The 122,120-nt window shown below is 42.3% G+C and overlaps 1 protein-coding gene across 1 annotated transcript; it reads right to left on the minus strand.

Moving 5' to 3' along the window:
* Positions 1–32,759: 32,759 nt before the first annotated feature.
* Positions 32,760–77,061, minus strand: gabrg1 (gamma-aminobutyric acid type A receptor subunit gamma1). Its single transcript, XM_079691733.1, has 9 exons — positions 76,851–77,061; positions 45,195–45,355; positions 44,842–44,909; positions 42,629–42,849; positions 42,304–42,386; positions 40,951–41,088; positions 40,605–40,757; positions 39,484–39,686; positions 32,760–39,388 (listed from the first exon to the last, which is right to left on the minus strand). The coding sequence occupies exons 1-9, from the start codon at positions 76,925–76,927 to the stop codon at positions 39,110–39,112; spliced, it is 1,383 nt and encodes a 460-aa protein (XP_079547859.1). The 5' UTR covers positions 76,928–77,061; the 3' UTR covers positions 32,760–39,109.
* Positions 77,062–122,120: the final 45,059 nt, after the last annotated feature.

Raw genomic sequence — 122,120 nt, forward strand, 5'->3', positions numbered from 1 at the left:
TACTAGCGGTACCGAAGTGGGCCGGTCGAGAGTCCCGGGATGATTTTTAGTCCCAGTCCACCACTGGCTACATGACCGTATGATCGCCCATATTGACGCATCTAATTCCTAAACTTCTAACAGATACAACATAAACCGATCCTTCAGCCTCATATGAGCTCTCAGACACGTTCCAAATTAAACTGTCATCGCTTTCTGAGCTTGCTGCTGTGTGCGCCATCGTGCGTTTACATTGTTGGGGCAGAATCTCTGCTCCGCGCCGTTCCTATATGAGCGGGTTCAAAATTCAAAGCAGCCAGGATAAGGGTTAAACAATAATCTGCTTTAATGGCAAGAACATACAAATACATCACCTAATCTCCTAATCACGAAGCACTCTGCAGAGTACTCCGGGCTCAGGTTCTACCACCGTGTGAGACACGTCTCAGGAACGGCAAGTCAAAAACAAGAGCGCCGATCTTCAAAATGATCACAACATTTATACACAGAGTTCACTTCTGAGCGAGCTAGACAGTGAGTTGGCAGTATTCCATTGGTCGGTTTCACTTCTGGGCGGGACCCCAAGTAGTAAGTCCGCAGTTGTTGATTCCATGTTGCTTCTGTGCGTGTGTGTGTGTGTGTGTTTTCTGTCCCTCTGCCCTCAGGCAGATCCCCCAATCAATGATTTGGAGTCATGACAGAGGACTCTTTGACAGGACACATACTCATTCCCCCTAAACATCTTCAACACACACAAACATCGTATCATGTATCTTTAACACAACAGTCACCTGTTTTTCTCTATGAAAGCCATATTTGTAAATATCCAAACGCCATCGTCCCATGACAGTCCCCGAATCACCCTACCAACATAAGTTAATTGTTCTTGTGGCTTAATGGCTTCCCTGAACTTCCCTTCACCCCAAAGTCAGCTTACTAGGAATGAATACATTTTATTGATAAGCTCAAAAGGACGTTTATCTTGTTTACTGCTGGGTGACCCAAGTCTCAAGGCCTGCAGGATGTGTAGGAGATAAACATTAATTCTACAAGACTTTAACTGCCTTATATCTGAAAATGTATCTGGGTAGTCCCCTGTTGATTGCAAGGACTATTGATAATTAACAGAGAGACCCTAGGGGCCTCTTCTTGGTATCTGCTAGGCAGAAGTCACTCAATGCAGAAATCACAAGTTTAACACACATTCTATATAAGGTGACAATAAATGAATATACCAGATTGAACTTTCCTGCCATAACACGTTACTTTAATACTTCAAATAATTCAAATAATACTTCAACATGCAGATGCTGGGATCCTGAACGGTGCAGCTGGAGCGCTGTGCCCGCAATGACGTCACACATAATTTAGCGGGACTTGAAGAATCCCCTAGAACAGTGCTTCTCAAACTTTTTTCAGTAATGTAACCCCTTTGAAACATTTTCCCAGCCAAGTACCCCCTGGCCGACCCCGAACATTTTTGATCGAAAAAGCCTATATAAATAATTACAATATAGTGATGTTCCCTCAGTGATTAACTCCTTCGTGCATGCATTACAAAGAACAAAGGATTATTTAATCTTCGTCCATGAAAAAAAATAACACAACATTTTTATAAAACAGATTTTTCCAAGCAGTTTTTCAATTGAAGTAATATGTTTAAGAAACCAATGAACAAAATTATATATTGTGAAAAACTATAAAATACAATATACACATTTGACATGTTTATATGAGGACCCCCTTGGTGGTTCTAGGAATATTTTATATAAACTTGTGTTTTCTATTTAACTTATTGTACTTTTTGTAATCATGCATGGTATTTTTTTAATTAACCTTTTTTAAATTATTTCTTTTAAATCTCACGTACCACCTGCAGTACCCCAACGTACCCCCAGGGGTCTGGGTACCCCCATTTGAGAATCCCTGCCCTAGAAGATCCAGAATATGGTCAACATTGAAGGGCAGATTAATGGTTATCAAAGTACAAATATCCCAAAGCAGTTCAGTAACGGTTTTCAAGGGGACAATATTTACTCAAATTGATGGGTTTGGATGATGGGGGAAACTCGTGTCACAGGCTCTTTAAGCCAGGTTATGATATTCATGCATTACTGTACTCAAGCTAACAGCTCTCGTGCATTACATTATCTACATCTCCCTCTTCGCCCGGACATCGGCTCGTGCTGGCAATCCAAGATCTCTTCAGCTTACCTATGGTAAATATGCATATTAACTAGTGGTGGTGTCTTAATAGTATTTCAGGGCTTTCGTTCATGATAGGTGCAGCCAACCCTGCCGCCAATCAAGGTATTTCTTCCTCATCCCTGCAACTCGGGCGGTTGTCCTCCTCTGCCTTCATATCCTACATTCGCCCAGACATCAGTGTGTGCTGGCTATCCAAAGGTCACTCAAACACTAAACTTGGTATTTATGCATATAACTGGTGGTGGTCTTATGGCACTGTGTCATGTTTAACCCTGCATGTCAGGTTGTGACCTCCGGATCTGCGTTATGTTTAACCCTGCATGTCAGGTTGTGACTTCCGGGTCTGTGTTCATGTTTAACCCTGCAACGTTAGGTTGTGACCTCCGGGTCTGCGTTCTGTTTAACCCTGCACGTCAGGTTGTGACCTCCGGGTCTGTGTTCATGTTTAACCCTGCGACGTCAGGTTGCGGCCTGTGGGTCTGCGTTATGTTTAACCCTGCGATGTCAGGTTGCGGCCTGTAGGTTTGCGTTATGTTTAACCCTGCGATGTCAGGTTGCGGCCTGTGGGTCTGCGTTATGTTTAACCCTGCGATGTCAGGTTGCGGCCTGTGGGTCTGCGTTAACCCTGTGATGTCAGGTTGCGGCCTGTGGGTCTGCGTTATGTTTAACCCTGCAACGTCAGGTTGCGGCCTGTGGGTCTGCGTCATGTTTAACCCTGCAACGTCAGGTTGCGGCGTGTGGGTCTGCGTTATGTTTAACCCTGCAACGTCAGGTTGCGGCCTGTGGGTCTGCGTTATGTTTAACCCTGCTATGTCAGGTTGCGGCCTTCGGGTCCGCTTGTTGGTCAACCCTGCGACGCCAGGCGTTGACCCATGGTTGGTGTTTATGTAAGCCCGGCACTAATTTCGGCAGTCGACCGCAGGGTCTGCATCTTAGAATGTAATAGTACTTAAGCCCGGCAGTGATTCCGGCATTCTTATAATGTCCACGTGTTAATCTCTCATTTCATCCATAGATCTCCGCAGTCAGCCTGTAAGGTAAGAAATGCATCACATCTCAGTATTTCATACTTCACTTCTTTTGGGGGTTTCATCGGAGCGGTTTTTCCCCTCCTGAATGATTATCCTGCAAACCGGGGCCTAATCGCCAAACACCATTTCATTCACTCGTTATAATCTGTCAATCAGTTTTCATTCATATTATGTATCACGTCTCTCCTGATTGAACAGGCATTTCATTCCATATGGCTAACACTTTTATCCAAAGGCAGCCTCTTCCCTTTTATATTGGATATGAGCTTCTGGAGGACAATGACCGTTTATCTGTTGTTCACATGAGTTGTGGCTCTTCCGCTGATTTCACTTTGTAAATGAAGAAGGTGAGGGAGGGATTTCCTATTCTCGGTTAATTTAAGCATGAACTGTCAGAATCATTATTAACACTCAAACTAAGCTGGAGACACACAGTGTGTTTGTAAAGGAACACACACACTGATTTCACTTTCTGGGTTAGAATCGATGTTGTAATGAACACTCAGGACCTTTACACATTTTTATTGAAGGATGTCAGAGCGGAGAGGCTGCCAGGTTCGAGGAGCATTCTGGTGTTCGGTGACTTGCTCGAGGTGCTGTGCCAAGGAGGTAAACTGACACCTACAGCTACCAGTCCATACTTAATTTTGATTTGGTCCATTTGGGACTTGAATGACGACCCTCTACTCTTCACTCCTCATCCCGGAAATCTATCAACACACGCCATGTTGAAGAACATCCTGATTCCTAAGATGCGAGGAGGGAATAGACTTCCAGAGGAGAGGGGGGGTATGCGGAAGTGTCAATGCTGTATACGTGTATAAATCAAGTTCCCCAGAAGTGTGCTGGGCGTTTAGGCAAACTGCTGTGTTCGTGTGTGACAATATTTAGGCTTAGTAATAAATTGACTTACGTAAAGAGACGTCTTTAAATCAGCGGACAGTGCAGTTTCCCACTGAACTAAATCAGATGAAATCCAAAACCTGTGTTAGTCCTGGTTAGTGAGAGCATGTTCACACAGCTCCAACCAGAAGCCCCTTAGAGCCGGAACAAATCAGCTCAAGATTTTGTAGAACTGCTGGAATATAAAATAGAGAATGAAACAAAATGAAACTATAAAAAAGCTATTTTTGAGTCTACCATTCTGTCACTTGTTATCATTGTTAAATATTGCAAACTACTAAATCTACAGAAGAGAATGGATTGTATTCTGACCTTTTTCTTTTTACTGTTCCTTATTGTTTGTATTCCTATATCTTGCTTGTTTGCCCTTAAGCACATCTCATCATGCACTGGGTGGAAAGCAAGAAGACAGCATTGAAAGACCAACACTTTATCGTGGTTCATATTTATGATATCCAAGCCTTTATGCTAAGCCAGAGGAAACCCACAGAAACATACATAATCCACAGTGAAGGAACCTGGGTCAGTCACGAGCAAACCATCGTGGCACGGGAGTGATGAGTCATGCTGGCAGCCTGTAGGCTTCAGTGCATTCCTTCAGTACGAAGCATCACGGGAGAGGAGGAAGAGAGGAAGACATCATCACGTGTTCCTTCATCAGATGATGTGCTGCTGAGCTAATCAGCCATGTACTGCCGCTCATCAATGGGAAGAAGAGAAGCCTAATCAAGTGCTTCTCCAAAAGTTCACGTTACGCATGGCTAAAAACTGCAAGAAATGCTTTAAGTGACTCAGAATTGAAGACTGCACGCCAGGTGTCGTGTACCACAGAAAAACACTCCTGCTTTTAGTGGCACGCCGTTTTTTCCAGGTCTGATTTCCACAGCTGCTTACACAGCATGTCCCCCAAACCTAGGGTGACCAGACGTCCCCGTTTTCCGGGGACAGTCCCCGTTTGTATTGGCCTGTCCCCGGTTGAAACTGTCCCCGAAAATGTCCCCGTTTTTTAAGATACGTTAAAAACACATAGCAAGGTGAAATAAAACGTTTCATTTCAGGAAACACTGGGTAAACAGACTTTGGTCATGCCAGCCCCCACTTCGGAAAACACAGTCAAGCCAGCCCGCACGTGTATTGCGGTGCGCGAATATCCTATGCATTATGGTAGAGGCCTGTAAAAACTGCCTTCAAAATAAAAGCGTTTACTCGGTCAATAACAAATACACCTAAAAAACTCACCAAACATATTCATATATAGGCTACTGGAGCTTAAATTAAGAAATGTGTACTATATGATGTGATCAATAATAATTTAAAACAAACTACGTATAACTACCACATTATAACTGAGTGAATGTAAAATGTAAGTATTGTAGTGCCGTGAAAAGGGAGTCGGAGGCGGTGTATTCAGAATGGAGTTCCAATCTTTATTAGCCATTAATATCAGAGAGGTTAACACATTACTGCTCTGCTTGATGCGCTAGCAGGAATGGCAGCTGAAGTTACAGGTGTTCCCTACTAAAGGGTCCGTGTGGCAACACAATACGAGAGGTGAATTATGTCCAATATAACGTGTCACCACAGTATACAGTTATGGAGACATATCTGACATTTCCACTGGGTGACTAATTTCAATTGATGTTGACACCATCTCACAACACTCCTAAAATAAAATTACTTTCTGAAGCACAATTTAAAATGTATGCTGTTTAAAATCTCAAATTAGATCTATTGTCCATCTATATTTTGATTATTATTTAATGGAAACCGTCCATAATCAAAGAGTCATTCGAAGTCAATCAAATACTTATTTCACCTCAGCGTGATAGCAGGAGACCCTTTCTAGTCAATCAGAGACAATCAGAACAATCTGATGTAGAGTTTCAAAATAAAATACCTTTGAAGTCTCATATATGAGCTATCATCCCTCTGTTTTTAGATATGAATAAAACAAAAACTATCCAGTATCAAATACTTATTTCACTTTGGGGTGATAGCAGCACACCCCATCTAATCACTCAGAGAGAATCTGGACAATCTGATGTACAGTTTCAAAATAAAAGAACTTTGAAGTCTTATATGAGCTATCGTCCATCTGTTTGTATCCAACAGTTAAAATGTTCGAATTACATTGAACCAGAATTGTACCCCTTTTTTCTTTAACAGTGAAGAAAATTGGATTTGTTAATGATGTATATTGACCGAACAACTCAAAATGTCCCCGGTTTTAATTTTGAAAATCTGGTCACCTTACCCAAACCTGAGTGATTTCACATAATTTAGATGAACAAAAGTAATAGCAACACACTGTCCTCCTCTCATTCAGGCAGGTGTGAACAGAACCTCTCCAGAGGCAGGCAGAGCCACGAGCACCTCTGACCCTCCAGAGATTAGTCTGCATATCTCACTTCAGATGAAACACTCCAACTGTTAGCGTTAATTATCTGGCAGAAATCACAGATAACTTCAGCCTGACTGCTGAGGCCCTTAAAAAGTAATTGAAAGATAGTGTAAATGTGCAAATATTTGTTATATTCGCCATCTGTTTGGTATTTTTCAGCATAGATATATATATAAACACTAGATGGCTCATGGGAGATTTTCCAGCGTAGCTCACCGGCCGCCATCTTGCTACAGTTAACAGCTAGTCTAGTATGTGCTATAGTAGCTGTTGTAAGGTGAGTGATCTGCACAAAAATACTCTTAACTCGCTGAAATCTTGAGTGATTTACAAACGGTTTGGTTTATTATAAACATTATTAGCATGGCTATGATACAGGATGCTTGGACATGTTGAAATGGCAGCTTTTCTTTGTGTATGTGCCGTGGTTGTATTTATTAGCTGGCTAATAACAAGAGGCTGTGAGTGAGACTTAGTATTACAAAGTTGACCCAGCAACTTTACACCAGTGGGAGAGGCAGAACTGCTCTTTCTTTTCAACATAACTTAAGTTACACATGATTTCTTCCAAGTGGTTTGGCTTGTTAAAAACATCTTACATTTAGATACATTATGATACAGGAAATTGCTGGATTTGTGTTTACAGAAGTACCTGACTATGCCTGACTTTTGTGCAGCCTACGGATGCTCTAATCACCATAGTCTGGAAAGAACCCGTGGAATCACCTTTCACGTGTAAGATATGACAATATTATGACTATAATTAGGATAATCATTAATTACTTAGTGGATGTATGTACATTACAAGTCCTGCTACACAGGGTCAGTGGGGCGATGTGAGATAATAGTATTGCAAGATTGTTGTTGACCCAGCCTCTTTAGAATATGTTCTTTACACAGTTATTTAATGGTTCTTTTGGACACCTTTTTTTATAACTCTTAGTGTGGTTGTCTTATTCTTAAAGTATACATACATACATTACATACATAAATAGAATTACCCCAAACATATGATAATTTCGGTGTGTATTTTTGTCCTTACCCTTAATGTTAAAGGAAAGAAGGGTGGAAAATGTTGACAATAATTTATATATCTGGCTACCTTTCTCATGTTTTTAAGGTTTCCCAAAACTGGAGAGAGGAGGAGGCAGTGGGAAGTTGACCGAAGAAGGGACGGTTTTGTTTCCTCTGGCAGGACACTGCTCTGCAGTGAGCACTTCAGGAGTGAGGACTTTGACAGGACGGGGCAGACTGTCCGGCTTAAAGATGGTGTTGTGCCAACAATATTCAACTTCCCAGCTCATCTTCAAAAGGGTATGTGTATCATTGGCCAACAATAATTCAAGGTGTATAAGATTAAAATATGTGATTAAATGTCACACGTTAGTTTTTCTTTCTGCAAGTTTAGGAATAAATAATGTGTTGTGTATTACAGCACATTTTAAACACTCCAAATGTCTTTAATTATGTTTATTTTAGCCGGAAGCAACAAGAAGCACAACCACTTCTAGAAGAGTGGAAGATGACCTGCCAAGGGACTTGTCTCAGGATGAACCTCATCGGTGAGTATTCTGAATGTGGCCAAGACCATAGAGATGGTCATTGATTTCAGGATGGGGAGGACGGCAAGTACCTGGGAGTACACTTAGACAATGGGCTGAACTGGAGTATCAACACTGACGCTGTGTACTATCCCAAAATATCGATACTTCCGATATTACGTTACGTTTCAAAATATCGATACTAGAGCCAATAGATAGGATACTTTTATACTTTTTTCTCCGTCTCCTCTACTCGTCAATTTCTTCAAAAAACTATGTGCAGACGAACACAAGTATATTTTTCCCGGGTCGCCGAGGATGCTGGCGTTGTTTGTTCGCCGCTCCTCCGCCCCAAATATTGTTATTTAGTCCAGATTAGAACCTCTCCTGTCTGGCTCTCTACTTTTGAAACGTCAGTCATCAGCAAAAATAGCAGATGTGTTGTTATCTCCAACCTGCTGGCTCTTTCCTGCTCATCGGTCCCTAGGCCGCTAGCTAGCTAGCATTATCGGACCTAGCAGGCTGCTACCTAGATTCTCCTCGGCTCCCTGAAGTCTGCCGAGCTAACAATTCTGTCTCCACCCCAACTCCACCCCAACTCTTCCCTAACTCCAGCCTAACTCCACCCTAACTCCGCGGCTCGTGTGGGCCATCCCGCTGCGATCAGCCGGCTTCCCCGCTGACATCGTCTCTCCCTGCCGCCTACAGCCGGTGGCTAACAAGCTAGCTAACAAACTAGTAGGCTGGTCACCCGGCTCCCACTCTGCACCAGGCTGTCAGCCCCTCCTACGATTCTCCTCCGGAAACCACTGGAGTCATTCTCCTGATATGCTGTGGATTATCACTCTCATTTTATCTGGACTCACACCGCTCCTTCTTCCACGGTCATCCGGCTCCTGGTCTCTGCTGCCCGGGTCCCCAGAATTAGCTAGCTCCGTGCTAGCGCCACTTCACGGGATCATGCCGCCGCTCTACTCCCTGTCAGATCTCCACTCCTTTAATAACCGCCTGCCTCCGGACTGCATGGACATCCTCGCAGATAACGAAATACTCCGCAAACGCCGTCCTCCACACAGAGGCTCTGGCTGTAAGTTTTTATTTCATTTCACGTCTCCACACTCCATCCCGTCCATTCGGTCCTGTCACGCGCCCACACTACACCATCACAACAAAAAACACGTGAATCTGACCAATCTCCTTCCACTTCCCCGGTCCACACAACCCCCCCCAATGCAACGTCACCTCAGAGCAGCCCTGCTCAACACACGCTCCATCCACAAAAAAAGCCACATTCTGAATGAATTCATTAAAGACAATAACCTGGACTTTCTGTATCTGACCGAAACATGGCAAAAGCCCCTGGACTATTTTTCTTTAAATCAAATCACCCCAGCAGGATTCACATGCATTGACAAACCTCGCCCACAAGGGCGGGGTGGTGGTATAGCTGCTATTATCAGAAAGGAAATAAAAGCTACCATAATCCCCATCCCTGATGCTTCTTCATTTGAACACCTGATCTTTAAACTCTCTGGTCCCACTCCCCTGGTCACAGCCATCATCTACCGTCCCCCGAAGCCAAACCCCTCCTTTCTCTCCGACCTCTCTGACATTCTCACTCAGCTTTCTGCCATATCCCCATCTATTCTCCTCTTAGGGGATTTTAACATTCATATTGATGACCCGACCTGCAAATATGCCTCTGAATTTAAGGAAACCCTTCATTGCTGCAACTTCTCTCAACACATCAACTTCCCAACACACAGCCGTGGTCACATCCTGGACTTGGTCTGCTCCACTGGTCTCACCATCCATCATCTGTCCAGCCTCAATCTCACCATCTCTGATCACCTGGCCATCATCATGGATATTGACATCCCCATCCCCACCCAAAAGCAAAAACGCACAATAACCTACAGAAACCTCAAATCCATCTCACCTTCAGCAATCACTGCCTCCATTACCTGCAAGATGTCTGCCTCCCCCCCCCCCCCACTTTCTGAAAACCCATCTGAACTTGTGGACTATTATAACAGCACCCTCTCCTTCTGTCTCAATGAACTGGCCCCCACAAAAACAAAAAAATTCTCTTTCATACACTCCGCCCCCTGGTATACCCCCGAACTCCGCCAAATGAAATCAAGGAAACGTCAACTTGAATGCCAACACAAGAAAACCACACTAACAGTCCATCTTCAAATCTACAAAGACTATCTCCAGCAGTACAGTAATGCACTCAAAGCAGCCCGGTCTAATTACTACTCACAACTCATTCAGTCTGGCTCCAGCAACCCCAAGCGTCTGTTCTCCACCATCAGCAAACTTCTCAAACCCTGTGACAACGCCACCTCGTCCTTCACCACCAAACAGTGCAACTCCTTCCTTTTGTTTTTCCAAACCAAAATCAGCAACATTTACAGCAATCTGACACCCTCATCAGCACCCCCCACCTCCTCTCCTGGCTCCCCCCCTTCACCTCACAGCCCCTGTCCCACTTCTCCCCTGTGACCCCCATGCAACTGTCCAACTTCATGACTGGAATTAACTCCACCTGCACACTTGACCCAATGCCCTCCAAATTTGTTAAAGAGAGCCTCCCTGCCATGTCCCAGCTCATCGCCACCATCATTAACTCCTCCCTCAGATCTGGATCAGTTCCCCCCTCTCTCAAACTGGCTGCTGTCACACCCATTCTCAAAAGACCTGGACTCACACCTGACATCATGTCCAACTTCCGGCCCATCTCAAATCTCCCCTTTCTGTCAAAAATACTTGAACGTGTCATTGCCTCACAACTAAAATCCCACCTCAGCTCCAATGACCTCTTTGAGCCATTTCAATCCGGTTTCCGATCAAAACACAGCACAGAAACAGCTCTTCTGAAAATCACAAACGACCTCCTCCTCTCCTCTGACTCCGGCAACCTGAACATCCTCATCCTCCTCGACCTCACCGCAGCATTCGACACCATCAACCACACCATCCTGCTGTCCCTCCTCGAATCATCACTCAACATCACTGACACTGCACTCTCCTGGCTGAAATCCTACCTCACCGACAGACATCAGTTTATCAACATCAACAACTGCACCTCCTCCACTGCTCCTCTGTCCCAAGGCGTCCCCCAGGGTTCGGTGCTTGGCCCCCTCCTCTTCATCCTTTACATGCTCCCCCTTGGCAAAATAATTCGTCGTCACAACCTTCAATTTCACTGCTACGCCGATGACATCCAACTTTATATCTCAACAAAAACCATCACCCCCACAACACACTCCACCCTCACCAACTGTCTCTCAGAAATAAAAGCATGGATGCAAACAAACTATCTCCAACTGAACAGTGCCAAATCAGACATCATCATCATCGGCCCCCCATCCCGTATCAAAGACATCCAGAATTTCAACTTCACCATTGACAGCCACATTCTATCTCCCACCCCTCACATCCGCAACCTCGGAGTCATTTTCGACAGTCAGCTCAAATTCAACCACCACATAAATCACATCACCAGGACCGCCTTTTTCCACCTCAAAAACATTGCCCGTCTCCGCCCATCACTCTCCTCCTCTGCTGCTGAAATCCTGATTCATGCATTCATCACTTCACGACTCGACTACTGCAATAGCATCCTCTATGGCATACCATCCAACCTCCTCAAGAAACTCCAACATATCCAGAACTCTGCTGCCCGCCTCCTCACCCACACCCGCTCCCGAGACCACATCACTCCCATCCTCCAGAACCTCCACTGGCTCCCCGTTCGTCAAAGAATCCACTTCAAAGTCCTCCTCATAACTTACAAAGCCCTCACCAACCAGGCCCCCCCCTACCTCACAGACCTGCTGCACCACCACACCCCTTCCCGCTGCCTCCGCTCATCAGAAGCCAACCTCCTATCCATCCCCACCCGCACCAATCACCGGACCTGGGGGGACAGAGCCTTCTCCGTCGCTGCCCCCTCCCTCTGGAACTCACTCCCACAACCCATCAGAGACTGCACCGACCTCACCACCTTCAAAAAACTCACAAAAACTCACCTCTTCAATCTGGCTTTTCATGTGTGATTGTTTTTGTATTATGTGACTTTAACTTTAACTATATATTTATTTGTTGTTCCTTTCTTCTCTTTTCTTTTTTTTCTTCACTATTATCTGTAAAGCGTCTTTGAGCACCTGTAAAAGCGCTAACAAATTAAATCTATTATTATTATTATTATTATTATTATTAAACGGAGCAGAAATAGAACTAGTCCCCCACTTCAAGTATCTTGGAGTCGTAATGGACTCAAACTTGACTTTTAAGAAAGTATCCAATACCATTACATTTAACTTGCAAAATGCTAAATAAATCAGACCAGAACTGTCAATTCTGCAAATTCATACCTCCACTGTATGATTCTATCCCATATTGAATACCAGTAGCGTGGCGTGGGGAAAAAATGAGGGGAAGCCAATAATTCTTTTTTTTTTTTGGGTCGGGGGTGTTGAGGTCAATGTAATAACGTAAGGATTACAGCACCCGGTATTATTTTACCAACATTTGTATCATACAGATGCAGGACTTACACACGCCTGTTATCTAACCGACAGGTCCGCACGCACTCTCCAGCCGAAACTCTAATAAGCATTCATTCACAAACTAAATCAGGAGACCTTTAACGTGTTACGTCCGATTCGCTCCTTTTTTCCTTGCTGTACACAGCTCCAGTTTGGGCATTGGCCTGTCATCAGATTTTTTTTTTAGTTGCTACTGTAGCAGAAGTTTAGTACAATTATTTTTGATTAAATACTCCAAATCTCCACCCTCCATAATTGCACTTGCTTCAGTTTGCTACTTTCTAACGGCGGTGAGAGTGGTGCAGTGGCGCTATCTATCTTCTATCGATTAGATTTATGATTCAAAAATGATAAAAGTAGGGCAGACATGTGGATATTATCCGACTGAACAAAATGTACATTTATCTAACAGGTTCGTTTTCCACTGACTTTATTTAGAGCTATTTTCCAAAATCCTATGGAGAAATCCCATTGCTTTTTTGTCGAGGGAAACCGAGCGCAGCTTACTTCCGGGTTTTAGGACGCGTCACTGCAACACTAAGTTGATGCGATTTGATTGGATTGTGAGGCAAGGCTTCCCTTGGCATGGCCCTGACTAATCACAGGTTGGCAGGGGCATGACGTGAGCCTCATCTGATTGGTCAATCCCTCCTTTCTCACCAAGGGAAGCCAATTTCGGGTGGCCTCCTCTCGCAACAGAGAGTGCAATCTACTGTTTCACCATAACATCTAGAGGGGCGCTGTTTCACTCTTTGTAAAATACTCAATGAGAGTGGGGGAGAGACGGGCCGGCAGCAACACACAACAAAGAATTTCCGAAACTAAACTAAGTGTTTTTATTTATTTATTACAATTATAACTACAATCAGAAAAAACAAGGGAAGCATGGCTTCCCTTGGCCTCCAGGAGAAAACACCACTGTTGAATACTGTTTGACAAATTGGTCGTTTGCTTGTGCCACAAACCTGAAACCCATAACAGCTGTACAAGAGAGCTATCAAGGTGTTTGACAGAAAGACACATTCATACCACCACTGTACAATCCTTGAAAAACACAATTTCTTGAGTTTTGACCATTTTAAGTCTTTTAAAAGTAAATGTTTTTAAATGTTTTAGTAAATGTTTACATGGACTGGCCCACCCTCCCTTAGGGGAATTCATCCACAAAAAACACACTGGACGCTGCACTAGGTCAGAAACCAGAGGAGACTGTGAAGTCCACCATAGACGGACCACTTTTGGACAAAATGTTCTCTCCATTAAAGGCAGCTCATTGTGGAATAGCCTCCCAACTGAGATACGGGATTGTCCCAATCTCAATAGCTTCAAAGGTCAACTCAAAGAATGGTTGAGAAACAAACATCCGTGCAATCACCGCTAAATGCACTTTAATACAGGGGTATCTCCTCTTGCACTTTATGTATCTCTTGTATCCTCTCTTGCACTTTATATGTCGTTGCTGCTATATTGTATTACCATGTCATAAATACTTGAGTATGCTGCTCAACCATAGCTGAGGATCTTGGGTAATCAGTTCAGTGGGTGTGTATCGCCTACTTCTATTTCCGGTGACTTTATTTTGAAATTGAGTTCCTGGCAGACGGCGAAAAAGCCTGAGATTATAGAATCAAACAAATAAATAAAAACAAGGATAATTATGTATTATTGTTGAGTGTGTTATTTAGAAAATAATAACAAATTTGAAGGAAAATAAGATTTAAAAAATATATATTTCAGTATTCTGAGGCTCTGAGCCCCATTTATTTTCCTCGCGGACGGCAACAAAAGTCTGACATTAAACGATTTAAAATAAAAACAATAAACATGGCTTGATATTGAGTAAGAACATGTTTTTATGAACCACACAGACCGGACAAAAAGACGTGGTGCAGGCACGAAACATACTACCAATAGAAATACATTGCTTTTAAAATCGTTCTGTGTGACACGAAAAAAAAGGGGGAAATTGTGCTGGTGAACACGAAACAATAGATCAAATGTCGTGACTATAACATAAAATACCGTGAGACTGGGTTGGAATAGTACATGCACGCTAATGCTGCCTGCCCCATAAAACATATTTTTAATGCATCACCACTCATCATGTATACATTTACATTAATAAAGATGACATACCCTATTTTACATTACATTACATTGCATTTAGCTGAGGCTTTTATCCAAAGCGACTTACAATAAGTGTGTTCGACCAACAAGTGCTTTGTTAATAGTTCTATCGCTCGAAGTGGAGTCGAAAGAGATGAGTTTTCAGTCTGCACCGGAAGATGTGTAAGCTTTCTGCTGTCCTGATGTCAATGGGGAGCTCATTCCACCATTTTGGAGCCAGGATAGCAAACCCACGTGTTTTTGCTGATGGGAACTTGGGTCCCCCTCGCAGTGCGGGTGCAGCGAGCTGTTTGGCTGATGCAGAGTGAAGTGCACGTGCTGGGGTGTACGGTTTAACCATGTCCTGGATGAAGGAAGGGCCAGATCCATTCGCAGCATGGTACGCAAGTACCATTTTCTTAAAGTGGATTCTAGCAGTTACCGGAAGCCAGTGAAGGGAGCGGAGGAGCGGCGTGGTGTGGGAGAATTTAGGAAGGTTGAAGACCAAACGAGCCGCTGCATTCTGGATGAGCTGCATAGGTCGGATGGCACATGCAGGTAGACCAGCCAGGAGGGAGTTGCAGTAGTCTAGGCATGAGATGACAAAAGCCTGGACCAGAACCTGCGTTGCTTTCTGGGTCAGCTGGGGACGTATCCTCCTGATGTTGTAAAGCGTGTATCTGCAGCAGCGGGTTGTAGCAGCTATATTTGCAGTGAAGGACAGTTTGTTATCTAGGGTCACACCTAGATTCCTTGCGGTCTGAGTCTGGGAAACAATCGAGGTGCCAATGTTGATTGTTAGGTCAAGAGTGGGACAATCTTTTCCTGGAAGGAAAAGCAGTTCAGTCTTGTCAAGGTTGAGCTTGAGGTGGTGAGCAGACATCAACTGAGAGATGTCAGCTAGACAAGCAGAGATGCGTGCGACGACGTGGGTCTCTGAGCGGGGAAAGAACAGAATTAGTTGGGTGTCGTCAGAGTAGCAGTGGTATCAAAAACCATGCGGGCTAATGACTGATCCGAGCGAGTTTGTGTACAAGGAGAAGAGGAGGGGAACAAGAACAGAGCCCTGAGGGACCCCTGTAGTTAATTGACAAGGGTCGGACTCGGACCCTCTCCAAGTTACCCTGTAGGTGCGGTCTTTGAGGTATGAAGTGAGGAGGGATAGTGCAGAGCCTGAAACTCCAAGTTCTTGGAGAGTGCAAAGGAGGATCTGATGATTCACCGTGTCGAATGCAGCAGACAGGCCCAAAAGAATGATGACAGAGGAGAGGGAGGCTGCTTTAGCCGTGTGCAGTTCCTCAGTGACAGCAAGGAGAGCAGTTTCTGTGGAGTGACCTGCCTTGAAACCAGACTGGTGCGGATCCAGAAGGTTGTTCTGATGGAGATAACAGGAGAGTTGTTTAAAGACAGCGCGTTCAAGTGTTTTAGACAGGAACGGGAGGAGAGAGACAGGCCTGTAGTTTATAACATCAGACGGGTTGAGAGTGCGTTTCTTTAGGAGAGGGTTTACTCTTGCCTCCTTGAGACTGTTTATTCATTTTAATCCCATGAGTCTATACTACTTGTGTGTATCTGTGTCTGCATCTCGCTGATACATTATCATAATTTAATAATGGGCCTGTTAGAGTCCTTGAGAATCACGGACAGACACATTTGTAACTTTCGTCCCTCTATCTGCATCAATCACTGACAGTTTGAACATCTTCTGGAGTGTTTTCCTGAGAGGAATCTTTGGTTTTATACGCAAAAAAATAATTGCTGGGAATTAAACAGTCTCAATAATCCAGTTAGCTCCAATAACTGGATGTTGGTCATCACTGTCAATATTTTAACTGTACTCTAAATACAAATAAAGAGCTCAGAACAGTAGCTTTGCCAGACTCTATAAAATTGTGTGTGCATCCATTGGGACTGCGAAGAAAACAGACACCCAGCTGCCTTGAGTCGGCTGTACAGAGTCACCAGAGGGAAGAAAACGTCCTCAACATAGGCTGCTAGCAGTTCCATGTTATCATCAGCCATAGTTGGGTGACCTAAAGGAGTGTGTGGAATGTGTAGAGACCCGAAACACCCAAGGATTCCAGAAACACTGAAGAGGCACCCTTGAGGATTCAGAAGATGTGTGTACTTGGACTGAAGGGATTTGGGTGGATCAAGGACATGGTTAAACCATACACTACACTTTGTCTTTGATAACTTTTATTGACCAATGAGCTCGCTACTCTCTCACTTCGAGCTTTACCCAGGTACCCCTCAACAAAAACACACCTCTTTGCTATCCTGGCTCCGAAATGGTGAAACGAGATCCCCATTGATATCAAGACAGCAGAAAGTCTACACCTTTTCATTCAGACTGAAACCCACCTTTTTTGATTTTACCTTTTCTAAAAGTAAATAAATACTTAGAACTTAGGCACTTAGAAATTATTGGCTTATTTTAAGCCATACAATGGTGTACTAGCACTTACAATGGTTCGCCTTCTTGAAAGCTGACGTACTTGTTTGTTTTTTGTATCTTCATGGTTGAATGCACTTATTGTGCATGTCTGCATTTCGGGTGTGGGCGTGATGTAAATGACAACGGGTTGAATATTGAATTTCCCGTCTGGGATTGATTAAGTTTGTCATCATTTTGAAAGCGTCTGCAAAATAAACCGTAGTGTAATGTCATGGTCTTTATTTAGTCTTGTCTGCAATATTAAAGGCCTTAGGGCATTCACCGCTTAAGATCGGTGTCACATTGCGATCATCAGTAGAATTCATGTTCTGTGTGGCGACCCCACACTGATTCAGTTGATGTTGCACTCCGGGTTTCACTCTGCTCTTTCCTTTGCCAGCCTGGAGGTGGGAGCTTCTCAACGTCTCACATATTCATACCCTATTATCAACTCTCACAGTGGCTTTATTTTCATCCCCTCACGCAGCCGTATTCAGGCACTCCTGACTTCTCCCGTTGAGCCTACATGGTAATTGCTACCTTCCAGGAAAAAGAGAAAGAGGCACGCCTCCGGGATGTGAGACTTAAACAACCAAAGAAACCTCAGTGTCTTTGTTTTCTCAGCTTCAAAAGGGCTTTTGTAATATTCTACATAACAGCTGAGAATGCCTGCATGTAAAAAACATTATACCCAGGAACCCAATGTTTCATCATTATATTTCATTAAAAATTAATCAAGGAAAAATACCCAGAAGCTATGAAATTCTAACAAGCTTCCAGGGTAATATTCAGAGAATTACAGTGTTTATTGTTCCTTCTGGAGATGTGCAGGAGATCTCATTTATTGTTAAGCAAGTACTTATTCAAAACATGTTCGTTTTCCAACAGTTTCCACTACAGTAGCCCAAAACAGTGGCAGTAGTATCTTATTAGTAAAGCTAATGATGCCAGATGGACTGAAAGAAGGGGGTTATGGAAATGTGTCTTTAATTTTGAGACCTGCATAAGCACTCCCAAACCGGAATGAATTACTGTTGACTACTAAAGAAACTCAGCGTAGGTTCAATCAGGAAGAATACCTCAATGCTTCATTTATTTTTAATTCTGTTTCTCACTCCTCCAGTTGCTTCTAATCTGCTGATAATGGGTGTTCACTCTTATAGTTAACTAACTTATTTTGCCAATCTCCAACGGCCAATCATTGTGCTCCTGGCTAATTTGAAATCTGTTCTCTTCTCTCCGGCGTAACGCTGCAGCCGTCCTCCAGCCCATCTACCTCCAGTAATCATGGTTGCAGGTTGAGTTTATCAGAGGTCCACCCCTCAACAAATCCAGGTCTTCCTCATTCTCTTCATCCCATCACCAACAGTTTGTATTCACCAGGGGCTGTCTCTTATTCCACTGGAGGCTTCACCACCCTCCTAAAAAAGATATGATATCTCGATGGAGTCTAATTGGCAGTTTTGCCAATCTTTGTTATAAACTTGGCTCCAATAGTCCATTATTCCAACCCCAAGTGTCCCAAAAGTTTCCCATTTACAGTTTTTCTCGATTGCTAACACACATTTTTTTTTAAATTGCTCAGTTTCTCAGAACACTAAACACAATTCACAAAACCACACACCCAAAGTGCAAAACACCTAATGTCTCCTGCTAAGTGAATAACTGCACTCAAAACTACATAAACATTTACCAAATGCAAACTTTTGCACCAAATATAACACACTTCATTCATAATACTGGATTGTTTGACCACCCAACTACACACTGCTGAGCATAATCTAAAGCACTTTCATCTGTTATGGGCTATGCCAGGGGTCTGCAACCTTTTTGACCAAAAGAGCCATTTTGCTCCTTTTGCCAACATTTTTTTTTGTCTGGAGCCGCAAAACATATTTCATAGCTTGATAGCTAATAAAGTTGTATTTATTGTTATATCATTCAAAAACTACAGTTTTTTTGCATTTATTAGGCTATTTCTTACGTTATATAAAACTGTTAACCTCTAATAAGAAACAAAGAACTCCTATAAGGAGAATAAAAAATACTACTAAACTACTACTACTTTAAAATAAATTAAACACAGCACTTGGGGAGTCATCTGAACATTTGGAGGAAACAAATATATAATTAAAATGGGCCCACTTTGAAATAAATAAAACATATAGCTGCACCCTAAAAAGAGTTAACGGTGGGGTAGGTAAGAATGGAGAAACCAGCTCGAGTGCGCTAGAATTTGAAAATACACAGGGCTCGACAGTAACGGTTGCCAGGTTGCCATTGGCAACCATTCAGAAAAAATGTCAACCATTTCTTGGCCTTTGGTTGCCTTCAGTGGCAACCAGTTTTTAACATAAAGAAATAAGGACAGCAAACAGCAAAATGTGCACCCCAAAATAGATAAATGTTAATTATTTGTTGTATTAAGAGTGATATCTAATTATTGTTGTGACCAGTCATTTATTTAACATTAGAAATGTATTAGCCAATGACAGAACCACAATCCAAGACTTCAATGTTGAAGGGCCAATGGATCTATGGTGGGGGTCAGCACAAAGGTCAAGAAAACCCACATTTGAAAGGGAGACAACGGATGACCAAGAAACTAGTGACTTGCTCAATTCATTTGTGAGGGATCTGTGAAGAACAAGACAACAGCTGCACTACTGGTATTTTGTATACCAGCAATTGAAGGTGGACAAGTTTACTACCACTTAAAGGAGACCTATCATGCTATATTTAAATGATATAGTGTATGACCATACCTATATAAGGTATATTTATACATTTTATTTTTCAAAAGAACAAACAGATAATTTTTTTGCCATGCCTTGTTTCGCTCATTTTCGCTCTATTCCAAGCCTGTCTTTGAAAATTCTGAGCAGCAGCTGACCACGCCCCCCTGCAGAAGAGGGGGGCATGAGCCGGCGAGAGTCACGTTACCATGTTTGCTGTGATTACGAGTGTGGAATGTCATCTCAGAGCAATGCATGTGTTCAAGCATATTATCAATTTGATCCAGAAACTGACCCTGAAGCAGCGGAGGTTTTGGTGGAGGTGCAAACATCTTGGTTGCAGCAGGACGTTTCTTAATGGTTAGTTGACAAGCTGTTGTCCCTATTTATTTTTACTCTGTTTGTTACGATGCTTGCTACTTATTCCGTTCATATTTTGGCTAATTAGCAAGAATGCAATGTGTACAGTTTGTAACTTAGAGTTTGACCCAGCAATAAGTCTCTGAAAGGCGGGGAAAAGTTGTGTGGATAGAGGCAGAGCGCAGCGGCAGGCAAGCAGAGGAGCAGGCTGCTATTTTCAGTTTTGGCAACCAAAAGCTGATACCTGGTTGCCAACCTGGCAACCACTTTTACAAGTTAGCGTTGAGCCCTGATACACAACCGGAAAAAATCTGCCTCTTCCTTCAGAATTCCTTACAGAGCCCCTCATCCAACACACACGAACGTGCAAATGACCAATGAGGGCACCAGATAAGTTTGTGGACAGATGGAAGGCTGACAGGCAGGTAGGCCTTCCAGTTATTTTTGCCGGGCCGGCTCAGATGATTGGTCTTGCTTTTTACAGCGCTACGGCTTCCAGAGATTAATTTGTTTATGTATTTATTGTCAAAGCATTTAATATATTCATTGCTATCGGGACGTTAAGAGCATTCCATGGAATATAACAAAAAGTGTTTTCTGAAATAAATTACATACCCCATTGAATTATGACTGAAGATCGTCAGCTGTCTTCCTCTCCCGTGTTGTTCCTCGATACATAAAGGCTGCAGCACCTTTGACAACTTCTTTCTACATATCAAACATACCGGTAAACCAGCATTGTTTGCTGTGAAAGCATATAACTCTGTCCACGCAGAATTAAATCCTGTGTTCCTCCGGTACTTTTCTTTGATTTATCCATAGTTCGCTCATCGAGCCGGGGGTCAGGTTATTCACCCGCAGGAAAAGGCGCTGGCGCGGGACCGTAGCAGGATGTGACGCATATTTTAGTTGACCTAATTAAAACTGAGGTTACCTACTGTAACCCCAAGTTCTATGATTAAATGGCGCAGCCCTCTAAGGCTATCGCTATTGGGTAATCCCCCTGCGCCCCCGCGCAGCACTGAAACACTTGTAGTCCACGCCCATCCGCAAGGTGGGCCCCACCCCCGGGCCTCCTTCCGGTATAAATAGGAAGGCGGCCCGGCAATCTGCTCCCATACAACATAACTTTTCTTCAGCTATTTGTAGAGCCAGTGGGGCCCAGCGCTTAGAGGGCTGCACCATTTACTCATAGAAGCTGGGGTTACAGTAGGTAACCTCAGTTCTATTTCGTATATGGCTTCGCCCTCTAAGGCTATCGCTATTGGGTTAAGGGCGAAGCATGATGTAGTCTGCGCCCCACTGGGTCCGCCCGGCACTAGAAGCACAGACATACCTGCTCAATAACACCCCCCTGCCTGATGTGCCATGCGTAATGGCGCATCACCGTACCTGGAACATAGCAAAACATGCCTATCTTCCCGACGGAGTGAAGGCTGGGAACAATACATACCGGCCGCTGGGAGAAAGTAGAGACGAAAGTCCCACCTTGTCCTGCGATCGTAGAGGGGGAACAGCAACTCTCTGCGTGCAGACAGGCAGGAGAGCGCACAGCTGGATCCCTGACGTCACTCACTCTGACCAGGCACTCCGTACAAAGTGTGTCAGAGGAAAAAGGAACATCCCTCCTATAAGAGGGGAAAAGGGCCGCTCTCCGCGTGCCGAAAGGCAGGAGAGAGGCGCACAGCTGGCTCCCTGACGTCACTCACTCCGACAGGACACCCAGTACAGGGTGTGTCAGAGAGGAATGGGAGACATCCCTCAAATAAAAATGAATAAATTAACAGGGGGAAGACCAAGATGCAGCCGTGCAAATGTCTTCCATTGACATTCCTCCGTGCAAAGCCGTGGAGGAGGAAATTCCTCTGGTGGAGTGCGCATTGATGTTCTCCGGGGGCTCCACCCCCGAGGAGACATATGCCTGTGACACAGCCTCACACAGCCAGTGTGACAGCCGTTGTGCAGACAGAGGCTGCCCGATCGAACGCTCTTTATAATGCACAAACAGGCGCTGAGAACGGCGCCAGGCCGCCGTGCGCGCCACATAGCGGGACAGCGCGCGCACCGGACAGAGGAGATGAGATGTGGCTTCTTCCTCCGATTTATGAGGAGGCGGAAAAAACCCATCCAGGGTGATCACTCTTGACCTAAAAGAGCTTGTGATGACCTTTGGCATAAAGGCTGGGTTAGGACGTAGCACAGCCGAACTGCCATCTCCTTGGATCCGGAGGCATGACGGGGCCACCGAGAGAGCGGATAGATCACTCACCCTTTTTGCTGATGTTAGAGCCAAAAGCAGTACTACTTTGGGTGACAACATTTTAAGGGGAACCTGCTCTAAAGGTTCAAATGGGGCTTTGCTTAGTGCTCGTAACACCAAAGCCAGATCCCACTGAGGCGCCAGTGCGTTTGATACCGGTCTGAGTCTTCGTACCCCTTGCAGAAAACCTTTCGTCAGGGGGTGACTGAACAACGTCCCGGCTCCGAAACCCACGTGACAAGATGATATGGCAGCCGCATATACCTTGATTGTGCTGAAAGCCAAATTCCTGTCCAACAACAGCTGGAGGAATAACAGCACGTGAGGCAGGGGGCACGTAGCGGGGTCCAGGCTTCTTTCTACACACCAACGCTGGAACGCTGCCCACTTGGCTGTGTAGGACGCTCTGGTAGACGCGGCCCTGGCTCCCTGAATGGTACGTACAACATCTTGAGAGAGACCCAACCTCTCTAAGTGTTCCCGTTCAGGGGCCATGCCCATAAGCGCTGGCCTATCAATGGGCGACTGTAGATCGCTCCCTCCACCTGCGAGAGAGCGTCCCCGCGCCACGGAATTTCCCACGTCCTGCCTGACAGCGTACGCTGTAGGCATGGAAACCAGGAAGCGCCCGTGCGCTCCAGGGCAATTAGGATCACTGACAGCCACTCCTCCTGCACTCGGTCCAGGAACCGAGGAATCAGCGGGACTGGTGGGAAAGCGTACAGCAGTCCCCTGGGCCATGGACGATGTGCGAACGCGTCCACCCCCAGGGGGGGGAGGTCCAGCGCTGACAGGGAGAACCAGAGGGCGCATTGCGCGTTCCCGCATGCGGCTAACAGATCCGCCTCCGCCCTCCCGAACCGGCTCCAAACCTGGGCGATCAGCTCGGGATGTAGGCTCCAGTCCTCCTGGCGAGGACCTCCTCTGGACATGAGGTCTGCCCCTTTGTTCAATTCGCCGGGCACATACAGTGCTCTGATGGAGAGTAGGTGCGCGCGCGCCCAGATCAACAGCCGTCTGGCTGTGTTCAGAAGCTGCGCTGAGCGTACCCCGCCCTGGCGATTGATGTAGGCTGCCGCGGCTCTGTTATCTGTGCGAATCAATACATGCTGATTCTGCAGCAACGAGGCAAAAATGCTGAATTACTCTCCGTACGGAGATCAATTCCAGCACGTTTATGTGGAAGGACATGTGAGCCGGCCACTGTCCCCCCACTGCCTGCGACATGCACGTTCCTCCCCACCCTGAGAGAGATGCGTCTGTGAACACCGAGATGTGTGACGTAACTCTGCCCAGGGCCACACCCTCTGACAGGACGTGGGGACTTTTCCAATAGGTTAAGTCTGAACCCACGGACAGAGGGGTGGCCAGCAAGCGCCTCTTCTGTCGCACGGGGTCGATGCGTAGGCGAATAAACCACCTCTGGAGTCTTCTCATGTGAAGGAGACCCAGGGGAATCACCCCGTGGTCGGCTGCCATCATGCCGAGCAGCCGCATCGCGGAGAGGGCTGTCACCACGCTGCGGGGTGTAACGCATCGAAGGAGAGCTGTCAGCGTCTCCACTCTCTGCCGTGAGAGTCGCGCTCTCATGCGGGCTGAGTTCAATTCCAAACCCAGGTAAACAATACTCTGGGAGGGAAGAGGACAGCTCTTTTTCCAGTTTATCATGAAACCCAGCTTTGACAGATGTGATATGAGTTGTACCGTCTGTAAAGCCACTTCCTCCCTGGAGCGAGCCATCAGCAGCAGGTCATCCAGGTAAAACAGTACTCTCATCCCTCCTCTGTGTAGCGGCTGCAATGCCGTCTCTACACACTTTGAAAAGGTGCGAGGAGCCAGGAAATAACCGAACGGCAGACGGTTGTACTGGTACGATATTCCCTGGAATGAAAACCGCAGGAATTTCCTGTGTTGTGGGATGATGGGTACGTGGAAGTATGCATCCTTTAGGTCTATAGAGGTGAACCAGTCTCCCTGGTGAACACACTCTAGCACCCTTTTGACCGTCAGCATGTGAAAAGGCCTTTTCATTATTGCCTCGTTGAAAGCTGAGAGATCGAGGATGGGTCTCATTCCCCCCGTGTTTTTCGGGATAAGAAAGTAGCGGGAGTAATACCCCTGATTTTCTTCCCTTGGGGAACCCTGGAAATAGCCCCTTTCAACAGGAGTTCCAGTAGCTCTGCTTGGAGCACCCGACACTGTTCTCGGGATGACAGGCGTCTCTCCTGTATCCCGTTGAACTGTGGGGGGGTGGAGGCGAACTGCAGGGTGTACCCTCTGCTGATCAGCCTGCTCATCCATCTGTCCATCAGACACACGCGCTGCCACTCCGAGAAACACTCTGAGAGCGGGCGCACATGCTCGAGATGTGTTTTGGTCGTTATGACGACGAGCCACGCCAGAACCCTCGCCGCCGCTGCCCGTGAGGCAACCAAAGGTGGGCCTAGAGCGAAAGGGCTGTGAGGAGGCCTCCACACACTGGGTTGCACTCCGACTCTCATCATGAGGCGCGTACACGCTCAGAGGATGAGTGGAGGTGTGTGCAGTGATATCCACATGAGGAGTTACCACGGCGCTCATCGGCTTGTGACCGTGTGTATGTGGCGTATCTCGGACAGAGGAATGCCGCGAGGTCTGTGGTTTATTAACCGAAAAGTTATAACCACCAGGCCTCTGCAGCGAACCCTGTTGCCTACTAATCAACAGATTGGAGGCAGCTGGCGTAGTTACTGTGCTCTGCAACTTATTAACCGATAGATTAAAATGTGCAGGCCTTTGTACCGAACCCTGCTGGCTATTAACCGATAGGTCATAGGCAGCTGGTTCACTCAGAGTGGGGGATATGTGAAACACATTTGAAACTGATGACTCAGACAAAAGGTTGGGAAATAAGCTTTCATTTTTATTTCCTTCACACTCCCCCCCAAACCATCATGGCCGGCTCTGCTTCTTCGGCGGGTCTCGTGGAGCAGATGACGAACGGGAGTACCTCACTCCCCTTTGACCCCCCTCTCCACTGGTGGGGGGGCGGAGGCGCGGGACGGTGCCCCTGCCGCCGCCGACGGACGAGTCTGACGCTTCGGCTGTGGTTGCTGTGAGCGTCTCTCTGCCTGTCGCTGTGGCCGGGTTGGCCGCTGCTGCTGCTGCTGCCACTGGTGCCGCTGAGGCTTCGCCGCCGGCTTGAGCCAGCCAACGTGCTGGCGGATATCATCCGCCTGCTCCGCTGCCGCCTTCATGGACTCTACCATGGCTAAAAACTGGGGTCCGAACAGCCCGTCCGGGTCAGCTGTGTACCCTCCCCGACTCCACACGTGCTTTCCATCAAGCCATTTACAACGGCATATCAACGGAGGCTCCACAACCTTTCTCCGCCAGATCGTCAAGTATCAGCCGTATCTCGCGTCTCCCCTCCGGTACACAGCACCGTATTGTGGAGTTGCATTAGTTTCTGTTATGGATCAGTATCAACAGTCATGCCAGTAACGTTACTATATTATCAATGCTACGTTAGTTATAGCCTGATATATGATTGCTAACTTCAAAATGTTGTGATGTAACGTTAGCTAACATTCTTTAGCTAACGCCCGTCACTCACCAAGATAGCTACCCAGTTCTCCACTGGTTCTCCTCACACAGCACAATTTCTCTCCGATGGCCGTTATTTCTTCTAATCCTTGGCTCCTGGTCTCTTGGACGCCTAGCAGGCTCATAATTATAAGGTTGTGGTCCGTCATATGCATTCGAATATTCATGTTCAACTTCTTCTGTGTCGAAACTAGCATTGGGAACCATGTTTATTAATACGTTACACCGGCCGCTCTCCCCCTTGTTTACCCCATGTTACGTCACACGCGGGAGGTCACGTGCCGAGGCTTTTTTATGCGGAAGTGAACATTTCTTACAAAAACGACGCCAGATGTCAATTTAGTGTATAGTTCTGTATATTTTTTTGAAAATCTAGTGTATTCATCATTTTCCTACACATTTATTCACAGGTGTCTTTAACCTGGAAGTTACGCTTTAAATAGTCCTACAAATACTTTTATTTTCTTATTATTTTTGTCTAAGCTCAAGGGAGCCAGAGCAGAGGGCTTAAAGGGCCGCATGCGGCTCGAGGGCCGCGGGTTGCCGACCCCTGGGCTATGCTCTGTAGAAGTTTCTGCAGAGAAAGATTGCTTGAGTTTACAGAAATACAGTAAATGAAGAAATACAAATGAGTTGTTGAAAAAAATCACATTTTATTCAAAAATAACATTTTGCAACATGCATCTCAGCACATAGTTACTATGCTTCAGATCTCTCTAAGTGTGATGCATTGTTTGCCAAAACTCAGTTTGTAACTGCTGCCTCCTGTGCCTCATTGAAAATCCTTAGCCTTCCACCTGCACCTCTTTGTTTCTCAGTCTTTTAGAAAAACAAAAAAGATATGGTGGTTGGTCAGTGTGTGTGTTGCATAAAGGTAAGTTTACCACAGTCAATTGTGCAGGATTTTTGTACAGTTATAGTCTGCAACATGCCAACAATTCAATTACAGTAATGAAGTAAATACGTTTCACACAACAGATATAAGCACTGATATATCATGAATTATGCAGAGCTAAAAAGTGGTAACTAACCTGTTTTCAAGTCTAAGTGTCCGGATTACAGAGGCAGATTGGCTTAGATTAGGCTGAACCCTCTGTCCAGCCTCTCCCATCGTCAAACAATGGTTGATAACATTTCATTTCATTAGAGAGTACTCTTCCTCCTCCTCTCACTCTCAGCCCAGCTCTTGCTCTTGCTCTTGCTCTTGCTCTTGCTCTTGCTCTTGCTCTTGCTCTTGCTCTTGCTCTTGCTCTTGCTCTTGCTCTTGCTTCCATGTTGGCTTCCACTGTTGCTGTAAGAAAGTACTCACCTGTGGTCTTTTTATAGTGCTAACATCCTGATTGATGAGCCAACAATTATGCTATCAGGTGTTTGGTCAGGTGGAACGTGTTTCTTGATCATTGGTCCATGTGTGAGGTATTTTGAATATCAGTGTTATGAATGTACTAACACGTGACTTTATGTCAGATTCCTGTGTCTTACGTGGAGAAACGTGTGCAGTGGTTTGCAAAAAGTGCCATGTTGATTTGCAAATTGTGTGAAAAGCTGAAAACGTGTTTAGAGTTTTGGAGATTCTAGCCGATGTTTTGCTCTTTGAGTGTCAGTTAAAATAATTGTGCTTTATGTATAATTTTAGTGCGTTAGCAATCGAGAAAAACTGTAACATTTCATTTCATTAGAGAGTATACTTCTTTGTCCACGTCCTCTCCCTCCAGTTCTTCCTCTCCCTCTCATTCTTCCTCCTCTCACTCTCACCCCACCTCTTCCTCTTCCTCCTCCTCTTGCTTCCATGTTGGTTTCCATTGTTGCTGTAAGAAAATACTCACCTGTGGTCTTTTTATAGTGCTAACATCCTGATTGATGAGCCAACAATTATGCTATCAGGTGTTTGGTCAGGTGGAACGTGTTTCTTGATCATTGATCCATGTGTGAGGCATTTTGAATATCAGTGTTTTAAACCTGCTAACACGTGACTTTATGTCAGATTCCTGTGTCTTACGTTGAGAAACGTGTGCAGTGGTTTGCAAAAAGTGCCATGTTGATTTGCAAATTGTGTGAAAAGCTGAAAATGTGTTTAGAGTTTTGGAGATTTTAGCCAATGTTTTACTCTTTGAGTGTCAGTTAAAATAATTGTGCTTTATGTATCATTTTAGTGTGTTAGCAATCGAGAAAAACTGTAATTGAAAGCCTGTGTGCCGAAAGCTCCATTACCAGAAAACCAAATGGCCATTTCAGAGGAACATTACTCCATATATTTTGTAGGAGCCATTTTATGGGAGCTGTTGGTGTCTCAGTTTTCTTTATTTATATTTATAGTGCAATACTATTTTGAAAACTTGGTGGCGGGGTTTAGCTGCACCAGGTGTATAAAAGGAGTCACAGGTGACAGGGAAGGACGAGGACACAGGAGGAAGAGCACACCGGTTCCACCAGCCCGGCAGATGCTCATACCCAGTGTTCGAATTACCCATTTGCTTTCGGGGGAACCCTATTTTTCAGTGCACATCCTGCTACTAAATATATCACACACATGCTCTGTTGACTGGCGCAGCAGCGCGGATTCGATCAATTGCTATAAAATCACTCTGCTACTACTACAGACGGTGTCACTACGCCGGCGGCTGTGGCCGTTGTTGAAGCCTCTTCAGGCTCCGCATTGGCAGGCCTCTCCCTCGGTGTGGAAGTTGAGTAAAGTTAGAACGATATTGGCTGATTCAGATTTCACGGATCAATAACTCATGAACAAAACGTTATTCAGACACAAATTACGTCTCCTAAGTGCCGTGGTAAGGTTGACAACGAACTACAATCACATGTTGATCAAAAAAAGCCAATACGTGCTGTCCTCCAAACTGGACACATTAAATTGGTCTCTTTCCGCACCCGGAGAAGACACGAGTGCTCAGGGACCGTCTGCAAAGTGCAACAACGAAAAAAGAGAATACAATAATATTCAATCACTTCACTATTATACAGTATATTACGACCAAACTCACCACACACATCAATAGTCTCCTGATGCTCATACTACAGCAGAGAGTTTGGAAGAATGTGCTTTTGAATAATGTTGGGGAATATTTATAATGTAAAATCTTCAATAAATATGGTATAATCTTCAATAACATTACTTTATGTCTACCAAACTCACCATACACATCAATAGTCTCCTGTTGGTCATACTACAGCAGAGAGTTTGGAAGAATATGGTTTGGAATAATTTTGGTGAATATTTATAGGCCTACTGTACAATAATAATTGGTAGAAATTGAATATTATTGTATTCTCTTTTTTCGGAGTTGCACTTTGCAGACGGTCCCTGAGCACTCGTTTCTTCTCCGGCTGCGAATAGAGACCAATGTAATGTGTCCAGTTTGGAGGACAGCAAGTATTGGCTTTTTTTTTTTAATCAAAATGTGATTGTAGTTCGTTTTCAACCTTACCACGGTACTTAGGAGACGTACTTTGTGTCTGAACAACGTTTTGTTCATGAGTTATTGATCCCTGAAATCTGAATCTGCCAATATCATTCCAACCTTACTCAACTCGGTGAGGAGCTGTCAAATTCGACCCTAACGCCGCTTACAGCAAGCCAACTAAAAGTTGTTTTCCGTTCACGTTGTCATTTTTTGACTCCTTTGCTTCTTTGCTTGTGAATCCAAAAGCTGTGAGGCATGGCTGTTTTCGTTTTGCCATATTTTTTATCACAAAGCCAGAGTTAAAAAAATATCAATAATGAACATTTCAAATACTGCGACGGCATCGCCACCGTAACCATAGCAATGTAAGTAGCGTAAAGAATGCAGCGCCGCCATGTACAGATGGCAACACCCAGACATATTCACAAATATAAAACAAATATCCAGAAACTGTAATGAACAATAACTATTATTTATTTCAAGAACTTTTATTTACAGAGACTCAACATTTCTAATCTGTGTCAACACAAATATGCACGATTGTTTTGGGCTCCCCCTATTTATCTCAAAGTCGGCCTTCAGGGGAGCTCCCTCCCTCTTCGGGGGAGCCAAGCTCCCCCTGGCTCCCCCCCATTTCGAACAGTGCTCATACCTCAACCTTTGACACAGCATAATTAAACCTTGGTATGTAAAGCTAAATAAACAGCAAAAGACCGGAAAATCACCTGTCTGCGTCTGGATCACTCTCTAAACCCTCCTGTGAAGTAATGGCTAAGGATATAGGACATTGGAACATTAAAATTGCCATTACATATTTTTAGGAAAAAACGATGAAACATTACAGATTTCAGTATTCTGAGCCCCTACTCTCCCCCTAACTGACGGCAACAAAAGTCCAACATTATACAATTACAATAAAGAAGAGTAAGTGTGGCTTGATATTGAGTAAGAAAAAGGTTGATACACGCTTTGAGAATGGGTCTGCAGAGAGCATTTATCTGCGATCCCAACTCGTCTATTACCAACGCTCAGGGAGCTCTATGCAAGTCAATGGGACTCCCTGATAGTTGAAGATTGACGCTAAAGGGCCCCCACTGCGTTTGATAGTGACGCAAAGGGATCCTCCTGACATAACGTCACTATAGTACGAGTTGGGAGTGAGCATGTGTTGCCCCACTCACCTTCAGACCCATATGCCCATTTGAATGAAATCTTTGGGATTAATACATCTACAATGACCATCATTGACCATTTTGCAGTTCAAGGGATAGTGTTTCATAATTTAAACAGTTCTATCAGTGGTTTTGGAATTGTATTAATACAAATCAGTACATAATATACTTTCTCCACATCACTCGAAATTATAAAATAGCAGTGTTACTTTGACCGACATTACACAGCTGAATCACTTCAATTAAAATATTACCAGTGGTAATATACTAAAGTATGTTTTTGAATAACTGATGACTATAAATTGAGATTGTATGAATAATTTGCAAACTAGCATTATCCTTATCTACTAAATATATTTGAATCTTTTATATAGCCTCTTTTAATGTTCTATTTCCACAGTATGGTTGTATTTTCATTGGATTTTTGCTTTTTTAATTCTATGTTTTAGCACCTTGTATTAGCAACGTATGTCCATGAACTGTCAGTTGTTTGTGGTTATTTTTCATATCAAGAGATAAAGTCACAGTTGCATTTTTCCAGTCAGATCCTGCTGTAATCCCAAAGAATTATATAACTGGTGTTAACAGTTGCTGACAAGATGTGCTCAGGGTGTGACGCATACCGCTCACATATCAAGTCAGCAAATGTTACCCCACCCCCCACTCCCTTTTCAAGTATCGTATGAGTAATAACAAACTTCATATATGCTATATACAGCAGCACTTTTTAAACTAAATAAAGTTGACTGAAAAATGTAAAATAAAAAAGCAGAATAGTTTGAAATTAAAATAGATCAAATACTAATGCATACATAGAATAATAGACTACAATGTCAAAGTGCAATTGCCATTAGTTGTAGAAAGGACATATTTGTAACTGGGGAATTTCAGATATACTGTACATAAAATGTGCTTTGCTGAAAAGTAGAGAGGTGTTCAGCTGGAATAAAAGCCGTTAGCCTAGCTTGAAGCAAGTTTTCTCCACCTGAGGATGTAGAGTTGTGCTTTAGACCAGAAAGGATGAACATATACAAAGCATTTATTAGAATAAATAATTATATAATCATTTACAGTAATTGTTGTTACATTTTAAAAGGTTTTAAAACAACAAAGCTGAGTGTCAACAGTCATGCTAATATGCTCACATTAAGAGTGCTGATTATTTTCACGTATAATGTTAATCATCTTCGCCATCTTAGGTAGACATGTTAGCATGCTAACATTGGCTAATTAGTAGTAGTAGCAGTAACAAAGTGGCCCAGGGTTAATGGGAATGTTCCAGTTTAGCAGGTATGTGCAGGTAACCCTAACCCTATAATCCATAAACCAAAAATATTGGACACATTTACATTTAGACCTCAGGGCACTGAATAAAAAGCTTATGAGAAACAAATTGAAGAGATACCTTTAGTGGATTTCATGACAATCTATTAAATAATTAAGATATGTCAATCAAAGCCAAGGTCTGACATTCCTATATGAATGGGTTCTCACTGAAGGACAGTCAGTTGTCCAAATTAGGAACCTGAGATTTAAAGGGCAGATGGGAAATGTTGAGTCAGTTCAAACTGGCCATACTGAGAGTGATAATCTACTCACTATATGAGTTTTTACCGTGTCCAAATGGTTTGCTATGGCAAATGGTACCTTTTTCGCATGCAAGGCAAAGAAAAGGGTCCCTTTTCCAATCAACAGTCTTATATAAAAGACAATATGTGGCTTGGTCTTTTCTACTTAAATAGAATATGGACAACATGTACAGTATATGGCTCTTTTCTGCTATCCCTCTAAATGCTTTTACATTTACAAGTCAGCATTCACAACATTCACAACATTCACACACATTCATACAGTGATAGAGGCTGCCATACAAAGGTCCACCTGCTCAGGGAGACTAACATTCACACACACTCACACACTGTTGGGAGCCAATTGGGGTTAAGTGGCTTGCCCAAGGACATATCGACGTGTTTCTGCAGGGGATGGAACAACCGATTTTCCGATTGTAGTAAGACCATCTACCTCCTGAGCAACCGTGGGCCCATACAACACAAGTCTCACAACATTGATTTGAGTTTTTCCAGGCACTGCTTTATTTTCACAGTGTTTTGAATTGTTAGTCACAATACAGTATGAATAACATTTACAGAGAATGACATTGTATACAGATCATATATGTGTTTATATTGCTTGAGTTGAATGCAATACATAGCAGTATGCCTATTAGCAATTAGTATAACAGACAACCCTGCTCTCCTTTTCACAGGATCATTGAACATGTTGAGTTTGTCGGGCTGAACAAATACAGCATTTGATTTTTGAAGTCTACAGCTACTTACAGGATTGGATATGCAACATGATGTCAGACATTTACAGGAGTTACAGAGCAACCTGTGAAGCAGTTAGATGAATCATTTGAGTTACACTTTACAAAGATTAAAAGCCATATAAACTTCTTTTTTTTACATACATTATGAAAACAATCGTTTTTTTAAGCCAAGACAGATGAGTTTTGCCACTGGGGGAACAAAGGGCCCTATAGAGTCCAAAAGGACCCTCCTGCCATAAGTAGGCAGAAGCCCACAGAGCTAAGATACAGCTTTGCCAAAACGTGCAAAAATACCTGAAATTATACTCTGCAATTAATATAATCAGCAGCGCGGCTACAACATTTAGGCAAAGAAGCGCTGAAAAGCAAATGGTGCTTGCTTTTTTCTAATGCTTGATGTAATCTGTGGTATAAATATTTAAGCACATTAAGTTTTTTAATTGTAATTGATATCCCCAAATATGAAGATATGCATTTAGTGAAAAAAGATGTAAGACCAACACTTTATTAAAATGCTATATTTAAAAGCACTGTCATTATGATAATTTGAAACCCATTTATCTATAGAATTTCCTTTTGGTACAGTATAACTGGAATAGCAAGCCTGCTGTGCTACATTAGAAGAATATGTACCAATTGCACATGCTCCTTGTTTTATTTTTGCTACTTTAAAAGAATAATGTGAAAGGAAGCAGCAAAACTTCTTAAAAGATTTGACTGCAGCAGAGGTAAGAGGAACTGTGTGTGTTTTGGCTGTAGAGACTCAAAGTGAACCAGACTCTGGTGAATGTGTGTGTGGACAGAGTTTACTGGTGGGTAGTTAAACTAGCCTATAATCATTCTTCAATTAAAACATCTGCTATGTTTGGCTAGTACGAACCAATAAAAAGTATCCTAAATAGAAGCTGTGTTTAACAAAGAAACACTGAAAGGCATCTGAATAACAAACACTATATTGGGTCACATGAATTCAGTAATCCTTTCGTTATGTACGAAGCATTTCAACAGCACTCATTTCGACAGTTCATTTTAAAGTTGTCACACTGCTGCTTCCAGTTTCTCTTTAGATACAATGGGTGTGAGTTGCATTAACTAATGTTTTGGTCAGTGTTTATAAAATGTTGGATTACATTTGTGAAATGTCTCTTCTTTTTTGTTTCGTGAATATTGTGGGACACATTCTTTTATTATTCTGATTGGGACCCGGATGTATGATTACCTAGAAGAGCATCAGGACTGTTTTAGGCATATGATAGCTATGTGATTAACATGATGATTCAGTCTCTACGGAGATAGACATATGACTGTCATGTTTATTGCTTACGTGGGCCTTAGCTAATCTAAACTAAGGCCAGAATACTGGTATGAACCTGTGTTCTGCAACTTGTGACTGTGTAACACTCTCTTGTATATAAGCATGTGAAGGACACTGATCTGGGAACTATTTGTCCCACGCAGCCCTGTGTGTGATGACTACTTCCATTCTTGCAACGATAATAAATACATGTATCCTGATATTTAAGACCAAGCCGGTGACGAGTGATATTTTTCTAACAAATTCCGATTGCTATTTTTTTTTTTTCATTGTTAAACTAATATCGAAACCAAACACTTACTTTGAGTGCTTCACACCAAACGCCTATTTAAAGGGGTATGCAGTATACCCTTTAAGCTACTGGAAGGCTTTGATTTTAAAAAACTTGCAGGAATTGCAAAGTACAACTACCTGCATTTAATTAGTTGATGAGGGCAGTATTTGTTGAAAGAAGAAACTGAGAACAGCAGATTGATAAATGCTGGAAGTATTGTGCTGTTGAAATGCTTTATGCACATAACCCTAACCCTAAAGGTGGACGTGATGCGAAGCTTTGCATCGCGCTGCTCACACGAGTTTCACCATGGCACTCAGTTGTGTTTACTGGAGTCATTCAAACAGGACGCGCAAAGCCAAAGGCTGATGTTTTGTTTTCTAATTCAACAACGTCAGTACGCCAGTGCAGACAGCAAGAATCTGTTTCTTTGCATTGACGCGCAAAACATTGGCTTTTCGTCCGGTGTGAACTCACCAACAGAACGGACAACATGTTTATCTCTATTATAACCAAATCTTTTTGCATTTGGGTTCTGGAATTTGTACTAATTTAGTTGCACCCTGGTTGCAAGGTGTACCAATATTGAGGAGGGACATCTGAAGAACACAAATTGGTTTGGTATGCCGTGTATTAAAACTGGGTTAGTTGTTTTGGAAGTGAAGTTAGTACTTGAGCTGAGTAGAAAAACGAAATACAGATATTTTTTGTGTCAAATGTTTCAAATACATGAATCAGGTGTTCTTATTAATTATCCTATGAATACTCAATAAGGAGTTATCACACCGTATGAAAACAACTGCAACACATTTCATGTTTGCATAGATGAATGTAGCTATCAGTACATTCCTTGTTAGTTTTGCATGGTTGAATAAATCTCAGACATTACTTTTTACTGAAATGTCAGTTAATTAATAACTATAGTGTCACCTTGAACATTTTATAAACATATATGGAATCTCAACAATGCAGAAATGCTGTTTTATGCGAAAAAAAACTACTTGATGTTTTACATATGTGCAGCAATTAGAACTGGGCCGGACATGCCACTGTTTACGACAGTTCTTTGGTGTTTGTGAAAAAGTTCAAAAACCTCTTGTCTGTGGTTTTGTTAAGGGCTGATGTTGGTGTGTCATGTTCCTCTCCCTGTATCTGCATGTCTCACATTTCCAGTCCTACATTTTAGAGCATGAGAAAGATACCTGAAGTAGTACTCACCTGGGTCAGAGTGTAAAGGAATTAGGATGTATGGATGTATAGTATAGTTACAGAAGATCGAAAAAGAGTACAGTTGTTTTAGGGCTGGAACCTGGATCTTTTTATACATTTCCATGAAATGTAATTCTGTACTTTAAAATGTATGTTATGGTATATATTCTCCAATAATGGCAACAATTTTAAATACTGACAATCTTGCGTATTCCATAAAACACTGTCAGCTTACGAAATCTTTTACTTTGCAAAAACTCTTATACTTTCTGTACTGAGCTGCAGAGAAAATAATGATGATGTTTTGGGTTATTATTGTATGTCCTGGAGTAGCTGACATTACCTCACTTGCCCACTGAACAAACCTTCCTTACTGTTTGTCCCAGAGCATGTAGAGATGGCCGTCAGGGAGACTTTCTCCTAGGTTCTGTTTGTTTATCCGATCTGAAGCTCTACGCTAAAATGATAATGTTACTTTTCAAAGAAACCAAGCATTCTATTTCTACACAAATACATTTTCCTTTTGACATGTATATTTAAAACATGTGTTGCCTCTTTACGTATCAGTGAGGATGATGATGATGAAACATGTGCCTATGAAATAAATAAGAAAGTGTAGGCTACAGCTAACGTTTACAGAATTTAAAGAGAAAATTAGCTATTTAGCTAGCAAAATGTTTTATTGATTAGTTTGGCTTAAAAGTAACTTTTCTCTACGCTCTGCAGCTTTGAGGGCTGAGCCATTCTGAATATCCGAACATTCGAACAGTGCTCCCTGTGCACGAACTGTTTGGTTTGAGACTATTAACAAACACACTCTTAGCGTCTTGTTAAGAACTGCTGGTGCTGCTCATTTAATCATAACTTATGGATTGAGTGCTTGATATTATATATCAATATATATAAATATATATATATATATATATATATATATATATATATACAGTATATATATTGTATCACTGTACGGATAGGCTGTTTTCCCATCGCTATCAAGTGAAAATGCCATTGTACGCTCTGCTTTGTCATAAGTCTTACTTCCTGGTTAGCTTAATGAAAGTTAGCCGCAGGAACAATCATGAGAGTTGGAACAGAAAGGTGGTTACTTTGGTTGGTTTGATTTGTGCTGAAGTGAAGGAACAGTAGGATCCAGCAACAGTCTTAACTTGCATCTGAATAAAAAAATGTGTCAGAGACAGCGCTGTTATGAATGTTCATGCAATCTCTTTGTGGTGTGATTTAAAGGTAAATCTTAATCTTTGAATTGATCCAAACTGACTAGAATCTGAAAAATGATTCAAACTGATGATGTCCATCAATAGTAAACTGGGATTGGATAAAATAAGTTATTTTTGTACAGACAGAACCCAAAAAGAAAAAAATGGAGGGAAAAAAATTAGTTTGAAGTCTATAATACTAAAATCCTCTGTTATGATACTGGATGTTGCTGGAGATATGTCCGTTTATTTTCCTTTTGTGTTTCAGGTGGTTTGCAGGGTGGCAACTATATCTGTTCACACAGTGAGTCTTTTACATGCAACAGAACTGTATACAAGGAAATTCAAGTCATGTATAATTAGTAAAGGACATTCTTTTCTCAAACCTTTTCAGAAACCAAATCAATTTGCTGTATCAATCTCGAAATAGGACGTGACTACTGAATTAAAGAGTATATGACCATTTTCCTGACCTGTCTGAAAAACAGTCAGTCTTATAACATATGATATACCAGAGTATAAATTCTGGCTCTTTGAAAAACATACATCATTGTTCATGAATTCACTGTTTGAATAACTTTATAAATGCATTCCATGTAGGACCCCACCAATCAGAACGCTGTGAGGTGTCGCCTACAAAAATAGAACCCTATGAACATTAAAGGTATGTTCCCTTCTTGTGTTGAAGTGACCAATAGTACCCCACATTACTGCAAATCAATAACGAATCATAAGAGCTTATTGGCCTCTTTATCCTGCTTCTCAACAATATCAATAGCACAGCGGCAAAGAGTAAACACACATTTGTGTAATTTTTTTTTAGGTTTGATGGCAATATCTCTTCTGTTTAGACTGGAGTCTAACTCGTGCAAACATTTCTGCATTCAAAGCTGCTGTGGGTAGGGTTAGGGTTTCACAGAATGTAAACCAATTTGAATCAAGTATCAAAACTGCTGATTCTTAAAAAAGCCTTTCAAATGAGTGTCCTATTTAAATCTGAGGAGGTTTTAATTCCAACATTTGCAAGTTTGGAGTTTCAGATTCAGGCCTACATTTTCCTTCATGTCTTTGCTATGTTGCCCTTTGCTGATGAAAGAAGAATGACAAGAGATAAGAGGTACAGTTTCTCAATTGTTCTCGATAGAGAGAGAGCGTTAGTCCAATCATCCATACTATAAGGACAAGATCAAAATTGCAAGTGTGCATGCTCTATGGTTCCAAGACCCAGGATGATCCAGGTGTTTTTGTTCTCGATTGGCAGGCCATTTTGGCTCAATGCTACACTGATCAAATGTCCCTAATGACGTATCCAGTTCTCCAAAGCATTGCAAAAATAGATAATAAAAAGCAAAGGGGCGATGCGTGTCTATCATACAATGAGCCAGAAGTTAATGCTATGCAGACACACGCACTAAGAGTGTGGTAAGCCTTAGATCTAGAAGGAGGGGATTTAGCTATTAACATGAATAACTTAGCTGACAAAGGAAACATTTCATTTGGCTTTATTGAGTTTTTAGGTTTACCTTAATGTTAAGATCCCAATGTTAGAGGAATTATATAATCAGGGCTCTTACCTAATAGTTCAATTAAAAAACACTAGCGCAAATGGCAGACTTAATCTACATAATCTGTTATGCCGACCAACAAGGAAAGTCGTGTCCCCTTTGGATTGGGGGTGAGGCAATTCCATAAGGGAAGATATTCAAGTATGTCATTTCCATTTCACGGTTAAGGCTCATATCAAATGGAATCAATCCCTGCCAATGAGAAAATCCAGAAAAAAATTATGGAAATGAATCCTTTAGCTTTTTAAAATGCATGTAAAGAGGAATCTTCATTTTGGTGCCAGACGAAAAGGTCAATGAGTCGCAATAATCATTAATGCATTATTCACTAGGGATAAGAAATATCCATATTGTTCTCAGGCTGTTGGGACAGAGTTCATTCATAATTAGTTTGCAATTTGGTTTTTTTGTTTGCCAACAAAGCTAATATTCCTAATGCTACAATAGCAGCTATGCTTTTAAATGCTTGCAGAGGTTAAACTCCAGTCGTCTTTTTGAGATGTTCTGGTTTTATAGATACAGATATCCAATCCAGTAAACCAGATTGAAAAGGCCAAAAGCAGTGGGAAAGAATATTCGCGAGTAAGAATCAATCTTGGAGACGTGCACATGCATCCTGTTTTCACGCCAGGCACCTGAGCGGCAGTCATCGAAGCAGCAGAAGAAGCTGGTGCAGTCTTTTCCATCCAAACACTCGTAAGCATAGTCGTCCTCCTCGTGATAGGGCACAATGTTGTTCATCTGCAGCAGGGACGTGCCGGGGCGGAGATTCATCATGCTGGATGCTTTCTGTTGTGGAGGGAAACAAAGATATATTTCAGTATGTTGCCATTAGACTAATTTGGTTCAAAAGAAAGAAGAAGAAAGGAATGAGTGCTGGGGACCTGTGTGTTGTTGTTGACTTTGGACTTCTTGGTCGGTCTGTTGCTGGTGAAGTAGTGCAGAGTGCCGTACTCCATGAGGGCAGCAAAGGTGAAGATGAAGCAAACGGAGACGAACAGATCCATGGCAGTGACATAGGACACCTTAGGCAGGGACTTCCTGGAGATGGTGCTTAGAGTAGTCATCGTCAGCACTGTAGTAATACCTAAATGGATTGTTAAGGTGGAATATCAAATACTTTCTCATAAAGAATTTGTCAGAATATGTATGTAACAGCAAAAGCACTGTTGAAATTACGATGTGAGGAGTTCTTTAAACTTGGACTGGAATGAGTTTAGTTTGGACAGATAAATAGCACCACATCAAGAGTCTTCTGAAAGCGTCAAACCATTACCTCTTCCTGGGTATCATTGAATAAACTTACATTACACTTACAACAATCAGGTGTTATTATGAAGACTCATGTTACTTGCCAGCCCCTAAAGTGCATGTGTGTTTCTTCTCCTCCTGCTATTCCTCTTTTTTCCCTGCCCAGTTTTCTGACCAGGACTGCGGTCGAATAGTCTTTTTGCTTAGGGAAAGTTTTCTTACGGATAGAAATGACAAAGGAGTTCCGAAGTGGCAGCCATGATAAGAACTGTTCAAATATTCTTGATGATAAGAAAAGGAGCTTCAATGCTTCCCTTGTTATCTCCTTTAGCCTAGGATACACAGCCCATCCTTTACAAAATACATTGAGATAATGCCATCCCTCAAGTCTTTGCAGTTTCAACATTTAAAGAGTTACACCGTTTGGGATGTTGTCAGTCCTCCCCTACATTTGGCAACCTTTGGGTGTTGAGATGTATGAGCTGAAAATAAATTACTGAAATGTTTTAACATTTAGTCTGAATAATCTGAATCTTTTCAAAAGGGGGTGTTGAAACTGTCAACAATTAAAAAAAAAAAAACAGCTGCCCTGCTTCAACAAGACTGTGTGAGTGTGGTTTGATCAGGTTTGATTGACGGTCCAACCAACCAACCAACCAACCAACCAACCAACCAACCAACATTCCAGAAAAAGGCACATGCCATTCTGACTCTGTTTAAGAGTGTATGAATATGAAATAGGAAAATGTCAAACCTAGAGATGTGCGGGCTGGGACGGCATCTTTGTTGATCCAGAAGGAGACCCAGGACAAGACCACGATCATACTGCAGGGGATGTAGGTCTGGATGGTGAAGTAGCCCATTCTCCGACTCAGGTCAAAAAAGATTGTCAAGATTACATATTCACCTGAAAGTTAAACAATAAGGTGGGTGAAGAGATAAATACGATAAGGCAAGGGCATGAGTGAAGAGATTCGTTTTAATGTTACCCATTGCAGGTAACGTTTATCCAACCCAAAATCTAAATTATTATGCTATCAGTACTACATATAAAACTGGGATTGGCAGCATGTAATAGGACATGGCCAATACACTCTCACCTGACTGGGTGTGTGCCACATCTGAAGTGTTCCTCAACCCTACAAAGGCGAACTGGTAGAGTCTCCAGTAGCGCTGATCTGCCACCTCCACTGCCCGTCTCTGCCACCGGTACATGATCTCATTCTTAGGATAACCATCTACAGAACCCAACCCCACAACACAGACACATATAATGAATAAGAAGCCTTACTGATGCCTTTCTGTCCTTCAATATACCGTATGTTACAAGGGAAAATTGCACCATGTCAAAGCAAATGGAACATTCACGATGGAACTGACCTGCCCAGTCTCATGAAACGTTTTCAAATGAGCAAGAGTTCTTCATATTCAGAACATTCTGTGCATTACAGTACTTTAGTAGTTAATAGAAGGACGTGTAATTCCTGGGAGTAAGCACAAGCTCACATCTGCAGTCTATAAGTCATTGTTTTACCTGATTCGTACATTAAGGCGATACAACATTTGTCTTTGGACATGCACACATTTTTTGTATTTTTTATTTATATCTTCACACTTTGAATTGAGTGTTTCAGAATTTTACTATTTTACATAAAAATGAATTATGTTTGCAAGTTTTCAAAATAGAATGCTTTTTGATATGCCGCCTTTATGGTTAAAGGGGCCCTATTGTGCTCATTTTCAGGTTCATATTTATATGTTATGACTCTACTGTGAAATGCTTTAATGTTAAAAAAAAAGTCACAAGCTTTGACTTCTGATCATATCTTCCTCTTTTAAAGATGTTGCATTGGTAAACAATATCAGTCTACCTTCTAGGTAGAGAATAGTACAAGAGGATGCTTGCTAATAAGAAAAATATGTGTTTTTTGTTTTTGTTTTTTTAGGAACACTAACACATTTATTTTGATGAGATGTCTTGAGTTGATAAGAAGTCTTAGTTGAGGAAATTAACCCTGGTTTGAGCTCATTTGATGACATTTAGTGTGACTGTACTGGTCCTGGCGTTTGTTCTTGACTCCATGGAATGGTCTTTGTATTTTTCCATACTGAGTGGAATATAAAGATCATGACAAGACGGGAGAAGCTAAAGCACAATGCGAGAGAAAAATGAAGGATGACACAGACACATGAATCAGACTGGGAGAAGGTGCATAATTCATTAAGTCTGTCAGGGAAAATGGGGTTGGGTGACCTCATCTCTCGACCGGTGGAGCAGATGATAGATTGGTACAGGCTTAAAGAGGGCAGCCTCAAGCAGATGGGCATTTAGGCAAGGAGAAGGAACAATGGCCTAGCCCACACAGAAACTCCTTTCTCTGGCCATTTTTACGAAAGTTGAAGTCGAGATGGTGGGTTCGAGAATGGGAAGGGGAAAACGTTTGACAACCTACAGCTTGAAAACTCCAGTGGACACGAGTGTTCATCCATTGGAAAGTTATGCAGCTTAAGGTAACACTCCGCATTAATAGTCAACCTGACAAAAACAGAATTGTGACAGAGAAAAAGCAAATCTCAGCGTTGGTTTTTCCCTCCCGAATGTGACTCAACATAGTACTCAAAGATCATTAAACCTAAAGAAATCAAGACAGAAAGTATGTGACACAGATACAGATGCAAACACTAAAGCTGCACAAACAACACATATTTTTTAAATAGATGATAACATTTTAAATGGCTACTTAAAATGTTGGCTAATTGGTTGCCCTCTGGTCCTACCTCAGTGTGTACATGACTCTGCCGTTGCTCCACAGCCTCAGGAGGCGGTTGGGAGTGGTGATCCAGTGGGCGTCCGATTTGCGAGAATTCCTGAAGAACGTGTCAGGAATCCAGATTTTGCCTACCATGTTACTGTTGAGCATGAGCAGCTTCATCGAGCTGTTGAACTTCAGTCGGCTGTCGTACCATGTCTGGGCGAAGAAGATGTCAATGGTGTACTCCTGCAACAAAGTTGGATAAAACATGGGCAAAAGGCCAATTAAACAAAAAACAATAGAAGATATCTAAACGTTTATCTTAGATTTCTCAGAGCCAAAGAACAATTATTGGATTTAATGGATTTATATGGAATTTGGTTCAAACACATGTGTTTTCCTCAGGAGGAATTGTATTCACTTTATTTATCCCGACTTTTCATGTAGCGCCATCATCAGGTCAACATTATAAAATATCTCTGTATATCAGTCAAGTATATGTGCTCTTGTCTTATGGTAGTTGGAAAGAAGGAACTTTTGCACTCATTAGATGGTTTTGGTACCATTATTGTCTGTACTTAAACCAATGGCAGAGAATGAATCCTGATGACTTCATAACACTGTGTGAATTACATAACATTGTAGTTGTTGTTTTACTTCTAAGGATGTCATGTTAAAGCAGGGGTGGGGAACCTCCGGCCTCCGGGCCGTATACAGACCATTTGGTACGGCCCACAAGGTAATTTATAAACACACGCAAAAAAGAAAAAAAATTAAAGAAATCTAGACCGCAAAATAATTAAACAAGCAAATTACTTTTTCTTGGCCAAGGTCAGGGCCCTTGAACACAACACGAGCCTAACGTGTCATCACGTGGTATATGTCTCGTCTGACAGGGGTGCAGTTCTGAGGGAGAGCACCAGAACACTGCTCCGGGCCGGGACTTCACAAATTGCAATACCCATAAGGAGCCGTACACATGCCACAGTTTTTGCGTGGCTGTGTCTTTAGTTGTAAGCCCAGTGGCGATCTGTTCATCTCTCATACTGAAAATAGAGTCAATAACGATGTTGTTATTAGCATCTGGTTAGCTAGCTATGCTAACAAATATAAGAAGCTTCTCCAACCAGTGAGGTAAAGGCACATCTTTATATGATCATTATAGTTATAACAAATAAGAGAATAAAGTGAACAGGTATAAAATACTATATGACAGTAAAAAAAAGTTGTTATTAACAAACAAGAATACAGTTTGAAAGGGGAGTGATTTGTAAAGTATATCCATAAAGAAAAAGAAAATCTGCTTCCAGTTCTGTCTCATATGGGTGTTGAGAGATGTATCCATAGATCTCTTAATGTTGCTCTCAAAGTGCACCAGATTTATGCTTTTAACTTTAACATTTAAAACAAATCTTCCCGGGGGAAAGCTGAGTTCAATAATTTGTACGGCCCTCGGAGGATATTGTAAAAATTGAAATGGCCCTTGAGAGGAAAAAGGTTCCCCACCCCTGTGTTAAAGGGATAGTGTGTACAACATATTTTAAGGTTCCTATTGGTTTTTCTAGCCAATAAATAAACAGACCCTTAGGATTTATTGTTCAAGTACCCACAAGTTTTCCGAGCACCCGTACCTAGTGCACAGGGAGCAAGAGAGCTGCTGTTAACAGACTTGACTGGTAGCAGCATGGAGCGATATAATTATACAGTCTGGTGCTATACCAGAGCAAGCAGGGTAGGAATGTTAGCAGTGAGAAGCTAAGTGTATCTTCTCACCACCGGCTTAAATAGGGATTGTATAATTAGCTTAGCGAGGTAATACCAGGTTGAGAATAGGATGCTTTTAATGGAGATTTGGTTCAGTGCCACTCACTGTTTTAAACATTAAGGTGCGCAATGTTTCTGCTCGCTGCGAGGTTTGGCGCAGAGCAGCTAGTTAAGTTTAGTTTCTATGGGAAGGTCCCCTGCTAGCTTGCGACGCCTCATAAAACTGTCATCTTACAGGTGGCGAATAAAAAAGTTCAGCGGTAAACAAGGACAACGTTTTCATAATTTGAACTTTTTAGTCAAATTTGTGCTTGGCGACAATTTTGAGGATACGCAACAATGAGGGAAGCACTTCTATGTAGTCAGACGGCACTGCACTCTCCATATAAAGGCCATAGAGAAGGCAGCATTATAAAGGATATATATCCATTTATTATTATGCTTTGAAAGAGGATTGAGCTGCAGCAGTCTCACCATGTTGATGGGGTCCACCGGTCCAATGCTGTTGACATATACTGCAGTTTCAATCACTGTTGGCCTCACTGAGACATAACACAAAACATACTGCATTTACATTGACAGAATAAAATTCACATGTTTGTTAGTTGATGACCAAAATGTTAATGTATGTCATATCAACCTAAAGAGATACAACAAACAGCAGACTGTTTTGTTCCTATAGAGACTATAAGTGGGGATAGGTGATTAGTCAAAGTAGATAGTCAAAGTTGAACAAGGTTGAATACAAGGTTCTCCCCAGACAGCAGCAGCTTTTTTGGTTCCAAAGTTAAAACAAAGAACATTTCCAGAGGATGAACTTGACTTGCCTCCGATGTCAGGCCGCAGTTTGTTGTCGTAGCCCTCCAGCAGTTTATTCAGGATCAGAGTCACATCGCTCTCGTAGACCCTCGGTGATAACACCCATGTCTTATTTATGGGCACGTCTTCATAGTCCTCGTCTTCCTGTTTACTGGGCCCAGATGCGGCACTGTGGAGCAGAAAAAGGAAACATCGAAAGAAACAAAGACAGACAGTATTTCCATGTTATCAAATGGGTGCGAGAGCATGCCAGAAAATATGTGTTGGCGTCTTCGAGCTATTCAACAGTGTTTGAGGCTATGCCAATTTCAATTTAGAAATGAGTGTTTACAGACTGTCAACCCCCAGGGCTGTGGTGGGGGGGTAAACACACGCCTACAGAATTTAGAAAATTCAACATTTATGATTGTTTACTCACTTGTCGTTGCAGGTTTTTCACTAATTCAACTCATATGTTTAATGAGCATTATATGACTGTTCGGAACAAGTCCTGTCTCTGCCCCCTTCCTCTCCTCTCTGGCTATCCCCTTAGCTTACAAAGGGCTAGTGATATAAACACTTGGAGGTCTCTCCTCCTGTTGCAGTAGACAACAAAACAATATACTATTTCTAGAATAGTTCTAAAATGCATTTGACTGGAGGCTTGCATGCATCTATATATTATATCTAATATCCATTTCGTTTGTGAACTTGAGATGCAAATAAACAGGCAGTGACATCAGAAAGAAAGAAGCCTCTTTGCTTGTAGATAGTACTTCATTTATTTTGGGAAGTGCATTTTGGACATGGCAAGCCTCTGATTGCACAGACCAACTCCTCACTTTGCAACTTTGTTGTTTTTAACACAATTAAGAACAGAATAGGACAGAATAGAATAAGCCCTTAGATGTATTCTGAAAAGTGACAGGGAATGAGGATCAGACCATTGTCTTGCTCAGACAATTATCCAGCTGATTGTTAGTGACTCAAATGTATGTTGAGTATATTTGGATACACAACTTAGATACAGTATATACCTTGTTGGGGCAGAGAATGCATTTTGTGATTTTATCAAGGTATCAGATGATACACCAAACAAATATCCATTCTAAAGGAATTATGCGACAGTAAAAAGCATAAAGTGTAACAATGAGGTGTCTACAGGCAGAGGTTCAGTGTGGTCTGTGGGTCACAGTTACTATCCCTCCTGACCAAGGCACAGAAACTCACTATGGTAACATCTGATCAACTTAATGCACAACTAAGCAAGTCAACTAAACGGTGGGGTGGGTGAGACTACAGTGTTAGGCTTTGAAAACCCCATATCTTATGTGTTGTATATTATTTGCAAACAATGATAATGTGGGCATGTACAGGGAACACGGAAAAAGGCATGGCCACGATTCATGATCCAGACACAACGATTACCCAGCACAGCATTGACCCCTGCACACAGAGACACAGACACACACACACACGACACACACATAGCACAGGGATAAGGTTCCAAAGTGAGTAACACGCATTTATGGGACATGTATACATGGTAAGTCTGAGCCAGCACTAACTATAAGCTTTATCAGAGAGAAACACCTACTTCTGCTGGCAGTTCATTGCACATTGCATATTTATTGTAGCCTGTAAAACACAACATCAGATTACTTATTGTTTGGTCTATGAAATAACTATTTTATTATCAGTAACCTGCATGAATGCAAATGTAACGTTTTGTTCCATTTGGTTACGGTCGTCTATTGCAAGATCTACTTTTGCTTTACATTATTACATTAATGTCGTAACTGACGGACACACTCCATATTTGTAGCATTTTCTTCAGTTGTTTTTTCCTATTATAATAATACCTTTAATTTACTAGCATATAGTAATAAAACCAATCTAAAAACTTCTGATAAAACATCTCATCTTTAAAACTAAACAACGGTGAGATCATGCTGCTTACATTTCCTGCGGATCCTTAAAAACATTTGTGTGGATGGATGGGAAGGTATTTTCAATATGGAGTTATGTTGAGCAAACAAGTCCATGTGCTGAGTTTGTTCTTTTTGGACACTTTTACCGACAAGAAATGCAAGGGCAGTAATTTGTTCTGGTTACAGGAGGATAACCTACTTTCCCTGGGAATAATGATGTCAAAAGTGATTCTCAGTTTATCAAGAATTGTGCTGATCTAATAGAACTCTCCAAGGACAAAAGCCAGGGTTTGCTAAAATAGGAACTGAACAAATGCATGATTTTAAGAAGACATTACACAACATCAGTGGTCCCTGCAAACACTATACCATTTAGCTGATGAAGAGTTTTGGGACCAGCAAAAGGTGTGCTGCTTCTGTTCTGTTAATGAAGATAAAACTGATACTCAAAAGAGACCTTGGGACTTTCTTGGACAACTTGTAGTTACGAGTACATAACCTCAACCCTGGCACAATAGCCCAGTGCAGCAGAACATAACTCTGTGCTCTCACTGGAACAGAAATATGATGTACAACACAAGACTATGTTTATCTGAATCATGCCCTGATGAACATGAATTATGGATCGAGACGACTTGCTTTTTTAAAACTCTAGCCACATACATGTATAGTACACTATTTGTATAGTAATACACTATGTTTATATATTCAGATGATTCGTAATTATAGAGTATTTGTTCTGTATATTTTACAATGTTTAGATACTCCTCTGAATATAGGTATGTTTTACTAAGGATATGTATTGTTTTTACATTTGTAATGTAAATCTTTATTTTATTTGTATTTTATTACATTTTTAAGTAATTTGTCATTCCTGAAGTATCTATCCCTCCATCCATCCATCCATCTCTCTCTGTCTGTCTGTCTGTATCTATGGGCCTTTCTTATTTCTCTAATTTCCCCTCCTCGACTCCTCGGTCCTCCGATAGTGACCCGGAAATGGTTTTTGGTGCGCCATGTTGAAGGACATCTCATTTCCCTAAATGCACTTCAAGGACCGAGGATCGAGCGTCGAGGAGGCTCTCTGGAGGAGCTATAACCGAGGATACACTGATGGGTCCTCCACGGTCCTCCACGGCTCCTTTGTTGATGCATTTCCGGGAACAGAGATGTTTCAAAGAGTCGTGACGCACGGCCGGACTTATCTCAGCCAATGACAGCTCTGCATGCATCCCCTGGATATTATTTTAGTAACTGCTTTCATCGCGACGCAATGTTTACAGTGAGGTCCGTGCAGTAAGCAGAGCAGTGTGTAAAATATATTACTCTCTGTATTTGTATGCTTTAGTTTAGTAGATATCTACAAACAAAGAGTCGATATTTTTCGAAGACCATTTAGTGTTTCACATAATAAAATACACAACGGCTGTAGCCTGATATCGTGTGTGTGTGTGTGTGTGTGTGTGTGTGTGTGTGTGTGTGTGTGTGTGTGTGTGTGTGTGTGTGTGTGTGTGTGTGTGTGTGTGTGTGTGTGTGTGTGTGTGTGTGTGTGTGTGTGTGTGTGTGTGTGTGTGTGTGTGTGTGTGTGTGTGTGCGTGCGTGCGTGCGTGCGTGCGGCAGACAGACAGGCGGACAGTTGGTTTGGTATCCTTACTTTTAATACTTGTAAATAAAACTTTTGGCCTGTAATTTCATTTCCTCATTGTAGCGACCAGTGGCGTAGCCAGGAATTATTGTGTGGGTGGGCCTGGAGAAATGTAGGTGGGCCAGGGGGAGACATACTGTATTAAGCGTGGGGTCTGAGCTGAAACTTCATTAATGATTGTAATTATTTTTTAATGCGCTAATAGAACATAAGCATAACTTCGCAGTGAAAATAAAAACATAGGCATGGCGGCCTCAGAATGTGTGTAAAACTGACAGGGATGGGTATCGTTAAGGTTTTAACTTTATCGATAGCGCTTATCGATCCGGTCCTTAGTTTTAACGGTACTTTTATCGGTTCTTTTGGAGAAAAAAATAAGCTAAACTTACTAAACGAATTGTGAACAAAACTAACATTGCTTTTTATTTAAATTAAATACATAATATACGTATACGAGCATTGTCCACATCGACACGGCTATAGTTTAACCACACCTCGGAGCGCGTTCTCTCCGGCATCTCCTCCGTGTGTGTGTGTGTGTGTGTGTGTGTGTGTGTGTGTGTGTGTGTGTGTGTGTGTGTGTGTGTGTGTGTGTGTGTGTGTGTGTGTGTGTGTGTGTGTGTGTGTGTGTGTGTGTGTGTGTGTGTGTGTGTGTGTGTGTGTGTGTTGCATGCATGTAGCAGAGCGTGTGTGTAAACTGCCCCGCCCCCTCGCACACATACGGGGGAGAGAGATCTCTCGTCTGGAAAGATCTAAAAGACGCATGTTGCTGTCTTTTTGCATATTAGAAACGGAGTTGGCGACGCTACAACTGCAATGTAATGTTTGTGTAGCAATAATACATATGAAATATATATATATATCGGCGGCCACAGGTTGTTTATCCTAGACAATCGCACATGGGCACACACTGAGTGTTTTCATATTCAGCAAATATGTACACGCTAAACTGCAGACTTCAAGAAGAAATAATACTTTCATTCACTCACGGCAAAAGTTACTTTACTTGCTATAAAAACTCACGGTAAAAAAATGCACCCCCTGTTCCATTGTCATGAAGGTGGAATCTAACTATGTCCAGAATAAGTTTTATTGGATCCAGGCTAGAAACATGTTTATTTCTGCTGTAAAGTTGGGCATTTTAACATGGGGGTCTATGGGAATTGCTCCTTTCTGCATCCATCCCCTGTCGGCCACTAGATGATCTGCAGTTTGTGGCACTTCCTTCTGGGCTTCCCGGCTCTGCGCTATGAAGCGCTGATTGGCTGTGGGTGGGCCAGACGTGCATGTGGGTGGGCCCAGGCCCACCCGGGCCCACCCACAGCTACGCCACTGGTAGCGACCAGAGAGGGGGGGGGGAGGGGAATATATCCAGTCTCCGATAGTGTTACGTTATTATGCTGGTAGTGCTCTCATACTTGTTTGATTCTGAAATTGTATATATTTATATCAATATATGTATATATATATACCTTTATAAAACGGACAACTCAAATCAAGCAATCTGATTGGTTCTTAGCCGTGATATACTGAGCGTATACCACGGGTAGAATTGTAAGTTACTTTTCACAACAAGTCAGTATCCCTCCGCGTCTGAGAAAAACAGTATACCGTTCAGTTTGCTTTTCAGTCTGGAACAAGAAAGCAGCGGAGAAGTAACGGGGCAGAAGCCCTCCTTTTTGACGCAGCGGTCCAGACATAGACATCAAACGGCAAAACATATTCAGTGTGCAGTTCCTTTGGTATTAGGGCAGGGATATCTAGATACTTTTGAAGGTTTAACATAAGGAATTGTGCTACTTTTAAAGCAAGCAACGATGTTTTCAAATCTGTAATCAAAGAGGTCCGCAAAAATGCTATCGACCAATCAGATTGCTTGATTTGACTTGTCAGTTTTATAAATATATTTAAATTTCTTCCGTTACGAAACAAATTTACAAAGCATAAAATGGAAACATTTAAGATTAACTTCGACCTCCGGGGGGGTCTTACTATAGTATGGAAGAGTGGATTGAGCAGTGCCTATCTCCAGAAAAAAAAGCACCTAAACTACGACATGCAGAGCTACGTGAAGAGCAGGTAGACCAACTGGAAAAGTACCACCATTCAAAAGCTTTCTGATGTGGGTCTTGAAACAAAGCAGAGAAATTATGACCGTTAGTGGCCATAGGTGCGAAAGCTTTCTCCAGAGCTACTGGAAGCCCAATCTCGGGGAAAGTCTCGAGAAAGTCGAGCAATATCCTCGCCACGCCAAGCAACAGCCTTGAACAACCTCGACCTATACAAGTGACCAAGTAAGCCATGCGACTGATGCTGGACAGTTTTTCAGTGGGTGCACAATAAACAGCAACATACACATTAATGTAAATAAATAGCCAAATAATCGATCAATGCTCTCTGTCTAATATGTTCGTAGGCTGTTAGTGTTGTTGCATAGCAACCACCTCGCACTATGTTTTGTGCAGAAGGCAACGGAGGGACTATTTTATTTTGAACATCATTATTTACTAATAAAAACTATTTAAATTAGAGTGTGTATTTTTCTTTCATATTGCCACACTTGGTAACCGTTTTATAAAAGCAATAGCTCACTTCAGGCTGTGGTATATGCTCATTATATCACAGCTAAGGGGCGTGGTTCGGCCCTGTCGTGAGCTATTGCTTAAATATACTGTATATATAACAGGGTGCAACAACTAATCGACTTAATCGATTAAAATCGATTACCAAATTAGTTGGTAACTAATTCCGTCGTCGATTCGTTGGTGACGTCATCACATGTGTTCTTCACCCCGTTAAGCTCCAACGTTATGGCTCTTTTTTATCGGTAGAGGAGACATTTAAAACATATGTCATATGTATTATTGTTACATAAACATTATATCGCAGTCTTAGTGTCGCCAACCCCGTTTCTAATATGCAATATGACTACAAAATGCGTCTATAATGTATTTTCGATCTTCCCAATTCAGACGAGAGATCTCTCCCCCGCCTGCTTGCGATGGGGCGGGGCAGTTTACACACACACGCAGCTGCTACATGCATGCAACACACAAACACGGAGGAGATGGCGGAGAGAACGCGTTTCGAGGTGTGGTTAAACTTTAGCCGTCTCGATGTGGACAATGCTCGTTACCAAAAGTGCACTAAGAGTTTAGCATGCAAGGGCGGTAACACGAGCAATTTGTCTAAACATTTAGCAAAAGTGCACCACATTCAGACGTAGAAATGCACCGGGTTCCACTGTCTTTCTAGAAGCTCTGTAGCCCCATCCACGAGTAACGTTTCCACGTCAGGTGTTATGTATGCTAGCAGCAACACACAGAGTTAACTCAGTTATAAAAACATAGGTTAATGATTAGAGGAAACTGAGTTATTTATTTTGTTAAAGTTTCAGCTATTCTGTTTCCAGTTCTGTCATCACATTATTTAATATGATTTGTTAAAACATTGTTGTTTCTTTTGATGTGAAATATTATGCATTTAATTAAAATAAAAAGCAATGTTAGTTTTGTTCACAATTTGCTTAGTTAGTTTACCTTATTTCTTGTCAAAAGAACCGTTAATACTATCGTTAAAAGGACCGGATCGATAAGCAGTATCGATATAAGTAGTAATACAGTTAAAACCTTAACGATCCGAATAATCGATTAATCGTTTCATTAATCGATAGATTAATCGATTATAAAATTAGTCGTTTGTTGCAGCCCGGCTCGGTTCCCCTCTTCAGTCCTCCGCTTGCATCTCCTGTGGGCGGGACTAAGACACGAGGATAGGAGTTGAGGATAGGAGTCGAGGAGGGGAAATTAGAGAATTGAGAAGCTTTCCTGAGGACTCCTCTGTCCTCGCGTTTCCTCCTCGTGTCTCTCGCTCGCATCTTACGGAGGCGGAGCTAAGACACAAGGAAGGGGCGCGAGTGAGGGAAAGGAGGAGGTGAAATATTAAATTGAGACGACCCTCCAGTGTCTTTACCTGCCCTCTGCAGCTGTGTCATGTCAGTGTGATTATTCCTGTCTGTTTATATCATAGGCGAAGTCCCTGCCCTTCCGGGGACCTCCATGGGACCTTATTTCGGAAAGATTATATATTGAAGTCAATGGAGAGAGAAAACATATCTTTCGATCCCGTTTGAATTGTGCCACGAATTACACATATGATGTTTGTCAATCTTAAAAAATAATTTACATGTCAAAAAAGTCACAGTTTGTTGTAAAACTGTTGAAATATAAGACTATGAAAAATATGCAACTAGAAAAACTACAACTCCCAGAATCCCGGTCCCGCATGCTGGCTCTTACGGAACTGACTAACTCCCCTTGTCTGTATGTACAGCCCTCAACCTGCCCAGACTTGTAGCGATTTTCTCCTCGTTTAATACTTTTCGCCTCATTCTGAAAGAAAGAAGTGAAATGTGCCAACTTGACGGCCGTCTTGGTGTGTGGTGCGAGACGGGAGATGTAGTTCATTGAGCGGTTTCAGACCAAAAAAAGTGTTGCTTCACAGTTTTACGACACATTTACATTTTTTTTACTTGCAAAATTATCTTTTACATTTACTAACATCATATGTGTAATTCGTGGCACAATTCAAACGGGATCGAAAGAAAAGGGAGGGACTTCGCCTCTCTATAGAGAGCCCAAGTCCCTCCCTTTCCAGTGGACCTCCATGGGAACTGTTAGAAATTAAAATCAATGTTTAATGGCATACATTTATAGACACCGAGATGTTATTATTGCTGAATATTAAATGAAGGTACAGTTTTATTCTAAAAAGCTTTATTGAAAGACAATTCCGTTGTTCACATGACGTCACTTCCGGTTTGAGGTAAACAAGATTACAGCCGTTAAAATGCATTAAATAAAAAGTCATGAATGAGTGTATAACTAGAAAAGGCGTGTGGAGTGATGCAATGAATATACAACGTCTAAATCCTGTTATGTGCGATATCGGACATTGGAGAAAGAAGGGCGGAAGCTCACGTCACAGCCCCCAGAGAGGAGGAGCGAAGGGGAGATGCAAGCGGGAAGAACTAACGTGTCTCAGTCTCTTTCTCACGCCCGCGACTGCGAGACACAGCTGCGCTCTCTCCACCACCTTCTGTTTGTTTCATTACAGCCCGTCTACACAGCGGCGTGCGCTGAAAGCGTCACCATTCACTTTGAATGGGGTGATGTCACTATCGCCGAACTGCATTGTGGGAAGCGACGCGGAGCTTTGCTGGCGTGGCTCGCTGCAAAAGTTGAGCAATGTTCAACTTTTGAAGCCTCGGCAGAAGCGTCAGCCAATCGAATCATATGCCAGTACAAGCTTTAGCCAATCAAACCGCTGCTTGTGTGTCAGGGGCGGGAGATTCATGTGATTGGTTGTTGGTCGAGTTTCAGACACGCCCGCTGTGTAGACGGGCCGTTACCGCACCATTTAATTAAAGTAACCCATTTGAACCTTTTCAGAGACTCCATTAGTCTCCTTATTGTAAGCTTCTCTCCTGGACGCGGGAACAACGAACACTTCTAATAGACCTTATTCCGGAAAAAGTATGTATTGAAGTCAATGGTGAGAGAAAGATTATCTTTCGATCCCGTTTGAATTGTGCCACGAATTACACATATGTGACCCGCTCTATCGAAATCAGTCGGAAGTAGCAACGGCTCATTTCAAAATAAACGTGGATTTGCGTAAAAAAATTGTTTTTCGGGGTTCGGGTGTTTTGTTTGATTTTAAATAAACAAAGTATTGGCTTTCAGGATATGAAACTTTTACCAAAATCACACGATAAATACATTTTTGAAGCTGTAAAGGGAAGATGACAGCTCTCACTCGCACTCTGCTCTTCCGCAGAGCCGCCCCCCTCCCTCCGGCTGAAATTATGAATGTAAGCGTATAGTAATCATAGATAACACGGCAGGGTCCGTTACAGTTTGTTTTCATCTGATTTCAAATAAACAAAGTCTTGGCTTTCAGAATATTAAACTTGTTTCGGCAAATTCAGATGATGAATACAACTTTGTAGCTTGTAACGGCATAATTACAAGCGGAGAATGGAGTAACTCAACGTCACAGCAGGCATAACAACAACCGGCATTTCTCGTGAGTGTTTTCCCCGGGAAACAAACACAATACACACAAACGCAGAAATACACAAACTCACACACACATACACAGCTCACCCCAGACCAGTAATCCAAAGGAAAATATATATAATAAAATATTTTATTATTTTTTTTCCCTCCATTACTACTTTGATCATTTGCTCCGCTAATAATCAATTAGATCTATGGATTACAGAGAAGAGGAAACTTTGAAGGCCTTTTTCTCAAAATGATGACAAGCGACAGTCATTATATAATGTGACATATGTTGCTAATATTTGGAGTACAACAACAATCCTGATATAATTAGAAAGCTATGAATCTCCTCTTTCAAACAGTGTATACAACTCAAAATGTGTCTTCGGGTCAATGCGACTGATTTCGATGGAGCAGGTCACATATGATGTTTGTCAATTTAAAAGATAATTTTGCAAGTCAAAAAATGAAAATGTGTCGTAAAACTATGAAGTAACACTTTTTTTAGTGTGAAACCGCTCAATGAACTGTTGTGGCTCGACAGTTATGTTATGTTAAAGAGAAACTTGCAGGTTGGACACACCAGTGAATAAATGTGTAGGGAAATGATATATACACTAGATTTTCAAAAAAATATACAGAAATATACACTACAGTGACATCTGATGTCGTTTTTGTAAGACATTTTTACTTCCGCATAAAAAAAGCCTCCCCACGTGACCTCCCGCGTGTGACGTAACATGGGGGAGAGCAGCCGGTCTAACGTATGAATAAACATGGATCACAATGCTAGTTTTGACACAGAAGAGGTTGAAAATGAAAATGATGATTATAATTATGAGCCTGCTAGGCGTCCAAGAGACCAGGAGCAGCCAAGGATTAGAAGAAATAACGGCCATCGGAGAAGAATGGAGCTTTGGTGTGAGGAGAACCAGTGGAGAACAGAGCAGCTGTCTTGGTGAGTGAACGGCGTTAGCTACAGTTAATGTTAGCTAACGTCGGTCACATCACAACAAAGTTAGATCGTCATATATCAAATCATATATCAGGCTATAACTAAAGTAGTATTGATAATATAGTAACTGTTGGGGAAATATTTTCCAAGGCCCATAACTTTGACCCAGTTTATCAGTTCAAACTGTCCTGACTGAGCACACACACCTGTAACCTTGGCTGCTGTGCTCTCAGTGTTCTGTCTCCCTGTTCCTGCCTGTTGGTGTCAGCTGATAGAGGTGTTATGGTTCTATGTTCCTGCCTGTTGGTGTCAGCTGATAGAGGTGTTATGGTTCTATGTTCCTGCCTGTTGGCGTCAGCTGATAGAGGTGTTATGGTTCTATGTTCCTGCCTGTTGGTGTCAGCTGATAGATGTGCTATGATTCTATCTTGTTATACAGCATGTTGATGATTCTCTCTGAACTAGCTAAATACATGGGTCTGGGGTAGAGTTCTTCAGATTTGACTTGGCAACTCTCCCGTGCAGTTACATCGTGACTTCTGTGACTTGTGATGTGAATCCTCCGGCCGAAGCTTCTATAATAAACCATCAGTGTTAGACATCAAAGCTCCTGCTCTTCCAGTGTCTCCTTCATGAGTCGGTGACTCCCACTGCATTGCTACACAAAAGTTTCCCTTACAAATTGGCGTTGTCGGCAGGATACCAACAAATCTTCAGAACTGGTAAGTGTAATTTCAAATCTACATTTGGACATTGCCTTACCAGAATCTGTGATTGACGGTATCCTAAAATTATCTGTGAAGCTGAGCGGCTGTGGTTCGTTTTTGGTTAATGAACATTTGGGGATAATAAACCCAGGGGATCAGTGTCTGGGGACTCAGTCCTGGCTGATTTCCTCTGTGCATGCTGCTCGGGACGAAAGTGCCATACAAGCATGCACAGCTCATGTTTAGAGAAACCTTAAAGAAAGGCATCAGTAAAGTGGAACTCCTGTCTGAAAGCAATGTAAAGATTTGTATTGGACAAATCTCCGAATTTTGGGGGTTTCAGCGGCCAACACTACCAGTTGAAAATAAGCAGCCGGAGATATTACTCCCATCGCCTCTGTAAACACTTCTCCAGCTGCAACCGCGGGTGTGTGTGTGTAAAACCTCCACGTGTTTGTGGGGCTGGAGAATTGCAGCTGAGAGGAAGAAAGTCACAGCTTTTTGTCTATATCTTTAACTCACACCACCGCCGTCTCTATTAAAAACAAGATGGTCTAAAAGCACTCGTTGTTTGTGATCGTCTTCTACATTGCTGGCAAGGCCGGGGCAGCGCGAGGTGCGTGCATCGCCCGATGCGCCACAGTTCCCTTCTTTGCTCGAGGAGCTGGTGCCGGTGTTACAGTATAAATTGAGTCATGACAACTGGCGACATTCTATTATTTTCGTCATAGGAATCCGGGGCGTGTACATTGAGGACCCATTGTTGACTTACCAGGAAAGAAACATCGTTTGTCGTTTACGTTCATCTTTTGCTATATCTGCCTTCCTAAGATCACTTTGCTGCACATTCATTACTCGTATGTGAGGTTGTGGGTGAGAGTCCGATATCGTGACGCTTACAGGGAGGTATCGAACATTACAAAGTAGGTGACTGTGTGGATGCCTGTTCAAAACATTGCAAACTTCAATAAATCATTTAAATTATATATTTGTGTCCGACTTTCATTTGTTCATCGTTCTTAATGTGATGTATAGTAGCTTTGATAGCTGTCCATACCTTCAGACAGCCTAAAAGTAAAACACAAGTTGTTTATTCACAGCCCGAACGCTCATCGAGATGACTGGATCAGTCATGACAACTTGTGATCAGCTCCGATTAAATTGTGATATCAATTCTGTAGCTAACCTCCAGGGAGCATGTTTATTTTATGAAATACCTGTATCCCTCTCATCACAACAAGACTCTACACTGTGCAGGAAAAACAATTACATACATGAAAATAACCTTGATGCATGGGAATTAAACACACAAACTAACAGATAAATCATCAGAAGAAGGCAGAGAGGAAGTAAATAACAACAGGAACACGGAAGGCAGACAGAATTGCTTAGACACGGGTGTCACATGAAATTTAAATGTTCTGGAAAGTTCCTTATACAGCTTTAGCCTTTTTTATCTCATGAAGTCCCAAAGTGACACACACTGAACAGTCTGGGGTCATGGTCCTTGTCATTTGCTTTTGTCTTCCCATAACAACATGTCCAAGATGTCCATGTGTCAGGCTATAACATGTGACAGAACTAGCTAGATTTGGAAAGGTTTTTTGTTGCTAAAGTTAATATTCAAGCCATTTAAGAATAAAAATGCTTACATGACATGTCATTTGTTAAACATTAAGCTGTCTTCGGCTCTTTTCTGCTGTAACAAATGTAAATGTCCCCTCTGTGGGATGAATAAAGGTATTCTGATTCTGATTACATTTAACCTGTTGTGGAAAAATTTCTTGATGAAATTGATATGAAACAAATGCCATAAATATTACATCGGGACTTTAACCCTAAACATTCACAGTAAACCCGGAGTGACATATATGCACAATTAGAAATATGATTATGGTCTGGTCAGTTAATCTAGCTGATTCAATTATATTTAGTTAACATATTTTTTATTCTTCAATTCATAGTATGTTCAAACAAATGCAAACCAAAACATCATCCTTGTTAATTAAGTTATAAATAAGAGTTACTTTACCATTAAAGCCCAGATATTTGACACTAGGGAGGTTACTTGTCAGAAATGTGTCTATTTAGTCTAAATGACGTTCCCCTTAATTTCCCCAAAAGTAGAAATGGGTCCGGGTTCTTATGGGTTAAACGTATAGGCTTAAAGGCATAATAGAACTACCGTATTATATGTATTCAACTTGTGCCCCGCTGGACTTACTTTTCTGTGGTTTACCGTTACTGTGACATATCAGTATAGCCACGGAAGATAGTTGTGTGTTTAATTCCCATGCATCAAGGTTATTTTCATGTATGTAATTGTTTTTCCTGCACAGTGTAGAGTCTTGTTGTGATGAGAGGGATACAGGTATTTCATAAAATAAACGTGCTCCCTGGAGGTTAGCTACAGAATTGATATCACAATTTAATCGGAGCTGATCACAAGTTGTCATGACTGATCCAGTCATCTCGATGAGCGTTCGGGCTGTGAATAAACAACTTGTGTTTTACTTTTAGGCTGTCTGAAGGTATGGACAGCTATCAAAGCTACTATACATCACATTAAGAACGATGAACAAATGAAAGTCGGACACAAATATATAATTTAAATGATTTATTGAAGTTTGCAATGTTTTGAACAGGCATCCACACAGTCACCTACTTTGTAATGTTCGATACCTCCCTGTAAGCGTCACGATATCGGACTCTCACCCACAACCTCACATACGAGTACTGAATGTTCAGCAAAGTGATCTTAGGAAGGCAGATATAGCAAAAGATGAACGTAAACGACAAACGATGTTTCTTTCCTGTTAAGTCAACAATGGGTCCTCAATGTACACGCCCCGGATTCCTATGACGAAAATAATAGAATGTCGCCAGTTGTCATGACTCAACTTATACTGTAACACCGGTCCGGGGTGCATACATAAAATTATAGGCTAATTGATCACGGGTGGGTAGTGGCAAGCAAGTGTAGAACAAAACTGTGTTTCATCGTTGTGATGAACTCGATAGCAAGTGTATAGGCTGGTCGTGTAGGACTACAGTCTACTGGGCTGTTGTTGGAGAGAAAGGGTAGAGAAAAAAGTCTGAGCGCTCCTGATCGGGGGGGCACAGCGCCACTAGAATAGAGTAGTGGTGTCGCAAGAGGATAAGCTAGTTATCGCTCTTGGACGGTCTTCAGGCACCGATCTAGGACTTGTATACAAGAGTGGACGCGCGAGTCAAGGCGCCCCACTAGAGATAATTCCCTACCCCCTCTGAAACCTCTTAATTCGGACTAAATTGAGCTGGATGAACTTTGCTGTCGCGCTGGTGTTTATTGCGAGTTCACGTTTGTTTGTCTAATTGTTTGTATGGGGGGTCTATATTGGTTTGTCTACCCGCCGTCTAGTGTATGTTTTGTAACAACTAATAATGAATCAGTCCATAGCCAGGGTAAAATGAACTAAACTTTAGTTATCTCACCAAAAGTAAATGACTTGAGAAAAATAAATAATATAACGATGTAAAGCAAAATGCTGGTAGTATAAATGTGCTGCAAAATGAAAATAAATAGCAAAAGACTGTTTTTATGTCCTGCCTCTGAGTGTGCAGGGGAACATGTAAACAAGAAGCACACTGTTCAGGGTGTGCGCTGTAGGTGTAAGAAGAAAATAAGATGTTATTGCTTTAAAAATACATTTTAAATTGCATTACTGTTATGTTAAGATATCTTTGTGACCTTGTATAAACCCTATTCCCCGTCCTGTGCCCCGAGACCCTCAGAGGCATCACTGCTGGTCGTAAAGACCTGCCTGAGGAGATCAGGGTTGCAAAATCTGTGTTTTTTTTTAGGTCAATGTTGTATTATTTGTTTCATTTATTCTTAATCTATGTATTGTATGGTAATAATGAATTAAAAGGTAATGTATTGAACACATTCCGAAACAAAGCAGATAAGACAGAACTAGACTCAGACATAATACTAATTATTATTGAAACCTTTTCCGCTGTTGCTGCAAAATGGAAACTTTGTTGATTATCTATTCCAACTGGCCACTGGAATCAGATAATTAATATAAGTTGAAGTTCAATTACAGTTTTAAAAATAGTTTAACATTCTTTATTAAACTGCTTCAAATTATTTCTCGTATCGACAAATTGGTCTATAGACATTACTAAAATTAAAATAGTTGTTAAACTACTGACAAGTTTTCTCAAACCGAGCTTATGAACAACAGAGTAAAGTTCGCTGGTTAAGCCATGGTCAATATATTTATTGAAGTTGTTTATTGTGTGCATAATAAATGTGTTAAATTAATTGAGCAATTATTTAAAAATTATAATGTTGCATTATATCCTGGGGTTCTACTCGAGCCCAATTTTAAATACCATAAAGAAAGTATTAACCCAGCTCAAGCTAAATGTCAAATGTATTTAATTAATTGTGCAAGTGTTTCGATTTATTTAAAATGTTCCAGTCTAGCTTCATTCGAGTTTAGTCTAAGCAACACATTGGTTCTCATAACATTCTCACTGCTGTCCCAAATATTTTAAACCTTGGGCAGACAAGCTGTTCACACACACACACACACACACACACACACACACACACACACACACACACACACACACACACACACACACGCACGCACGCACGCACGCGCGCGCGCACACACACACACACACACACACACACACACACACACACACACACACACACACACACACACACACACACACACACACACACACACACACACACACACACACACACACACACACACACACTTTGGATAAGCATTCACCTTATCCACATTGTAAATTGTTGCCTTCTTTAGAGTTATTAGTAATTCAAGATTAATTATTAAATTAAATGTGGTACATAACATAGAATAAATTAAATAAAATAACTTGATAATGTTTTTCACAACATTAGACCTCTAATCTCTACTAGAATAAGATACGTGTGCATGTTTGGGTGTTTTAACACTCTTGTAATGTACCTAATCTTGTTATCCTTTTCATTACAGAGCTGGGAAAATTGTGTATTGCTTAGATTCTGATCCGTGCAAGTACAATTTTGACTGACTGACTTTAGTTCTAATGTTAATGTTAATTTGATTTCAACATAAGTAATTATTTAGATTAACTCAAAATGTCACATGATGATAGATTAGCGTTCCACATTTTTTTCCACTACTTTGTTTTATGATTAGGCCAATGGTAAAGAGAGACATTGATGACCTTCTGTCCCTTTTGTTAGTACGTAGTTCCATTTTGTCTATGGCCTTGGACGGCTTCACTGAAAGTCACCCAGTTCTGCCCTGCTACAGTCCGGCTGAGTGCAGTCACAGAGATGCTATGGCTGCTTTACATGACATTAATGGTCTGGTCCGAGAATGGACACCATTTCCTGCTCCCAGAGAGACTGACACTCCTCAAACTGAACATTACAGCCGTTGATACTGTCTCACGTGGGTCTGCTCCCCCCCACCGAGCCATGAACTGAAAGCATGACCTCTGCTTTGAGCACTTGGAAGCCTCCCTGTCACACCAGCACCAACCCTTGGGTCAGTCAGATGAGACTAACGGCTTCACTTAGGGCATTTGGTTCAGATACATGACTCTCGTTACCACAGAGTGGGTTGTTTTTTTAAGGCTATTCATACTGCTATGCAGAGGATGCCTGTAAGTTTGCAAGCTGTTAAAAGCCCCTACTATTTTTAAAATAGGCCTAATTTCAGGGGCCTCTTAGTTCTACATGTATTCACATTATATAGACGATGTTTCCACCTGGTAAAACTAGAGGCTGCACGAAACTCAGGCTACCATACAACCATTCTGTTCTGCTCTAACAATTCAATTTATAGATTCTACGTCAAAACAATTAGCTTTTATTGTTTCCAATGATAACATCACCTTAAGTGGAGGAATGCAAACCTGTTTTGAAATGTAAGGTTTTGAATTTGTTTGACATTTCTCAGTAATGACACCCTCAGACACCCACTATCATTCATGCTATGCCATCAGTAGTAACTCAGATGTTAAGGGGATGAAGCTTTTCCTCCCAAATCAGATATGCTTTGTTCTTCAACAAAGGTATACATTTCCTGCATAATATATGTTGCTCACAATTGTTTTTTGTAAGCTGCGCACAGGTGATACTGAGTCTTCTCGATTAATAGAGTATAGACCATGCTTAAATAGACTCCTAAACTATTATTTCATATGTGATATATGTAAGAAAAGGGAGGGCAGAGTCAATTATATTGAGTAATTTATTTCATATTGGAACATTTATTTCTCAAACCTATGTTTTATGGAAGAGGAAATGTATTCCTAAACTAATCTTTTATCAAAAGGTAAATGGTGAATTAATATAACATTTAGAATCATTGAGAAGGGGTTACGTCCACAGGGACTAGCTCACCTTTAACTTAAAATAACATTTCTCTGCTTTGGACTGATGAGTATATGATTCTTGCATGTTAAATGAATAACACAAACCTTACATTTATGCATGTGCATGTGTCAGGAAGGCTCCCAAATAATTCTAGAGGCCTATCCTATTTTTGTAATTAAATGATAATGTGCTAATCCATTACTTTGAGTTGTCTGCACTCAGGAAAACATCCCTATCAAGTGTTAACCTAATAACTAGGACAGCTCTGAAGACCAAGGGTCAGAGAGAGAGGGTCACACTCTCCGGCTACAGAGGGCACCCCCAGCCACGGGCAAGGAAGCACAAGGTTGTTCGAGATGAGAGGATTCTACTCTTCACCTTTCTGAGGAGATGGGATGCTTCTTCATCTTTCTGCTGAGAGAGGATGCTTCTTCATCTTTCTGCTCGGTGGGCTCAAGCAGACAACCCTGCAGGACGAGCGAGGGTCACAGAGGCTTCTATAATACAAGGTTCCTTGTTTCTTGGAACAGTTTGATGTCTTCCTAACCTCTCCCATCACGGGACACACACACACACACACCTGGATGCGCTACTTGGAATACGCAGTTGCACTGCTCTCCAGCAGATAGCAGAAGGAATGCAGGCAGATGAGCCTCCATTTCACTGGGGGATCAACTACAGTGCTGACTGAATGAGCCACACAAAAGCAGAGCAATTGGGTGGGGTTGAAATATGGCGCTCTGATGAAGAAGAGTTTGAGCCAATCAGCACCTCAGTGCTAATCTACAGTATCAGGATACCTTTACACACACCAGACACTCGTTGTCATAAAGAGAGGAGGAGAACGAGTCAGGAAGACTGACAGACATGTTCTTCCAGCTCTCGTACAAAGATGAACTTTGAATTGATTTTATACCTTGGATGTTTACAGATGTACAATTAATGATTGTCTTTATATTTCCAATGACCAGACATGTGTTAAATAGTGGTGATTAATATATTTTGTCAGATCAGATTACACTTTCGCACTAAACAAAATAAATAAATTAATATTTTCAGATTACAAGGTATTGAATAATAAAATATCTCTACTATTATCACAGATAATGTTAATATCCTTAATCATCCAGCAATCAGGCTTAACAACACTACTCTTCAATGTATTATCCATGCACAGACAGACCTAAAATGATGTTTCAAGTACTGGATTAATTTCAGTTTTGGCCCAAAACAAATATTTATAATATTTCATATAACAATTATGTAGCATATTTGATCCTCAAATTAGAGAAGTATAATTTAAAGAAATTGATATTCTATATTCAACATTAGATAAACACAGAAGAATCCTTTCCAAGTACCATAAGTAGATGTTCAGGTCAGTATGGCTAATAGGAATAATTGATAGACTTAATTTGGTACAGATCAGTGGTAGTATTTACAAATGTAATAATTCAAGTTTTAAGAATGTTTAATCCTTCCTTTCCAGGTTTTTACAAAAGTCTTTGAATATTTGCCTAACTTTTCCTTTTCAGATTTTGAACAATGTACTTGACTAAAATGAATGTATTGATTTGACTAAGACTAAGTGCCTTACTCTTGACTAAAGCGTAATTAAGTAAATGTAAAAGTAATCCTAAAGATTGATAAAATTACAACTGTGAATTGTATACCTTAGCTGGATCTCTTAGGATCCTACATTTTAAATGCTTTTGACAAGTGATTGCCTTGAAGTAAATCTTTAAGCTGCAAGCTGGTTTTGATTTTATAGTTTGATAAATGAGATTAACTAATGGTTAAATGATAAAAGATATTAGTTCAAAACAAATATTTTTGCTATTGTGCACCTGTGTTCTATGTGTGTTCATGATTATGCTTTTGAAAAAAGATGATCCAAACACTGATGAGAGATGATTTTTCTATTATGATTGGCTGTATCAATCATTGTGATTGAATGTTTCAATCTTATTATGTTGTTCTTATTAAATATTATTAGACTAAGGTTTTTTAGATTATCAAAATTGATAAAAAGAGAGGAACTGTTGGGGAAATATTTTCCAAGGTCCATAACTTTGACCGAGTTTATCAGTTCAAACTGTCCTGACTGAGCACACGCACCTGTAACCTTGGCCGCTGTGCTCTCAGTGTTCTGTCTCCCTGTTCCTGCCTGTTGGCGTCAGCTGATAGAGGTGTTATGGTTCTATGTTCCTGCCTGTTGGCGTCAGTTGATAGAGGTATTATGGTTCTATGTTCCTGCCTGTTGGTGTCAGCTGATAGAGGTGTTATGGTTCTATGTTCCTGCCTGTTGGCGTCAGTTGATAGAGGTGTTATGGTTCTATGTTCCTGCCTGTTGGTGTCAGCTGATAGAGGTGTTATTGTTCTATGTTCCTGCCTGTTGGCGTCAGCTGATAGAGTTGTTATGGTTCTATGATATTTGGAGTACAACAACAATCCTGATATAATTAGAAAGCTATGAATCTCCTCTTTCAAACAGTGTATACAACTCAAAATGTGTCTTCGGGTCAATGCGTCTGATTTCGATGGAGCAGGTCACATATGATGTTTGTCAATTTAAAAGATAATTTTGCAAGTCAAAAAATGAAAATGTGTCGTAAAACTATGAAGTAACACTTTTTTTTGCGTGAAACCGCTCAATGAACTGTTGTGGCTCGACAGTTATGTTATGTTAAAGAGAAACTTGCAGGTTGGACATACCAGTGAATAAATGTGTAGGGAAATGATATATACACTAGATTTTCAAAAAAATATACAGAAATATACATTACAGTGACATCTGATGTCGTTTTTGTAAGACATTTTTACTTCCGCATAAAAAAAGCCTCCCCACATGACCTCCCGCGTGTGACGTAACATGGGGGAGAGCAGCCGGTCTAACGTATGAATAAACATGGATCACAATGCTAGTTTTGACACAGAGGAGGTTGAAAATGAAAATGATGATTATAATTATGAGCCTGCTAGGCGTCCAAGAGACCAGGAGCAGCCAAGGATTAGAAGAAATAACGGCCATCGGAGAGGAATGGAGCTTTGGTGTGTGGAGAACCAGTGGAGAACAGAGCAGCTGTCTTGGTGAGTGACCGGCGTTAGCTACAGTTAATGTTAGCTAACGTCGGTCACATCACAACATTGTAAAGTTAGATCGTCATATATCAAATCATATATCAAATCATATATCAGGCTATAACTAGAGTAGTATTGATAATATAGTAACTGTTGGGGAAATATTTTCCAAGGCCCATAACTTTGACCCAGTTTATCAGTTCAAACTGTCCTGACTGAGCACACGCGCCTGTAACCTTGGCTGCTGTGCTCTCAGTGTTCTGTCTCCCTATTCCTGCCTGTTGGCGTCAGCTGATAGAGGTGTTATGGTTCTATGTTCCTGCCTGTTGGCGTCAGCTGATAGAGGTGTTATGGTTCTATGTTCCTGCCTGTTGGCGTCAGCTGATAGAGGTGTTATGATTCTATCTTGTTATGCAGCATGTTGATGATTCTCTCTGAACTAGCTAAATACATGGGTCTGGGGTAGAGTTCTTCAGAATTGACGTGGCAACTCTCCCGTGCAGTCAGACCGTGACTGCTGTGACTTGTGATGTGAATCCTCCGGCCGAAGCTCCTATAATAAACCATCAGTGTTAGACATCAAAGCTCCTGCTCTTCCCATGTCTCCTTCATAAGTCGGTGACTCCCACTGCATTGCTACACAGGAGTTTCCCTTACAGTAACGTTACTGGCAGGACTGTTGATGCTGATCCATAAGAGGAACTAATGCGCAAGTATCAGCCGTATCTCGCGTTACCTAATGCAACTCCACACTAGGTCTTACGGCGCTGTGTACCGGAGGGGAGAGAGAGAGGAGCGAACCTTCCTTCGAAAAAAGTCTGGGCATGTTGAGAGCTGCAAATACACAAAAGGGGAGTTAGTCGGTTCCGTAAGAGCCAGCATGCGGGACCGGGATTATGGGATTTGTAGTCTTTCTAGTTTTGTATTTTTCATAGTCTTATATTTCAACGGTTTTACGACAAACTGTGACTTTTTTTACATGGAAATAATTTTTTAAGATTGACAAACATCATATGTGTAATTCGTGGCACAATTCAAAAAGGATCGAAAGACAAGTTTTCTCTCTTTTTCCGAAATAAGGTCCCATGGAGGTCCACCGGAAGGGGAGGGACTTCGCCTCTATAAGGGCAAAAGAGGGGGAGCCGAGGCGGGACATGCTGCCACCGAGCTGGAAGTTCCAGAGCTAGCTTAGGCTAAGAAGCTAAGCTAAAGGAAACCTTTATACAAAGATACATGAAAAGTTATGTGTTAGGTGTGTAGGATTACAGACTGCTTAGCAAGCAAAACATAGAACTTAAATTAGTGATGCAATAATTAATAACGCATGAACAACTTTTACAAATATTTCTATAGTCTGTGTTGGTAGATGTCATCTACGTTGCACATTTCCTGCTGAAATACATGCATACCAAATTACTGCTTGGCACTTTGGTTTTGATAAAACAGTGTAGTTCCACCATATAAACGTTACATTCATAATCAAACGAGACAATCTGCAAGAGAATTAGCTATTTTTTGTTATTCTTAATGCTTGTCATTCACACGTTAATAAAATAAAATAAGTAGGCTACCGATACATAGCAGAACAATTGTGGCGACGTTCAGCTTAATAAGCCTTGTTCAACAGAATTTATTTAGCTAATACTACAGCGGGCTGCTGGCGAACCAAGTCCGCGTTTCGCTGCATTACTTGATCTCCAGTTATAACGCCGGACTCCGCCACCGGGACGCCGGAGCTAACAGAGCTAGCTCCCTGCGGCTCCAATAGCTCCGGCAGCGGACCCCGGCGGCCACCACTGGGATAATTGGGTCTCCTTTTAACATTTGCTCCTGTTTAGCATTATGGGCGTCATAGCCATAGACCAGGGATGGGGAACCTTTTTCCTCTCAAGGGCCATTTAAATTTTTTCAACATCCTCCGAGGGCCGTACAAATTATTGACCTCTGCTTAAAAATACTAAAATCACAGCCCATTCATTTCGCCTTTCTTTCATGCCGTGCAAAGAAAAAGCAACCTCTTAATCCAGATATTTTACCATGACTCGTGCATGCATTCACGTGCACGGTTGTGGCATGACCACCAAAACAGAAAGCATATTGGACACAAGATGTGTGCAAAAGTATTTAGTTTCCTATCCATGTGGACTGATTTAAGTGGGGGGGACCTAACCTCCTCTAGGGGGGTCCTCACCTCCTCCAGTGGGGTATGGGGGGCATGCTCCCCCGAGATTTTTTTTTAAATGTTGAAGTTAAAAGCATCAATCTGGTGCACTTTGAGAGCAACATTAGGAGATCTATGGATAGATCTCTCAACTTCAATATGAAACAGAACTGTAAGCAGATGTATTTTTCTTTATGGATATTTTACAAATCACTCCCCTTTCAAACTGTATTCTTGTTTATTAATAAAAAAAATGATTTACTGTCATATTGTATTTTATACCTGTTTACTTTATTATCTTGTTTTTTTATAACTATAATGATCATATAAAGATGTGCCTTTACCTCACTGGTTGTAGAAAAAGCTTCTTATATTCGTTAGCATAGCTAGCTAACCAGATGCTAATTACAACAAAGTTATTGACTGTATGATCAGTATGACAGATGAACAGATCGCCACTGGGATTACAACTAAACACACAGCCACAAAAATACTGCGGCATGTGTCCGGCTCCTTATGGGTACAACGCTCTGGTGCTCTCCCTCAGAAGAACTGCACCCCTGTCAGACGAGACATATACAACGTGATGACACGTTAGGCTCGTGTTGTGTTCAAGGACCCTGACCTTGGCCAGGAAAAACAGGCACTCGCTTGTTTAATTTTTTTGCGGTCTAGATTTCTTTAATTTTTCTCTTTTTTGCGTGTGTTTATAAATTACCTCGAGGGCCGTAGCAAATGGTCTAGCGGGCCGTATACGGCCCGGGGGCCGGAGGTTCCTCACCCCTTCCATAGACTATAAAAGTCTTACCCAAAGCTGAATCATAAACTAAACTGTATATATATTAGGGCTGTCAAGTTGAGGCATTAATAACGCGTTAATAACGCGTTAATAACGCGTTAATAACGTGTTAACGCAAAACATCTTTAACGCCACTAATTATTTTAACGCGATTAACGCATGTGTATTTTTTTTTCTCGGCCGCCACGTACTTTCAGAGCGCATCGAGTTTAAAATACCATCTACAAGCTTATGCTGACAGCCCCGCTCCTGCCGCCCGCTTGTGGCAGACCCTCTATGGGCAGACCACACTTCCACGCTCACCTGCAGGCACCGATTGGCCACCGGGAGGACCGGGACGAAGTGTGTATGTGTGGCGCGAGAGAGAGACCTTACGTGTATTGTTGTTGTTGTTAGCATCTGGTGCTAGCTAGCTGCGCTAACGGATATAAGGAGCTGTTTAAATGAAAACAGAGGAGTGACATTTCGCCACAACTGCGCCGAGCACTTCACTTTATGCAGGTAGCCAGACAGTGGGGGACATTGTGGGAAAAGTCAGCACACTCAGCACGGATAGTGCGCGCAACATGATTGCAGCGTCCAGGCAGCTCCCGTTCGAGCATATGCCTTGAGTTGCACATAGCTCCAACGATCCATCACACACACACACACACACACACACACACACACACACACACACACACACACACACACACACACACACACACACACACACACACACACACACACACACACACACACACACACACACACAATTTGTATTGTATTATTAAATCACATTGTCTGCTTTTTAAAGACTTTATTTGCAAATTATGGTGGAAAATAAGTATTTGGTCAATAACAAAAGTTCATCTCAATACTTTGTTATATACCCTTTGTTGGCAATGACAGAGGTCAAACGTTTTCTGTAAGTCTTCACAAGGTTTTCACACACTGTTGCTGGTATTTTGGCCCATTCCTCCATGCAGATCTTCTCTAGAGCAGTGATGTTTTGGGGCTGTCGCTGGGCAACACGGACTTTCAACTCTCTCCGAAGATTTTCTATGGGGTTGAGATCTGGAGACTGGCTAGGCCACTCCAGGACCTTGAAATGCTTCTTACGAAGCCACTCCTTCGTTGCCCGGGCAGTGTGTTTGGGATCATTGTCATGCTGAAAGACCCAGCCACGTTTCATCTTCAATGCCCTTGCTGATGGAAGGAGGTTGTCACTCAAAATCTCACGATACATGGCCCCATTCATTCTTTCCTTTACACGGATCAGTCGTCCTGGTCCCTTTGCAGAAAAACAGCCCCAAAGCATGACGTTTCCACCCCCATGTTTCACAGTAGGTATGGTGTTCTTTGGATGCAACTCAGCATTCTTTCTCCTCCAAACACGTCTAGTTGAGTTTTTACCCAAAAGTTCTATTTTGGTTTCATCTGACCATATGACATTCTCCAAATCTTCTTCTGGATCATCTAAATGCTCTCTAGCAAACTTCAGACGGACCTGGACATGTACTGGCTTAACACTAGGACCGCCAGAGGTCGCTATATACCTAAAACCGCCAACGGGTAAAATGTACCCGCTATTGATTTGCAAGTTACAATGTTATTTTATTTATCATACAGAACAGTGAGTTTTGATCGCACAGTGATGACATTTATACCAATAGAATCTGTGGACTCTCAGCTTTTCATATGGCATAGTTTGTGCAGATAGCATGAAGTATAAAATATCGCTACAAGTGCTGATTTAAACGCTTGGTGTTAGACTTGTGTTTTGTTTAGGTACAAATCTCTCAATCTCTCTCTATCTATCTATAACTACTATCTATCGATCCATCTGTAATGTTCTGTTCTATGGACATATTGTCTACATAAACAGACGACGCGGACTACTTCTCTCATTCTGAGTGTCCATCTTTATTCAACTGTCACGTAACCTGCACACATGCATTACGTCCTCAACGTGAGCTCAGTCATCCAAGATCTTGTATTCTCCAAGATGTTACACTATCTATAACTATATATCTATCTCTCTCTTTCTCTATCTATCAATATATCTATCTATCTCTCTCTCTATCTATAAGGAACCGCAGTAGACAAAAGGCGTTGCTATAGCAACACGTCATGTTTGCGCTGTATTTTCTATGAGGTAAATATTACCCGCTGGCGGATATGGGTATAAACGGCAATTTATTTGGCGATTTTTTCAATCTGACTTCCTATTGACGATTTTTAACAACAGAGGGTGCTATATAACACACTTTCAGGAGAAGTCAAGGACTGGGAGACTTTAATATGTTATGGAAAAAAAGTTACATACAATAAAAAAAGAGTCGCGGCTAAAATGTACCCGTTGGCGGTTCTAGTGTTAAGCAGGGGGACACGTCTGGCACTGCAGGATTTGAGTCCCTGGCGGCGTAGTGTGTTACTGATGGTAGCCTTTGTTACTTTGGTCCCAGCTCTCTGCAGGTCATTGACTAGGTCCCCCCGTGTGGTTCTGGGATTTTTGCTCACTGTTCTTGTGATCATTTTGACCCCAAGGGGTGAGATCTTGAGTGGAGCCCCAGATCGAGGGAGATTATCAGTGGTCTTGTATGTCTTCCATTTTCTAATAATTGCTCCCACAGTTGAATTCTTCACACCAAGCTGCTTACCCATTGCAGATTCAGTCTTCCCAGCCTGGTGCAGGTCTACAATTTTGTTTCTGGTGTCCTTTTGACAGCTCTTTGGTCTTGGCCATAGTGGAGTTTGGAGTGTGACTGTTTGAGGTTGTGGACAGGTGTCTTTTATACTGATAACAAGTTCAAACAGGTGCCATTAATACAGTTAACAAGTGGAGGACGGAGGAGGCTCTTAAAGAAGAAGTTACAGGTCTGTGAGAGCCAGAAATCTTGTTTGTTTGTAGTTGACCAAATACTTATTTTCCACCATAATTTGCAAATAAATTATATAAAAGTCAGACAATGTGATTTTTTGGATTTTCTTTTTCTAATTTTGTCTCTCATAGTTGAGGTATACCTAGGATGAAAATTACAGGCCTCTCTCATCTTTTTAAGTGGGGGAACTTGCACAATTGGTGGCTGACTAAATACTTTTTTGCCCCACTGTATATCAAGTACAGTAACTAAAACTAGCTAACGTTGTAGCCTAGCAGAGTGGACAAGTTGCTGTTAGCTGACAGTGATTTTCGATTTTCGACGTACATGTCCATCAAAGTGACCACGCCGTAATTTATGCAAAAAACGTTAAGACCTAATATAAATAAAAGGGTCGCGTTATAAAACAATTCACTCAACAATTCATAATCATGAAGGTGGAATATAACTATATCCCGAATATTTTGTATTGCATCCAGGGGCAGAAACATGTTTATTTCTGCTGTAAAGTTGGGCATTTTAACATGGGGGTCTATGGAAATTGATCCTTTCTGCAGTCATCGCCTATCGGCCAATAGATGAACTGCAGTTTGTGGCACTTCTTATTGGCCTCCCGGCTCTGCCCCAGAGTTTGCCGTTTGGTTTATATATCTGTCTCCATTAGTGTTTTCTTTCAATTCTTCCTCATTGGTCCTGAGGTGGTCTGTCTCAAGTCTTGCCTGGCTGTTTGCTGGTTTTGCTGTTCCTCGTGACTCTAAGTTTGTATTTTGGTTTAGTTTTGATAATTTTCCTTTTGCTTTTATAACCTTGCCTGGTCCCTTGCTCTTGGTTCTTTAAACTTGCCTTTTTGCGTTTCGGTTTAACCTCTTGCTAACTCCTGACAGGAAAAACTATTCCCAATGACACAACGACAACCAACCACATTTAATCCGATTTCGCTCATCAACAAACGGTGGTTTCTTCTCCACTTAATATGTAGAAGAAATGCCTCACTCTGTCAGAGCTGAGCGGGCAGATTACTTTGCACACACACCCCCAGCCTCTTTGCATTTGTACAGTGTGTAAGAACAGATTTAAGCTTCAGCCTGTCTAATATTTGAGCTCAGAGAGGCTCGAAAGAGTCTGACAATCAGACAGGTTAGAAAAAAACAAGAAAACTCGATTTTTTTATAGCACTTTAATAGGGGTCAGACGGAAAGTGAGCCCCCACTGAAATGCTACCAAAAATCCCTCATTATAAAGGAAAAGTACAGTAGATTTAGGCAGGAGGTGGGTCTGTGAACTAAATAAATTATTTCAAGTAATGTCACCATGTACCAAGATCTTAAAAATAACCTTGGAATGTACAACATCTTTGACAGGAATAACAATATTTGAACAAACTCAGAATAGATGCTTTGTCAGTTGTTGCTGATTCACTTTAAACCTTACAACAGTTATTTTTCTATAATGTATGAGTCAGGTTTACTTGATTCAGAACTAAGTTTTCAATGTTGTTGCAAAAAACGAGGTTCTGACAGAGTCTGGAGCCAAATTACTACATTTAAATGTCAACAAAGTAGGTGGAAATTAGGCAGATAATTAGATACAAGCAATTAGCAGGCATTACACACAATGGTGGAAAAAACTGACTTTTAGTCAAATGTTGGGTGTTTTTATTGTTCAGTTCGTTGATAACATTTTTGAGTGTCCTGTGGCGGTCTTTAGAAGAACCCAAGCCTTCTGTAACACTGTGCCTCTGCTGGAGTTCATCTGAAGTTGAAAAAGTCAGCGAGGCAGATTCCCACTCCTCTTCTAACTCGGAATCAGTGTGTTGATTAAACTGGAGCCCCGGAGACCAGTGTAAATGCACTGATTGTGCACCAGTTCAGTCCGTATCAGCATATTTTTCCTCCAGAGACTTTCCTCCAATGTCATCTCTTCTAGTGGTTTGCTACGTAAGCTAAAACCGACAAAGCCTGTGCTGCCACCAGATCACCAAGTACTGCACTGAAATCATTTAAAAGTTGACTGATTAAATGTATTATGTCAACAGATTACACAAAGCTGCGTAAGGTTAGTTGAAAGCAATATCAACTTCATATTATTGCTTGCAAATACAATTATGTGTAATCTGATGATATAATACGTTTCATTGAAGTCAACATTTCAATGTGTTCAGTGTGTACAATTCAAGTAAATCAAGTATTAAATGAGGATGAGGGGTCAGGGAGGAAGGACATATTGCTATGAAAAAAGTATTTGCGTCCTTCATGGTTTTTCTTCTATTACAGATCTTCAAAAATGAGTATACAACAGAGACAACCTAAATTAAAAATGTAATGTATTGAAGGGAAAAGTGGCGAACACAAATGTCCTGTGTTAAAGAGCAATTGCCTGTTTAGTTCAACCAATGGACTAAATTACCTTGCTAACTAGCTTTAATTAGACACAATAAAGCTTGATTACTGCCAGCCCTGTTGGATCCAAACATCACTTTAAGAGAACTTTTTTAGCAATATAAAGATGGCTGAAAGAGCTCGAGGAACAGCAGGTAACTCTCCCTATTTAGAGACCTGTCCTAAACGCTTCCTGTTTTTTGCCCTAGTTGACCTGCTTTGGGATTGATATTTGTTAGGGAATAACGTCTAAAAACTTGATTAAATTCATGAAACACACTCAGAATGAAAGTGATTGCAATATATTGGTCTTGAAAAGGATACAAAGTCATTAGTGAGGCTGTTGGACTCCAGCCAACCACTGAGAGCCATCCTCTCCAAAAACTTGGACCAGGTTTGAATCGTGCTGGAAATGCCCGCCTTACTGAAGCCTCTGGTTGCAGGTGTTTCTGCTAAAGGGTATCGAGTTCAGGGACTCGTTATTCACATGGGTGATTGCAAGAAAGATTTGTTCCTGTTGGCACGACAATGGGACCTAAAGTACCGGAAAGTTTCAAATACTTTGCCAGGTGTTTTTATTTCTGTCTATGGTCTGTCTGACTCTGTCAGGTTTTTCAATGCATTAGCACTGCAACTGTCATGTCACAAATCTTTAAATTTAGTTGAGATCAAAAGGCAGAACACGTTAGGAGAAGGATGAGGGGCACCAGAGGCCCCCCCGCTTTACACCCCTGGCCCCATATGGCATAACAGCTGGTGTGGTCAAATTACAAGATGGTTTCTTGGTTAGAAAACGTCTGTTGGGTTCACTCAGGTTGTCTTTTATCATATATTCTGTTTAGTTTGAAAATCTGAAATATTAAGTGTGGCACTTGTGCAAAGAAAGGGCATATTAGAGAAGGGGCACGGTTAAGGTGAGGTGTTTCCCTGAGGGGGGTTTCTCTGCCACGGTGGAGTGCTTTACTGTGTCTCAATTGCATACTTCTGTACTTACATTTGCTGTATTGAGTGCACAGGTGCATACCTATGCGAAGTATGGCAAAGTGCCCGTTGAGTACTCGGATGGTGCACTCATGACAGTCAAAAAGTGGAGTGTGGAACGCTGGACACTCCTCACACCCAAAGACCGCCATCTTGCAAACGTAACTGAAGCCTTAAGCTGTGTTTGAGGTTACTCTGGTGAACACAGCACTATACAAATAACATTGACAGATGTGGGTGTTTTTTACTACTCCAGTTACATAACATTATACTGATGAAAATAATCCCTGTTAATTGTATTGGATACATTGAGCATTCTGTATTGATTTGCTGGAGGGAATTTGTTTTGCTAGCATGCTCGCTAGCTAATTGCGCCAATCGACACTTCTGGTGAGGGCACAGCAGCCGTGTGCGATTCGAGAGCACATACACGGTAGAAATTCACACACTGAATAAGTGTTCGCAGTGTCGGATTTAGGTAGTAGTCTTCTCTTCCCTGCCTCTGGTGTTACCTTTCACCTCTTGATGGTGACCTCTGACACAGGAAACCTGGTACAGGGTACATGTTCTACCAAAGGTGTTGTGGTTGGTTAACTAGTGCTGTGTGTCTGCTCTGATTGCTGATGCTGAGGCAACAGAGTCCATACACAATTCAAAGAGAACAGGGGGGAATGAGTTCATGTTCTAGGAACAAGATGTCTTCCATTTCACACATTTGATTATCACTGGCTCCCAAACTGTGATGAACTGAGTAACCACCTCACACACTAAGCACAGTGAGGCTCAAACATCTCGATGAATGAACATTAAGAAAACTATTTCTTTACTCACAACAAAATGTCAATCTAGAGGTTCAGCCTGTGAAAACCATTGTAATATCTTATCTGATGCTGTCCGAATTAATCTTAGTTTAGACTAAACATTTAAACATACGTTACAAACTATGATCATAGAATGAGAAAAATCAGAGCCAATTACTGGGAAGAGGGAGGGAGCGATATGAATGTCGATAATGCGAGGTGCAGTATCCAGGAAGGACTAAAGCATATCTCTGGTATGCTGCTATTTTAAATTGTATTTTATTCTCAAAACAAAAGAAATAGCAGCTGCAGTGGATCAGAGATTTCAATTTAACAGATCACTAAATGCACACTGTAAATCGATCATCTGTGAGATGGATTATGAACGGCAGGAACATTGGTGATAGACCAAAACAAAAATGTTCACAAATAATTGTATCAACATCTAAAATGTGTTGTCTTGACATTTATAAACCTTCCAAATCTGAATTTGTAGAATGTCCTCAGAGAGAATATCCTATGCAGAGTGATTTGTTGAATAAAGAAAATCTATAAGAAAATATTAGCAGCTTCTATTTAACATGTCCTTTCACCTCTTTGACCAACTGCCAGAGGTCTTCTTTCCATACAGCCCACCTGACACACTGACAGACCCTGTGAATCACAGCTCACACACCAACCTGTCACCGGAACATCCACCGGATTTACGCACAGAGGATATGAACATGGTTGGTTCTTCTGAACAGACAAAGCAGAGGTTGAATGTGTTCCACCAGGCCGCCACTGCACCGGCTTCACAGGTAACACATCCCCCCCCCACAAACACACACACACACACACACACACACACACACGCACACGCACGCACGCACGCACACACACACACACACACTCACTCACTCACTCACTCACTCACTCACTCACCTCAATCCGAGCAGAGCCAACAGCAGCCAGGGCTTCATGGCTTTGTCCCGCACGGCTCTCACCAAAAGCCGCTTCATGTCTCCTCCAGCCGGGGGGACTGGGGTTCCGGAGTCAGCGAGGGAGGCGGGAAGCTTTCTGTCCGCAGCTCGCGACCGTACTCAGGGTTAATTGTAGAGGCGGGAGCGTGTGAGAAACGTGTCCATGGTGTGTGAGGAGGGGGAGGATGTGAGAGGGAGGGGGGGGGAGGCTCTGCAGTGCCGCGCTCGCATGCACGCTGCGGCGCGGAATCATATGGACTTCCTGTACACAGACTGAGTGATGGGATGGGAGATGTGTCTTATTGTTTGATACGCGCCCAGATGTGTGCGAGCAGCTTCACATTCACGTCAGCTGTGCACGCACTGCTGGTAGAGGCGCGTGCAGGTGACCATGCAGCATCCTTTACATTCTGCCCCCTGTCCAAGGTCAAAGCACCCTGACTAAGTTGTGGGGGGGAGCATGTCACAGTTCACAGTTACTAAGCAGGTTTGTTTTCTATATAGGTCTATATTTTCTGTACAAATAAAATCTGGGGCTCCAAGACACATCAAAACGATTGAGAGAAAGATAAAAACAATTATAATAATAATGCAAAAGAACAACTATTTTAATTTTTAATCATGAGTTGCCTATTTTTGGATTGTGTCCATTCTTATTCAACTCAACTCCTGAGCAGCACACATTTTGAATAATTTGATATTTTCTTAAATATGTATTACTTTTGTGGCACTAAATAAGTTTATAAATAAGTCTTTTTGAAAAAAATAATGTACTCAGCTCAGCAACAACATTCATATTGGAACATTCTGTCTGAATGATGATGGTTTCTCTTAATTTCTCTCTTGCTTTCAGCAATATCTGCACATGGCAGCTTGAAAATGGCAAAGGTTAGATTTGAATTTGTATTTACAATACAACACAAGTCACATTTAGAGAGGAGTCATTTCAATCAATTCCCGTAACGTTAGCTTTTGGATCACACAGTATACTGAAGTGTTTGATATCACCTTAAAGGCCTGTTGCCTATGAGTCACTGTGTTGGCAGTGAGCTCAATATCTTCCTTTCATTTCATTGAAGCAGATTGGATGAGCTGAAAATATCAATCAGGAGGCGCCTGCAGCAAAACTCTCATTAGTGTTCATCCTCATAAGGAATTCACAATGGGCGCAAAGCGAATAAACTAAACATTTTAGCCGAATACATACAAATATCTGCCACAAGACATTTATCAGATACGGTATAGTACAGTACACGCACCATATGCGATGTGATATGAAAGAGGATAGCATATATTTATTCAAAATATTATCCAATGTAATGCATTTACATGTCAAGAGTCATATGAAAAAAGCTACTATGACATGTAGTCCTGAATGCATATGATAATTATACATATTACAGTAATATTACTGTATTAATAATATATGAGTATTTGGAGTAGCGTTCATGGGATTCTCGTTGCTGAAAGTTGGCTTTACCACTCATCATCACAATCAGTATTGCCATCCTCACTATAATTATCATCATCGTTATTATCAGTAATTGTAGGCATGAAAAACTGAATTTAGAAGAGATAGAATGGACGAGCAGGTGACCAACAAACAGCAGACTGTGAACGGCAGAGACACCTGTCAATCAAAACACAACTCTATTACTTTGTTCAAGCTTAATACTTCTCTTTAATCACCCCCAGGAAACACATTAAAATAAATCAAATATCCTTCATACCTAAACTTCCTGTGGGGGAAATAGTATTACTGTTGCTAAGTAACTGTATCAACATATTGTTCCTGCCTAAATAGCATGAAGATGATGATATGAGAGAAACCAATTTCAGCTCCCACTTGCTTTTATCATTTCATCAAAGCCTCCAGTCTGTGGCATCAGCACCTCCCATGATATACTGCAGGGTTACGCGTTGTGTCTCTGATGAGTTTTCACAACAATGGAGCTCTATGGTACAGAGGAAGGGGATATGTCAGGCTGTGACACACACAGTAGTTGTAAGGGTCTTCATTTGTTAACAAGAAGAAACATTGTCTTTACTTTGATCATGTTTATGTTATGGATTTGATCATAGATGTTCATTCGAGGCATCAAGCTGTTACATTCACTGTCCTGCAGTCTAAAACTAAAAGGATAATATACTCTCATGCTGTAAAATATTTCATATTATTCTCTGTCTTCTCAGATCAGATTAATTGATATACATTAGTAAGGGAAGACAATTCTCACGTAATAACACTATTTTGAACATGCCAGAGCTGCTGTTCCTTTTATATTTAAGATCTGAGTGGTACAATACCACTGAGAAGCTGGTTGTGTCAAATATACAGTGTGTCAATAGTTCAAGAACAAATGCAGGAAATGTAATTTGGAAAAACGAATTGAACCCAACTTTATTAATTATAATTAGCCACCGCCCAAGTGATACAATTCTGATTTGTGTGACCTCATCTTCATATCCTCCAACTCCTCAGACTGGAAATATTAAGACAAAGTGAAGAATTAATAGTTCAGTTGAGATACTTTGAACACTCATGGAACATGGGCAGCCTGTGTACTCAGTCTGAGCTTGGCTCAAATACAATCTGCAGTCCGTTGCTGTATCTCAAATCATGTACTATTTTACAAATATATAACACGGTTAAGTACCGGGATGTCGCATTTATAGATGTGTTATTTTTTCACTTTTTGTTTAACGTATCATTTCTGGTGTCTGTAATTTTATTTGGTTAGATGAGCAGTTTGTAATGATTTGCTACTGCTAGCTAGCTTACCATTCAGTCCCGTTTGATCACATTATATGCATTAAAACAACATATAAAAGGTAAAAAGGATGGTTCAGTTGAAATGAACGAAAAGGTGATCAAGTTATTACGTTTAGGTTTGTGGCTGTGGCTCAGTGGTTGTGTGCTTGACTTCAAATCAGGGGGTAGCAAGTTCAAGTCCCACTGCAGTCAGCATGTCGTTGTGTCCCTGGGCAAGACACTTGACCCCAAATTGCGCCTGTGGGGATTGCCCACAGTACTGAATGATGTAAGTCGCTTTGGATAAAAGCGTCAAACAAATGACATGTAATGTATGATGCTTCCAGTCTTTGCAGACTGCACTTGACTCTTACTCAGTACTAAAGATCTGAGGTTTCAGTAAACAACAAATGCATACTATCTATTGCAAATTTAACTCTGATTAAATGTTTTTGGTAAATGTCATTTAAGTCAAGAATCAAAAACTCTCAATTGTTGGTGATGCCTGAAACGCCAACACGCTTATTGTCTCCAGATTGGGATGACATTCAGTTTAACAACTGCAAGGTAGGTTCAGCAAAAAAAACTTTTCCAGCTGTATTTCTGTGTTAAGGTTTTGCAATTAGACTTAAAATCATTCAATGCTCTCTAATTCCCATAAATGTAACAATCGTGATTTCATTGAAACCTATAGGAGTCTGCCAACACCTCTCCTGTCTTCAGACTGTAGTCATCATCAAATAACAATCACTTTATTTTATCCCGGGGGAGAGTTGTGTTTTGAAATTAAAAAAAGATATGTTTATAAATACGTAGCAAGTAAGAATATGCAATATAAAATAAAATAGAGATATTTGTATCAACATATGAAGTTAAATTCTAATGTGCAATAAAATATACAATTAAATGTAGGCAGGCAAGGCAAGGAAAGTTTATTTATATAGCACCTTTCAACACAAGGCAATTCAAAGTGCTTTACAAAAAATGAAAGACATTCAGACAAAGGCATTTCAAATCAGTCATTAAAAAGAAAAGATAATAAAATAAACATTAAAAGAAAAAATACATGGATAAAAGTTGGAGTGCAGTTTAAGATGTGAATAGTTCAATTAAAAGCAGCGGCAAAAAGAAAAGTCTTTAGTCTGGATTTAAAAGTAGTCAGAGTTGCAGCGGACCTGCAGGTTTCTGGGAGTTTGTTACAGATATTTGGAGCATAATAACTAAACATGGTAAAGCAGCGTTCAGTATATAATAACTGAACGCTGCTTTACCATGTTTAGTTCTGACTCTGGGGACAGAAAGCTGACGAGTCCCTGAACACCTTAGAGATCTGGATGGTTCATAATTTAGCAGTAGGTCAGAAATGTATTTTGGGCCTAAACCATTCAAAGCTTTATAAACCAGCAGCAGTATTTTTGAAATATATTCTTTGACACACAGGAAGCCAGTGTAAAGACGTCAGAACAGGAGTGATGTGATCCACTTTCTTAGTGTCAGTGAGGACTCGAGCAGCGGCGTTCTGAATCAGCTGCAGCTGTCTAATACATTTTTTAGTGAGACCTGCAAAGACACCATTACAGTAGTCCAGTCTACTGAAGATAAAAGCATGGACACATTTTTCCAAATTCTGCTGTGACATTAGTCTTTTAATCCTAGATATATTCTCTAGGTGATAGTAGGCTGATTTAGTAACTGTTTTAATGTGACTGTTGAAACTCAGGTCAGAGTCCATGACTACACCTAGATTTCTGGCTTTATCTATTGTTTTGAACATTGCAGACTGAAGCTCAGAACTAACTTTTATACGTTCTGCCTTGACTCCAAAAACCATTACCTCAGTTTTATCTTTGATTAATTGGAGAAAGTTCTGACACATCCAGTCATTGATTTGTTCACTTATTCAGTGTTTGAATTGGAGCATAGTCTCCTGGTGAAATTGTTACGTACATTTGTGTGTCATCCGCATAGCTATGGTAACTTATTTTGTTGTTTTTCATTGTCTGAGCCAGTGGTAGCAGGTAGATGTTAAAGAGAAGAGGCCCCAAGATGGAGCCTTGAGGTACCCCACATGTCCTATTTGTCAACTCAGATGTATTTTTACCAGAGGTGGGAATAAGTCCTACATGTGCAAGTCATGAGCAAGTCTCAAGTCTTGACCTACAAGTATCAAGCAAGTCCCAAGTCACTGTGGTGAGAGTCAAGCAAGTCAAGTCAAGTCATTGGAAATTCTGATGAATAAGCCCAGTTGCCGCATTTAAAATCATTTAAAAGACAGTGGTTAGGAAAATGGATTCAACCCACACTATGATCTTCATTATATACACAGTTAATCATTTGAAATCTAATTTAGACGATGACAATCATATTAGATTCATATTAACCCTAGAACTGCAGACAATATAGCTAGGACTCAATCAAAAAGTCTGTTCAAAAAGGCAGAATTCCAGGTAAGAAAATCATATATGGCATTTGCCATTACACATATTTAATTTAAATGTCTGTTAACACTAGAACCGCCAACAGCTTCAGCACCTACATAGATATCATTTTCAAATCATTTAATTTGTTCCTCTTCATAATTTCCTTATAAACTAAGTAGGACGATTTAAAACTCACTTAATTGGGTTCATTTAGAAATTGCTTCAGTTTATCATCATAAAAGATCAAAAGGTTTTTTTTTTTTTTTACAATAAATCAAGGAATCTACACTTCTACAAACAAAAACAACATAATTAAAACATTTAAACAAACTATTAAAAGTAAAGGAACTACAATATTCAAAAGTTTACAGTAACTTCTGATAATAACACAGGGGAAATAAACGAGGCATCTCTTTTCCTCTCTCTCTCCCTCTCCTGGCAGCCCGTCAGTATCAAGGTTAGTCAAAATGAATCCCTTGACGGTTCTAGTGTTGCTCATTTACCGTTTTGTCTTCTCTTTGCTTAATCGATTTGAAACCAAGTCTAACGTAGCTTAAACTTAATGTTAGCTTTCTAGCTAACATAACACATTCACGCACCTTTCTCTGTGGGGTTTTTTGTAGTGACGAATGAAGTTGGATGTTGTGGTGGTCATGTCACTGATCTTTATGCTGCAGACCCTGCATACCGCTGTTCTCTTCTTATTAGCGTCATCGACAACATAATCCTTGAATCCAAACTTCACTATTTTTGAAGTAAAGCTAACCGCTGCCATGTTAACTGACAGGCCTGCCTTCTAGTGGGTTGCCAGGTTTGCGCGCATGGCGCTATAATCAGGTTTTTCAAAAAAATAAATGTAATATCTCACTATAAAAACAAACGCAAATATTTAATTTTAAACATTCAAGTCCTTTCAAGTCATCTATCTCAAGCTTAAGTCAAGTCTCAAGTCATGAATACCAAGTTAAAGTCAAGTCAAGTCTTTTATCAATGTTAGTCAAGCAAGTCTCAAGTCAAAAGATATGCGACTCGAGTCTGACTCGAGTCAAGTCATGTGACTCGAGTCCCCACCTCTGGTATTTACCTATAGAAACAAAGTTGTTTCTGTCCTTTAAGTAGGATTCAAACCAATTTAGAACTGTTTCCGAAAGTCCCACCCAGTTTTCTAGTCGGTCAAGTAATATGTTGTGGTCAACAGTGTCAAACGCAGCACTGAGATCTAATAATACTAACACTGAAGTTCTGCCACTGTCTGTGTTTAAGTGGATGTCATTGAAGACCTTTACAAGAGCAGCCTCAGTGTTGTGGTTTGGTCCAAAGCCTGACTGGAACACATCGAAACAGTTATTTAAATGCAATAAATTACTCAACTGTTGAAAAACTACTTTTTCAATGATTTTAATTGGACTGGCAGGTTTGATATGGGCCTGTAATTGTTCATCACTGAAGCATCAAGATTATTCTTTTTTAGGAGTGGTTTAATGACTGCAGTTTTCAGGGCCTGTGGAAAAATACCTGAGTGAAGAGACTTGTGTACTATGAAGTAGATCTGAGGCCATGCAACGAAAAACATCTTTGAAAAATCCTGTTGGAATAATATCAAGGCAGCAGGAGGAGGATTTCAGAAGTTGAATAATGTCCTCCAGGTTTTTATCATTAATCTGATGGAATTTTGTCATGATGTTTGAATTGACTTTAGGTGGACATAGGGACAACACATTTGCTGTACCTGATACAGAGGCACTGACTGCTTGTCTGATTTTCTGAATTTTGTCAGTGAAGAAGGCAAATTCATTGCACGCCATGGTGGATAGAAATTCAGAGGCTACTGATACTGGGGGGTTAGTTAGTCTGTCGACAGTAGCAAACAAGGCACGTGCGTTGTTTTTGTTTTTGGTAATGATGTCGGAGAAGAAAGACTGTTTTGCGTTTTTCAATTCCAAATTATAAAGGCCAAGTCTCTCTTTATAGATTTCAAAGTGCACCTGGAGATTTGTTTTTTTCGCCACCTACGTTCGGCTTTTCGACACTCTTTTTTCTGCTCTCACGGTCATGGCCTTTCTCCATGGAGATATTTTCTTGCCAGACACTTCCTTTACCTTAGTTGGAGCAATTGCATCTATAATATTTTGAATTTTTGAATTAAAATGATCTAATTAAAATATCTAGCTCATTGACTGAGATGTTAGCAGGGGCAAGTGTGAAAGAAAAATTCTGAGTAAACATTTCCCTCGTGTTTTCAGTTAAACATCGCTTTGTGGTTACCTCTTTTTGAAAAATGTTGTGAACAGAAATAGAGCTCTCAAAGAAAACACAGGGATGATCAGAGAGTGCAACATCAGTCACCACAACCTTAGAGATATTCAGACCCTTTGAGATCATTAAGTCCAGAGTGTGCCCCTTATTGTGCGTGGGCTCCGTCACATGCTGAGTCAGTCCATAAAAGAACACAAAACAGTTATTTAGCCCCTCTGTCCTGGGGGTTGTCAACATGGATGTTAAAATCACCAACAATGACGGTCAAAGTCAATACCAACTATAGACAGCAGTTCAGTAAAGTCATCAAAAAAGCTTGCACAGTATTTGGGTGGTCTATAGATATTTAGGAACAGAGCTTGAGAGGAGCATTTCAGCTGAAGGGCCACATATTCAAAAGAAGCAAAGTTCCCATAAGATGTCTTCCTGCATTGAATGGAATCATTGAACAGAATGGAAACTCCACCCCCTTTCTTATGCATTCTTTCCTGACTCATAAAACTAAAGTTGGGAGGGGTTGATTCAATAAGAACAGCTGCACTGTTATTTTGTTCAATCCAAGTTTCTGTTAAAAACATAAAATCCAGATTGTCCATCCATCCATCTTCTCCCGCTTATCCATGGTCGGGTCGCGGAGGTAGCAGTTCCAGCAGAGAGCCAAAAACTTTCTTTTCCCTGGCCACATCAACCAGCTCTGACTGGGGGATCCCAAGGCGCTCCCAGGCCAGCGAAGAGATATAATCCCTCCACCTGGTCCTAGGTCTACCCCTTGGTCTCTTCCCAGCTGGACGTGCCTGGAACATCTCCCTAGGGAGCCGCCCAGGTGGCATCCTAACTAGGTGCCCGAACCACCTCAACTGGCTCCTTTTGACGCGAAGGAGGAGCGGTTCAACTCCGAGTCCCTCCCGGATGACCGAACTTCTCACCTTATCCCTAAGGGAGACACCAGCCACCCGGCGGAGAAAACCCATCTCGGCCGCTTGTACCCGTGATCTCGTTCTTTCGGTCATGACCAATCCTTCATGACCATAGGTGAGGGTAGGAACGAAAATGGCGAGGTAGACAGAGAGCTTTGCCTTCTGGCTCAGCTCCCTTTTCATCACAACGGTACAGTAAAGCGACTGCAGTACCGCTCCCGCTGCTCCGATTCTCCGACCCATCTCACGCTCCATTGTTCCCTCACTCGAGAACAAGACCCCGAGATACTTGAACCCCTTCACTTGGGGTAAGGACTCATTCCCTACTTGGAGTGGACACTCCATCGGTTTCCTGCTGAGAACCATGGCCTCAGATTTGGAGGTGCTGATCCTCATCCCAGCCGCTTCACACTCAGTTGCGAACCGATCCAGTGAGTGCTGAAGGTCGCAGACCGATGAAGCCATCAGAACCACATCATCTGCAAAAAGCAGTTGTGCAATCCTTAGTCCACCGAACTGCAGACCCCCTCCCCCACGACAACGCCTCAAAATCCGATCCATGTATATTACAAACAGGATTGGTGACAAAGCGCAGCCTTGGCGGAGGCCAACCCTCACCTGAAATGGGTCCGACTTAAAGCCGAGGACCCGGACACAGCTCTCGCTTTGGGAGTACAGAGATTGGATGGCCCTGAGTAGAGACCCCTTCACCCCATAATCCTGCAGCACCTCCCACAGTGACTCCCTGGGAACCCGGTCATATGCCTTCTCCAAGTCTACAAAACACATTTAGACTGGATAAGCGTACTCCCAGGCCCCCTCCAGGATCCTTGCGAGAGCAAAAACTGATTCGTCGTTCCACGACCAGGACGGAATCCGCATTGTTCCTCCTCAATCTGAGGTTCGACAATCGGCCTGACCCTCCTTTCGAGTACCACAGAGTAAACTTTCCCGGGGAGGCTGAGTAGTGTGATGCCTCTGTAATTGGCACACACCCTCTGATCCCCCTTTTTAAAAAGGGGAACCACCACCCCGGTCTGCCACTCCTTCGGTACTGTTTCCGACTTCCAAGCAACGTTGATGAGACGTGTCCACCATGACAGTCCCTCAACACCCAGAGCCTTCAGCATTTCTGGGCGGATCTCATCCACCCCCGGGGCTTTGCCACTGTGAAGTTGTTTGACGACCTCAGTAACCTCCCCCCGGGAGATTGGTATCGATCCCCCATCATACTCCAGCTCTGCCTCTAACATAGAGGGCGGAGTTGTCGGGTTCAGGAGTTCCTCAAAGTGCTCCTTCCAACGCCCTAACACTCCATCAGTTGAGGTCAACAACGTCCCATCCTTACTGTACACACCTTGGATGGTTCCCTGCTTCCCCCTCCTGAGGTGTCGGACAGTTTTCCAGAACAACTTTAGTGCCGCCTGAAAGTCCTTTTCCATGTCTTCTCCGAACTTCTCCCACACCCGCAGCTTTGCCTCGGCCACGCCTGAGGCTGCTGCCCTTCGGGCCTGTCGGTACCTTGCAACTGCCTCTGGAGTCCCCCGGGATAACAAATCCCTGAGGGCCTCCTTCTTCAGTCGGACGGCTTCCCTGACCACCGGTGTCCACCAGGAGGTTCGAGGGTTACCGCCCCTTGAGGCACCTAGGACCTTGAGACCACAGCTCCCCGCCGCGGCTTCGGCAATAGAGGCTTTGAACACCGACCACTCTGGTTCAATGTCCCCAACCTCCAAAGGAATACCCGAAAAGCTCCGCTGGAGGTGTGAGTTGAAGGCCTCCTGAACCTGGGCCTCCTCCAGACGTTCCCAGTTCACCCGAACTACACGTTTGGGCTTACCAGGTCTATCCAGAGGCTTCCCCCGCCACTCGACCCAACTCACCACCAGATGGTGATCAGTTGACAACTCCGCCCCTCTCTTTACCCGAGTGTCCAAAACATCCGGCCTCAGGTCCGATGATACGATAACGAAATCGATCATGGACCTTCTGCCTAGGGTGCTCTGGTACCACGTACACTAGGGGTTTCACCAACTAATCGACTAGTCGACAAGTCGACTACCTTTACCACTAGTCGGCGCTGTAGGCCCTAGTCAACTAGTCGTGAAAAAAATGGAGGTAAACGAGTTGCTGCAAAATGCTACAAAACACGTCCGACATTCTTATGTATGGCAGTACTTCAACGAAGATGTAACCAACTCCACAGTGAAGTGTCAGTTGTGTACAGCTGTACTGAAGTACAATACAAATGCATCTGCTATGCGCAACCATCTGAAGATGAAACACCCGCTGCCGACAGCTAGCACTAGCAGTAATGCTAGCACCAGTGAGCAACGGACCGGCGTCAGCACTGAACAGAGGCAAACGAACAGCAAGCAAACACGGGTCAACAGTGATGCGGATGATGAGCTACGGGATTACTGCCAGCGGACACCGCATATCCCCACAATGTATAATCCACTGGAGTGGTGAGCAGAAAACGTGCACCGCTTCCCCCGCTTTCGAGGAGCTACCTGGCTATTCCAGCCACAAGCACCCCGAGTGAGAGGGTTTTTTCCCTGGCAGGCAACACTGTCACCCGAAAGCGGTCAAGCCTCCTTCCCTCACATGTCGATGCGTTGGTCTTCAAACCAAAAATATGGAAAGGTGGACGTTATCGTGGAGGACAGCGAATAAAGTGTTGCGCAATGCGCTGTTGCACACTGGATTTACGTGGCATTTATGTAAACAAGAGTTTTTTGCTGTCGATTTTGGTGAGTCCAGTTACTGTTTGTTATTTACTCAGCCATGTAACACAAATTAAAATGCAGTGTTTAATGTTACTGTATGAGTTCCAATAGAAAATACAGTTGTAAACCTCTCTTTGTGTGTCTTTATTATGACGTAACGACTAGTCGACTGCTATTTTGAAAAACGTGTCGACTAGTAAATATTGGTAGTTGTGAAACCCCTAACGTACACTTATGAGCATCCTTATGTTCGAACATGGTGTTTGTTATGGCCAATCCATGACTAGCACAGCAGTCCAGTAACAAACCACCACTCCGGTTCAGATCAGGGGGCCGTTCCTCCCAATCGCTACCCTCCAAGTGTCTCCATCATTGCCCACATGTGCGTTGAAGTCTCCCAGCAAGATTAAAGAGTCCCCTTCAGGAGCCCCATACAGGACTCTTTCCAGGATCTCCAAGAAGGCCGTATACTCTGAACTGCTGTTGGGTGCATAAGCACACACAACAGTCAGAGTTTTCCCCCCCATAACCCTACACTATCAGTAAAACAATTTGACAAGCTGTGGCTGACATGGAATCACTGCTAAATTTGATAAACTCACACAAACGTTTGAGCACTTCCTGTATCTAAGATGATTCACTGCTCTTAATCTATTACCTATCAACACAGATATCGGCAAAGCTACAGGCAGGCAGGGCCCTGGCATGTCCTGGAAAGAGTTGAGAGTGCCATACGCCCTTGAGCCTGGACCCAGCACATATCAGTAAGAGTTTGTTGCGTTTTGTACACACACAGTCACACATCCTTATCAGGCTTCGGAGACTGCAGATGCTTTCTTGAAGGGAGGGGAGGTGGTTGACGTAGGCACGGTGATGGAGACGGGGGAGATGGTGCGCGTCTCTGCTTCTGTGATTATGGTGGGCGTTGTTGAAGGGCAGGGGTAAAGGACATGCTGCCAGGGGGGGAGGTGGTTGACGTAGGCACGGTGATGAAGACGGGGGAGATGGTGCGCGTCTCTGCAGTGATTTTGGTGGGCGTCGTTGAGGAGCGGGGGTAAAGGACATGCTGCCAACCCAGCGTATCGCCTTAGTTTGGTCTTTGAAGTCCAGGAAGGAATCGGTGCCAACCCTCTGTATCTCCTTCGTGTGTTCAGCGATTTCCAGGAGGGTTGGCGAGGGTGAAAGGGTGAACGGAGAGTAGAGAGAGCTGTGGGGTGAAGGAAGAGTATCCTCAGAGGTGATAGGGGGGGTGAAGGGCGGTGGAGACTCCCCCATTTGTCTCCCATAATCAAGACATTCCTCAGTCGGGTGCAGTGATAGATTTTCAAGGTTTTCTGAGCGATGTGTTGTGTCTTTCTCTTGTTTTGATTCCTCTTGTTGCTTGTCCTTGGCAGAGGGAACAGATTGATGACGTAGGCAGTTGAATATGTTAGAGATAAACAATTTCACTCCTGACTTGTTCAGGCAAACTCCATTTGCCTTAAAAACATGTCTGCGGTCCCAGAAAAAGTTAAAGTTGTCAATAAAATGGACAGAATGGTCATTACAGGCAGTTGAAAGCCAGGTGTTCAGTGCAAACAGTCTGCCGAATCTCTCCACTCCTTTTCTTACTGGCGGTAGAGGGCCACTGATGAACACCTCTGCATTTAGAGAGCTGACAGTTTCCAACAAACATTTAAAGTCTTCTTTCAGCACTTCTGACTGTTGTTTCACAACATAATTTGTTCCAATGTGCAGTACCACATTCTTCACAGTCGGATGTTCAGCCCCAATATGCAGGATCTTCGCAGCCAAGACAGAGACCATATCCTTGGGAAAACAGAGTACTTTGGTGTTGTTCTTACTACACAGATGTTTACATCTCTTACAGCAGAGTCATCCACAATCAGAGTTTCAGGCCCAGTCGTTAGCTTTCCCTCTTGCCTTTTACTTTTGGAGTAGCTGTTGGTCCTTACCCTGCTGTGTGAAGAGGACAGGTTATCCAGGTCATCAGAAAGAGATCTCCGGTTCTCGGTCAGCGGAGCCTATCTGTTCTGGATTGGCGGATTGACTTGGTGGTTTAGGAGGATTGTTTGTAGTTCTCCCTGTAGCAGCTGTCCGTGGCTGTTTCCTAGTAGGAACAGGGGTTGAAGAGGCGCTCTTCCTGGGTGATAACAATGCAGGCCAGCCGGTCACATCACAGATTTCAGAGCGCTGGGCTCTGCCTGTTGTTCGTCCTCCCAAATCCCATGGAAATGATTTACTCTTCGGCCTTGCATCCAGAGAGTTCCAGGGAGGACTACCACTTGTAGATTTATTACCCGGTACACAGCCCTCCTGTTCCTTGGAATCCTTGTAGCTGCTAACTAGCTGTGAGTTAGCATGCCTTTGTCAATTATTTTGCAACACTGGTAAAGTGGTGTCATTCCAACCTAGTCCATTCACTTCCACGTTAACTTCCAACCGTTGCATTTTCATTTCCAACACGACCATCTTCTGTAGAAGTTTGTGGAAGTCATCTGTAGAGAACGGAGGCATTTTGCTGCTAACTAGCTTAAGCTAAATAGCATGCAGTACTAGGCTTTAGCTGTTGCTAGGCCACGCTACTGTAAGACTGAGGTCGTCGTAAAAATATTGAAATATGGCTGAAACCCTCCATCTATTTACGAAGAATAACTGTCCCAGTGATAGGTTAATGTCCAGGAGCCGCTGCTCGAAGTTTTCAGAAAAAGAAAAATAGAAAAACAGCATAAAAAAGTAAGCAGAGGCAAAAGCAAGCAGAAAAGCATCTGCACTGTAAGAAGGCTGCACACAAATGTAAACATGTGAAGAAGGTTCTGAGGTTGTCAGCTGCAGCCCTGAATTCAGAACTGTGTGTGTGTGTGTGTGTGTGTGTGTGTGTGTGTGTGTGTGTGTGTGTGTGTGTGTGTGTGTGTGTGTGTGTGTGTGTGTGTGTGTGTGTGTGTTGGGGGCGAATACTGAGATGAGTGTGGACAGCTCTGGCCTCTGGCTACAGTCAGACCCTCAGAAAGCTTCTCCACCACAGATAAGACTCCCCTAAAGGACCGTAGAGTCACTCTGTGTGAGTGTGTGTGAGTCTGTGTTTGTGTGTGTGTGATATGAGTCATACTGAAAAGCTGCAGCAATACTGTACATGACAAGGTTTTGCATAGGAATGTACAAGAGTCTGTATTTTTCGTTTTAAAAAAACTGCACGTTGGCTAAGGAGTCAGGTAGTTCTCTTATTGGGAGGTCGGTGGTTTGATCCCCAGCCCCTTCGGTCAACATATCAAGATGTCCTTGGGCAAAATACTTAACTCGCTCCAAATTACTTATGGCATGTGAGTGGGTGTGAATGTTAGTCTCTGAGCAGGTGCAACTTATGGCAGCCTTTTCCTCTGTATGAATGGGTGTGAATGCAGACCTGTATATGTGCTTTAAAAGCACTCTACAGTGCCTTTTCCTATTACGATGTACATATTTGGTCCGAATGTCACTTTCATGTAGATTTTACCGCCTATTGATGGAAAAGCTAGAGTTTGGGATTATTTATAAATGAAATGACGCCCTGTATTTCGAGTCAGTCTTTATTTGTGTCCATAGCCAATGATTGCAGAGCTCGTAGTGTTTAATGGGCAGATGAAATCCTCTGAAAGGTGAGCCAGCAGTGATGGTGCTGCAGATCAAAGGCGGAGGATAAGTGCAGACAGGAGGGTAAATGTGCTGATACATGCTAAGTCTGATTACAGCCGCTTCAGCAACACCATTTAACAGCAATGTGGATCTAAGCACTGTTAGGATTTGGATGTCAGTGTGTGTGTGTGTGTGTGTGTGTGTGTGTGTGTGTGTGTGTGTGCGTGTCTGTGTCTGTGTGTGTATGTGTGTGTGTGTGTGTGTGTGTGTGTGTGTGTGTACACGTGTGTGTCTGTGTGTGTGTGCGCACATGTTGAAGGATAGATGGGCACCTTTGTACTGAGTAACCTTACGGTTAATTCCACAGTTTTTGATTTTTGTCCAAGTAGTAGCAAAGTGTAAGCAGTAGCAAATGCTACCCCGAATGTCGGTTGTTATTGTCAATATTAATATTATAATGATTTCTTTTTTAATAGTCACACTCGATTTCGCCGATTTTGTTGTTGCCCCAGCTGGTCGACACCTCTTTAAGCAGAAACAAAGGCTACATTAATGTATTAAATCAATGTTAATCCATGTGTGTGGATGTGGAATTAACGGACGTGACGTCGTGCGATTACGTTGCCAGGCAACAGCTTCGGTTCATGTTAATATACAAACTCTTCAACTAGAACCGTAGTTATATTTAAAAACATTTTAGAAGGCCTCACGAAATACTTTAATGTAAATTTAAATTTAAATGTGAAGGAATGTGTGTATACAAAATACATTCGTCATAAAAAATACCGGAAACAGACATAGGCAAGGTCCTCAGCTTGGTGATTCGATGGTTTAGCCGCAATGCACGTTGGGAAATGGTGTTTATGCGATGTGAAATCCGAAACATTTTTTTAAAATAAAATAATACTTTAATCCGAATGTACTTGCTTTTCTCTTTGGAAGTCATCACATAACGGCATTGTAATACACGGTTCGGCTGCATTAAATATTACACATCTGCCGTAGTTCTTTATTTATAGAGCCCTGATTAGAAAACTTCTAGACAAACTGGAAGAATTGCCTCCAAAACTGAATATGTGACGTGGATCATAAATATATCAGTAATTAAACAACATCTTCAATTTTTCTTCACACAATACGTCTCCTTGCAGTATCAACACTAATTCGGCTGACTTTTATATTTGATCCAATTGGTAGATAGGTTATATTTACACCATAACGGTGCACAGCTGATAGAAAAGGACTTGTAGTTTTTAAAGATATTACTGATTTGCTTTGAATATAAGAATGTAAATGCTGAGTTGAGAGAATAGTCAGGGGTTTTGGGCTATGGGAGACACATCTATGGATTCAGAATTTCAATAGCTTACCCTTAAATGACGGATATACCTTTCTCTCTGTGATGTTTTACAAATCAGATATTAATGTGTAGAACTACAATATGTGAAATAATTAGGGCTGTCAGTCGATTAAAATATTTAATCGCGATTAATCGCATGATTGTCCATAGTTAATCGCGATTAATCGCAATTTTTTATTTTTTTTATTTTATTAATATTAGATAATATACATGTTTTAATACATTTTTTTATCTGTTCTAAATGTACCTTAGAGGAATATTTTTCAAGTTTTTAATACTCTTATCAACACATGAGTGGACAAATATGCTTTATGCAAATTTTTATTATCATTTGAACAATGACAAATATTCTCATGAATATTAAACACAACAACCTCTTAACATTACAAATATTCGCCTCAATTCAATCTGGAACCTCTCTCATACAATAATACAATACAAAGAGTGTGCGTGTGCGTGTGCGTGTGTGTGTGTGTGTGTGTGTGTGATGGATCGTTGGAGCTATGTGCAACTCAAGGCATATGCTCGAAAGGGAGCTGCCTGGACGCTGCAATAATGTTGCGCGCACTATACGTGCTGAGTGTGCTGACTTTTCCCACTATGTCCCACTGTCTGGCTACCTGCATAAAGTGAAGTGCTTGGCGCAATTGTCGGCGAAATGTCACTCCTTTGTTTTCATTTAAACAGCTCCTTATATCCGTTAGCGCAGCTAGCTAGCACCAGATGCTAACAACAACAACAATACACGTAAGGTCTCTCTCTCGCGCCACACATAAACACACCCCCCCGGTCCTCCCGATGGCCAGTCGGTGACTGCCGGTGAGCTTGGAAGTGTGGTCTGCTGCAAGCGGACGGCAGGAGCGGGGCTGTCAGCATCAGCTTGTAGATGGTATTTTAAACTCGATGCGCTCTGAAACTACGGGGCGGCCGAGGATAAAAAATACACATGCGTTAATCGCGTTAAAATAATTAGTGGCGTTATTTTTTTTTGCGTTAACGCGTTATTAACGCGTTAACTTGACAGCCCTAGAAATAATATAGCAATATCCCGTACAATTATGTGAAAACATGAATAAAACTGCACATCTTCAGATGTTATACATACATAAGTGTCCTACACTAATAATAAACAGTTATTATGGCATTCTATGCTGTGTGTACCTTGTGTGCACCGCCTAGTGGTTAAAGCACGTTATTTAATTATTTTTTTAATATGTTAATGTAGCGATCTGCATTTATTGTTCAAGTGTTCTGTTAACTGTTTGTGTCAGGCTTCTGTGAGGAGAGCAGGTAGGGGCGGGGTTGGGGAGCAGAGGGTTTGGTGTGTGTGTGTCTGTGTGGGCGCGTGCAGGTGAGTGAGAGGTTGGCGCGAGAGGAGAGAGAGTGAGAAAGGACGGATGAGAGCCGTTGGTTGTTAATAAACCTGTTTAACTTGAGAACGCTTCACTCGTCATTCCGACACGTCCGGGTGGACGTTACATTGGTGTCAGAAGTAAAAAAAACAACAACAAAAAACAGAGTTTTATCCGCTAATCGCCGGTAGCCGCAGCTAGCACTGACTCGGCTAACGTTAGCTCTGCTTCATCGGCCGGTAAATAATGGAAGCACAGATGAACCGGACCGGAGCTCGTCCGAAAGTCAAGGAGGAGATGGATGGCTTATGGCGTGACTCAGAAGACAATTTATGGCGTGAATTAAATGCTGCTGCCGGTTTCGACTCGGCCGGCGGGAAGCGGCACGTCGGCGCAGGGACCTCCCCCGGGAGTGGCGCGGCGCCGGTTGTAAACAATGATGGCGGCGCCCGGCTCCAAGTTAAAACACCGAAATACAACGGTAAAGCCGACTGGGAAGCCTTCCATGCCTAATTTGAACTGTTATCACGGGCTGTGGGCTGGTCTGAGGACAATAAGGCGCTCCAGCTGGCCCTGTGTATTACAGATGAAGCTTTATCCTGTTTGCTACTGCTCAGCCCGGCTGAAAGAACTGACTATGGGGCCTTGGTTGGGGCTCTGAAGCGGCGGTTTGGACAATGCAGCCAGCCTGGGGTGCTGCGTTCGGAGCTGTCAAGCAGACAGAGACAGCCGGGTGAGCCGCTCCGCATATTGGCTCATGACATTGAAACCCTGGCGAGAAGGGCATACAGCCACATGTCCCCTGAGGTGCAGAGCGAGCTGGCTAGGGACCAGTTTATCCGGGCCATAACCCCCAGGGAGCTGCGCGTCCAGACACAACTGGCACATCCCCGCTCTCTGCAGGAAGCACTGGAGCTGGCGTTGGAGAGAGAGGTTGTAGGAGGGGCGGCAGAGAGCACGCACACGGGAGGCGGCCCGGTTGTGAGAACGGTGAGACAGGAGGAGCCAGGACAAGAGAAACCAGCATGGGCGGCTGAGTTGACTGAGCTAATCCGTGCTATGGCACTGCAATCGCCGCAGGGCAGCAACCGTCCTCGTCGGGGTCCTCTGGTGTGTTGGGGGTGCGGCCAGGTCGGCCATATTAGCACAAGGTGCCCCATGAATGCTGATATTCAGGGAAACGCCCCCGGGTCTGTGTAAATGGGACGTCACAGACCCCCGCCGTTGGGTCCCATCCTGCCTGGTCTCCAGTGGACAGAGCCCAGCTGCACGGAGGGGGGAGCGGGGCTCCGCTTCCCCCAGAAGCAAACGACATCGCAGAGTCTGTGAGGGTGGTGGGCTGGACTCACGCGGGGGATTTCTGCCATGTCCCCGTCACCCTGGCAGGGGCCCCATGGACGGCCCTTGTTGACACCGGCTCCACAGCGACACTGATGAGACCGGACGTGGTCCCAGCGGGGACACGGTTGACACCCACTCTGGTGAAACTGCGAACAGTAACCGGTGAGCTAGCCCCTATGCTTGGGAGAGGGGTGGTGGTTATACAGGTGGGGGGGCTGTCAGTGTCTGTTAAGGTGTGGGTTGCGGCAGTACAGGACTCCTGCATATTAGGACTTGACTTTCTGCGGGTTGCACGCTGTGTGCTAGACCTGGGGAGGAACACGCTGGCCTTTCCAGGGGGTCCCACAGTTGAAATGGTGCACCCCACACTTGCCACGACACCACACCTACATCAAGAGTGACTGAAACACTTCCCCCACCCCAAACCCCCCCCCCCTGCAGCCATGCCCCCTGTCATCAATGCTAACCCCAGCCCCAACCCCACACCCCGTACTCCAGTTGATGTACGGCCCCCGGCCCCGGAACAACAACCTGCAGCTCTAAAGGGGGACAGACGGGCGGCAGTGAAGGAGGTGTGGAAACGCAGCTGTGATGACTTAAAACCCGAGCAGCGGGAGGAACTGTGGCAAGTGCTGTGGGAGTTTAAGGACATTTTTGCTCTGACAGAAGAGGAAGTGGGCCTGACACACCTGGTGCAGCACGATATCGACACGGGCGACGCACGGCCCGTCAAGACACGCCCCCGCCGCCTTCCCCTGGCCCATCAGACAGCAGCAGACAGCGCTATTGATGAGATGCTGTCAGCTGGCATTATTGAGCCCTCTGACAGCCCCTGGGCCTCGGGGGTTGTGATGGTCAATAAGAAGAAGAGTTCAAAGATGAGGTTTTGTGTGGACTACAGACCGCTGAACAGTGTGACCAAGAAAGACTCATACCCGCTGCCCCGCATAGATGAGTGTTTGGACTTGGTGTCTGGCTCATCCTGGTTCTCCTCTTTAGACCTGCGCAGCGGGTATTGGCAAGTTCCCCTCAGCCCAGAAGCCAGACCAAAGACAGCTTTTTGCACTGGGAGGGGGCTGTGGCAGTTTCGAGTCCTCTCCTTCGGCCTGTGCAACGCTCCGGCCACGTTTGAGCGGCTGATGGAAAGGGTGCTCGCTGACGTTCCCCGACAGGAGTGCCTGGTCTACCTGGACGATATCCTGGTCCATGGTAGCTCCTTCCAGGCGGCTTTAGGAGCCCTGCGGCGGGTTCTACAGAGGATAGCAGCAGCGGGGTTGAAGCTCCACCCCGACAAGTGCTGTTTCTTGAGGAGAGAGTTGGAGTTCCTGGGGCACCGAGTCGGAGGAGAGGGCATCAGCACGCTGGAGGAGAAGGTGCGGGCAGTAAAGGACTGGCCAGCCCCCATCAATCTGCGGGAGCTGAAGAGCTTCATTGGGTTAGCGTCGTACTACAGGCGGTTCGTGCGTGGCTTCTCTTGCATAGCTGCACCCCTGTTCCGCCTGCAACAGAAAGACTGTGATTTTGCTTGGACTCCAGAGTGTGAGCTGGCCTTCAGCTCTTTAAAGAAGGCCTTGACGGAGTCTCCCATCCTCACTCCCCCAGACCTCAGCCTACCGTTCGTCCTGGATACGGACGCCAGTGACGTCGGGATGGGGGCGGTGTTGAGCCAGGTGGGGCCTGGGGGGGAAAAAGTGGTGGCGTATTTCAGCAAGACCTTCAACAGAGCTGAACGGCGCTATTGTGTGACACGCAGAGAGTTGCTGGCAATTGTGAGAGCAATCAGCCATTTCAGGTACTACCTGTGTGGCCTGTCCTTCACAGTGAGGACTGACCACACAGCCCTCCAGTGGCTGATGTCCTTCAAGGAGCCCGAGGGACAGATTGCACGCTGGCTAGAAGGACTGGCGCCGTACGTCTTCACAGTGGAGCACAGGGCGGGGGTTCGCCATACCAACGCTGACGCCCTGTCCCGGCGCCCCTGTGCTCCCAGCGGCTGTCGGTACTGTGAAAAGAGAGAGGACCAAGAAAAGGAGCTCTGTGCAGAGGAGGAGCGAGACCACAGGCATAAACCAGCCGAGCCGGTCTGCAGAGGTGCACGGATCATCGACTCACCCGAATGGAGAGCGCGGCAGGAAGAGGATGCTGACCTACAGCCAGTGCTGAGGTGGGTGGAGTCAGGACAAAAGCCACTGTGGAATGAAGTTGCTGGGTGCTCGCTTGCCACCAAAGGACTGGTTGCAAAGTTTGAGGCTCTCCGGACGAAGGATGGAGTGCTGCAGAGAGCCTGGAAAGAGCCTGCAACAGGGGAGGAGAGGTGGCAGGTGGTGGTCCCCAGGGCGCTGAGGGAAGAAGTGCTTAAGGCCTCCCATGGAACTACTGGGGCAGGACACTTTGGCGTCTCCAAAACCTTGCGTCGACTCCGCCAAAGCTGTTACTGGGGCCAGCTCAGGAGAGATGTTGAGGACTTCTGCCGCCGCTGCGACCTTTGTACGGCGTACAAAGGTCCCACTGATCAGTCACGTGCCCAGCTTCAGCAGCTAGCGGTGGGGGCCCCGATGGAGAGGGTGGCGGTGGACATAATGGGCCCATTCCCGTGCACAGAGAAGGGGAACCGTTACGTCCTGGCCGCCATGGACTATTTTACAAAATGGCCAGAGGCGTATGCTATACCAGACCAGGAGGCGGTGACCGTTGCAGGTGCCCTGGTGGAGGGCATGTTTGCCAGATTTGGAGCGGCCGAGGTCATTCACAGCGACCAAGGAAGAAACTTTGAGTCGAGGGTGTTCGCCGCTATGTGTGACCGGCTGGGCATGCAAAAGACGCGGACTACTCCTCTGCACCCGCAGAGTGACGGACTGGTCGAACGGTTCAATAGGACTCTGGGAAAACAACTCGCTATCCTCACCGCGGAGCATCAGCGTGATTGGGACATGCACCTCCCTCTTGTTCTTTGGGCCTACAGATCGGCTGTGCAGGAGTCCACCTCATGCACACCGGCCCTGCTCATGCTGGGGCGAGAGCTGCGGACACCAGCAGAAATGGCTTTTGGCCGACCCCCCGACACACCAGCGGTTCCTCCGGGACCGGAATATGCCAGGAGGCTCCAGGATAGAATGGAGTCAGCACATGCCTTTGCCCGCGATCAGCTGCAGAAGGCGGGCATGAGACAGAAAAGAAACTATGACACGAGGGCTAGAGGGGGGGACTTCAAGGCCGGGGACCTGGTGTGGGTGTATAGTCCAAGAAGAAAGAAGGGCCGGTGCCCTAAGTTGGACTGTCACTGGGTGGGCCCTTGTGAGGTGCTGGAAAAGCTGGGAGAGGTGGTCTATAGGGTCCAGCTGCCGCCTAGAGGGAGACGGGTGGCCCTCCACAGGGACCGGCTGGCCCCATACAGAGGCGATGCACATCCGCGGCCTAGACCCCCAGCATCGTCTAGGAGAAACCAGACAGTCACTTCCCCCGATTCACTGACTGTGTCCCCTGCTGACCCCCCACATTCACCCCCACCCCCAAACTCACCCCCTGTTCCGGGACAGGATGTTCCAAGCCGGCAAGCGCAGCCGCCTGTGTTCACTCCAAGGCGGCCTCAGAGACCAAGAAGAGCCCCGGGCCACCTCAGAGACTTTTTATGCATTCCCTCGGGGCGAGGGACTTAGTAAGGGGGGGGCAATGTAGCGATCTGCATTTATTGTTCAAGTGTTCTGTTAACTGTTTGTGTCAGGCTTCTGTGAGGAGAGCAGGTAGGGGCGGGGTTGGGGAGCAGAGGGTTTGGTGTGTGTGTGTCTGTGTGGGCGCGTGCAGGTGAGTGAGAGGTTGGCGCGAGAGGAGAGAGAGTGAGAAAGGACGGATGAGAGCCGTTGGTTGTTAATAAACCTGTTTAACTTGAGAACGCTTCACTCGTCATTCCGACACGTCCGGGTGGACGTTACATTATATTTCATGACTTATTTAAAAAAAAAGTTTTTTTACAGTTTTCCCCAGAAAAAATTACAGTTTTTTTATTGTATTTCATAATTACAGGAAATCATATTCAATTTACAAGAATAAACCGTTTATTGAAATGTGTCATGTATTTTAACAACAAAAAAACTGTAAAGATTGAATACATTATTTATCTGTTTTTTAGCAGTTTTTAAATGTGAATTTAAAGAAACTAACCATAAAAATGAAGGATTTTCTGTTGGCAAAATTAGCTGCATTTTCTGTAATTTTACAAAATAAAAATTGTTTTGGCTATTATATCACTGTCAAATACATAAAATATACTGTTAATAATCATTTATAAAATGTATAATTGCAAGAAAATATATGAGTAAAGAAATAAATATTTTGTAATTTTGATTAATTTAACCACTACTTTACATTGATAAACTGAAAAAACACAGGTATTGACTATCCTATTATAGTAAAAAAAAAACTAAATTTTAACAAATTTTGACTTTCACTTTATTGCTACATTTGTATTAATTTGAAGGTTTAATTGTGTACAACCATAGAGTTAAAAAAACTGTTATTAACATGTTGGGTGCAAATTCCGAGCACAATTCAGATATAAAATTATGCTACCAGTAACAGCCATAGACTGTGGGTTATGAGAGACATCTGGCTATGCCATGATACATCTATAAACTAGCTCATAGGTGTTAGCATTCACTGCAGGCAAACCTAATGTGGCCATTCACTTATGATTTCTCAGTAGAAGAAGAAGAAGATATAATGTATTCATCCCTCAGAGGGAAATGTCTTTCCCCACTCTGTTGTGTTTACACACATTACACACAGGGAGGATATGTACACAAGCACACAGAGCATACATGCAGTATGTAAAAAACATATTGAGTTTCACCGTAAGCGAAAAATGAAAGGATCTGGAAGTTAAATAACATTAGCATATTCCCTTAGGCCTTATCACCCTAGCATAAGCTCATCACATTGAACATGCTAACAAGCACTTACAGCCAATCTACTCTGAAAATCAAAACCTTGTTAGCAGTTAGCTACCTGCTAAATTGGTATTAGCATTGCAATTACAGTAAAGCAACTCTACTAACAAACAACCAACTGTTGTGCGTTCACAACCCAAGTAACATTGAGCTGCTAATCTCTTTCAACACAAGAAAAAGCTGTGTACATTTCTGACATCATTTAGCTTTTCTGATCATCAGAGACGTGAAGCTATACGCAAAGTGCCTTGTGCAGCTAACAGAGAGTGCATTCTCGTAGCGATTGCTACAACTGCACCGCGTTTGTTAGGAAAGTAGCTTTATGAAATGTATCAATGTTCTAAAATGTGTGACTTACCTCAATATTTAAAAAACAGAGTGATTGGCGGACACCATGCAAAACAATTATTGAGTTTCAACCTTTGACCTGAAGAACAAAGGGATTTGAGAAAACACCTGGAGTTGAAAAAATGGTGAGGTGATATTTTGTCTAGTAAATTCAACACTGTAGTTTAAAATAACATTTCTATTTAGTTTACAATGATAAATGGGCCTTATTACGTCATAGCCCTCTACCCATGTACGTAAATGTTTTGACTTTAAGAGCCAGTATGGTCATCTCTTCACGCTATTTATGGGACAAAATGGGACGCTATCCAAACACAATCAGAAGAATATCGTCTATCTAACGCACGAATGTCGCACTTCCTGCCGTAATCCACAACGCAATGTCTTTTTGAAAGCAGAAATAAAGTAACCACTGAAAGCTTCAAACTCCTCAGGACTTTTCCTTGAAAAAGGACTTTTTTATAACAGCCTCACACTGTTGTTAACACAAAACACTCACTCCAATAACCTTAGCTTCAAACTTTGGCTGTGTCTTTGCCTCAAGCAGTCCCGACTGCTTAATGGCCTAAAACCGTTCACGTAAAACGCAACAAAAGACACCTATATAAGTGATTGGCCTCTAGCCGACATGTAAAAACAGACAAACGAATAGCATGCAGGGTTAAATAGAAAAAAAGAAATTGAACTCACCCTGCCTGTAACAAAGCAACGCCAAGTGGTAGGATACCAATGTTTATCAATTTAGGCTTGTTTTAACTTAAATGTAGGTAGTCTTTCTCAGGAGTCCAATTTACCAGACAGACACACACTCCTATTGTTCACTATGTAATCTATTGAAGATTTTGAATAAACAGGTACTTCTTTACCTTTCTGTATGGGCCCGAGTGTATGTCTGCCAGCATTGTTCAAGCTCCTTTGAAAACTGCAACTGCTCTCCCGGTGAAACGAGATCACGTCCGGGTCCCAATTGTTAAATATGTTCTTTATTCTCGCGTCCAGGAGAGAAGCTTTAAAATGAGACTAAATAAAGTCTCTGAAAAGATTCAAATGGGATACTTTAATTAAAAAAGGCGCGGTAGTGTTACAGACAGAATATTGTTCTGGCAGAAAACAGCTGTGATCTGGCTCTCCTGAGCAAGAAGAGAAACACGAATCCCCCGTTCGGTGCTTTATATATCCTCTGCTGGCTCCTCCCCTCCAGCCGGCTCGCCTCGCCTCTAATGTCCGTTGTTGCATTTAAACAGAGGATTGGTACTTTTCGCCTTTAACATATGCTTAACACGCCTTTTTCTCCTCATATTCTCTTTCATCACTTTTCATGTAACACATTTTAAACGCTGTAATCAATACTCTAAAACATACAGAAAATGCTTCACGGCTGGTTTGGTTTCCGGTCATTCCGGATGTTGTCACATGCTACTCTCGTCTGTAAACAATAGTGTATTCAAATAAACTGTACTTTCATTTAATATTCAGCATGGTAGTATCTCGACATCTATAGTTGTAGTGTTAAATCAGTAGGTTTCGGTTTTCACCACACCACGTCATTTCGCTACTCAACTCACCTCTTTAGGAAATCGTATATTAGCCACATGCTAAATGCTAACCGTAGATGAAGGATTTTCAGAATAAAAGCTTAACTGCTTGTGCACAAGAATTTCTGTTTTTTCAGTATAAAAGAGCGTTTAAACTGACGGTATGTTTAAGCTACATTATACCATCAAAGCATTGATTTTAATTTCTAACACGGCTTAACAGCTGTTTTATTTTTTAGAAACACATCTCCAAGAGTTAAGGGACAACCTAACTGCAGTCCAGGTTCCGGAGGCAACAGACGGAACGGTTTCTGCCTGGGCACAAAGGCAGCTTCTCACAGATGTGAGAATGAAAACGGCTAGGCCAATACTTTTTAATGCAAAACTCTCAGCTGAGAGAATAGCCATTAGGTGCCTGGACTGTGTTCCACTGGACATGGAGTTCCTCTGTGCAACCTGTGACATGGAGGCCCACAAGAGGAATATCTTCCATGACAGAGAGGCTGTGTTCAATGGATTTCTGGATCCCATTCCCCCTACAACTGCTGTGGTGGATGAAAATGGCCAGCCTCAGTTTTGTGAACAAAGTATGTAAAGATTAACATTTAATTACAATGTCCCATTATAGTGTAGTTCCCATAATTAAGTGCGAATGGGAAGTGTACATAGCTGATTGAAAAAAGTATGATTGGTTTTGACTAGGGCTGCAAGATATGTGGAAATGATGCAACATTTTATTGAATATCTTGATAATCTGGAGGATTAAGGAAAAACTGTAAATACACCCTTCCTAACTTATTTTCTATATTGAAGTATGTCAACTGCCTGTTCCTACTCATTCAATCTGTAAATGCTCTGATGACGTCACAGTTACTCCTTGGAAGCATATTTCTGTGGCCACCATCAACGGTATGTTGTTCTGAAAGCCCTTCTTTTTGTACAAGTAGTATTGCACGGCAGAGTTTTACAACTTTGTGCAACGCAAAGATTTGTATCACCTGGTCATTTTCAGACAACACCCAAATGCCATGTCAAATAGCTAATACATCATATTTGCACATCTATGTATTAAATACAATATGTTAAGGCAAATGTCACAGTTTGATTACCGAAATACCTTTACTTTGTCCATTTGTTCACAGGACGATACAATGTCTGCTTGCCTCGGAAATCCTGTCCATCCTGCTCTGCAGAATGGACTCCTGAGGTTAAAGACCTGCTTTTGTATCGGTACTGGCCAGCTAGCACCAGCTGCCAGACCAACCCGGTATCACAGCAAGACGTGAACATGTGACGTTTTACCATGCTGGGAGACGTGAATATGTCACGGGTTTGTCCCTTCAAAACGTGACAGTTACACGGTATTGTTAACCCATGTTAACCAGTGGAGAAATACCCGGAAGTGCCAAGCAAAGGCTCTATCGCGCCTATTGGTCGGTTTTTATTTTCAAAATTAGATGTTTTTAATTAATTTTTTAATCCTCACACTCGATTTCGCCGATGTTCTTGTGGCCCTAGCTGGTCGACACCTCTTTCAGCAGAAACAAAGGCTACATTCATGTATTACATCGATGTTAATCCCCTTCAAGCGTGACAGTTACACGGTATTGTTAACAGGGAGAAATACCCGGAAGTGCCAAGCAAATGGTCTACCGCGCCTATTGGTCGGTTTTTATTGTCAAAATTAGATGTTTTTAATTTATTTTTTAATCGTCACACTCGATTTCACCAATTTTCTTGTGGCCCTAGCTGGTCGACACCTCTTTTAGCAGAAACAAAGGCTACGATGTTAATCCATTTGTGTTGTTGTGGAAATACCGGACGTGACGTTGTGTGATCGCTTAGCAACTGAACTCCGTGAAAAATAAACACCACTAAGGTTCAAGGGTCAAGGGTTTTTGTTATCAGATGCTAGCTACAGTGTAATTTTGGCATTTCAAATCTTAGATCCCGAGCTCCTCCAACAGTGCAACATAATATAAATAGGACATAATAAGAAAATAAATAAAGATAGATAAAAAATAGTGCAAAATGCACCACTTTTGGTTCAAATGATGAAACCAGTAGATTCATTCATTTATTTATTTGTGTTGCCCCAGCTAAATCGATGTTAATCCATTTATGTGGTTGTGGAATTACTGTACGTTACATTGTGCGGTCGCGTAGTAAGTGAACACCATGCTACCGATTACTATCCGATGACCATGAACGCACCGGACATCGGCTACAACCTCCTCTCTGTCTGACTTCGCCAAGCAGGTAATGTGCTGCACCGCATGACTCCAATATTTTAATGTTTATTGCAAGTAAATCAGTTGTAGTTACATATCTTTTTAAAGCATGAGCTAGCTAAACATATATTAGCTTTACTTGACCGGAGATATAAGCTGTGTCCCAATTCAGCGGCCGCATCCTCCTGAGGATGCATTCGGAGACCGCATACGTCACTTCCGCCAAACGAAGGCTGTCTCAATTAAAAAAAAAGACAAGACTCCTCCGAATGCGGCCCGCAAATGCAGCCTTCTTTCCCCAGATTTAGAGGATACATCTGATGTACACTCCGCGGTGTACCATATCCCAGGATGCAACGGGTGACGGTGACGAATGAGTTTTAAAAAATATATAAGGCTTGTAACGTCCCATCAACGGCTACAACGGTTTCAGCTGGATTCGTTTTTAAAATGTACTCACCCAAATAGTAAACGACATGAAAGAAAAGTAAACCTATTTAATTTGTGTATTTAAATATACGGGCAATTGGAGATGTCTTCTTTATATTACATACATAAAATAATATGAAGTGAAAATGTTTCTAAACCCTGTTTGGTTTTCATATTGTTGGGATTCATTATAAAGCTAATTTATTTATTTAACTGCTTTTGTTATACAAATCTTACTGCAACAATTTTGTTTTGATAGGGAGCAAGGAGCAGACTGCGCAATTTATTCAGATGCGCGGGGAGAATGAAGCCCTTTTCACGGGGGCCTGTTGCGAACTCGGGAAAATAATTTAAACATAACACCAAAATAAGTACAGCTAGATCTGACTCCATATTGAACAGTTTTGAAAACAGTGTTGAAAACAGTTTGAAAATAGTTTGAAAATATTTTGCCTAGTGTCAGAAATTATTACCGGCACTTGTGACTGCAGCTGGTTGCTAGGTGACGGGGGCGGCAAAATGTAGGGGTAATTGCCGGTGACGTAAAAGGACATGCTCCGTAGAACGTCTCATTTCGAAGTCCGCGGAGGACCCAGCTTGGGTCCTCCGCGGACTCCTGCGAGGCTGGGTCGTCAGGAGGACCCAGCCTCTGAATTGGGACACAGCTATAGAGAGGCGAAGTCCCGCCCATCTACTTCCGACCCATGGGACCCCGGAAGCAGTAAATTATACATTGACGTCAATGGAGAGAGAAAAGTCATCTTTCGATCCCGTTTGAATTGTGCCACGAATGACACATATGATGTTTGTCAAATTAAAAGAACATTTTGCAAGTAAAAAAAATTAAAATGTGTCGTAAAACTGTGAAGTTACAATTTTTTTTGTGTGAAACCGCTCAGTCATCTACAGGTCTCTGGTCTCGCACAATACGCGTCACCATCACAAAGATGGCTGTCACGTTAGTACATTTCACCTGTTTCTTTCAGAATGAGGCGAAAAAGTATAAAGGTGAGGTGAAAATCACTACAAGTCTGGGCATGTTGAGAGCTGTACATACACGAAAGGGAGCAGTTCTGTAAGAGCCAGCATGCGGGACCGGCTTTACAAGGTTTCAGTGAGTAATATGAGTGCAATGTTTAAGGTTAATGTCAGCTAGCTAACAAGGTACACTAACGTGTTTTGTTTTAGCAACTAGTTTTCTCCTTAAGAACTTCGTGGTGTCTGTGTATGCTGTGGATAACATTAGTGTTCACAAGAACAAGATACACTCCCGTGTTTTGTTTTAGTTGCTCTTCAGATTGAAGCGGCCAGTTTTATATCGACTATATGTGTGATCTCCATTTTACATCTCGTTGTGTCATTTGAGTTTATTTGCTGTGTGTAGATTCAAGGATTTTGGTTATTACATTACATTACATTACATTGCATTTAGCTGACGCTTTTATCCAAAGCGACTTACAATAAGTGCATTCGACCAGGAAGATACAACCTTTAAGAAAACAGAATCATATAAGTACATCAGGTTTCATAGAGCCAAACATTTCAAGTGCTACTCAACTGGCATTTAGAAAGCCAGCCCTTTATTAGTATATAAGTGCTTTGTTAGTAATTCTATCGCTCGAAGTGGAGTCTAAAGAGATGAGTTTTCAGTTTGCGTCGGAAGATGTGTAAGCTATCTGCTGTCCTGATTTCAATGGGGAGCTCATTCCACCATTTTGGAGCCAGGATAGCAAACCCACGTGTTTTTGCTGACGGGAACTTGGGTCCCCCTCGCAGTGCGGGTGCAGCGAGCTGTTTGGCTGATGCAGAGCGGAGTGCACGTGCTGGGTTGTACGGTTTAACCATGTCCTGGATGTAGGAAGGGCCAGATCCATTCGCAGCATGGTACGCAAGTACCAGTGTCTTGAAGTGGATTCTAGCAGTTACTGGAAGCCAGTGAAGGGAGCGGAGGAGCGGTGTGGTGTGGGAGAATTTGGGAAGGTTGAAGACCAGACGAGCCGCTGCATTCTGGATGAGCTGCAGAGGTCGGATGGCACATGCAGGTAGACCAGCCAGGAGGGAGTTGCAGTAGTCTAGGCGTGAGATGACGAGAGCCTGGACCAGAATCTGCGCTGATGTCTGGGTCAGCTGGGGACGTATCCTCCTGATGTTGTAAAGCGTGTATCTGCAGCAGCGGGTTGTAGCAGCGATGTTTGCAGTGAAGGACAGTTTGTTATCTAGGACCACACCCAGATTCCTTGCAGTCTGAGTCGGGGAAACAACAGAGGTGCCGATGTTGATTGTTAGGTCAAGAGTGGGACAATCTTTTCCCGGAAGGAAGAGCAGTTCAGTCTTGTCAAGGTTGAGCTTGAGGTGATGAGCAGACATCCACCGAGAGATGTCTGCTAGGCAAGCAGAGATGCGTGCGACGACCTGGGTCTCTGAGCGGGGAAAGGACAGAATTAGTTGGGTGTCGTCAGCGTAGCAGTGGTATGAAAAACCATGCGGGCTAATGACAGACCCGAGCGAGTTTGTGTACAGGGAGAAGAGGAGGGGACCAAGAACCGAGCCCTGAGGGACCCCTGTAGTTAATTGACAAGGGTCGGACTCGGACCCTCTCCAAGTAACCCTGTAGGTGCGGTCGTTGAGGTATGAGGTGAGGAGGGAAAGTGCAGTGCCTGAAACTCCAAGTTCTTGGACAGTGCGAAGGAGGATCCGATGGTTCACCGTGTCGAATGCAGCAGACAGGTCCAGAAGGATGATGACAGAGGAGAGGGAGGCTGCTTTAGCAGTGTGCAGTTTGTCAGAGACAGCAAGGAGAGCAGTTTCTGTTGAGTGACCTGCCTTGAAACCAGACTGGTGCGGATCCAGAAGGTTGTTCTGATGGAGATAAGAGGAGAGTTGTTTAAAGACAGCGCGTTCAAGTGTTTTAGACAGGAACGGGAGGAGAGAGACGGGTCTGTAGTTAATAACATCAGACGGGTTGAGAGTGGGTTTCTTTAGGAGAGGGTTTACTCTTGCCTCCTTGAGACTGTTTGGAAAGTGACCAGAAGTTAGAAAAGTGTTGATGAAATGGGTGAGAAATGGTAGAATATCAGGAGCGATAGTCTGAAGGAGGTTTGAGGGGATAGGGTCCAGAGAACAGGTGGTAGGACGGGCAGAGGTAACGAGGGTAAGAACCTCACTTGGAGAGAGAGGGGAGAAGGAGGTCAGTGTGTGGGTGAAGGGAGGGTCTGGTGACCCAGAGGTGAAGGAGGTCAGTGTGTGGGTGAAGGGAGGGTCTGGTGACCCAGCGGTGAGTAAAGGTGAGTCAGAAAAAGAAGAGCGAATATCATCAACCTTTTTTTCAAAATGATTTGGTTGGTTATCTTGTCCAGGGATGCAAACTTGTCACCTTTCGGCGAAATTCTCCTTTTTGAATCCAAAATAGGTCGTTTGTGGGATTCATGTAGATCTGCAATAAAAATATTTTGGGGTATGGGAGGGGTTCTGGGACCCGGATTAATGTGCGGCCGCGAGCTTTTTTTATATATTATAATGAAGCGCGAGCTGTGTGCTCGAGTCTTCCTGCCTGTCGGCTCTGCTCATGATGTATAATAAGCCTCTGCTGCTCGGCGATGATGGTCTAGCTTCAGCAGCTACATTACCTACGGTGCGTTCGTTAATATTAACTGTGCGTCCGGAGTCACTGTGGGACAGACTGGACCGCTGGTGAACAGCTGTTAGAACGGGCCGTTCAAGTGTTCAGAGTAGAGCTCCCTGTCGGAGCGGCAGAGCGTGATGTCCACTAAAAAGTTTTTTTTTCCCGTCGCAATATTATCGTTGAGCTAGCTAACTAGCATACATTGTCACTATCTGCTAACGTTAGCTTTAGCCTTCGTTTTCTAATCGTTTTTTTCATAGGCTATAAACAGAGGTGGTATAAGTATATATCTTGTACTTGATTAAAAGTAGAAGTACTCAGTTCTTGTACTTTGAGTAAAAGTAGAAGTAGCCTACCCAGATCGTGTAGGCTACTTGAGTAAAAGTAGAAGTACTCAGATCTTGTACTTGAGTAAAAGTAGAAGTACCAGAGTGTAGGAATACTCTGTTACAGTAAAAGTCCTGCATTCCAAATGTTCCTCAAGTAAAAGTAGAAAAGTATTATGATCAAAATATAGTGAAAGTAGCGACAGTAAAAGTAGTCATTGTGCAGATTGGTCCATTTCAGAATAATATATATGATATGTTTTATAATGATTGATCATGAAAGTGTTCTCAAAGCTGGTAAATGTGCAGCTAGTTTGAATGACTTTGTATACTGCAGGGTAGCTTTTGGATTTACTCCAGGTGGAACTAAAGTCTGATTTAACACTTGATTATATTTCACATCATTCATCCACATCTTTAAAGTAACTAAAGGGATTAAATACATGTAGTGGAGTAAAAGAACAGCATGTACCTCTGAACTGTAGTGGAGTAGAAGTACAAAGTAGCAAAACATTGAAATACTTAAGTAAAGTACAAGTATCTCAAAATTGTGCCCAAGTATAGTACTTGTTGAGTTTATGAACTTAGTTACTTTACACCAGTAGCTATAAAGATAAAAAGACTGAAGCCTTGCACAGAGACATGAAAATACATTTTCAAAATGCTCAACAGTGCTGCCAAAATTATAAACTGACTGCTACACAATTAAAATGAATGCTTTTTATATATTTCTATTAGATGTGACTCTTTGGCGTTTCTGTTATTATTAACACTGCTGCTTTAGTTGTTCTGACTGCTAAAATCCTGTTATTCCTCATTTTAAAGCCGATATTCTTTGGGGTCAGGGGGCTCGGATCCTAGTCACCTTTTTCATACCTGATGAGTTTGCATCCCTGTTGTCAATTTGTTTGGTTATCTAGGCACAGCTGTGTGTGACTCCCTCTGGTACACTGGTATGTGTTTTCCTAATGTAGAGAGCATTGATTAATTAATAAACTACACACTGACTCTAGATCCTGACCAAATCCTTTTTTGTTGACCAAATGTTTTTCAAAAATGTATTGTATATTATATAACAGCTGCACATCACAGACCGGAGTCTCTGCTACTGTGGACCACGAAGGAGGCGACCATCATCCCCATCCCCAAAGACCCTGCATGGCATGGAAATCTCGTCCTCCTGGAACAATTCTATACCCAGCATATGCTCCCTGTGTTGGCCAGTAGAGAGGAGGACATAAATAATAATAATAATAATAAATAAACATACTCTAAACACCCTCGGACTCTGCGTTGTGTTTCGTATGTGTGATGTGGTGTTATGCAGAGGGGAGGAAAACAGGACACAGCAGATTGGGATTGTGGTGGAGATGCTGAGCAGTTATTTAATTGTTGCGTGTAATTATTATTATACTGCGTGCTTCTTAGTTATTCCATCTTTTGCTGTAACATGGATCTGTATGTAACTCTATATTTACTTGTTATCTACCACACTTCCTTCTACATCATACACCATCATTATACATGGTGTATATACAGGGTATATGCAGGAATCCTGAAGTTAAATTTAATACCTTTTAAGACCCTTTCCATACATTTTAAGACCTCATCGCAACTTTGAGTTCTAACCGGTTACATTGGCAACACACTTTACCTCACATTTACTATATTGATTGTAAGATAGCAAAACTAAACAGAGTGCAGACAGACCACTGAAGCCTCCTTTCCACATGAACTTCAACCTCTCTGTGAAGGTCAGGTTTAATGCAGTATGCTGCTTTGTTGCTTCTGTACTCTGTGCTCTTTCATTCCAGTAAAACTCCTCAGAAACCATTAGAAACCAGTATTTGACCAATAAACAAAACAATTGACAAAACTTTGAACTATGAAATATGTTAAACTTTGGTGAGCTTCAGCGGGGTAATGCCATATAGGAGCTCCCTCCCACACTGTCCGGGGCTAAGCCCTGGCACATAGGACGATGCTCTGACGTCATCACCCTCACACATTTGTCATATGTTTACAAAAAAGGATATATATGTTATGACTTTTCTCGTTCTTAATATAGACTATATTAGGGTCGATATGTGTTGACTTTACTTTAAAATAGCAGATCTCTGTGACCGGATATAGTTTGGCTTAGACCCCGGCCCCACGAGGACGCATACGGTAAAACGCATACGCAACCGCAAAAAAGGCTTCCGTTCACACGCATTCGATTCATTAACGTGTCCGTTCACACTAGACCGCTGGAAATGCTGGAAACGAGGCCTGTAAGTGGCGCAGCTGCCGCCCGAAATACACCAAAAGCAGCGAAGAAGACCCCGGAGCATGGTTGCCATGGTTGCCCTTCTGTTTATTCTCGGCGGTGGACGGCGTGTTCTCCTGCTGTATATCTCTCCGGTAGTCCACAGCAGATGAAAAACACCCACCTCACCGCCTCTTCCAAGGAACGAGGGGATCGTGCGGCAGTTTCCGTAAAAAAAATGTTCTGCCGGTCAACATGTCCGTTAAAGTTTCAATCTTCCGTACAAAATTAGAAAAGTGCCGGTCAGAGGTCTTCTTTGTTATTTATTGAGCTTTAAAACAAATTGATAACGGCTCTGTTCTCTGTATAATAATAATAATAATATAATAATATTTAATAAACGGTGACTTTCTCTCTTTTCCTTCCCCCTCTTCTGACAGCCCAGCAGCAGCAGGAGACGCGGGGAGAGGGAGGCGGGGCTATTTCATCATTATCAGAAAATGATCAAATAGGGCACACACGGAGACGTTGGATCCCTAGAGCGTTGCGTATGCCGGTCTACCCACCTTGGGACCCGTTACAGTAGTCGTTTAGTCCCCCCCCCCCCCCACAGAGCGGAGCAAGGCAACGAAACTTAAAATAATAAGCAGCATTTTACGGCGCGCTATGCATGGGGCCGCCTTGGGGGGTTTTCCAACATGTCGTTTCAGTAAATTAAAGGGTGTTTCATGTTGTCGTTGCTGTGGACCTTCTTAATACCTTGGAAAATGCCGTTTAATACTTTTTAATAGCCTTAATTTTCGCTAAATTGATTTATCAACTTTTAATACTTTTTAAGACCCCGCGGACACCCTGATATAGGATATATATATATTTGTATACATATCTGTAAATTGTCTAATTTTATTTTTCGTATTTGGGATTTCTCTTTTGTCCACTCAAATACACTTGGCCCTTTCTCTTTTCCATGTGGAAAATGGCAGCTGCATATTCTGCTTTTCTCATCTGAATCCCTGTCTGCTCATCTACAATGAGACAATTATATAATTAATTACTAATAATCATTTAAACCTGTTATTACCAATATTTCACAAATTCTTCATGTAAACTTAAGAGCACAGCTGTATGTTGAGTGTCAACTTTACTTGGTTCATCTTACTGGGGGCAGCTACATGGATGTCGGTGCAGTCCACAATACTTTTGCAGTTGAAGGCAGAATGAATTTATTATTGACTCAGAATGAAGCACAAGTTCATGTCATACAATACATTGACTTTATTTGTAATTGTGTAAAAAAATATGAATATTGATTAGCAAGCAGGACCTGAAGGAACAGAGAATGGTGATGGATGGAGCTGGGAAGAGACAAGAATAAAGAAAACAGATCAACTTTATTATCGGATATTAAAAATTCAATTTCAAAACAAGTTGCCGCTCCTACAGTTTTCTAGTATGTAAAGATGATTTCACATGACCAATGCAAAATATCACACTCAATACATGTGTGTCTCTGGGGGGTGCATTGTGCCTTTGATGTATATAAATAATATACCATAACCAAATACTATTACGTACAGTGGAAATCAGGTTGCCAGAGCAGGTCAGTCCAGTGCGCATGTTCCTCAGGGTCTCAGCAGTTATAGGTGAGGTAAAGAAAATAAAAGAGAAAAAGGTCAGTAACAACACTTTAAAGTAACAACACTGAATAATTATCTATTTTAATAATTTTCTCTTTGTAATCACTCAACTACTGTCTTTCCAACAAACAGATTGACTCACTCTCACTATCATCACAATGAAACACGTCCAGAAGAATGTCATGCAAAGCTGCCTGCGTGCCTGCCTTCCTTCGACTCTCCCTGAACTGCCTGATCTTTTAATGTTCAATGTTAACCATTTGTGCAGATAGCATGAAGTAGAAAAGATCCCCGATGCTAATGTGGCGTTAGCCTACCTCCCGCCCCCTTAGCACCTGGTGGAGGGGGCGATAGGCTACTCTTCAAATGTTTCACAAAATACTTACCATCATGACTACTCTTACTGTTTAACATTTTGGTTTACTTCATGTTAAGGCTAATACAAATGACAAGGCTAAGTAATGTAATGTAATGCTAACTAACATGCTCGCTACTAGCTAGGTAGCTAACTTGACTATGTTCCATGCAAAACATGTATATTACCTGATATGTTTGGTCCAACGACTCCTGGTCCTTTCATAAGACGGGAAGCGATAGAACGAGCAAGTGGTATGATCTCTTTTGTGATTCCAACCTGGTACAAAGCACACAGGCATCTTGTGGAGCAATCTCTTATATTTATTGGAGGGAATAAATCAGTCTTCTTCTTCCTCTTTCCTTTGCGATTCACAACCAGTCTTCTTCTTCTTCTTCTTCTTCTTTAGTGTTTATTGGCGGCTGGCAAACCACATTTTAGGTGCATTACCGCCACCAACTGGACTGGAGTATGGACAAGAGACTATGCAGAAAACAATAAACTAAAAAAACTAAAAAATTAAAAATAAATCAAACCAAAACTCTAGATTATTTTAAATGTATCAATTTCTCTAAGAAACGTAATAAGCTCACAATACATATTGCCTGATGTTTTCCCTAACAGCCCTGATAGCGAAAAGTCAATGTATTTTGCTTTCTTCAGTGTTTGGAAAAGCACATTACTCTGAATACTATATTTCCTGCAGTGCAGCAAAACATGTTCAACCGTTTCTGGCTGGCTACAGTGTGTACACTTTCCGGTTGGATGCTTTCCTATTACCCTTAATGTATGATTGAGACCTGTATGACCTATTCTCATCCGAGAAATGACATTTTCCTCCCTTCTTTTAAACCCCACCTTCCTTCCATCACCCACATACCTTTGAATGTTATAAAGATGTCTTCCTGTGTCACTAAGGTCCCAATGATCTTGCCATGTTGTTTGTGCATATATATGTATGAATGTTTTAACCTCCGCTTTGCTGAGCGGAACTTCAATGTCTATATTCGTAATTCTGAGTGTTTGTTTGGCCAGAATATCCACCTGTTCATTACCCTCCACACCAACATGAGCAGGAACCCAGATGAAACGAGTTCCTATTCCTTTGATTTGCATTTTATACAAAATTAGAAATATTTCATTTATTATGTCCATTCTAAATGAAGATCTGCCTGATCGTATACTCGATAAAGCTGAATAGCTGTCAGATGCAATTACAGTATTATGTATTCCTTTCTCCTCTATCCATTCCAATGCCAATACCAATGCCAACAACTCTGTGGTGTATACTGACACATGGTCTGTTACCCTTTTCTTGATATGTGTATTACTCACTGGGATGTATACTGCTGCCCCAGCATGCCCTGTCTCTGGATCTTTGGAGCCATCTGTAAATATGATTGTTGAGTCTGAGTGATATCTTGCAAAAATAATTCTGGTCTATGCGCCATACTGGTATTTCTTTCTTTTCCTTCAACTCTTTTTGTATATTGAGGTCTACACTTGGCAATGGGAATAACCAGGGTGGAATGGACGAGATTGCAACTGTAGGGCAATACTGTATTTGATTCAATCCTATACTTGCCGCTTTAACATCACCAATCCATCCGAAACTTGTTAAATGTGACTCATTGTGCTTCCAGCAGTCTTTCAAAAATACTTTTCGCTGGATGACCACGCCCCTGAAGGTTTACCCAGTATGCCAACATTAACTTTACTCTTCTTATCCTTAAAGGCATTTCTCCCATTTCTACCTGTATTGCTGATACTGGAGATGTTTTAAAAGCTCCACTACAAATTCTCAGGGCCTGAGCTTGTAGGACATCCAGCTTTTTAAGGTTTGATTCTGCTGCTGCCATGAACGCTATACACCCATAATCGAATACAGGTCTCATGAGTGCCCAATATATGTTCAGTAGTGATGACCTACTCGCTCCCCACTCCTGTCCCACCAAACACTGAAGTACATTGTTGACCTTTTTACATTTACTTTGAACTTTTCCTATATGATTGCTCCACGTTAGCTTTCCATCAAACCAAACACCAAGAAATCTTATTGTATTTACCTGTTCAAGAGGTTGCTCATACAATTTTAATGATACAGGAGCATTTTTATGCCGTTTTGTAAAACAAATGACTTGCGTCTTAGCTACTGACAATTTGAATCCCCATTTATTTGACCATTTCTCCACTTCAACTATTGCAGCTTGTATTTTCTTTCCAACATGTGCTACATTGCGGCCTTTTGCCCACAAAGCCCCATCATCTGCATACAAAGATTTTCCCACACTTGGATGAACTTGATTAAAAATGTCATGTATCATTATATTGAACAACAACGGACTACATACAGTACACTACCTTGCGGAGTACCATTTTCCACATCATACACACTTGAATATTCTGCACCTACTCTTACTTGTATTTTCCTGTCCCGTAAAAAATTCATAACCCAATTATATGCTTTACCATCAATTCCCAATGATTTTAACTTGATTAGTAGTCCTTCCTTCCAGAGTATGTCATAAGCCTTTTCAATATCAAAGAAGACTGCAATCACTACTTCCTTGTTGGTCTGTGCTTTCCTGATGTCTGACTCTAAGCACAATATAGAATCCATTGTATTCCGACCCCTACGGAACCCACATTGATATGGTGATAACAGAGCTTTACTTTCTAAGATATATTTTAACCTTTCTGTAACCATTCTTTCCATGATTTTGCATAAATGCGATGTCAGGGCAATAGGTCTGTAGCTAGATGGATCTGAAGGGTCTTTCCCTGGCTTTAGAATGGGCACTATTATCGCTTGTTTCCAAACCGAAGGAAGTTGGCCAGAATCCCACACCCTATTAAACAATCTTAACACAATGACGAGAGAGTTATCCGTCATATATTCCAACATTTTATAGCAAACACCATCTTTCCCAGGAGTGGTGTGACGAGCACTAATAATTGCTTTCCTCAACTCAAACATACTAAAATGCAGATCCACCTGATCCCCCAACACTTCTACTCTATCCAATATTCTCGGGTTTTCCATGAGTGTATTATTTCTGCACTGCCTGGCTTCCTCTGTAAGGTTATCTGAACTATGAACTTTCTTAAATGTCTGAGCTAGAAGTTCCGCCTTTCCTAAGTTTGTGACAGATATTATGTCCCCTCTGCTCAAAAGTGGCAACTCATAATTCCTTCGAACTCCCCCCATTCTCCTAATCATGCCCCAAACATCTACAAGCTGTACTTCTCTTCCAATGCTATTGCAATATTGCCTCCAAAAAGTGTGTTTTTGCGTTCGTATCGTCCTCCTTACTATAGCCTGTGCCCTTTTATACTGATTCAAAGCTTCCTGAGAATGGAGTTGTTTGAGTTGTCTGAATGCTTTATTTCTGTCTTTAATGGATTTGTTACATTCACCATTCCACCAGGGTACACTCTTGGTACACCTAACTCCTTCAACTTCCGGAATTGTTTCTTTAGCTGAATGTATGATAACCTTAAGGAGCTCCTCATTCAATTTATTTATATCATCATCATTTTCCTCTTGAATTGTTTTACATCTATTCGTACTTACAACTTGGAAATAATCCCAATTAGCCTTTCCCAATTTCCATCTAGGAATTTTCTTCTCCTTTTCAAAACGTATGTTGTTCCCAACTTTAGTCATTACAGGATAATGATCACTGCCCACTGTAGTATGGTTTACCACACTCCATGTACTTATACCTGCTATATCACTAGACACAAATGTCAGATCGAGTACTGTTTCTATATTCTTTGTACAATTATATCTTGTTCCTTCCCCAGTGTTAATACACACTAGCCCGTGGTCATCTATAAATTCCTCAACTACTGCACCATTTGCATCTGTGCTACTGCTACCCGATAGTGAGTTATGTGAATTAAAATCCCCACACTATATTACTTTTCCTTGCAGTAAACCCCCAACATCCTCAAATATACTTTGATCTAATTTCCCACACGGATTATAATAATTTACTATATCTATAGGTCCTCTATCATTCCATACCCTTATAACTATTGCTTCATGATCTGTACTTACATGCATAATTGTGTAACTTACACCACTCTGTATGAATGTTGCAACTCCTCCCCCTCTGCCAGAGTCCCTATCTCTTCTAACTGCAGTATATCCCTTCACAATAAAATCCAGTTGTGGTTTCAGCCATGTTTCCTGAATACAAATTACATTAGGTTTCTCTCCCAGATTGTCATTATATTTTTTAAACTCTTGTCCATTTGCAATTAAACTTCTGGCATTCCACTGCAGTACAACTAACACCATCAAGTTGATCCACTGCATGTCTGAGATTGTTGAACATCATCATTTAGTATATGTTTCACACTTTCCCACTGCATCCCTTTCACATCAAGGTACTTTTCAGCTGATCTGACAATTATTTTTATTCTTTCATTCCGGCTTTTAGTCTGCGCTGAACAGTTGATAATCTCTGCCATAAACAATACAAACTCTGTTTTACTCACTATCAGAGTGTCCTCCTTCAACTTAACACAGTTGTGTACTTTTTCTGTTTCTTTGCTCTTATTCTTGTTTTCCATTGTAACCTGCGTTCCTCCTGAAACTGTCTTTGCTGCCTCTGCATAGCTTACTCCCTGCGTCACCCTGACTTGCTGCACCTCTTCTGCTTTCTTGCTAACCTCACATCCACGGTACGCTGAACTATGCTCCCCTCCGCAATTGCAACATTTAAGCTTTACCCCTTCTTCACATTTGCCGTATTCATGATCTCCACCACATCTGCCACACCTTTGTTTCGATCTGTACACTGCCGCCACATGTCCAAATCTCTGATATTTAAAACATCTTATTGGTGGTGGAACATACGGTCTCACATCATAACACATATATCCAATAAGTATTTTTTAAGGAAGCCTTTTCTCATCAAAGGTGATCAGAACCGAAAGACTATCTTCTTTAACCCCATTGCGGTTTGCTTTCATGCGTTTGACATCACTTATTTTTGCATTTGTTATATTCTCTTTCACATCATCCGCTGTAATTCTGACGGGGATTCCTGTCACCACTCCCCTGACTAGCTTTTTACCACTAAACAGTGAACACTCCACTTTCTTACCCTCCAAGGTACTCATCTTTATTGCCCTCCCGTTTTGCTCTCTATCCCTACATTTGATCAACATTGATCCATTCCTCAATACTTTGGCACTCATTACCTCCCCGATTTCTTTACTGATCGATTTAGTTAACCGTATAGGGTTCCACTCGCCAAACGAAGCTCCCTCTTTCGCAAGTTTCACAACCACCATGAACTCCTGTTGCCTATTTCCGACTACTCTTTCTCTCCTTTCACCCTCACTATTACTTTCATCCGAATGAGTATTTCCTTGCTTTTTACGTTTATTCCTCCTCACTATATCCCATTCTCCATTTCCATAACTCCCGCCTACTCCTTCCATGTCTCCTAACTCGCTTCCTGCCCCGTCACTTCCCTCTGCCATCTCTCATCCAGTCACAGTCCAGTGTTGCCACCTGCCCTGCTCCAAATGTTTGTCCACGGTCAAGAACTCCTACAGCCAGCAGCCACGACACAGAAACAACTTGTTGTTTGAAACCAAACTGTCTTTTCCAGCCATCAGGTCTGATCAAAGAGCTGGATCGTCGCAACCAGTCTTGGAGCATTATCGCCTATGACATCACTTACGCGACCCAGAATGCATTTGGGATTTGTAGTCTTTCTAGTTGCGTATTTTTCATAGTCTTATATTTCAACAGTTTTACGACAAACTGTGACTTTTTTTTACATGGAAATGATTGTTTAAGATTGTCAAACATCATATGTGTCATTCGTGGCACAATTCAAACGGGATCAAAAGATAACTTTTCTCTCTCCATTGACTTCAATGTATAATTTTCCGCTTCCGGGGTCCCATGGAGGCTCCCGGAAGGGGAGGGACTTTGCCTCTCTATAGTGCAGTGGTGAGTCCTACAACCCGGAAGTGAGTTAGCATTTTACAACTATTGGTTCCCTTGTCTCAGAGTCAATGGGATTTCTCCATAGGATTTTGGAAAATAGCTCGAAATAAGATCTGTGGAAAACGAACCTGCTTGATAAATGCACCTTTTGTTCAGCCGGATAATCTCCACATATCTACCCTACTTTTATAATTTTCGAATCATAAATCTAATGGCCAGAAGCAAAATGCTAACGTTATGCTATAAACGAACTACAGACCATGGATGTATAATAAGAACCTTTAGAATAATTACCTTTAGAAGTACACCAAAACATAACTGCTAACAATGTAAATGCTGTGTTGGAAAAAAAGTTAATGTAAGAAAATGTTGAGTTAAATACTTTTGGCACTGTATATACAAAGCTTAGAAAAATGCCTATTGTGGCTGTCATACTTGCATACAGTGGCAACTAATAGTATTGTGAAGAAATGTCATGACAACCATCTACAGACTGTTACTGCACGCTGATTGTTGTGGTCCTATTTAGGACAAAACGTTCAGAGCTGTCCTTGTTCCAGTCCGCCCCTGATTGATTAGTGCTTTAACTCGTAAATTACACCCAATGTTAAAGCTTGTTGATGATATGTGAGATTGTAAATTGTCATGCATTCTAAAGTGTTCACTGTATTTTTTTTATTTCAACAGATACCAAACCAAAGCAAGATCAAACAGCACTTTTAAGAGCCTTTTTCAATTTCTTCTCTTCTCCCTCCTCAGAGCTATATTCCCTACATTTCTTCCTGTCTTCTCCCCATTTTTACCATCTTCATCTATGTCTCTTTACAACTTTCTCTTTTCTATTTATACGCATGCAAACACACACACCTGTGTGTGTTTTGATTTCTAGTTCCTGAAATGGCTGCTAAACAAGGCGAGGAACAGCTAGAAGATGCCATTTTCCTTGCCGATTTACTTTGTAAACAACTGAAGGTAAAACATTTTATTTCAATTGTATTGGTTTTGTGCCCGATGTACTGATTAGGTTGATTGATTATGTGCTTGTAATTTTGTAATGCTTGTAAGTGAATAGGAATACACTGGGAATGAAAAGCAGCTTGTTGTGAAAATGCATGACTACTTTATTGAAGGAGGAAGAAGACAGGGCCAGAGCAGCATCTAGCAGGAGCAGAATCCGCTGGGTTGGCAAAGATGCTCAGGGGTGTCCTCTAAAAAGGAGGAGCGGAAGTGGGGCAACCTGCCGACGTACTAAAGGTTTGTGCATGTATACAGGTATTCATGATTAACATATCATTTCTGTTTTGATTGTTCGCAACATAATTGGTACAGCATGTTTCAGCTTAGAGAGGTATTGAACAAATATCTGTTATTCCGTCGTACATATAAAAATAGGCCACTGTAATAAATAGTTAGAGTTGGTTAGAACTGTTAGAACTCTTTTAATGCATAACATTTGCCTGCGATTGCCTCCTATTCTCTGTAATTATTATCTGTTACCAATATATCTATTATTATTATTATTATTATTATTTTTCAGCCAGAACTGTTGTCATTGACAGTCCAGTGACTGTGGAAACAGCTGGAGCAACCTCAGCAGTACCCCCTCAGCTTTTTGGTAGGATGACATTTACTATCATTGAAAGTTAGGAAATGTGTCAACATAACATCAAACGAATACGTGATGCAATATGAGTACGCTTTTGTGATGCTGAACATTTTATTTTTTGTTTGTTTCCAGAAGATGAGATTCAGCAATTGCAGGAGCTTTTGGTAGATCAACCATCAACCTCTTCCTCATGGTGCCTGCGCCAAAGTGCTGCCCAATTGGAGTGGCAAAAGGCAAGGTCCCATCACTTGGACAGCTTGCTGTCTTCAACTATGGTACCGGAAAGGAGATGCTCACATTGCTCCACTCCTGCGGTCCTTCGCTGCAGAGAATGCATGCCCCTTGAATGGTTGTGTCGTGACTGTGACATTTCTAAACACAGCATACACACCCTTCATATCAGGGAGTCCTTCAATGAAGGATATTTCAAATGTATTCCCCCAACAATGTCACTAGTCAAGACAAATGACATGTTCACTTTGAGACACCAAGGTATTTCACCTAACACAATTTAGCCCCAAGTGATTGAAATCGAGTGTGACGATTAAAAAATAAATTAAAAACATCTAATTTTGAAAATAAAAACCGACCAATAGGCGCGGTAGACCATTTGCTTGGCACTTCCGGGTATTTCTCCATGTTAACAATACCGTGTAACTGTCACGCTTGAAGGGGATTAACATCGATGTAATACATGAATGTAGCCTTTGTTTCTGCTGAAAGAGGTGTCGACCAGCTAGTGCCACAAGAACATCGGCGAAATCGAGTGTGAGGATTAAAAACATCTAATTTTGACAATAAAAACCGACCAATAGGCGCAGTAGAGCCTTTGCTTGGCACTTCCGGGTATTTCTCCACTGGTTAACATGGGTTAACAATTCCGTGTAACTGTCACGTTTTGAAGGGACAAAACCGTGACATATTCACGTCTCCCAGCATGGTAAATCGTCACATGTTCACGTCTTGCCGTGATACCGGGTTGGCCAGACGCTTTACAAATATGATGTGTTCACCTCATTCGAGCACATGAAGGTGACAGCACCAGCCATGTCCAGGCAGACATTTCTGAAAATGTTGGAGCACAGATCTGTTCAAGCTGGACGGGTAAATCTGCCTGAATCAAACGGAAACATACAAAAAACAATTTCATATTACTGTATACCATATCATAAATTGTTGGCATTGCTTTCAAAACAATTACTAATACACTTTTTTAAAATCAATATACAGACAGGTGGT

This window comes from Notothenia rossii (assembly GCF_949606895.1).
Source record: "Notothenia rossii genome assembly, chromosome: 7".
NCBI lineage: Eukaryota > Metazoa > Chordata > Actinopteri > Perciformes > Nototheniidae > Notothenia > Notothenia rossii.

Coding starts and splice junctions, on each gene's coding strand:
- gabrg1 (XM_079691733.1), bottom strand. CDS start 76,927: ATGAAGCGGCTTTTGGTGAGAGCCGTGCGGGACAAAGCCATGAAGCCC. Junction 45,356..76,850: donor TTGGCTCTGCTCGGATTGAG/GTGAGTGAGTGA, acceptor TCTGCTCCACAG/TGCCGCATCTGGGCCCAGTA. Junction 42,387..42,628: donor AGAGTCATGTACACACTGAG/GTAGGACCAGAG, acceptor TGTTTTTGTCAG/GTTGACTATTAATGCGGAGT.